We start from the raw sequence: 144,179 nt of genomic DNA on the forward strand, positions 1-144,179 counted from the left end.
CACCCCTTTCCCTTTTATCTGGTGCTTCATCAATTCCATGCCCTCCGCCATCTTCTTGATTAACTCGTCTTGCTTCTTTACCCGATCCTCAAAAACTTGAGGGTCGATCCTCCGCCTCTGTCTATCAGGACTTGATGAGCGACGGGGGCTATTACCCCGCCTTTCCTTTGTATCCCTCTGGGGATTCTGTCGCTGGGGCTTCAGAACTGCCATGGGAGGGATGGAAGGCAAACCTTCGCGCCTCCCACCTCCCTCTGGGGTTTGTCCATCAATGGCGGACTACGACAAATCTTCATTGTGTGCCATTGCGTCTAATCTAGCGAGGAACACTTTGATCAAGAGGTTTTGTTCTTTCTGTGATTCCCACAGACAGCGCCAATTGTACGAGCAAGAAATAATCCTCTCGTATAATCCTGTTGATCAAGTCTGCGCTTCTCCAAACATCGTCGCTTTACTCCCTGAAAACACAAACGTGAGCTAGCCGGCGGGTGTGTGTCGGATACCTCTCCGATGCCTAAGTCAGCAAAATAGACAAGTAGACAAAAGCTTTGTGTATTCGGGAATCAAAGTTGTGTTACCTCTCCATAGGTAATGTTGTGAGCTTTTATAGGTTCCGCGTGGCACAATCCAAGTAGGACTCTTACTCCTCCATGTAGAGTCCTCCTAGGAATCACCTTCCTGAAAGATAATGATTATCCTTCAACACCCCCCTAACTGCTTAAACCAAGTGAGATGGTTCTACCACGGTTGGATGTCAATACGACCAAGATAACATGGCCATGCTAAAGCTGTAGACTAGACCGGGCTCCCACTAGCTCGATTCTTCCTTTCACTGCGTGTACCTCGGTTTGACATATTCCAACTGGGTTGTCTGAGACTGCACTAATCTCATTGAGCTTGGACCAAGCTAACCAATAGCAAGGTTCTGAGGAAAGCTCAACATACTTCGGCTCAATATGGTATGACCGAGCTAACTGTTACCGTTCTGAGTGTGGTAACCGAGCTAACTGCAGAGCTTTCTTGGACCGGGCTAACTTCTAGGCCCTTTTCCTCAGCCCTTCTTACTGTGGTCCACAGAATGACCCATTACCCAGCTCGGCCCAATTTACACATAAATTACCCTCTCATGCTCAATACACCACACATTTCATTTCATTTCTCTCTCTCTCTCCCTCTCTCTCTCTCTCTCTCTCTCTCTCACACACACACACACACACACACTCATATCAATGTCTTTTTCCTTCATCTTCTTCATTTTCTGCCTCTTTTCTCTCTCTCTCTCTCTCTCTCATCACTGTCTTCAATCTTCTTCATCTTCATTGCAATGAATAGCGAGTGTTCCATCAAGACGATCACGAAGGCTATGAAGTCGAGTCAGAACATGAGATGCCATGTCTTCTTCACTACGAAAATCAAGGGATTCTCAGACAAAACTAAACCTGCAATGCATACATATACATATACATAGAATTAATGGGTATATATATGTGGATTATCCAAAGTCTAATGTAAGAATTAATAAAAAGTAGAGAAAGAGAGAAATTGACCATAAAGTCAAACATCCACCTAATTAATAAAGAAGATTGATCTGGAATGTGAGAAGTCTACAATTTTCAAAACCCACCAACCTACACAATAAATAAAACACATACATACATATATACATATAGACTCAAATAAAATCAAATATACGTAAAATAAGTTGAAAATTCTCAAAATTAAGCATTAAAAATCCCAAACCAAACTCTACCAACAAATCCCATTTCCCATTTCATTCCAGAAATCTTATCATTGCACAAAATCAGCAAACACACAGAGAAAAAGAGAGAGAGAGTAACTAACTATCCACGAAGAGAGAGAGACAGCGAGAGCGAGAGAATAACAAGCCATTGAAGTCTATATCCGAAGAGACCCATTGAAGTCCAAATCCATGGGAATACACAGATCTGTCATAAATCGGTTTCCTTTCTTTCCTCATTTTCTCCTTCTTCTCCTACTCTCCTTCTTTCCCTCTTTCCTTCTTTTCTCATTTTTTTTTCTTCTTCTGTGTGTTTTAGAGAGAAAACAGAGGGAAAGAGAAAAAAAGGAAGATTTTTTTTTTTTATCCAAAACGACATCGTTTTGGGCAGTCGAGCCATTCGAGTCAAAGACTTTTCGAGCTACGAAACATTTCTCTATAATTTTATTAAATAAAAAAACAACAGTGTTACATGCTCAAAATAAATCACAAAAAATATACATAAAGTACATTGTATAGTTTAAATTTATTTTTTGTATTTAGTTCTATGCAATTATCATTTTTATAAGGGCCTAGCTTCTCTCCAGTCCTAGATCGGACTGGAGGGTGCTATTGGGCCCATGGGGGCTCACCACAGGACCCGTTTCGATAATCCGAACCATTAATGTATAGAAATCATCCAGTACTATATATTTATAAAAAATTACGCTAATCGAATATCGATAGTTATGTGATCAAATTAGTTTTGTATAAAAAAATAGACAGTAAAAAAATAGATGGTTGACAGAAAATTGATCCGATGAGATAGCTATCGATATCCAATCAACGTAATTTTTTACAGCCATATAGTACTTGATGAATTATACATATTGAACGGTTTGGATTATCAAAACAAGACCCACAATGGGCCTTTACGAATCTAACAGTACCCTCCAATCCAATCTAAATATGGAGGGAAGCCACTGTCTTCTCATAAAATGAAGATCTTAATTACATTTATAAGCCACTATAACTAAAGGACAATGCCAATCTTCAAAAAAAAAAAAAAAAAAAAAAAAAAAAAAAAAAAAAAATGCACAATCAAAAGCATGACTTTCAAACCATTATTTAAATTATGACTTTATTCCACAATTAAAAATAATAGTGAATTTATTAGCAATCATGCTAATCATGATCATCGGCACTTGTTTTCTTTATCAATTGATTAATTGATCTGCCCTAGGAGGGAGAACCTTTTTAACATTTTATTACCTAGAAGGCAAGGTTGGTGGTAAAAAAAAATCAATTGGGGCCCTGTATCCTAAAATCAAGGAATTCGTTTTGGAACAAAATGAATAGGTAAAGTTAAGAAAAAGCATACCCACCCCTCTCTTTTAATTAACTTTGTTCCCCTCTCTTTTTTTTGGGTGGCATTTAGCTAACTTTGTTCCCCTCTCTTTTTTTTGGGTGTCATTTAGCTACTTATAAAACACGAACAAGACCAAAAGTTGGCTTCGGGTTTTTTGGAACAGAGTTTTTTCAGTGATTTTTTAATTTTTTTAGTTACAATATGAGAGGAAAGAAATTAATATATTTTGAATAATTTTTTATTTTTATTTTATACGAAAAGATATGTAAAAATTAAAATAAATAGAAAGAAATATTTGACTTTTAGTATTTGTTGATTTTTTAGTCTTTTTAATGACTTTTTAGCTTTTAATTAAAATTATAACTTGTCAAACGAGACTTGAAGAGTTTCAGACCAAAATATAAAAAAGTATCATGTGTATTTGGTTAGTTTTATTGAGACTTTTATGTAAAAATCAAAACGATGTCCATCTTTTCATTATTTATTTTGAATGATATTAATGTTAAGATTTAAATTGTAACATATCATCAATTTTGGAGGCCAAAGTAAATAAATTTAAAAATTAAAAATGAAAGTGTAACAAATCCTGTATTTTATAGATAATTATAATAATAATATTATTTATTTTCACAGAAAAGTGGAGCTAACATGATGAAGATCCGCATATGCTTCTTGTTGAAGAAAACCCACTCAAATAGCAGTTGATTGACATACAGCCCAAAAGCAGACTTAAAATCATTAATTCTTTATCATTCTCCTTTTTGCCACCATGATGTGGTTTTATGTGATGTAGTGTCATTTTATAATTGGTTGGTATATTTTTTTAAATTAAAAATTAATAAATAAAAAGTAAAATTTAAGAAGACTCCGTTCATTTTCAAATAATCAACTTATATAGGTAACTAGGTAACTTTTAAACATTAAACACTTTAATAAAAAAAAATTTAAATAAAAAAAATTATAAAATATAACTCAATAAACTACTACAACAAATAATGTCATTATTTGCTCAACCCCATTTCGTAGCTCGAAATGGCGTGGGTCGAAAGGCCCGAATTGCTTTGTACACCCACCCTTTTTCTTTGTACACCCACCCTCCCTCCCTCTGTTCATCCCCTCCCTCTGGAAAACTCTCTCACACACACACAGAGCTCCGTTCATTTCCTCCCATTGGTGTCATTTTTTTTTTCTCAGAAGAAATAAAAAATCAGAGGAGGATGAGGAAGAAAGGAGGAGGAGGGAGGAGGAGGAGGAAGGAGGAAAAGGATTGGAGGGGGGCCCAATTATTAAGGCTGGAGGCAGCGGCGGGGGGCGGAGGCACGATCGAGCGGAGCCGACGAGCTGCGAGCTGCGACGGCGGGCAGAGGCGACGAACGAGCTGCGAGCTGTGACGAGGACGGCGGGCGGAGGCGATGAGCTCTTCTCTCCTCTCCTCTCTCTTTCTCCCTCTCTCCTCCTCTTCCCATCTGTTCTCCTGAGTTCAACGAACAAGAAGAAGAAAATCGCAAAACGATGTGGTTTTCAAATTTCGGGCCATTCGACCCTCACCCATTTCGAGCTACCACATATTTTTCTTATTTGCTCAAGCTTTATTCACTTGTAGTTTGACCAACAAACTCATTTATAATATCTAAACTTGATTGGCAACAAGTAGCATTTTTTTTCCCTCACTCTTACAAAGTAAACCTTCTTCCATTTATTTCAAAAATATACTAGAACCTTTTCTTAGTACTAGTATTAAATTTAACTGTCTTAGGTCTCGTTTGGGAACAAGCTAATTTAGTAACTTTTTGACTATTTGGCTAAAATATGAGCTAAAAAAAATTAACATGTTTGGGATGACTTTTTGAAAAGATGTGTAAAAAGTAGAGAGAAAATAGAATTTTTGACTTTTTTATATGAATTATTAATTTTTTTACTAATTTAATAACTTTTTGACTAAAATGAAGGATTCCCAAACGAGACTTTAGAATCTTACATGCACTATACAAGTGACAGACGAGAATTCGTGCGCATCAAATTCTTCTATAGACTACCTATAACTCCTACATAATCTTTTGCGTATTCATTTTTGTTTTGTATATACGGAGCACAATCAAGTTGTTGATGCTTTAGCTAATGTTGCAACCTCTTTCTTTTTTCTTTTTTTTTTTTTTTGTCTATTCAACTGCTTTGTTTTTGCATATTGTTTTGGAAAGGGATAGGTGTGTCCTTCCCTTATCTCACTTTATATCTTTTGTATTAAACTTCTTTTTTAAGTTATTATATTTGTCTTGTTAAAAAAAGTGAAATTGTTTTCAATGCTCAAGTAGATATACATATATATAACTGTCACTACAACATATAAGAATTTTAAAAATTAAATTTTTTTGTTTTTAAAAGTGAATTTTGTTACAAAAGATATTTAGGGACCAATTTCTAACGTCTTGAGAATAGTAGCTAAAGGTCATTCTAAAAAGTCAAAAATAAAATTTTTAACAACAAAATTTTTAAAATATCACTAACAAACACACTCTTAGGGAAAAAATAATTTGATCTCAACTGGATTTATTTTTTTGACAAAAATTTGGTTGCAAAAAGATAATAATTCATCACTAATGTCTAATTTTTGTTACTAAAAACATAATAATAACATTTTTTGCAATAAAAATACTTAGTCCCAAAAAAATAATTTTGTCCCTATATTTTGATATTTAAAACCTTTATTTTTTTATAAAGCATGTCATGCTTAAATAAGAGTTAGTGTCAGTGGACTTCACTATAAATAAAAGGGAATTACATGTAAATCATAATAAATGAACTTATTTTCTAATAGGTTCTATGATAATTAATGACTTTTTTTCATCAAACACTATTAAAAACGTCACTAATTGTTAATTTTTAACGACAATTAAAAAAAAAAAAAACAAGGCATAGGCAGTGGGCGGGGCCCACTGTCACATCATTAGTGGTGCTATTAGAACACGACTTAGTGCTCTCAACCATTTTTCATGTTCATGTATGTTAATTTTAATGCATGGTCCTCTTCATGTATGCACTTGGACAATTTTTACTTTCTAAAGGGATTGAAGCACATTAGGCAGTGAACCATATAATTTTCTCAAGTGTTCAATAACTATATAGTGAAAGCACATCAGGCAGTGAAACACATTATGCTTTGCTTGCATTTTCCAATTACTGAGTTCTAGTGCTTTCATCTTGTCGGATTTGAATCATATGTTATTGTCTCAGTGTTTTAGGCATTGTATTATTCTTTGTTAGTTCTTTAGAAAGATTTTTCATGGCAGATAGTGTGGGTGAGATTTGGACCATATCTTATTCAACTTCCGTTATGAACTTTTGTTTGAGATTTTTGTTAGTTTTGTTCTTCAATGCAACCAAAATGTTCCACTAATTTATCTGTAGCTTTAAGCTGTCACATATGAAATTCTGTTTTTTATTACATTGTGCAACTTTGTCATGTTGCAGTAGCAAGCCATCATATGAGATGAAAAAAATTAATATATTTTGAATGACTTTTTTATTTTATACGAAAAGATAGGTAAAAAATAAAGTGAATAGAAAAGCATATTTGACTTTTAATATTTGTTGATTTTTTTAGTCTTTTTAATGACTTTTTAATTTTTAAGTTAAAATTACAACTTGCCAAACAAATCCTGAAGAGTTTTAGACCAAAATGTAAAAACGTATCAAAGCAACTCCAACTACACTCTTTATTTTTCACTAGCTAAAGTACAAAAAAAGTATACTCTTTATTTTGCCTAATTAGTTTAGCCGTTGTGCGTTCCAACCATACTCTTTATTTTAACTAGTCATTCAAACTAGTTTAACCAATTTTTAAGATATAAAATGTTATATATATTACTGTATTTTTCATAGAATGCCACATACGCACCAAATGCTAATATGGTTGCCAATGTGACATTTGCGATAATATTTTTAAAAATAATATTTTTTAGTATTAGTTTTAAAAATATTATAAAAAATAATTTTTAACTAATATTTATTTATTTTTTTTATAAAATGTCTAGTATGTGAATATATACCAACATATGAATTTTGTGGAACCATCTTGAAGGGAAAGGGAGGGGAAGAATAAAAGAAAACAATGAAGAATTTTTTTAAAAAATAACAATACAAAGGAAGTTATTCAATAATTGCAATTTATTAAATTAAGAACTGAAATAACGCAAATTAACTAATCAAAAACCTTACAAAGGTCAATGAATAAAATAAGAAAAAAAAATCATAAATAGCAAAGTTAGGAATAAACATCAAAATAAATAAACTATTTCTAATTCAAGTTGTTACAAATCTCCATGTAGATGCCACAAATGCTCAACTAGATTTGCTTAGAGTTTAGAATGAGTTTGTCTATCTTTGATGCGATGATGATTTTGAATGAATTCATAAAGTTCGGGTGTGCGCTCATGCGATACTGCTGGAGGGAAACTTTCATCGATTGCATCATAATTACAGTCTATATTTTGTTCATTTCGCTAATCCTCAACAATCATGTTATGCAATATTATACATGCCTTCATAATAACTTTAAGGGTTTCAACTTTCCAAAAACTTGCAGGTTCTCGCACAATTGCAAAACGTGCTTGGAGCACTTTAAATGCTTGTTCAACATCCGTCCTTGTTGACTCTTAAGTTTTAGCAAAATGTATTTGCTTATTGCCTCGTGAAGATGGGATTGTTTTAATGAATGTTGACCATTGAGGATGTATACCATCAACAAGATAATATCCCATTGTATAGTCATTTCCATTAATTGAGTAATTAACTTGGGGAGTACGCCCTTCAGTGAGGAAAGAAAATATAAAAGAACGTTCTAACATGGAAAGCCACCGCTTCTAAAATAATAGTTGGTTCATGGATGTGACCACAATACATACCTTTCCATACAGTAGGACAATTCTTCCACTTCCAATGCATACAGTCAGTGGCGGAGGGAGTGAAGGCCCAAGGGGGTCACATGCCCTCCCTGGATTTTGATTTTTTTTTTTTAATTTTTATTTTTTTGCAAATATAAGGAAAATATTTTAAATAAAAAAAATTACAAAAATATTATTAGAGTGAAATGTCAATGACATTTTAAAAATTTTGAGAACAATAATAGTTGTTTTAATTGAAAATGAAGAGACTACTATAGAAATTTTTTGAATGTAACGGTGATATCATTATTATTGACATACAAGTATAAGTAATCTCACTATAAAGATATGAAATTTATTGAATTGTTAATTACATTTGACATGTAAGATTCACTCTCTATATGTTTATGCACTATTAGTTTGTGATATCACATATCAATGATGACGTAGTATTACCATCATATTGAATTTTTAATCAAATTTTGTATAAAAAAAAATTATCATTACATAAGTTATTTTAAGATTTATATCCATATATATATATATATATATGTTTTGGTATTGTTCATGATATACTAGTTACAAATAATATTATTTTTTTTGATGTTTCTCGAAATCAATTGTAAAAACTTGTGTGAAATATTTTTGTAAAATTTTTTGATATTGCAATTAATAAGTATATTTTTTTTATATTGTCTATGATACATTAATTACAAATAACATTTATTTTTTTGATGTTTCTAGAAATCAATCGTAAAAACTTACGTGAAATATTTTTGTAAAAATTTTTGATATTGTAATTAATAAGTGCCTCCTCTAATTTAATTTTCTGGCTCTGCCACTGCATACAGTCAATGCTTCCCAATATTTCAAGAAACCCACGATTTTTTCCCACGGCTACTAATTAAGCAAATGTCATCTTTGTTTGGTGTCCTCAAGTACACATTTGAAAAAATTGCAACCACTGCCTCAACAACCCTTTGTAAACTTTCTATTGCAGTGTTTTCTCCAATCCTCACATAATCATCTACAGAATTTGCCACTACTCCATAAGTGAACATCCTCATAGCAGCTGTCATCTTTTGAAAGGAAGACAGACCAACAACTCCAACAACATCTTATTTCTGGGCAAAATAAGGATCATACGCTTCCACCATAGATAAAATATGAAGAAAGAGACATCAATTCACCTGGAACCTCCTCCTGAATAAATTGAGAGGATATGTACGAGTTTCAGAGAAGTAATCTTGATAAAGTCTTTTGTGGCCTTGAATTCGATTACGATAAATAACCGCTTGACCTTGAGTGGAACCACGATGTAATCCCAATCGTCTCTCATTATTTAGTTGTTCTTCTTCTGAAGCAGCTATTGCAAATATCTCCAATTCCCTATCAGAATCAGAGTCATCAATAATCATGTTCATTACACTATTGCGAGCCGTATCAGACAACTTCAATTTTCTACAAAGTCAAATGTATATAACATATCAAACAACTTCCAAAATCAAAACACCAACAACTTACACAATTTGTATTTGATTCATCAACTAATAGAAATGACCTGTAAATAAGTAGCACTTTAATCCAACATACAACAAGCAATTATATTTAGCCCTGGAGTACTTTAGCAAGCATTTAATAAGAATTTCACTCAGTAATTAAATTACTACCAGTTCAAGCATTCAACAATATGTAGTTCCAAAATAGCTTTTAACATATAATAATTAGTTCCAACATAAACTACATAAAAAAACATAGTTCTGCCTACAATGGAGAATCAAATCCAACAATAAATAAAGTCAAAAACATAGATCCAACAACTAAATCTTTTTTTGGTAGTTTCAACAACTAAATCATTTTTTGGAGAATTTCCATTTGGCGGCAATGAACATATTTTGCTTGCAATGGAGGCAGACCACTCGTATCTATTGACATTATTCGCTCTTCCTCCTTCAATTGTTCCATTCGCATCTTCTCTTTCTCATTATCGACCTTTTCTTGTTCTGTTTGCGTCCTCTTTTTCTCATTATCAATCTTTTCTTGCTCTTGAAGATACGACCTTTCATATATTTCTATTTTCTTGTCATTCATTTTCTTTCTATCTTCCTTTAAATCCTCTAATAATATTAAAATAGGCGACCCTCCTTCATTTCCACGATCTTTATTCTTTCTTTTATTCAAACGTTCCTTTTCAGTCTTCATACCCAGTGGTCTTTCCAAGTCTACATTGTCATTATGTGAGGCATCATTGTCCTCTAAATTGATTGTACCCGGTGTAAAAGGACAACAAACGCCCGGAGTTGCCACTTTTTTTGTTTTTTGTTTTTTCATGCTATATTCCTCTCGCCATTTTGGTTGATCTCTTAACTCATGCCAACAATGTTCAAATGAAAATGACGATTTATACAACTCTTTGTATAATTTCTTCGCATCATCAATCTGAATAATAGATAAAATAACACTAATTATCATGAGATTAGACAATTCCAACGATAATAAGTATAAAAAGTCTCAATGACATTAATACCTTCTCTTTTTCAGTCTTTCCACTTTGATTCAACATTTGGATTTGGGCGAAGCACCCATTGAACCTATTCGTGGCAAGTTGAATGGCTGACCAACGATTCATCAAAGAAGTTTGACTATGACTAGATGAAAATGTTTTGAGCTGGTGGAAATATTCCCACACTCTTAACCAATATGCCTTTGAATATTGTTCATTCCCTTGCACCAGATCTAAGCTAATGTTAAGCCAAGCCGATATGATCATGCTGTCTTCTTCAGTAGTGAAGTTCCTACCTCGTTGTGATTTCTCGGTGGCTTCTATTTGAGAAGAGGTTGGGGAAGCTGGATCCCCTTGGTGAAGAGGTTCATCCACAAATTCATAGTCAGCCCCATCACTCATAAGGTTGGTGTAATATGCACCATTTTGTTGATGATTCATCTATATAAAATAAGGTAAACATTTTTTCAATTATTAGAATTGCAAATTGAAACATTATGGTAATGTTTATATGCATGTGACTTTGTTATATTAAAAAAATATCAGATTCGATATAACTAGCACAACTAATGAGAGTATGGTGGCAGCAGATGGAAATTGAACATGTTTCAGACCACAAGTTTCGGTTCAGAATCGTGGGTCAGTTCCGAGGTGATAATAGATGGAAGCTCAATGATATTGATGGCAGTGAGTACAACCAAAAAAAAAAAAAACACTCTTTATACTCTGTTATTTCTTAGCGTATTTCCAAGATGTTGATGGGTTTAATGCTTTATCAGATATTACATTTTGGGTTTCTTTCTATTTGTTGCAGATCACTCCAACAAGTTATGCCATTTTTGCATTGATTTACTTTAATCGACTTGGAATACTTTTTCTTCGTGATTGCCTAGAAATGTTTTACAATTGACAATTATATATGAATTTTGAATACAGAATCAGATTCAACAGCAACAATTGACAATTATATAATCATGACTCTAGTACTAGTACAAGTACAAGTAGTAGTGGTGGTGATATTGTCATTATCAGCAGCAACAATTGTAGCACTACCTTCCCAGGAGAAAAAGTTTAAAGCAAAATTCAAACATTCCAATAAAAACATTTCAACATAGTGTTTTCTTTCTAAAGCGAATCAATCAGGAAAAGAGTACATGGATGTTAAAATAAAATGAGCTGAGATCTTAAAGCAATAGTTGAAGTACTAAAATATGTTGTATATTTTTTTTGGTGTGGAGTGGGTTCTAAAGAAACAACAAAATCAAAATGAATTGGATAATTTGCCATTTCACAAGAATCAGCAGGCTATAATTCAATAGAAAGGGACCTATCAATAATATGACATGTATTAACTCAACTATATGAATTTTGGCTTCCACATCAAGATACCAAATTGACTGCAAAAAGTAGATGCAAGCTTTCCACTTCCCACAGATTTATGGAGCATAAGTCAATGGTGCCATCTAAAAAAACACATACAAAATAGTACGAGAAATCTGCCCAATCCCATCCAAAATTATGGTTCCGATGCCTAATCCCATACTTCAACCTCAAACTCCAAAGAGAGTTGGCTAATGTTCAAAATCATCTAGATAATCCCCTTCCACATTGAAGGACTTGACATGTGAAACTAAGGTGAGATATACATGGTCATATATTATTAGATTATAATTTTATCAAATTAGATATTAATTATGTTTAAAAAAAAATCAATGCTATATAACCATGAGACATATAACAAGTCCAATAACCATTATAACAACCATAAAATCGTTCACTCTAATGAAAATCAAACTTTACAGACAAGTTGAACCCCAAAATTTCAACAACTTTAATAGTAATATCATCAATCTAACGCCAATCAACCACATGACATGAGCACATGTAAAAGGAGTATAACAAGAATATTCGGAACTTGAACTAGATAGGAAATTGTCGCCATAGTATGGACAATAATGAATGATTTAATTAGTGGTAATAAAAGACAAATTTTAGTCTATCCTTCATAATACATATTAAAATTAGCAGACATGTTTTAGGTGGGGTTCTTTGAAATAAGACTCAACACTCTACAGGCCCTTGCTTTGCCCTGTCTCTGTCTAGATTCAAAAGAGGGCAACAATCTTTGCATTTCTACAAATGATAAATATTTTTATGGAAGAAGCATTATCACATTCACATTTCCATTAACCCATTCATGCTTGGGCCACATTTCTATGCTCCACAACAACCAATAAAGTTTCTTCTAATCCCACTTACAAGATCAAATTAATTAACCAAAAAAAAAAAAAAAAACATAAACTTTCACATCAAGAACAATCACAACTTAGAAAAAGTATCCAAATTCCAAAAAAGCCAATACTCAAAGCATGCCCATATGAAATGCAATGCTAAAAATAGACTCTGCTAACCTTCATGATCTAATTGCACTAAGCAAAACCTTTACATGACACTGAACCATGCATAGTTTGAATAGAATGATGTAAAAAAATGAGTGAGAGAAGGGTTTCACAGGTTTAAGGGGAAAAAAAATATAGTTAGTGTGCAAATGAAATCCACAATTCACATGTGCAATAAATGATTTCATAAATTAATCCACTTGAAGGGGGGATCACAGGGAGAGAAATAGGGGGTTTGTAGAAAGGTTTGGGAAGAGGGTTTCACATTGTAAGAGGGGCTAATTTGAGCCCATTAAATTAATTAGGCCCAATAGTCCAAGATTGGTGGGCCCGAATTTATCACCATCAAACGGGCTAAATGGCTCTAAGCCTCGAAAGGGTTCGGATCCACGAACCTAGAGACTTACGTGGGCCCGGACTCGAAAGGGTATTAAGCAAGCCTAGAGATCCGAGGCACTCGGACTCGAAAGGGTTCGGATCCACGAACCTAGAGACTTACTCGGGCCCGGACTCGAAAGGGGATTAAGCAAGCCTAGAGATCCGAGGCACTCGGACTCGAAAGGGTTCGGATCCACGAACCTAGAGGTCCGAAAAACTTGGCTTCGAACGGATTCAGACGCAATCTAGAAGTCGCTTCGTTAATGAGTCCCAGAACACTTGCGGGCTCGGAGCTTTCCGGGATCTACGCACCAGAACCATGGGCGTAATGGAGTTCGAACAAAGGACCCGATCCCGAGGACGGTGAGTGGAGACAAATTCACTCTTCGGTTAAACTAGCCTATACCCGGGTCGAGGTGGCACGACCCCGGGGGGTCCATGAGACTCGGCAATATTTTGCGGCAGGACGTCCTCTGGGACTACCCCTGACCCTTTGGGATGATTGGGGATCATTGGTTAGGTGTGGCTAAGAAGAAGGGTTCGCCGAGGGATTGATCTCCTCTTCGGGGTTTTCTCATCCTCGGAGAAGTCACCTCCTCGGAGAGGTCACCTCCTCGGACAAGGTGGTTAGAGAGAATATCCCCCATGTGCCTTGCACATGGGCTCCATCCTACATCATGAGGTGCCTATAAATAGCACCCACCCATAACTTTACAAGGGATGGATTTTTGGAGATTTTTAACTCTTGGGAAAGAACTAATTTCCCTTCTCCATTATCAACCTTGAGAGTGAAGGATCCACGAACCTAGAGACTTACGTGGGCCTGGACTCGAAAGGGTATTAAGCAAGCCTAGAGATCCGAGACACTCGGACTCGAAAGGGTTCGGATCCACGAACCTAGAGACTTACTCGGGCCCGGACTCGAAAGGGGATTAAGCAAGCCTAGAGATCCGAGGCACTCGGACTCGAAAGGGTTCGGATCCACGAACCTAGAGGTCCGAAAAACTTGGCTTCGAACGGATTCAGACGCAATCTAGAAGTCGCTCCGTTAATGAGTCCCAGAACATTTGCGGGCTCGGAGCTTTCCGGGATCTATGCACCAGAACCATGGGCGTAATGGAGTTCGAACAAAGGACCCGATCCCGAGGACGGTGAGTGGAGACAAATTCACTCTTCGGTTAAACTAGCCTATACCCGGGTCGAGGTGGCACGACCCCGGGGGGTCCATGAGACTCGGCAATATTTTGCGGCAGGACGTCCTCTGGGACTACCCCTGACCCTTTGGGATGATTGGGGATCATTGGTTAGGTGTGGCTAAGAAGAAGGGTTCGCCGAGGGATTGATCTCCTCTTCGGGGATTTCTCATCCTCGGAGAAGTCACCTCCTCGGACAAGGTGGTTAGAGAGAATATCCCCCATGTGCCTTGCACATGGGCTCCATCCTACATCATGAGGTGCCTATAAATAGCACCCACCCATAGCTTTACAAGGGATGGATTTTGGAGATTTTTGAACTCTTGGGAAAGAACTAATTTCCCCTCTCCATTATCAACCTTGAGAGTGAAAGTGGGAGATCCATGGGAGAGCCTTGCCATTATTCTCTCTCTAGCCATTTTGCCTTCTTCTTCACCCAATCTCTTATCTCCATCATCTCCTTTGTTGTTGTGTTCCTAAGTTGAGATTATTGAAGAATCTAAGCCTCTTATCATATTCTAGAGAATTCGAAGTTGTTCTTCAAGGATCTTCGAATTTTCCAACTCCTTTCTTGAACCCTCTCCTACATTTTGGCGACACCGCTGGGGAGGCAGATTGGTTAATGGTCTCAACGAGATCTGGAATCCACACAACTCCAACAAGGATGGCGGAAGAAGATGAAGTTCACCAACAAGGATCCTCTAATGGTGGTGATGACAGGACCACGGCTCCAGATCAACCACTTTTACTTGAAGCCATTCAAGGACTTCAAAATACTCAACAAGAGATTCTTACCGCTCTTCAGAATCTCACTCACACCATGATGGTGATGAGTTCTAACTTTGCACCGGCGCCAAACGGAAATCAAACTGTTGGTGGAGTTATTCTCGCCGGAACGCAAAATCAAATCCAAGGAGAAGTAGGCCCCAATCAGCCTATGGCTCATGGCAACACGGCCACAGTAACACATGCTCAAACCACAGTAGGCGACAGCAGTTTGCCCATGCCCGGGCTCCATGGCGTGCCGAGCCAAGATCCAATGGTGACTAGGGGAGTTTCTGGTGTAATGAATGGCACTCCAACGACTGCTGGTGTCCAGGAAAACATAAGGAGCATGATGGCGCAAAAGGGAGCTGTGCCCGTACCTAATCTTGTTACGCCACCAGTGAATGTTACCCAAGCACCAAGCGGGCCTCCTTTGGTGCCGACAACAAATCTGCAAGCACAACCCGGTATAGCGGCGCCGTGCGGTGGACTCTATGGGCCTCAATTCAATATCCCATCACCAACTGGCTTGTCTATAGGCGCTGATGGCCAGTATCGTCAAATGTCCTCACCAATGATGAATTCGCAGCACCAGAATGTCCAAGACGCCCCTAGCTCAGTCTTCGGGTACATAAGCCAAGTCCCGGGAATACCACCATCAAACTCTCTCCCTCAACAGTTTCTCACTCTCGCCGATGTGCAGGCCATGTTCGATCTCGAACGGGGCAAGAGGACCTTACCCTCTTTGCCTGATCCAGACGTCAAGCCGCCTTACCCCATTGAGATGCTGAGCTATCCATACCCTGAGGGGTATACAGTGCCGAAGTTCATCAAGTTCGACGGCAAACAAGGAAATGCCCGAGAACATGTTGTGCGATTCATCGAGACTCTAGGTATTCATGGTTCAAACCACGTCCTCCGACTGAGAGAATTCTCTAAGTCCCTCACCGACCGAGCATATAGTTGGTATGTTAATTTGGCCCCAAACTCTGTCCGAAGTTGGGAGGAAATGGTTAACAAATTCCACTCCAAGTTCTTTCAAGTGGCGGAGAAGGTGACCACACTTACATTGTGTAAAGAGAAGCAACAAGAAAGTGAAGACATCCTTGACTACGTCAAAAGGTTTCAGGACAAGGCCGTGGATTGTCATGAAGCAGTTGAGGAGAGTTATCTGGTTCAAATTTGTCTAGAAGGGGCATTGAGCAGGTACAAAATGTTTCTAGTTAACCACAAGCTACCCACCTTCTCGGCATTAATAGAAGCAGCTCGGAACATTAGCATTCCTCAGGCTCAGGAGTCCGGATTTAAAGCCAGTTACAAGACTAGTTTCAAGTCATCTCGTGGACCTATCGTTGCTGCTGCCTCTGCCCCGGATACCCGAAATTCACAAGGAGGAGGTCATAGAGGCCAGAAAAGAAAGCAACATAATGGTGAAAAGGGGAATGTTTCTTATCCATGTGGAATCGAGGAAGTGAAAGCTCTAGTTAAGGAATGGGTGGCTGACGGACAGCTAAAATTCCCTTATGTTGAAGAAATGCCATCAAAAAAGGACCGTGAGAGCCCTGAATTTTGTGTCTACCATCGTACATTGAAACATCCGACAGAGAAGTGTTGGACTCTCAGGAAAATCTTCAGAGATAAAGTCGAGGCAGACGAATTGAGGTTCAAAAAGCAAGGGACTCAAGACATCCGAGAACAACCATATCCTTAATACCGAGACAAGGGCAAGAATGTTGCTATGATAGCTTATGAAGGCCCAATGATCGAGGCTATCGCTAATCTCGATGACGATGACTGTTATCTGGACGACATCCTCGAGCCAGAGGGTGAGCAAGTTTACTATGGAAGTGCTCTCGATCCAGAGGGCAGAACATTTATGACTCATGGCGAAGATCCCTTTGATCCAGAAGGAGGAGAAGAATACTATGGAAGAGAAGGACACCATGTTTATGTGGCATCTTATTTTGAGGAGACCGAGGAGATGGTTAACTACGAACCTCCAAGAGTGGAAAAAGATCCGGATCACTATGCCAAAACCCTGCAAGACTGTGTAAAGTTCAAGCAGTTCTTTGACCAACTTGGACTTTCTAGGGAGGCAAGAACGGAAATCACCAAGTCTATCATTAATATAGCCGAGGCACACCATGAGGAATGCATGTCGACTGAGGGGTCTATCCCGAGGAAGGCAAAAGAGCAATCTAGTGCCATTACTTTCTCCGAGGCTGATCGGAAGTATCCTTTTTCTCACAATCGCCCGCTTTATGTGACTGTTTTTATTAACGGGGTCGAGTTCAAAAGGGCCTTTCTAGATAGTGGAGCCTCTATCAACATTATGACTCGCGCTACTCTAGAAAAAGCCGGAATCTCTGAAGAACGCATTGTGAAGCAGCCGATAGTCATCACTGGCTTCGGTGGAGAAAGGAGAGTTACTATCGGATGCGTAACAGTTGATTTAGCCGTTGGAGAGATTCGCTCGGCCACCAAGTTCCATATTATCGATTCTGAGGCAAATTATCACATCATTCTAGGGAGGACCTGGATGCATAGATATGGGGCTGTACCATCGAGTTATCATCAGTGTGTTAAGGCTAAATGGGGAAACAAGACGGTGACAATTCAGGCTACAGAAAGGCCTTTCGAGATCCATGAAGCTCATTATTCTGATGCCATCTACTTCACCGAACTGGCTGTCGAAGAAGTTCCCACCACCTCTAAGCCTCGAGGGGTCAAAATTCCTCGTTGGGAGGATATCAAAGATGACAAAGAGCCGATGGCAGAATCAAGTAAGCGGGCGATGTCTAGACTAGAAAGTCCGCCTATTCCTCGGAAGGTGATGAAAGTCCGAGAAGGAGGCAAGATGGTGTACTATTTATGAAGGTGCGGGGAGTCGGTTTCTTCAGTCACCGACTCCGAGTCAAAAGAAGAGCCTCCTGACAATGATATAGTAATAAAGCCTGAAGTGGCTCCAGAATGCATGCAAGATGGGCCGAAGCCTCAGCCTGAACAACTTATTGAAGTAGATTTGAGTGATGGACAAGATGCACCGAGGTCGGTATTCGTAAGTTCGAGCCTTAGCCCAGAGAAGCGGGAACAGTTGTTAAAGTTGATAAGCCGATACTCAGATGTGTTTGCTCGGTCATATAAGGAAATGCCCGGACTAGATCCTGACCTAGTCTCCCACTATCTTGATGTGTTCCCAAACTTCAAGCCGATTAAGCAAGCTGCTCGAAAGTATCATCCAGATCTCGAAGAAAAGATTAAGGAAGAGATTGAAAAACTTCAACAGGCTGGTTTCATCCGGCCAATACAGTACCCCACGTGGTTAGCAAACATCGTGCCAGTAAAGAAGAAGAATGGCCAAATCAGAGTATGTGTAGACTTTCGAGATTTGAACAAATCTTGCCCGAAGGATGAATTCCCTATTCCTCACATCGACACCCTCGTGGATGCCACCTCGGGACACCAGATGTTCTCATTCATGGATGGATTCAGTGGATACAATCAGATTAAGATGGCTGAAGAGGACGCAGAAAAGACTGCTTTTAGAACACCTCTCGGAAACTTCTTCTATACAGTCATGCCTTTCGGACTCAAGAATGCCGGTGCAACTTACCAAAGGGCTATGACTGCAATCTTTCATGACATGATCCATCATGAGGTGGAAGATTATGTTGATGATCTAGTGGTGAAATCCAAGAAAGAAGAAGACCATCTCCGAGACCTTAAGAAGGTATTCAAGAGGTGCCAGAAATTCAAAATGAGGATGAATCCTCTCAAATGTGCTTTCGGGGTGACGGCTGGGAAGTTCCTCAGGTTTCTTGTACATAGACATGGTATCGAGGCAGATGAAGACAAGGTCAAATCTATCAGAGCAATGCCTCCCCCGCATTCTCAGAAGGAGTTAAAGAAGTTCCTCGGGAAAGTGTCTTATATTCGGAGGTTTATCCCAGCACTTGCAGAGATCTCTGCCCCTTTCGGTTCATTGTTAAAAGGAGATGCTAAGTTCGAGTGGAACCAGGAACACCAAAAGGCCTTCGAGAGAATCAAGGCAGCCTTGACCTCGCCTCAGACCATGATAGCCCCGCAGCCCGGGGTGCCTTTAATGTTGTACTTAACTTCAACCCCCAAGTCCATAGGGGCACTATTGGTCCAAGATATAGATGGAGCAGAACGCCCGGTGTATTACATCGGCTGGAAGATTCGAGGAGCAGAAGTCCGATATACTCCGATAGAGAAACATTGCTCAGCTTTGGTATTCACCCTTCCGGAGGACTGGAGAGGAGAAGTCCTCGAACAACTCAGAAGCAAAGTTGGAAAATTGACTATGGCCAAGCTTGCCCAATTCATAATTATTCAAGGTGAACTTTATTTCCGAGGAGGTACCGGATTCCTAGCCTGGTGTGTTGGCCAACAAGAAGCGAGTTTCCGACTACAACAGATCCATGAAAAGTCTTGCGGGGATGTGGATATCAGTCTGTACAGAAAGATCCAAAGACATGGCTATGATGGTGCATGATGGCCACAACCCGAGCAGCTGGTGAAAGCTTTCCAAATGATCTTGCAACTCTAGGGGCAAATGTCAACATTCCGTAAAAGAAGTCTACCTATGACATTTACAGTTTGCATTTACTACATTGTCCATAAAGTTCTATCTTTCTTATGTTATGAAGAAATTTACTTCCTCCATATTATGTATCTCCATTAAAAGTTATTTTCTCTACATTGTATATCTTCATTGTGTTATGTTGCTTGAAACAGTTTTCAATTTTTGTTGCCCCTCAAAGAAGAAAAAGGAACGGTAGACTCAGTTACCAACCTGAAGAGAGTTTTCTTGACACAGTAGAAGTATACTTCCACTCGGACCTCCGAAGAGCAGCCATGGCTTCCATCAATGCAAGCTTTGAGGGTCTTTCTTGCTGAAGTAGAGTGTGTGCTCCCACTCGGACTTCCGAAGAATAGCCCTTACTTCCATCAATACGAGCTCCGAGGATCTTTCTTTTCAAAGTAGAGTGGACTCTTACTCGAACTCCCGAGGGATAGCCTTTGCTTCCATTAGCTGCCGAAGTAGAAGTGCGCATCCACTCGGACTTCCGAGAGACAGCCTTGTTTCTGCTCGGACTTCTGAGGGAGAGCCTTCCAAGGGACAACTCTTGCTCTCATTAGTGCGGGTCCGAAGAACAGCCCTTGATTTCATCAATACGAGCTCCGAGGGTCTTTCTTTTCAAAGTAGAGTGGACTCTTACTCGAACTCCCGAGGGATGGCCTTTGCTTCCATTAGCTGCCGAAGTAGAAGTGCACATCCACTCGGACTTCCGAGGGACAGCCTCGTTTCTGCTCGGACTTCTAAAGGACAGCCTTGTTTCCGCTCAAACTTCTGAGGGACAGCCTTGCTTCTGTTCGGACTTCTGAGAGACAGTCTTTACTTCTGTTGGTGCAAGCTTGGTAGACTCGGTTATCTTCCAGAGGAATCTTTCTTGCCAAAGTAGGGTGTATGCTACTTTCGGACTCCCGAGGGACAGTCTTGCTTATGTTCGGACTTCCGAGGAACAGCCCTTGCTCTCATTAGTGCGGGTTCTAAGGGCCCCGAGGTCATGGATTTCAATCAAGAATTTATTTGTCTGAAATAGTAAAACCGACAAATGAGATGAGCAAATATCAATTTCATATCATGATTCAGGCGTTATCAAAATGGGACAACATCATCAAATAATAATGATTTATTTAAGCTACTACAATTTTATTCCTTTGAGCGAGTTCATGAAAAATGCAACAATCAAGATTTTCTCTTCGGGCTGGTTCCTCTCAAGCTGACGTAAAGCTACAACGGTCACACAAAATTTTGGCATCAGCTATGTATTTTCCCAAGCATCCACAAGTTAAACAAACAACAATATATCATCTTTATTATTCAACGAGAGGAAGAGGGAGCTGAATTTCATACTCACAAATTTGGGACTGTTAGAGGGGTGAAGTCCGAAGCCGATGTTGGAAATTCAAGTTGAAATCAGAGAGGTTTTATAGACTGTAATCAACAGGACTGAGCTAGGCTGGGCAAGACCACACACGTTGCGTTGAGTGGGCGAACGTGCGTGGTCGGCGTTGGACAAGTTGAGGCCAGAGGCAGCAATGGTGTCGGAAAGAAGGTGGCGACCATACACGTCGCGTTAAGTAGGCAACGTGTGGTTGGTGCTGGAATAGTTGAAGCTGGTGGCCAACTTGTAGCAGAAAGCAGCGTCGGAGAAAACTAAGGCCGAAATCGGTAGAGCCAGCGCTAGGGGCAGCCAAGACAGGGCGGCAGCAGTGAGTGTAGCTTGGACAAACAGTAAGTGAGAAGGGTGCTAGACGAACCAACGACGCGTTGAAAGGGCGACGTGGTCCACGTTGATTAATCACGGCCGAATCCAGTGAGTATGCAAAAATCGAGATTCAAACTCCGAAAAAAAATAGCGCCGGGCTGTGAGACTAACGAGCTGGATGGTGTTAGGCAAAACCACACATCGCGTTGAGTGGGCGACGTGTGGTTCGCGTTGAACAGCCGAAGACGAAGGCAAAGCATCGGGCATCCACTATTTATCTTCCGAGCATCTACAAGATCGACAAGACAATAATTAATTATTCAACAACATGACCTATATACAATATGAGGGGCTCATTCCCTCGGGTTTCGCTTGCAACAACATTTATTGTATTCTGCTCTACAAATTTCAAGACAAGTCTAACAAAATTTTCAGTAGCAGCACCAACAAAACTCAAAAGATTCAAATTATTTCTCTCTCTACACCAATGAATCTTTGCAACATTAGTACCCCATCTATGTCAATATTTATCGACACAAAGTCAAGCTCCAAAATATGAATTTCAGGGCTACATTTCATCATGAGTTCAAGATCCAGTCGGAGGGGTTCAACAAATAGCAATACCAATGTGTGTATCATCGACAACAACAACACGTTTGTTTCTTTCTTTTCAACAAAGCAAAGTGTCATTTTGTCTACATTCAAACCAAGCTTCTGAGTAAAGTTTCAAATTCAGGAATTACAATATTCAAACATTCAATATTGTGATTTTAGCAACATCAGATTTTGAGTCAACAAAAATGCCTCAAGACTTGCCTCCATTTCAAGGAAAAAATCAACGGAGGGCTATTCAAGTTTTATTTTCTTTAGCAATGAGCAGCAATTGACACATCAAGATTCACAAAATATATATATCAGATGTAGAGATTCTGAAGTTGGGTTTACCACAAAGAAGGCTTCCACCAATTTTTCTTTAAAAAAAAAAAAAATTCGAATAGCTTACCCACCAACGTACAGAAGCGATAAAGAGACTGAAGATTAGAAGCAGCGTATGTAGGTGGTGGAACAATTAGGCAGACCAACACCACGTTGAATCGGTGATGTGGTCGGCGTTGGCGGGTCACGGCTAACAGTGATGAATTTCAGTGGGCAAGAAAGTATATCGACAGACCGACACCGCGTTGAGTAGGCGGCGTGGTCGTCACTGATCAGCTATGGTCGATGAATGAAACACCGGTGCAAGAGTTGGGAGTGAGACGAACAAACCACGTGAGTTGAAGTGGTGACGCGCAGGACAACGCCGTGGTTGGTTCTTGCTTAGGCTGACGGTAGCGCCCAGAGTTACACCAACGGGCAGAGTTGGCGACGGTATGCAGGCTCGGCCGGAATGAGCAAGCGGCAGTGGCCATCTAGCACGGCAGCTACGGTGCTTCTTTGAAGAAGATGAAGTTTGGGTTGGTCTCAGTTTGGAGAGAAATTGTGCCGAAATGGGTCCTTGGAGTTTGATCTCCTGCAAATAAGTTCAAAAAAAAAAAAAGTTCAAAAAAAAAAAAGTTCAAAAAAAAAAAAAAGGAGATGTTTATTTATTTATTTATTTATTTTAATGTTACTTGTCGATTTTATCCGTAATTTACAGTGAGTCCTTAGTTTTACCCATAGACTCTATCAAAACCAAATATTCCCGAAGACGTAATGCGGAGCATGACAGACAAGGTGAAACTATGCATGTCTGAGAAAATTACAATTTCTCATACATGCAAGGGGCAAATGTAAGAGGGGCTAATTTGAGCCCATTAAATTAATTAGGCCCAATAGTCCAAGATTGGTGGGCCCGAATTTATCACCATCAAACGAGCTAAATGGCTCTAAGCCTCGAAAGGGTTCGGATCCACGAACCTAGAGACTTATGTGGGCCCGGACTCGAAAGGGTATTAAGCAAGCCTAGAGATCCGAGGCACTCGGACTCGAAAGGGTTCGGATCCACGAACCTAGAGACTTACTCGGGCCCGGACTCGAAAGGGGATTAAGCAAGCCTAGAGATCCGAGGCACTCGGACTCGAAAGGGTTCGGATCCACGAACCTAGAGGTCCGAAAAACTTGGCTTCGAACGGATTCAGACGTAATCTAGAAGTCGCTCCGTTAATGAGTCCCAGAACACTTGCGGGCTCGGAGCTTTCCGGGATCTACGCACCAGAACCATAGGCGTAATGGAGTTCGAACAAAGGACCTGATCCCGAGGACGGTGAGTGGAGACAAATTCACTCTTCGGTTAAACTAGCCTATACCCGGGTCGAGGTAGCACGACCCCGGGGGGTCCATGAGACTCGGCAATATTTTGCGGCAGGACGTCCTCTGGGACTACCCCTGACCCTTTGGGATGATTGGGGATCATTGGTTAGGTGTGGCTAAGAAAAAGGGTTCGCCGAGGGATTGATCTCCTCTTCGGGGATTTCTCATCCTCGGATAAGTCACCTCCTCGGAGAAGTCACCTCCTCGGAGAGGTCACCTCCTCGGAGAAGTCACCTCCTCGGACAAGGTGGTTAGAGAGAATATCCCCCATGTGCCTTGCACATGGGCTCCATCCTACATCATGAGGTGCCTATAAATAGCACCCACCCATAGCTTTACAAGGGATGGATTTTGGAGATTTTTGAACTCTTGGGAAAGAACTAATTTCCCCTCTCCATTATCAACCTTGAGAGTGAAAGTGGGAGATCCATGGGAGAGCCTTGCCATTATTCTCTCTCTAGCCATTTTGCCTTCTTCTTCACCCAATCTCTTATCTCCATCATCTCCTTTGTTGTTGTGTTCCTAAGTTGAGATTATTGAAGAATCTAAGCCTCTTATCATATTCTAGAGAATTCGAAGTTGTTCTTCAAGGATCTTCGAAGATCTTCGAATTTTCCAACTCCTTTCTTGAACCCTCTCCTACACACATATAGGAGATGTCGGAAGATATGGTTTGGTGGTACAGAGTGAGGGAGTTGCAGAGATGGGGAAAGGAAGGTTCAACATAGGGTTTTGCAAGTAGGTGCCTTGAAGAGGGAGTGATGAGTGCGACAGGGTTTTGCCGACCATGAAGAGGAAGAATAGATAGATTGAGAAGGATACATACCTGAATATGTGAAACGATGCCTAACAGGCCTTTTAACCAGCCCGTTGGAGGGCCCAAAATGTATTGTGGTTGGCTAAAATACCTAACAGGCTTATTTTAGCCCGTCCTTTGGAGTTGCTCTCGTGTATTTGGTTAATTTTATTGAGACTTTATGTAAAATTCAAAATGATGTCCATCTTTTTATTATTTATTTTGAATGCTACTAATGCTAAGAATTAAATTGTAACATATCATAAATTTTGGAGACCAAAGTAAATAAATTTCAAAATTAAAAATTAAAGTGTTCCTATATTTTATAGATAATAATAATATTATTATTATTATAGAGATTTTGTTTTTTAAGATCCATGATATTAAGATTTTATAAGATAAATGACATACAATATTTTCATAATAGTTAAAGTCCTTCAATATTTTCGACTCAGAGAAATTTTGTCCAACTAAGAAAAATTTCAAAATTTCACAGAAAAATTTAGAAATTTCGCTAGTATAATTATAGAGTATTTCTCTGTAAAAATTGAAATTTATCTAAGTTAGGGTCGAAATTTCTTTGAATTGGGCAAAATTTCTTTGAGTCGAATTTTCTCTATGAAAATGTCAAAGGATCTTAACTAATACAAAAATATATTAGACCTCTCCTAGTACTATATAAAATTAGAATGAGATATTTTACTATTTTTTTTCTATTATTATTATTATTATTGTTATTATTATTATTATTTATTTTCACAAAAAAGTGGAGATAATATGATGAAGATCCGCACATGCTGCTTCTTGTTGAGAAAACCCAATCAAATATCAGATGACATACAGCCCAAAAGCTGACTTAAATCGTTAATTCTTTATCATTCTCTTTTTTGCCACAATGATGTTTTATGTGATGTAGTGTCATTTTATAATTGGTTGGTATTTTTTTTTTGAATTAAAAATTAATAATAAAAAAGTAAAATTTAAGACCACACCGTCGATTTTCAAATAATCAACTTATATAGGTAACTTTTAAACATTAAACACTTTAATACAAAATATTTTAAAATAAAAAAAATTATGAATATAACTCAATAAACTGCTACAACAAATATTATTTGCTCAAGCTTTATTCACTTGAAGCTTGACCAACAAACTCATCATAACATCTAAACTTGAATGCCAACTATTTGTTTTCAATTTTTAGAATTTACTTCTCAAAAAATTTTATTATTTTTTTTATTTTTCATATATATATATATATATATTTGTTTTCACTAATTTTTTTTAATATTTTAAACAATTTTTTTTTTTTAATTTTTAGACACACCTAACATAAATACACTTAAAAAACATAATATTTGTAAAAAAAGTCTTTAAAAAATTCACTAAATACCAAAAATAAAATAAAAAATACAAAAATTCAGTATATTTTTCATATTTTAGTGTATTTATTAATTTTTAAAAAATATTTTTTTACAAATATTTTACTATTTAGATACATCTAAGTATACTTTTTCAAAAAACTCAATTTTCAAAAACTGAATTCAGAAAATTAAAACCAAACACATTAATTTTTTTCCCCCTCACTCTTACAAAGTCAATATTCTTCCATTTATTTCGATATATTAGAACTTTTTCTTAGTAATGGTATTGAATTTGATTGTTTTAAAACCTTCGGTAGTGCTACATGCACCAATTAGTGTACTAACTAATATACCAACTATTGTTATGATATTGTTATTGACCCCACTCATTAATTACATTACAAATACCAAATACCTCTTAAATTATGTCACATTATCAATTAGTATACAAATTGGTACACATAGCATTATTCTAGAAACTTTTATGCTCTATACAAGTGATAGATGAGAATCCGAGCATATCAAATTCTTTTACAGACTACCTATACTCCTACATAATCTTTTGCGTATTCATTTTTGTTTTGTATGTAAGGACTATTTTTGTTTTGCTCTTCTGGTCTGTGTTAATCAGTTTTTTGTTGACAACGTTTGAGTTAACCCCAAAGTATGTATGTCAGTTCGAATAATCATTATCACTATTATTCTTGATTTCATTATATTGTTGAATTATCAACATTTATTATTTATACCCTACCTTAACTTTCAGTCTATAAAATTTCAAACAACATTATTCAATGCATGCATAAGCAGGAAGTTCACAAAATATTTGATATCTCATTTGTATACATAAGACTTTTTTGACAGTGAAATCAGATAATGACCAGAAGAGAGCATGCCCCATCTATCGGTGAATTATTAACAAGAGAGGTTAATAATATTTGGTATAAAACTTGAGAAGGATGGATTAAGTGTAAAATCCTGAAGGTTGTACAATTATTGCATACCTATTTCAATGCTCACCATGCAACAGAAAACAATTCAATGCTCCCTATTCTTTCTTCATCCTTATTGAGTTATTATGCTTGGTCCATGATTTCTTCTTTTGTCAAGTGTTGGTTGATCTCGGTTGCATGGACTCTCCATTTGAGCCCAAAAGCAAAATTCTTTTAATAAGGTAGCAAGCCAATGTTTATATTGCTCACAAGATGGAACCAAAAAAATAACAATAATAACAGTGAGAACTTCGACATCTAAAAAATACGCATTTGTCTTTTATTTTTATTTCTTCAGTCCAGGTGACTAGATGCAAACAACACTAGATTTCAGCGGTCAGTTTCCAATACCGGGTGAAAGAATGCAATTTCTTGTTCTCCTAATAGTTCATCCAGATGAGAAATTGCTCCATAAGTCTGACATTGTAATACCCTAGGTTTGATTGCAGTTATTTACCACATAAGGCTATTAAATGACACATGCGATATGGACTACTCCTCAAATAAGACAGTAACGAGTACGAGGCTCATATATGATGAAATGTTGATTTAGAAATTAGTTCATAGTTCCAACACACGCACACCAAACAATATTTGATTCCTAATATCACCTTCTCCATCGGATTACAGACAGATCAGTACCTCAGATTCAGCCAATTGAAGGTCAGCACATTTCTTTTTGTACAGCACCTCTGTTCTTTCAAGCTTATTGGTTTTCTGGATAAGAGAACTCAACTGAGAACTTGATTCTTCCAACCTGGAAAAAATAATGAAGCAAACATAAGTTCTCAGTCCAATTAACTCAATCAAGGACAGACTTGTCTTTGAACATAGTCCACCATAACTTGATCAATAAAACAAAAAATACAAGGAACGTTACAAAAGTAAAAGAAGTGGAAATAAATAAACAAGCTGAAAAAATGACACCAAAATAAATAAATAAAATGTAGCTAATGATTGAGGGGAAAAAAAAAAACGACACACTTAACACATCCAATAAAAAAGAAATACTGAAATTGCCAAATGAAGGGCCCAAACATGCAGATTTTATAAAATTAAAGGCACATAAACCAGTCTCAAGTTCAAGGCAGTGCAAACCTTAAGAATGCATATTTAGGGAGTAATGTAGATTTATTTGGAATATTCAAAGTTTAAAAATAAAAAGTCTATTAGTAATTGTAATTACCTCAAATTATTCTTTTTGATACCCTCACCTGCTCGACGTTCAAAATCAGAAAATGCTATTGAAAGTCCATGGCCAAGAACGATTACTGCTTGCATTTGCTTACTCTGTTCATTTTGTTTCGCTCCAAGCAATAATATAGCATTTTGCATCTCCTGGATAACAGCCATAAGCTGATTTCTCTGTTCATCAGCTTCCCTTAACTCATTTGTCTTTAGTTCAAGCTTCTGATTCAATTTGTTCATTTCCGCCTTATCAACATCAATTTGCTCCAGCACCTGTTCCAACTCACCCTTTGTTAAGGCCTAGTTTGGGAAGACTAAATAAGTGCACTTTTTGACTTTTTATGAAATATGGGTTGGGTTTGGGTTAGATTTGAAGTGATGTGTGAGAGAGGTGATGTGACTTAAATAAGATGATGTGACTTAAATAGAATAGTGACTTTTTGACTTTTTGTCTTTTTTTAATCATGCCAAACTTGGCCTAAATCTAATTGCTTGCTTCTCTCAGAAACTAATGTTTGCAGCAAACTTGCCTGGTCCTTTAAATTGTTGCTCTCCTGAGAAGCTAGCTCAAATCGAACCCTTTCTTCCTGGATAACAGCCATAAGCCAATTTCTCTGTTTATCAGCTTCCCTGAAATCATTTGTCTTTAGTTCAAGCTTCTGATTCAATTTGTTCATTTCCGCCTCATCAACATCAATTTGCTCCAGCACCTCTTCCAACTCACCCTTCGTTAAATCTAATTCCTTGCTTCTCTCAGAAACTAATGTCTGCAGCAAAATTGTCTGGTCTTTTAAATTGTTGCTCTCCTGAGAAGCTAGCTCAGATCGAACCCTTTCTTCATGCAATGCAGCTGATAGTTCAAGTGCTAACTTGTCCTTTTCTTTCAGCGATGCCTCAAGTGAAAGGACCTCCTGCTTTAATCCATCCTTCTCTTCAATCATCAATCTTGATTCCTCTTCATTTTTCAGTGCTTTCAGTTCAAGGGAAACTAGGATTTCATTTTGATGCAAATACTTTCGGTTCAAGTCATTGATTTGTGACTGGGCATCCTTAATAGCTTCCTTGAAAAAAACGCCACACAGCCCTTGCATGACCAAGGATTCAATAGCTGAATCTCCAATTTCACACTTGCTGGTAGCTTCAGCATCTTGAGAAGCTTCTCTATAAATGATTTCATAGACTTCTTGCATGGCAATAGATTGCAACGCTAACTCTTCAGTGTCACGGTTGATCAGGGCAGTTACCTCCCTCAGAACACATTTATATACCTCCTCAGAGACCAAAGCTTCTATCTCTCCGTCTTCGGCAGCAGATTTAAGATTACTTATCAATTTTAGCAAATTTGCTTCTGCCAAAGCATCGTGTGACATCTGGTCAGAAGCATCAGAAACTTGTGATGATAGACACTTCACTTCCTTTCGTTTATCTGCAAGCGACTCCCTGAGTTGGCGATTTTCTGAAAGAAGGCTGTTGAGCCTATCATTTAAGTTGCCAAGAGACTCGACATTGTTGCTCAATGTAGCAATTTTCTCATTTTCCACAAGGATGTCATCCAATTTCAAAATGACCTCCGGGATCTTCTTCCTCAACATGTCCAAATCTTTATCCTTCCGAAGTGGCAAAGAAGATCCCTTCTCTTTTTTTTTTTAAGTATTCCTGCTTAAGACCGAAATAATCTTCAGTCAATTTGTGTACCTTAGATTCATGGTTCCTCCTCATCTTTGTTACCATAGTATTAAAATAATTCACCATTTCATCCTTTGACATATGCTTGAATTGGGCAGCATCCCAGTTCTCAGGCATACCATTTTTAGACTCTTCAAGTTTACCATTTCCATCCAAAATTGAAGTTGATGGCAAAACACGATTGCTCAAAGCTTTGCGGTGAAAATGATCCATGTCATGAGACCCATGAGAAATTAACTGTCCAGTTTCAGCATTGGATAGTGACTTCAAGATCACATCTAATTCCTTGCATAAATTTGAAACCTCGTTGATCCTTTCAAGCCAGTTCACGCTTTGGCTGCCACAAAGATGAGCATTTTGATCCCATAATTTATCTTCAAACTCTTTGTGGATACTCCTAATTGAACTCCATACCACCAATGTTTCAAACTCCCTCTGAAACTCCTGCTCCTGCTGCCACTCACAAAGTGATGCCTTAGCCAAGCGAACCATATCATCCGCCTGTGTACAGACAGTATCCACTGTAGTTTTCAGAGTATTGAGTCTTTTATCTACACCCACCAAGCTTTCAGATGCCTCCATTGGAAGAATTCCACCCAATCCCACCAATTCTGAACCAGAACCAATCTTTCTCATTGAACCACACCCTCTTATGCTATCAATATCTTTCTTGAGCTTCTTAATCTGGTCCACGGCCACACTTCTTAGGCCGCATAAAGATTCCCTCATCTTATCATGCTCCACTACAGCATCAGGAAAGCTACAATCCAACCTATTTTCCAAACTTCTTTGCTCTCGGTGTGCCATTGGAGACCCTGATGACACACTTCTATCAGCACCCAATTTGTGAAAATGCAATCTCTCCTTCAGACTGGCCACCTCCAATTCTTTGGCAGCAATTTTCTCCTCCGCCACTCGTTCAACAGCTTTCACCATCCTCGAAATAGTCAACCAGTCATTAATATCTTCCAAATAGGAATCCAAACCCTCCAAAAGGTCAACACCCAAGTTCTCATTTTCTCTAACACTACTGACCTCTTGCTCTAATCCATCACTAATTGAAGTGACAACACTACCCACATCTGTCAAACCCACCATAACCTCTTCACTCTATATCTATATCTATATCTGTATATCTTTTTTTGTTTAAAAAAAATAAAATAATTAAAGAAACACCAAGAACACAGAAAATTAAGCTCAATTCAACATTTTAACCGTATAAACTGAAACAAAAACAGAAATTGAACTTCAAATGTAAGAAAAGAGAACTTACAGGCGAAGAAAGATGAACTCAGAATCACTTTTCAACAGTCAAAAAGTGATTCCAAAAGCCCTAAACGACTGTTCAAAGTCTCTGGTTCGCTCTAGCAATGCTTTCTAGCACCATTTACCTTAAATATTCAACAGTATGGGGCATTCATTCATAATATCACTTTAATTTATCGCATTTATTATAAATATATTAAAATTAATTTTAATGTTCAAGTTTTAAATAAAAGTTCAAAAGATAAAATATTATTTATTTAAGATAGTATACATGAAACTAATATTTCAGTTCTCAAAACGATTTGTTAGAATGATATTACTCTTTCTGAAGATTGGGTCACAATTAATGAAAATTATTCCCAAAATCAACAATCTTTCTACTAGTCAAGATGTTCAAACTATTCAACAATTTAATGATAGTTCAGTTCATATACGCTTTAATTGTCTTCCTAATCACTTATCCCGTCACAGTACTTCTAATGTCCCCACCGACTTAGAAGATGATGAAATATTTAATACACCTCTATTTACTCACAAAGATAGGAAACTTCATCTTTGTAAACATTCAGATAGTAAATTAAAAGAAATAGATAATTCATCTACTTCCCAAGTTAGTAAACAAGTTTATTCAACTTACATACATCTCCATGAAGATGAAACCACATCTCAGGATTCACCTACTCAGATTGATTTTGAAGTCATTCCTCCTGTTAACTCACAATTATTAACTCTTAGTAAACCTTTTACTCCAAATCTTAATAAACTCCATGCTAAATTTAAATCTAAAGCAAATAAGTTTAAACGACAAACCTATAGAAATAATTATAATGAACACCAACAATCCAAGATTACCAAAAAATGGTATAAATTTATGAACGAAACAAATACTGAAATTCACTTATTTGATTATCTTGAAAATTATTATCAAAAGATAAATACTATTACAAAAACTAAATAGAAAACTTTCCCTAATACTTTTGTTTCTTCCAGTCATCGCCCACTAGAAACTATTATCATTGAACATAAAGGTGCTATTGTACATGTTTCTCCCTTTAAACTTCTTGGCGATGAATCTGAAATCAAAAAAGTAATTGAACAAAATAATTATACCAATCAATATTTAAAAACCATTGGTAAACAATTAGATAAAATATAAACTTCTTTTGAAGATTACTCCACTAGTCATACATCCACTTGTAAACTTTTAGACAAACCTCTTATTAATTTTCCTAGCACTAGAAAACAATTAAGCTTAGTTACCCAAGACACTAATACTGTTGAAACTATTGAACAATTATTTACTAAGATATTTACTATATCTAACGAAAAAGGAATTAATGTCCTAACACAACAACCACCTGTTGAATTTAGTAGTGACTCTGACACATTCACAAATGAAATTGGTCAATTAACCCAACAATTCCAGACTACTAATCTTAACCGAATCACACATCCCAAAGTTAATCCTACTACTCTTACCAAAAATTAGTATCTATAGACACCCCATTTTTGAGGGCCCTTACGACTTGGACGTCATCGTTTGCATACCCGATGATGAGTCTATATGCTTGTCAAGTGTTCGAAGTCCTTAGCGGAATGCCACAACTTTGAGCTTTTCAAACCTTGTACCCGTGTTGCCTTATTTTGAACCAAACCCAGTGATCTTCAAGCCTGCAACCTCTGGTGGCCTGCCGGCCACTTCTATGGGCTGCCAGCCATTGCTCTTGGTTGTCGGTCACCAATGTCTTTTGCAGATATTTTGTGACAGCTGTGCTAACTGTTTGCACAGATGCTTGCATCTGCTCCCACGCGTATGGCTAGATGTTTATGAGGGGGTGGCTTGGTTTTCTATATATAGATGACCTCCTTTTCATATTTGGAGGTTAGAAAAATGCTGGAGCAAAATTTTTCTTCTCTCTCTACAATTCTCTCTCTCTCTCTTGCAAATTTCTTAACCTTTGCCTATACACTCTTCATCTTTGCCTATACACTCTTAACCAAACCTCTCCATCCCTGGACGTGTTTTATCTCGGGACATGTGAAGCGAGAGCCCAAGCGGTTTCTCTTGTATCTCAGGACGCGTGGCCCTGGGCGTGTTTTATCTTGGGACGTGTGAAGCGTGAGCCCAAGCGGTTTTTCTTGTTTCTTATAACGCATGAAGCGCGAGCCCGAACGATTTTTCTTGTTTTTTGAGACGCGTGAAACGCGACCCCGAACGGTTTTCATTCCTCTGTTTCTCAAGATGCGTGAAGTGCGACCTTGAGCGATTTTCATCTCAGGACGCGTGAAAAGCGACTTCGAGGGATTTTTGTTTCTCAGTTTCTCAGGACGTATGAAGTGCAACCCTGAGCTGTGTTTTCTTTTCTCGTCTCGTGTTTTGGCGTGGTCAGAGGGTGTTTTAGATCTTTTTGCATGGAGCCTATGTTGGTTTTAAGCTTGAAGTTGCTAGTTCATATGTTGTTATCTCGTTATATTGCTTATTTACTTATTGCATCATCTTATATGAGCATGAGTTTTCAAAATAGCCGGCTTCGTGAATCGTGTTAGTCCAGCTTTTGAAGTTTTTGTGCATATCATTTGCATCTTGTTCCAGAATTACGCTGATTTGATTCCTTGCAAAAGGATATGTAGGTAGCCTGCAAGCGCAACCATTTATTTCTGTCTTGATTGTTTGTCCAAGTCTTTCGACCTTGTCAAAATAGGTCGTCTTCGAGCTTTGACATTCACTCACGTCATTTCACGACTTCGAGTTTTGTCAAAGAGGAGGGCAACTGTAGACACCACACGTGGACATCATCGCTTGCATACCTGATGATGAGTCTATATGCTTGTCAAGTGCTCGAAGTCCTCAGCGGAATGCCATAACTTTGAGCCTTCCAAACCTTGCACCTGTGTTGCCTTGTTTTGGACCAGACCTAGTGATTTTCAAGCCTGCAACCTCTGGTGGCCTACCGACCATTTCTATAGGCTGCGGGCCATTGCTCTTGGTTGTTGGCCACTGATGTGGCCTGCTAGCCACCATTAGTGGCCGGCCGACTACCAATGTCTTTTGCCGATATTTTGTGACAGTTGTGCCAACTGTTTGCACAAATGCTTGCATCTACACCTACGTGTATAGCTAGATGTTTATGAGGGAGTAGCTTGGTTTTCTATATATAGATGACCTCCCTCTCATATTTGGAGGTTAGAAAAATTTTTGAGCAAAATTTTTCCTCTCTCTCCACAATTCTATCTTTCTCTCTTGCAAATTTCTTAACCTTTGCCTATACACTCTTCATCTTTGCCTATACACTCTTAACCAAACCTCTCCATCTTTGAGCTTAGGTATCTTTGAGCCTTGTTTGAGCTCTTGAGGGTGTGTTTTCCTTGTTTTATTGTCTAGAAGTGATCTCCTCTTCAAGAGGCATAAAGTTTTGCCTTTTTATTTGTTGTATTCACTCTTTTTCTTACTATTTTTTAATGGTTTTTGGCCTGTAAAAACTCTGTATTTTTGGGTTAAAACTTGGGTTTTAAAACCAATAAAGGTTGAGGGGTGGTTCATCATTCTTTACACCTTCCTTTCAAGGCCTTTACCATTGTGTTTCCTACCTTGTTGTCACCTTTTTTTTTGAGCTTTTAAATACTGAATTTCAGAGTTATTTCAGTGGCTAAAATGATGGTTTGAAGTCCAAAATTAGAGGGGTTAGCCTCCCCTCCTCGTGTCTTGTTCACTAGCTTACATAACTCTATGTTTTAGCTTATTATTCTAGCTATTTTTGTCTTAACTCCAGCATGTTTTTGGAACTTAGTTAGCATTGTTTTAGGACTGTTTTTAAGTGTTCATTGCATTTGAGCCTTATATTGCATGCTTGTAGTGTAATTGTCCTCATAAGTTTGGTGTTTTAGGCCTTAGACACCACCTTATTTCAGTTGATTGCATTTATTTAGTGCTTTTCTTACTTGTTCTCACATTTAATCACCTCTGCAACCTCCCTCATTTCTTGGCTTTTTCTTTGCTTTGAAAGCGATTTCAAATTATTTGTTTGTTTAAGCATGAGATTGAGGTATCATGCTTAATGGTTTAATCCCTTTAAGGGTTCATTACCAACGGTATGATATCTCTTTCATGCCCAAAGAAACACTTGGTTTGAGCCCTCTTTCCATTAGAGGACTTAAATTCACTTTTGGACTTAATTGATTAAAGAATTGAGAGGTAACTAAAATGGAATAAAATTGGTGAATAAAAAAGGTGCAAGATAATAATTTGGTTTGGGTTCAATCGGACGTTAATTGAACCCTTGAGTCTTGAGTCGTTTCATACTCATTAGTGATGAAAACGGCTCAAGATTCATTGTCAACTACTTCCCTTGAACTTTCATGATGGGGGGGTGGTTTTGAGATTCTTATTTTATTGCATTCATTGAATTTGCACACTTTGGTTCATAGGCCATCATGCAATGAAATTGCATAGATTGATGGTTCGTGAATCAAGTTTTATTACTCCTTTGAGTTGTTCAAATGATAAGGAGGGGTAAATTGCGCAAAAAAAAAACCCTTGAAAATACACTGTCTTTGCTCTATTTGCTCTCTGTTGCAGCAGGGAAGTTCAGCCATCAGTGGCCGGTAGGCCACCTTCAGTGGACAGCAAGCCATCATTAGTGGACAGCAGGCACTCTGCCGGCCACCAGTGCAAAATCAAACAGTGTCCTTCTGAAACAGAACAGAGTTGGTCTGGAGGTGGAAATTAGTGTAAATGTTCAACTGTGCAACAGAGGCATTCAGTAGCAGAAACAGTGACTTTTTTGGGTGGAAACCACATTCATGTATGAGCCTTCCATCGATCCTCGAGATCCGTGTTATAAACAGTATTAGTGTTGTGCGTAACATATTGTCTTTGTAATTAATTAGTTAGAATAGATAATTCGTCTCGTGTTGTAATTATTTTAAATTAGCTAGATTAGTTAATTTGGTTTGTAATAATTAGTTAAGTAGTTTAGCTAAATTATTCATTTGTTGTTGTAATAGCTAGGTAATTAGTTAGCTAGTTAGTTCATTCGGACTCTCTTTGGTGAGAGCGCAATGTTGTAATAATGTGTATGTCTTCCAACCCCACGTCTTTCTCCCTTTTATTTACTAGTTTATGATGGTAAGTTTAGGGACATCATGTTTTGTTTAGCATTCTCCATGTTTGCATCCACTTGTATCACATGCACCGAGGTTCGGTTTATTATTCTAACTTGCATTGTTAGTTTAGTGTTTCTTTGAATACGTGCTTAGACCGCATGTTATCAAATTGATTCATATGCCATATTAGTAGCCGAGCCTAGTAATTGCATATCATATGTGTTGCATTAGTCATATTGCATAATTAGGAATCATGCATCTTTCTAACTCATTTCTCTTTTGGCTTGGAGTACTAGGTGAGCCTTTACTCGCTTTAGCATATTGCATGTTGATGTTTCCATGTTTAGCATGCTTGCCATGAGGCTAAGTGCTTATCTAATATACTGCTTGAATGTCTGTGGATAGAGGCTAGTTGTTTGAATTGGGATAGATCGATTCATGTACATTTAACCTCACTTTTCGATTGGCACATTCACAAACTCTTTCAAAACAAGCATAAATCAAGTGTTCTAATTCTTACAAATTAGTCTATATTTGTGTGTGTGTACATCACATAGTAATGCTAGCCTAATAATCGGAACAAGAGCATATAACGTAGATAAGATTCATATCATGATTAGTAGAGGTCAACGTGGGCTTGCCTTTTTCTGCGCCCCCGCCTTTCGGAAAGAGTTTAAAAAGAATGCCTCACAGTTCAGACTCCCGCGGTTCTGAATCTAGTCTCACAAGTGTAACGTGAAACTGATAAACACCAAAGAATCCAAATCCGACAAATCTTTTTGAAAAATTAGATTTTAAATCAAATAATGCCAAAATTGGACTGCTTTGCCAGATTACAGAGTCGTCACCTAAATATTTCATTTTGGGGAAATTTACGAAAGCCTGACTCGTGCCAAAGGCCACGTGTTCGTCATCACCAAAGTTGCCTCAGCTCGAGAACTTGGGTATGAGAGGGGAAGGTCCTGAAATGAGCACCCCGCTCGCCCGATCAAAGATCGGCCTCTACTAATCATGATATGATATTTTATAAACCTTATGTGTTTTTATTCCGGTAATTAGCTAACTTTACTATGTGACGCGCATAAACAAGTATAGACTAAAATCGCAAAAATCGGAACAACTCATCTCATGTTTGCTTTCGAAAATGGTTTGAATTTGCCACCCACAAGTGGGCTTAAAGATGCGGATTTGCCACCTCAAGTGAGTTTAAAACATGATTTTGCCACTTCGCAAAATGGGCTTAAAACTTACATTTGTCGAATTATTCCAATTCAAATAACAAAGCCATCATCCACAGGTATTCATGCAGTTAAGCATTTAAGCATATAGCCTCATGGCAAGCATGCGAATCATGGCAATATGGCAATCGTATTCATGCAAGTATGCTAAAGCATAAAACTCACCGAGTACTCCAAGCCAAAACAAAAGCTAGTTAGAAAGATGCATGATCCTAACTATGTTAAACGACTAATGCAACGCATGCAATGATGTATCTAACTAGGCTCGACTACTTAATCATGGTAATTGCAACACTTTGATAGCATGCTTTGAAACACGTATTAAAGGAAGTATTGAAATTGCAATGCAGTTTGAATGATGCGCTGAGTCTCGGTGCATGCAAGACAAATGAATGGATACAAACATGCAAGCATAAGGTATGCTAATCAAAATATGTCTCTAATCTAACCATCAAAAGCAGTTAAATAAAAGGGAGAAAGACGTGGGGTTGAAAGACATACACACACGCACGTACGCACACTTATTACAACATTATGCCCTCGCAAAGGAGGGTCCAAATGAATAAAGTTAACTAACTAGCTACGCTAATTAAGCTAACTATTACAACACAATTGAAACTAATTAACTAACTTATTCTAAGCTAATTAATTACAACAAATCGGAATTGAATAACTAGTTACACTAATTAATTAAGTACAACACTTGAATTGAATAATTAGCTATGCTAACTAAATAAAGCAATTAAATGGCCTCGAGGGCAAGGGATGCATGCATTCTCGGTTGGCTTCCTCCCGAAAATCCACCACCTTGCCATTGGACACCTTTGTTTGTACTTGTTTGAACACTGAAAATTGCACCAACTTCCAAAACACTTCTGATCCCCTTTAGGAGCACACTGAACAACTTCTTTAATGGATGGCCGGTCGGCTACCAATGGTGGCTGTTAGCTACAATAAGTGGCCGGTCGGCCACTGACCAACCACCCCTTTCCTGAACTTCTTTTTTTTGCTGCAACAGAGAGCAAACAGAGGCAAAGCAGTGTATTCTCAAGGAGTGTATGTACTGTTACCCTCCTTTTTTCACACAAGCTCAAAGAAGTGTAGCTCTTGGCTCTCAAGCCATCAACCAAGCAATTTTCATGCATGATGGCTAAAGAACCAAGCTTGTACAAGTTTAATGAGTGCAAAACAAGACTCAACAAAACCATCACCCTATCATGCATGATCAAGGGTAATGGTGACCAAGGAAAATGGCACATTTCGTCACTTTTGAGTATGAAATGTCCCATTTGCCTCCTGTTTGAATTAACGTCTGATTCGAACACATGCAATGAAACACGAAAGATGCTTTATCTTGCCTCTTTTACTTGTCTATTTTTGTTTACTCATTTTAGCTTACCAATCCATTCTTTAATTGATTAAGTCCAAGGTGAGTGTCCTCTAATTGAAAGTAGGCTTAAACCACACGTGTCTTAAGCATGAAAGAGATCTCATGCCATTGATTAGTAGAAATTCTCAAAAGAGGATTGAAACCATTAAGCACGAGTGTCTCAATTTCACACTCAAGCCAATAAAGGGTTCAAAGCTACTTTCAAAATAAATGAAAGAGTGAAGAATAGAGGGAGATTGCAGAGATTTTAGTGCTGAAATGGAGTGCAAAGTGACACTAAAACATGCAAGCAACTCATGCAATTCATGCTAAAAAGCCTAAAACATTAAGCTAGTGAAGCCTCTTTACACTACAACCACACAATACAAGCCTCAAAGGACCAAACCGGCTTAAAAAAAAAGCTGAAACTAGTCAAAACAGTAGCAAAAACATGCTAAAATTAAGGTACAAAATACTAGAAAAACATGCTCACATGTTAAGCTATCTGAGCATGCAAACAAGACACAAGGAGAGGAGGCTACCCCCTCCAATTTTGGACTTTAAAATGAGGTTTTTACCACTAAAATAACTCTGAATTTCAATGGTTTAAAAGCCCAAAAAGTTTGACTTGAAAGCCTTGAAAGATGGCACAAAAACTCACATAATTAAGTAACAAGAAGGGTGGCTCACCCCTTAACACAAAATAGTCTCAAATCATCATATTAAGCCTAAAAAACTAGAGTTCTTTGTAATTGAAAACCAGCTTAAAAACAGTATAAAAGGATGGCAAAACAGGTGTGCACAATAAGCTTAAATGAGGTAAGTTCTCTACCTTTGAAGCACAGCACAAAACAGCCACAATTTCAGGCTCAAGCCTCCTTCCAAGGCTCAAACTAGGCTCCAAGGGACCTCAGCTCCAAGGTGGTCAAGTTTGGTCAAGGCTCTATGTGCAAAGGTGTAGAGAAACTAAAGTTTAAGGCACAAAACAAGAAGAGAGAAAGAGAATTCTAGAGAGAGAGAGAGAAATTTGATCTAAATTTTGTAACCCCTCCAAATGGGGGAGAGCACCCCCTATATATAGAAAAACAAGATTAAGGCTTGAAATCATACTACCATACACGTGTATGGAGGTGCACTTCAGTGAACAACAGTTGGCACAGTTGGTAAATAAATATCTGAAAAATGAGAAAAATGGCCGTCGGCCACCACATATGGCCAACTGGCCACCACTGATGGCCGGCAAACACAAGCCATGGCCGATAGGCTGTGGGGCTGGCCGACAGGTCACCCTCTCCTCCAGACTTGAAACAACAAGCTCTTGGTCTACAACCAAGCATAAAACAGACAAGGTTCGAAGGTAAAAAATAAGGCGCTCGGCCAACACAACATATAAGGTTCGAAGGCTAAAAAACAAGGCGCTCGGCCAAGATCTTTGGGCACTTTATTGGCAAACATTTGGTCAAGTAAACCTGATGGAATTAATACTTTAATATTTACTATAGTCAAACATTTTATTGGCACACCGTCTAATGTCCATTCTCGCATCCATAATCAGCTTAGTAATTTAACTTGCCCTACTTTAAGCGATTTTCGATGGTATAAACATGTTTTTACCTCTAGAGTCATGCTTAGAGATGATTGTACTAAGTCATTTTGGAAAGAAAAATTCATTAATGGATTACCCAATCTTTTTGCCTATAAAATTCAAGATGTTCTTAGTCAACCTACTGGTATAATAGAATATGATAATTTAACTTATGATGATATAATTAGTACCATTAAAAAAAAAAGGATTAAAAATGTGCATAGACATGAAACTTAGTCAGATAAACACAAAGCTAAAAACAAATTAGGAAATTTCTACGAACAATATAGTCTACCACCTGTTGCACCATTACGTCGCAAACATAATAACAACAAATCTTCTCACAAATACCCTACTAAATATAAGAAGAAATATTCACCTACCAAATCACCTGATAAGTATTATGCTAAACCAAAAAAGAAATATTACAAGCAAGGTAATTATTTTAAAAAGAAGTCAAAATCTACCCAAGATGTTATTTGTTACAATTGTGGAAAAAATGGTCATTATCCTAATAAATGTAAACTTAAAGAAAAACTTAAGAATAAGTTTAATCAACTACAAATTACTGAAGAACATCAAAGTCAAATATTTGACATATTTAAACTAGCTAATACCCCAAATCAATCTCCTGTTCATTCTAGTCCATCATCGAGTGACACCACTCCCTTGAGTGATACCACTCCCTTGAGTGATACTTCTATTTATTACTCTCCCAGTGAGAATACTGACGGAGAGATTGAATTAAGATATAATGATACTTGCTGTAAACAAATCAATGTTTTTGGTAAATCACAACAAAAAGAAGATTCTTTAATAGAATTAATTAGTAAATTAGAAATCCTGAATTAAAAAGAAAATATACTAGTAAATTAAAATCTTTACTAATAAATAAAGATAAAAAACCTCATCAAGATAAACCAATTATTAGTCTCACAACTACTTTAAAAAGATTCCGAAAAAAATAAATATAAAGAAATCACTTTACAAGATTTACAAAATGAGACTAACCATATTAAATTGACCATTCAAGAGTTAAAAGCTAAAGACAAATGATTAGAAGAAGAAATTGCAATATTAAAAATAAATAAAAATCTTAATGATTTTCAAAATAATAATGATACTTCTCCTGATGAATCTAGTTCTAGCCCTGATTCTAGCCACGTCATCTTTGATAATCGATCAACTAAATCTAATAGTGATAATCACAATGATAGTCATCGTTTAAATATTATTAATAGAATTCATATTCAAAAATGGCATTTGAAAGTCAAACTAGTTATTAATGATTTTAAAATAGAAGTCATAGCCCTCATTAATACCGGTTCTGATTTAAATTGTATTCAAGAAGGTTTAATTACCACAAAATATTATCATAAACTAGTGAACAATTAAGTTTTGTTGATGGAAGTCAAATGCATATTAAATATAAATTACCCAAAATATATATTTGTCAAAATAATGTTTGTTTTAAAACATCATTTATTCCAGTCAGAAATATGACCGACAAAGTCATCATAGGAACTCTGTTTATCTGTTTACTATATCCATTTACCACTACTAACCATGGAATAACCATACAAGCTTTTGATCAAACAGTGACTTTTAAATTCTTGTCTCCCCCTGAAATCAAAGAATTAAATCAATTAAAAGAATATTCTATATCCCAATCTATTAATCGATTGACTAAACAACTCAAATTTCTCAAAGAATAAGTAAAATATAAAAGAATTGAAACTCAATTGACTAATCCAATTCTTATATCCAAAATTGATAAATTTAAAAATCAATTAGAAAATACCGTTTGTTCCACTTTACCTAGTGCTCTCTGGCATAGGAAAAAACATGTAGTTACACTCTCTTATATTAAAAATTTTAATAAAAAACAAATTCCTACTAAGTCTCAACTTATTCAAATGAATCATGAATTAGTGGAAATGTGCAAAAAAGAGATTAATGAATTATTAAAAAATAATATCATTAGTAATAGTAAGTCACCTTGGTCTTACCCTACTTTTTATGTTAATAAAAATGCTGAACTTAAACGTAGTGTTCCATAATTAGTCATTAATCATAATCTGTTAAACAACGTTTTAGAATAGATACGCTATCCAATCCCAAATAAAAAAGATCTCATTAAAAGACTTAGTCAAGTTGTCATCTTTAGTAAATTTGATCTTAAAAGTAGATTTTGGAAATACAAATTCATCCTAATGATCGCTATAAAACTGCCTTTACTACACCTTTTGGCCATTACGAATGGAATGCCATGCCCTTTGGATTAAAAAATACTCATAGTGAATTTCAAAACATTATGAATGAAATTTTTAATCCCTTTAGTCATTTTTCTATTGTCTACATAGATGATATTCTCATTTTCTCTAAGTCACTCGATGAACATTGGAAACAACTTAATTCCTTTCTCCATATTATCAAATATAATGGTCTAGTTATTTCTGCTCCTAAGATTAAGCTATTCTAAACTAAAGTTAGATTCCTAAGTTATGATATCCACCAAAGTACTATTCTTTCTATCATTCGATCTATTGAGTTTGCTTCTAAATTCCCTGATGAAATCTTAAACAAAACCCAGTTACAACGGTTTTTAGGTTCCTTAAATTACATTGCTGAATTTTATAAAGACCTTAGGAAAACTTGTCAACCCTCTTTGGATAGGTTGAAATATAATCCTTCTCCTTGATCTTCTACTCATACTGCTATTGTTCAATAAGTCAAAAAATATGTCAAGACCTTGCTTTGTCTTGGCATTCCTACTGAAAATTCATTCAAAATTACTCAGACTGATGCTTCTGATGTTGGTTATGGTGGCATTTTCCTTTAGAAAATCACTCCCCAGTCATATGAACAAATTGTTTGTTTTCATTCTGGTGTTTGGAACAAAACATAGAAAAATTATAGTACTATTAAAAAAGAAATTTTTATCTATTGTTTTATGTATTAGTAAATTTCAAGATGACATTTTAAATCAAAAATTTCTATTACGTGTTGATTACAAAAGTGCTAAATATGTTTTGGAAAAAGATTTTCAAAATATTGCTAATAAATATATTTTTGCTCGTTGGTAATCTATTTTAAGTATTTTTTATTTTGATACTGAATATATTCCTGGTAGTCAAAATTCTATCCCTGATTTCCTTACCCGAGAATTTTTACAGGGAGGATAGTGCATCATGCCTACTCCTTATTGTTCTACAAACATATTACAAGTCACAAGATACCGCAAAACTATTCGCTATTATAAGTTTAAAATATACTATTTAAAGTCACTACAAAATGACCCTTTCCTTCATCAAGACCCTTACCTTCAATTCAATCATATTCGAAGTTCATCGCAATTTCATTGCTCATTACACTAATCTAGTTAACTTTTATATGGACAGATTAGATGTCCTTAGTGGATGCTAATCTACTTTTGTCATTTTTCTTACAGATGTCAACCCACAAACCTACTACAAAACCTCTTGCCATTATGCCATCCAGTCAACCCATTGTTGCACCTTCAATTGATCTAGTCAACCGATTCCAAATTCTTGGTAATATTTCTAAACCCAGTTACACTTCGGCTCTGGCTTCAGACCCTTTTGTCTGCCAGTCAATTACACCAATGCCTCCTAACAGGTCTACCCCAAGAACATATTATTTTCTTAAACAATCATTCAATCTTTTTTACAATGAACTAATCCATAAAAATATTCACAATGTTTTTGAATTAGTCAAATCCTATTTTCCTAATGGATGGCATTTCATACCTTCCCATCCCAATAAGTCAATAACCTTTTATAAGGATATTCTTTTCCACCATAAGTCAATAGTCATTAAACCTATCTATGATCGAGTCCAGACCAGTAAAATCATTTATCATTCCTTGTACATTCATAATATTGTTTCCATGGAACAATGGGGTCTCCCTTTTCTACTACGAGACCTTCCCAACCATTATATACAATATAGTTAATATGATTACATTGATGCTTAGTTTAAAATCCTCCTACATCAAAATGAGTCATATAGTCATTCTTGATTTTTCTTATTTGACCACAAATTCAAATTAGAATTCCCTTCTTGGTTCCTGAGATAGTGGTCACAGCATGGTGCCATCACAGAAATCATCCTTTCTGAGTTAATAGAACAAGTCAATTATTTCTCTTCAAGTTACAAGCTCAGCCAGCATAAAAGTCAGTTTCCTTGGTTACTCCATTTTATGTCCAAATATAAAGTCCCCTGGATTTTTAAATGGCAATACAGTCTATCCAATAACATAGTCAGTTGTCAACAATTTGTTAAATAGCGGGATACATTCAAAGCCCATCGTATTATTGAACAAGTCCAGCAAGAATTTCCAATTAACATTCATGCCCCAACTCCTGCAATGGTCAAGTCTCAACAAAACCCAAATGCTTCAGTCACACAAGGAAGCCCACTTCCTCTCACTACAGTCAGACTTAGAAGCCCATCAACTAGCATTGAACCTTCCAAATCCAAGTCCTCCAAGGCCAAGGCCAAGGCCAAAGCAAAACCCAAGTCAACCTCTAGTGATGAATTGATTGAAATGGCCAAATTATTAATGGCCCAAGCAAAGTCACAAATTGAAGATGAAGCCTCGGATGATTCAGTCTCCTCTGAAGCCTCAACCAATCATGATCCATATGGTCCACAATTCCAAGATGCTCAGGACCCATATGCCTAAAAAAGTCATTGGATTCCATATATATACATCAGTTTCAGTCACTTCTCTTACTTTGAGAAAAGCTTGTGATATATATATATATATATATATTGATTCTCCATCAGTCAACTGTATAGTCATGTTTCCTCACTGCAAGTAAAAAAAAAAAAAAGTAAAAAAGTTCTCGGTCACAAAAAGATACTCTCAGCACCCATGTGCCTCTTATTTTTCAGCTTTTGAAGTCACAAGTTTCACAGTATTTTTCAGCTTTTGAAGTCACAAGCCTCACAATTCCAATCACAAGCCTCACAGTTCCCAATTCACAAGCTTAACAGTTATCCACTTTGCTTATAAAAGAAACTTCTCAGTCAAAGCCAATTCAGAGTTGGAAAGAGTTAAAATTTTCTTTTGTAGTTTCTCTCAGTTTCTGTAAAATTTCATATGTTTTAGTGTAAACATTCACGTCATCTAATATTAATATTATGAACATTAACATTTGTATTCATATTCATATGTTTTAGTATGAACATTCACGTTATCTGATGTGAACATTCACATTCACGTCATTTGATGTGGATATTCACGTCATCACGTACAGTCAGCATTTGGATGCATAGGAACTACCAAAATATAATGACAATCAATAAAGAATCATATTTAATTTTTTGTGTGTAATGTATATCAACATTAAATAGTGGTGTGTAGTTAATGCATACCAACATTAAATATAAGGGTATAAGAGTCTAAGAAAATAGTATAAATCAAGAAAAAAAAAAAAAAAACCTTATGGAATAAAGGTATAAATACATGGGACTAAGTGAGTTACAAATTTCCTTCATGGACTTCTTGGGCTAGAACATTCCTAAACAGGATTTATCAATAAAAACTCCATTAATTTTTATGAAAAATAAAATAAAATTTTAATTTAATGAAATTGTTTTGAAATTAATAAAAATTAGGAGAAATTATTAAAAAAAAAATTAATGAACCTTATAACAAAATAAATTATGAATTTTTAATTTTATCAAATAGTAATCGTTTTGGTTGTTTTTAATTTAAACTAATTGTTTATTTTCGTTAAATAAAATTGACTGAAAAATAATATTTTAGTCATTATAATATAGGTATACAGAAAATGTTTAAAATATTAATTTTTTTTTTATTGATTTTAATAACTAAAATATTATTATCTTTTTCATCAATTTAACTTAACAAAAATAAACAAATGGTTTAAATTGAAAATAAAGGGCGAATTACACTAACAGTCCCTATAGTTTGGGTGGTGCCTCTATTTACACACCACCTTTCATCTCAAGGCACACCATTACTCAATGCACACCTTTAGTAATTTGATAAATAAGAAATTTGTTTAATACACACCACAATCTTCCATCTTTACCCTTATTCACACACCCCATTCACAATCTTTTATCTTTACCCTTACTCACTCACACACACTATCCACAATCTTTAACCTTCTATATTGTACACCTCCACTTCAAAAACACACACAACGTGCCCTCCATTTTCTGTTTCATTGTCATCCCAGAGGTTTAGGAACCAATCTAAACCAATCTTCATTCATGCTAAAGACTACTTCACTCCATTCTCCTCTGGTTCATGACCCCCTCCATGGATGCACAGTTTTGGAAAAACCAAAAAAAAAAAAAAAAAAAAATTGTTTTAAGTGTTCGAAAATACAGAGTCAAGCTAAGTTCAAAAGTTTGACTGTTAAAAACCAAACAAATGCTATAAGTTCAGAACTTATTAATTGATCATGTGGACTATGTTCAACACTAGAAAATCGAACAATTAAAACTTGTTCGGTTGCAGATAGTCGAACATGAGTACATTGTTCAAATCTCGGAATTCGAACGAATACAAACAGTTTGCCACGCAGTAAGTACATGAAAACAACAAAAAAAAAAGAAATTGAAAAACTAACATTTTCCTTGCTCCATTGTTCCAAACCAATATTGCCAGATGCATCCATCATTCAATCCAATCAAAATCTTCAATAATACGTATATTTCTTGAGAGAGAAGATACGTAAGTAGTGTTTCAGAAGAGAGGTGTGTATTGTATTTATTATTGTCCTTTATGGTAATTTTACATAAGGTGTATATCATAACCCTTTGTCCTTTGTGGTCATTTTACATTAGGTTAATTTTGCAATAAAAAATAAACTAATTAATGGTGTGCCTTGAGAAGGTGGTGCGTAAATAGAGGCACCTCTATAGTTTGAGACTCATGTCACTTTGGTCCCTGATTTTTCAATTGTGACACATTTGATCCTGAATTTTGAATCTTGTTCCAAATAAGGACAATTGAAGATACCATTGATCAATTTCAAGGGCAAAGTCGTCAATTTGATAAAATATAAATTAATTTGACAAAAATAAATGTCAAAAAGATATTTTTAAAATTTTAAAATTATTTCTACTCACCAAAGATAAAATTATGTAAAATTGATAAATCTTTTACACATTAATTAATTTATTTATTTTACCAAATTAATTTTTATTATATGTCTAGATAATGATCATGCAAGGGGTGGTTGTTTTTATTTTCGTTAAATTAGTTTTATTTTTCTAAAAGTTAAATATGGCGACAATTTTGATATTACTATTAAACCAATCCATTAAGTCTTCGTTTGGCATTGGCTATTTTAGCTAACTTTTTTGTATTGGGATTTTTTTAGCCTTGTTTGGTTTGGCTTTTTTTGATTTTTTTTAACTTTTATAAAAGAAAAAGTGTAATGATTATGATTTGGATGTAACATTTCGTCTTATTGACTTATGTAGCCAATTTTATCCTTTTGTGCTTTTTTAGCTAAAAATCTAAAAAAAAATTCAAAACTAAAAACATTTCATATATTAAATATATCGATTACACATTAAAAACCTAACAACCACCCATTACATAATTATCATCTAAACACATAATAAAAATTAATATGATAAAATAAATTAATTAATTAATGTGTAAAAAATTTATCAATTTTACATAATTTTATCTTTAGTTGGTAGAAATAATTTTTAAAAATTCAAAAATATTTTTTTGACATTTATTTTTGTCAAATTCGTTTATATTTTATCAAATTGATGATTTTGCCCTTGAAATTGGGCAATAGTATATTTAATTATCCTTATTTGAAACAAGATTCAAAATTCAGTGTCAAATGTGTCACAATTGAAAAGTCAGGGACCAAAGTGACACAAGCTCCAAACTATAGGGACCGTTAGTGTAATTCGCCTGAAAATAAATTAAAAAATTAAAATTTTAATTGACAAAATTAAAAACTTATAATTTCTTTTATTACACGACTCAAACCCTAGGATTTATTTTGTAATTTTTGCTAAATTTTTTTTGTATTGTTTAATTTTTTGTCCTTTTTTTTTTCTATGCTCTAATGACACTGGTTTATAAGACTCTTAATATATTAATGACATATTCAAGTTACCCATAATTTGTCTCTAAATTTAATTACCATAACATTATTCAAAAATTGAAAAAAAAATTTGAAAACTTGACATTTTTGTTTAATTTATTATGATTATATATTACAAAGTAAAGTGTCATTTTTTGTTTTTGCTAAATAATGAATGATGCGATTTCTGTGGGAGCCGAGTAAAAATAAACTTAAAACGACTAACAGAGTACAACCAAGCCCATCTTGGATGGGCCAAACAAGGCCAAGACCCACTGGACTCAAAGTCATTGTCGAATAAACATAGAAGCATGATGAGAAGCATGCCGAGTCAAGGGTACCTGGGCCACACGACTGAGCCGAGTATAACAGATAAGTTGGCTAGACCCTGTTAGGCAGATCCAGGCTGTCCCTTTCTGGAGAGTACAGTAGAGAGATAGGTATTGAGAAAAGTGGTGATGAGGGCCTAAGCTACAAATGAGGAAAATCTCTATAAAAAGGAGAAGGATGAAAGAAAAATGTATGTGCTAAAAAACTTCTATCCTAAGAAATCCAAAAAATTATTCTTTTAATAGAAGTTAACTTGCTCATCGAAGTTCCAGAACCGCTGACTAGAGTTTTATTTTTGTTTTAGGTGATAATTGGAAAAATCTTCTAAGGGCTTGTTTGGATTAAAAGAATATTCCAAAACTACTTCCCCACAATTTCAACTCTATTGTTCATTTAATAATATAGTGTTGTTATTCCTCAAAATAATAATAATAATAATAATGATAATAATATGGTGTTGTTCATAGAAAGAGTACTTATCTACTTTTAGATTAAAAATCAAATCCAATGTAGTGGCTCACAATTTATCAATTGAAGATCTAGTTTGTATTATTTGAACTTGACTTTGACATTTATGAATGGTCTGAATTGTAAGGTTTGGCAAATAAAAGATAAGTTAATGTAAAGAGATAAAAATTACGTATATACACAAGCTCATTTATTTATTTTGTGATTTTGACTTAAATCATTGAATTGAAACATTATTAATAAGAATAGTGATTGAAGAATAGTGGTGATAGGCATATGAAAAGAAAAAAAATATCACAAAAAATATGACATTGTTAGAGCATTTGAGTTATTTTATTACAATAAATACTACTAAAGTAAGTTATAGTAAATTTGTATAAAATAATTTTTTACTGCACTAAAATACTACAAAAAAAGTAAAGTTAATTGTATTTTTTTCATCAAAGAAAATAAATGTAATTTATTCTAATTTTTTTTGAATTTTATTGATTTAGGAACCATCAATCAATACTCCATATTAAATAATAAATAAATAAATTGATATATAAACTTTGCTGTTTACTTTTCTTTGAGTTTATAGTCTTCTCCCATGTAGTTTTTCTTTGAATTTGAAATTGTTTCAACATTTTATTCGCAATAGCCACAAAAGACTCACATCAATAATCTTGATTTTAAATTAAAAATAATTAACAAAAATTATAAAACTCATAGTAACAATGTAGTTATAAACCATTTATTTTATATTTAATGATGTGTTATAATTTTATTAAATAACATAGCAACAATGGTACATGCTTAAAATAAATCACAAAAAAAATATACAAAAAGTACATTGTATGGTTTAAATTTATTTTTTGTATTTAATTCTATGCAATTATCTTTTCTCATAAAATGAATATTTTAAGGAAAATGACTGGTAGCTCGAAAAAAGTGGCCCGATTTTGGCTCGAATCGCAAAACGACGTCGTTTTGCGATTCTTTTTTTTTTTTTTTTTTTCTTTTTCTTCCTTTTCTTTCTTTCTTTTCTTCTTCTTCTTCATTGAACACAGGAGAAGAATAAAGGGGAAGAGGAGGAGAGAGGGAGAAAGAGAGAGGAGAGGAGAGAAGGGCCCCTCCTGTGCCTCCGCCGCCGCCGATCGTCACAGCATCTTCGATCGTTGGAGCAGCTCCGATCGTCACAGCAGCAGCTCCGATCGTCGCAGCCCCGCCTCCGACCGCCGCCTCCTCCAGCCCGATTTTGATGGCCCCCTCCCCCCTAGTTCTCCTTCTTCTTCTTCTCTTCTTCTTCTTCTCCGAATTCGAGCCAAATTCGAGCCTCCGAATTTGAGTTACGAATCGGAGTCGATATTTTAATTACATTTATGATCCACTATAACTAAAGGACAATGCCAATCTTAACCAAAAAAAAAAAAAAAAACTAAAGGACAATGCACAATCAAAAGCATGACTTTCAAACCATTATTTAAATTATGACTTTACTAACATATCACCCGTACTATACACGGATTGTGTTTATAATTATCTATATATGTAAATTGTGATTTTTAATTTTTTTTAATGTCTTCTTTTTTTCATTTTTTATATTATATTAAAGTTTAATATTTTGATAATAATAATATGTGTTGGAATTTTCAAGGAATTAAATGTCTTTTTTTTATTATATTATATTAAAGTTTAATATTTTGATAATAATCATATGTATTGGACTTTTTAAGAATTTTTTTTTATATTTGTTCTTAATGCATTAAAGTGTTATTATGAGAGATAATAATCATATGTGTTGAAACTTTTCAAGGAATTCATGTGTTGGATTTCAAAGAATTTTTTTTTATGCTTGTTCTTAATACATTAAAGTGTTATTATGAGGGTAAGACTTGGGAGTTGGGAGAAGTTAATAAATGCTAAGATTTTTTTTTTTAAATCAAAAAATCAGGAAATTTAGATTGGGAGATTGGAGCTCCCACAAAGCTTGGGGTTAAAAACCCCCTTTTGCTTAATATATAGTATAGAAGTATAGATAGATGTGTTGAACTTTTCAAAGAATTAAATGTTTTTTTTATTATATTATATTAAAGTTTAATATTTTGATAATAATCATATGTGTTGGACATTTCAAGAAATTTTTTTATACTTGTTCTTAATGCATTAAAGTGTTATTATGAGAGATAATAATCATATGTGTTGGGACTTTTCACGGAATTCATATGTATTGGATTTCAAATTTTTTTTTTATATTTGTTCTTAATGCATTAAAGTGTTATTATGAGGGTAAGACTTGGGAGTTGGGAGAAGTTAATAAATGATAAGATTTTTTTTTAAATCAAAAAATTAGGAAATTTAGATTGGGAGATTGGAGCTCCCATAATGCTTGGGGTTAAAAACTCCCTTTCGCTTAATATATAGGATAGATAGATGTATTGGGACTTTTCAAGAAATTCATATGTGTTGGATTTCAAAGAATTTTTTTTATGCTTGTTCTTAATGCATTAAAGTGTTATTATGAGGGTAAGACTTGGGGGTTGAGAGAAGTTAATAAGTACTAAAGTTTTTTTTTTTTTTAAATAAAAAAATCAAGAAATTTAGATTGGGAGATTGGAACTCCTACAAGGCTTGGGGTTAAAAACCCCCTTTTGCTTAATATATAACTAGCCTATCACCCGTGCTATGCACGGGATAATTATAGATATTTATGTTTGTTTTAATTTTTTTTTAATATATAAATTATGTTTTTTAAGATTTTTTATAAAAATAATTTAACAATCTTATCACTAACCATAGTGTACAGGAGAAATTAAAAAGGATACTGCAGTAACTATGTACAGGCTGTATCAATAATTATTTGTATGAGGGAATTTTAAATGTTAATAAGAGATTTTGACCAAATCAATAAATGCAGGCATGTGGATTGGAAAAAGTTATTAAATGCTGATCAGGAGATTTTGACCAAATCAATAAATGCTGAAGTTTTTTTTTTTTTAAATCAAAAATTTAGAAAATTAAGATTGAGAGATTGAAACTCCCACAAGGCTTGGGGTTTAGAAACTCCATTTTTCTTAATATATTTACAATTATCTATATATGTGAATTGCAATTTTTAAATGTCTTTTTTTAAAAAAAAATATCTTCTTTTTTCCTTTTTTATATTATATTAAAGTTTAATATTTTGATAATAATCATATGTGTTGGACTTTTGAAGGAATTAAATGACTTCTTTTTTATTATTATATTATATTAAAGTTTAATGTTTTGATAATAATCATATGTATTTATCTATATATGTGAATTGCGATTTTTAAATGTCTTTTTTTTATTTTTAAAATGTCTTCTTTTTTCCTTTTTTATATTATATTAAAATTTGATATTTTGATAATAATCATATGTGATAGAATTTTGAAGGAATTAAATGTCTTTTTTTTTATTATATTATATTAAAGTTTAATATTTTGATAGTAATCATATGTGTTGAATTTTTCAAGAAATTCATATTTGTTAGATTTCAAAGAATTTTTTTTATGCTTGTTCTTAATGCATTAAAGTATTATTATGAAGGTAAGACTTGGGGGTTGGAAGAAGTTAATAAATGCTAAAGGTTTTTTTTTTTTTTTTAAATCAAAAAATCAAGAAATTTAGATTGAGAGATTGGAGCTCCCAGAAGGCTTGGGGTTAAAAACCCCTATTTGCTTACTATATAGTATAGATTGTGATTTTTAAATGTTTTTTTTTAAATGTCTTCTTTTTTTTTCTTTTTTATATTATATTAAAGCTTAATATTTTGATAATAATCATATGTATTGGACTTTTCAAGGAATTAAATGTCTTTTTTTTATTATATTATATTAAAGTTTAATATTTTGATAATAATCATATGTGCTGGACTTTTCAAGAATTTTTTTTATGCTTGTTCTTAATGCATTAAAGTGTTATTATGAGGGATAATAATCATATATGTTGGGACTTTTCAAAGAATTCATATGTGTTGGATTTCAAAAAAAAAATTTATACTTGTTCTTTATGCAGTAAAGTGTTATTATGATGGTAAGACTTGGAAGTTGGAAGAAGTTAATAAATGCTAAGATTTTTTTTAAAAAATATCAAAAATTAGAAAATTTAGATTGGGTGATTGAAGCTCCCATGAATTGTGATTTTTAAATGTTTTTTTTTTAAATGTCTTCTTTTTTTTCTTTTTTATATTATATTAAAGTTTAATATTTTGATAATAATCATATGTGTTGGACTTTTTAAGGAATTAAATGTCTTTTTTTTATTATATTATATTAAAGTTTAATATTTTGATAATAATCATATGTGTTGGACTTTTCAAGAATTTTTTTTATGCTTGTTCTTAATGTATTAAAATATTATTATGAGGGATAATAATCATATGTGTTGGGACTTTTCAAGGAATTCATATGTGTTGGATTTCAAAAAAAAAAATTGTAATTGTTCTTAATGCATTAAAGTGTTATTATGATGGTAAGAGTTGAAAATTGGGAGAAGTTAAGAAATGTTAAGATTTTTTTTTTAAAAATCAAAAAATCAAGAAATTCAGATTGGGAGATTGGAACTCCCACAAGGTTTGGGGTTAAAAACCCTCTTTTGCTTAATATATAGTATAGATTTGATAATAATCATATGTGTTGGACTTTTCAAAATTTTTTTTTATACTTGTTCTTAATGCATTAAAGTGTTATTATGAGGGATAATAATCATATGTGTTGGGACTTTTCAAAGAATTCATATGTGTTGGATTTCAAAAAAAAAAGTTTATACTTGTTCTTAATGCATTAAAGTGTTATTATGATGGTAAGACTTGGAAGTTGGGAGAAGTTAATAAATGCTAAGATTTTTTTTTTTAAAATCAAAAAATCAGGAAATTTAGATTGGGTGATTGGAGCTCCCATGAATTGTGATTTTTAAATATATATTTTTTAAATGTCTTCTTTTTTTTTTCTTTTTTATATTATATTAAAGTTTAATATTTTGATAATAATCATATGTGTTGGACTTTTCAAGGAATTAAATGTCTTTTTTTATTATATTATATTAAAGTTTAATATTTTGATAATAATCATATGTGTTGGACTTTCCAAAATTTTTTTTTTATGCTTGTTCTTAATGCATTAAAGTGTTATTATGAGGGATAATAATCATATGTGTTGGGACTTTTCAAAGAATTCATATGTGTTGGATTTCAAAAAAAAAAATTATACTTGTTCTTAATGCATTAAAGTGTTATTATGATGGTAAGACTTGGAAGTTGAGAGAAGTTAATAAATGTTAAGATCTATACTATATATTAAGCAAAAGGGGGTTTTTAACCCCAAGTCTTGTGGGAGCTCCAATCTCCCAATCTAATTTTTCTAATTTTTTGATTTAAAAAAAAAAAACTTAGCATTTATTAACTGCTCCTAACTCCCAAGTCCTACCCTCATAACAACACTTTAATGTATTAAAAACAAACATAAAAAAAATTCTTTGAAATCCGACACATGAATTTCTTGAAAAGTCCCAATACATATGATTATTATCCCTCATAATAACACTTTAATGCATTAAGAACAAGCATAAAAAAAAGGACTTTTCTCATGTGTGCCTTGCATATGGTATGCAAGGCACTTACACCCTTCTATTTTGTATTTACACATTTATATGTATTGAGTTATATCAAAATATTTGAAAACTTATACATTGGTGACCTGCTAATCAGGTCACTTTCTAGGTAAATTAATAAAATAATATATTATATAACTAAAGGTGTAGATGGTTACAAAAAATGTATAAGTTTTCACAAAAGACATATATTTTCACGAAAGGCATAAGCAATTTCAGAAAAAGGCGTAACTAATTTCTGAAAACTTACATGTTTTATGTAAACTTACGCCTTTTGTAAAAACTTATACCTTTTCTGAAAACTTACGCCTTCTGTGAAATTATTTACACCTTTTATGAACACTTACTCTTTTTGTGAGTTGACTTACCAAAGGTGTAAACAAACGAAAACTTACACATTTTGCTTAAGCTTACACCTTTTCGTGAAAATACTTACAACATTTTTGAAAAGTTACTCCTTTTGTGTAAGAATTTTTGGCATAACATTTATACTTTTTTTTCGAACTTACACCTTTTGTGGAAGCCCAACTTAAAGCTTTTTCGGAAGTCACTTATACCTTTTGTGAAAAAATAAATTCATCAAATTTACACCTTTTGGTTAAGCTTATACCTTTTCGTGGAAGTGCTTATATTTTTTTTGAAAAATTACTCCTTTTGTGTAAGAATTTTTGGCATAACATTTATACTTTTTCTTCGAACTTACACCTTTTGTGGAAGCCCAACTTAAAACATTTTCGGAAGTCACTTATACCTTTTGTGAAAAAATAAATTCATCAAATTTACACATTTTGCTTAAGCTTATACCTTTTCGTGGAAGTGCTTATATTTTTTTTGAAAAGTTACTCCTTTTGTGTAAGAATTTTTGGCATAACATTTATACTTTTTCTTCGAACTTACACCTTTTGTGGAAGCCCAACTTAAAGTTTTTTCGGAAGTTGGGCTTCCACAAAAGGTGTAAGTTCGAAGAAAAAGTATAAATGTTATGCCAAAAATTCTTACACAAAAGGAGTAACTTTTCAAAAAAATATAAGCACTTTCACAAAAAGGTATAAGCTTAAGCAAAAGATGTAAATTTGATGAATTTATTTTTTCACAAAAGGTATAAGTGACTTCCGAAAAAGTTTTAAGTTGGACTTCCACAAAAGGTGTAAGTTCGAAGAAAAAGTATAAATGTTATGCCAAAAATTCTTACACAAAAGGAGTAACTTTTCAAAAAAAATATAAGCACTTCCACGAAAATGTATAAGCTTAAGCAAAAGGTATAAATTTGATGAATTTATTTTTTCACAAAAGGTATAAGTGACTTTCGAAAAAGTTTTAAGTTGGGCTTCCATAAAATGTGTAAGTTCGAAGAAAAAGTATAAATGTTATGCCAAAAATTCTTACACAAAATGAGTAACTTTTCAAAAATTGTGTAAGTTATTTCAAAAAAGATGTAAATAACTTCACAAAATGTGTAAATTTTGTTTTTACAAAACGTATAAGTTTCACTAACCATAAAAGGAGTAAATCTTCATTTCAAGATTCATAAACACAAAAGGAGTAAACATTTTGGGACAACCACTGAACAGTTACCACCAACATAACCATAAAAGGAGTAAGTCTTCATTTCAAGGTTCATAAACACAAAAGGAGTAAACATTTTGGGACAATCACTGAACAGTTACCACTAACATAACCATAAAAAGAGTAAGTCTTCATTTCAAAATTCATAAACACAAAAGGAGTAAACATTTTGGGACAACCACTAAACAATTACCACCAACATAACCATAAAAAGGTATAAGTCTTCATTTCAAGGATCATAAACACAGAAGGAGTAAACATTTTGGACAACCACTTAACAGTTACCAATGGTTTCTCTGTTCTGTCTCTCACCCACACACACAGAACAGTTACCACCAAACCTCACTCCCGCTCACCACCCAACCATCGCTGGCCACCGTCGCACATCGCCACCGCCGCAAATCACCACTGCCGCTGTTGCAGGTTTTTTTCTCTCTCTCTCTCTCTCTCGATCTTGGTCTCTCTCTGTCGATCTCCGTCGATCTCGGTCTATCTCTGTCGATCTGTCTCTTCTCTGTCGATCTCCTTCGATCTCGGTGTCTCTCTGTCGATCTCCGTCGACCTCGGTCTCTCTCTGTCGATCTCCGTCGATTTCGGTCTCTCTCTCTACCGATCTCTCTGTCGATCCGTCTATCTCGGTCTCTCCGTCTCTGTCGATCTCGGTCTCTCTCTCTCTCCCTTCCTCTATATTAAAAACAGGTCCTCTTTTACCTTGAGATACTTGGTTGGATTTGGACTTGGATTGGTTAATCCAAGGCTGTCTTACTGCCATTACAAACCCCTAAAATCTTATAGCAATTTACCACTAACATTTCGCCAATCCAAATGCTAAAATTCCTGGAAGATCATTTTCTTTTCTCATAATTAATCAGAAAAGAACCACTTTCACAAACCGACGATCGAAACCTTCACTCACTCTTAACAGTTTCTATCTTCTTCTTCTGATTCAGAAAGAGTGAGATCGTGGAGTGGTGGAGATGGGATCTGGAGCTGGAAGCTTCCTCAAGGTCGTTGCTAACAACTTCGATGTTCTCGCTGGGTATCTCTCTCTATCTCTCTATCTACTTTACCCAAATTCTATTGATACAGTGACAGTCGGACAGAAATCAATTTCAATGCCCTTCTCTCTTGTTCTTTGCTTCGCAGCTATGCTCTTGTTCTCTTTTTGTTTTCTCAAATATGAATTTTCTACACTTTACTCAAACCAACCCTGAATACGTTATTTTATTTTAATTTTTTTCCAATTTTGAGTAAAAATAGTTTGCTTTCTAGGTCTACATCCTAAAAATTTAAAAAGAAAAACTGGAACAAGTTTGAAAAGAAAAAAAAAAAAAAAAATTGTAAGTACAATTTACCACTAACATTTTTTCTTTTTTACTTTCCTTGTTTCCTTCTCTATAATTTGTTGATGTTTCTAAGAGACAAGAGCATAACTGGTAGCCATTTGCAGTATTTTTCTTTGCATATGATTGGAAACATGCCTTTTTTCCACCTCATTGTTGCTTGCTCTATCATTTGAATTAGCAAGTCAATGGAGAAATTATGCTTGCCATTATACTTTGCTGCCATTAAGTTAAGGCATTACATGTTCCCCTCAGAAGTATTTGTGGTGGCACAAACTAATGTGATCAAGTACATGTTGTCTAAACCCATAATGAGGGGAAGACAAGACAAATGGTTGTTGGCTCTAATAGAGTATTGTTTCAAGTATGTCCCTCAAAAAGTCGTAAAAGGCCAAACTTTGGTTGATTTCTTAGCTAAACATCCTTGTTCATCTATTAACGAGGACTTATTTGAAATTAATTGTATAGAAAACACCCCTTGTAGACTAATGTTTGATGACTCTAGAACTAAGGAAGGGGTTGGAGCTGGTGTTGTGTTTGTTGCCCCTAATGAGCAAGTACATCAATTTTCTTACTAGTTAGATGAACGACATGTCTTATCAAATAATCAAGCTAGGTATGAGGCCTTGATTATAGGTTTAGAATTGGCTATAGAATTCATAATCACTAGTTTGCAAGTTTTTGGTGATTCACATTTGGTTATCAAGCAAGTTAAAGGTGAATACAAGTGCACTAACAAGGCCTTAGAAGAGTATTTAGTTGAGGTTAAATGGTTGGTGAGTTTCTTCAGCCATGTGACATTTTAGCACATGTTTCGATTGGAGAATAATGAGGCTAATGAAATGGCTCAAGTGGCTTCTTGTTTAAAGATTCCTAAAGGATTCCAATAGGATCCAAAAGAGAAATTTCGTGACAGTAATGAATTTGGAAGTGGCAAAAGAGGATTGGAGACATCCTTTGATCAAATATTTTATAAATGCCAATGAGAAGGTTAGTAGGCAGATTAAGTATCAAACCTTGAATTATGTCATCATGGGATATGACTTATTCAATAGAGCCCATGATGGTATGACCTTATTATACATTAGCCAAAATGAACAGATGAAAGTAATGGATGAAGTGTATGAAAGCATATGTGGTGCCTATCAAGCTAGAGAAAAAATGAGGTGAATGATCAACAAGTACGGTTTATTTTGGCCTACAGTAAGGAAGGGTTGTATGGCCTATGCTAAGAGATGTCAAGCATGCCAAAAGCATGATAGCCTTCAAAGAGTCCTTGCAATTGGTTTGCATTCAGTGATAAAGCCATAGCCTTTCAAAGGATGGGCAATGGACTTGATTGGGCAAATTTTTTCTCCTTCTTCAAAAAAGCATTCTTACCTTTTGGTGGTAGCTAATTACTTCACCAAGTAGGTGGAAGGAGTGCCATTGATGGTAGCAACCCAAGGGCATGTAATTGACTTGGTGAAAAAGCATATAATCCATACATTTGGTCTACTCCAATCGGTTACTGTTGATCAAGAACCTATGTTTAATGGGGAAGAGATTAGTGAATCTGCCAAGGAATATGACATTTCAATCCTCAATTCATCACCTTATTATGCTCAGCCTAATGGGCAGGCTGAGTAATAGAATAATAAAGAATAATTTGGAAAGGGTGATTGAGGAGAACCCTAGATATTGGCACAATTTATTGACTAATGTATTGTGGGCCTATTGAAATTCCAAGAGAAACAGTACTGGTACTACACCTTATGAATTGGTATATGGCCATGATGCAATGTTGCCTTTAGAGGTGATTGTTCAATCTAGTCGAGTGGCCTTACACTATGATATTCCAATTGATGAATATACTGAGGCCATGATGGTTGAGTTACAAGATTTTGAGGAAAAAGAGTTATGGCTTATAGCTATCTTGTTGCCCAAAAAAGAAGAGTGGAGAGAGTCTACAATATGAGGATAAAAGTTAAGATACTTTTAGAGGGGGATTTGGTGTGGAAGACTATCTTACCTATAGGCAGTAAGGATCCAAAATTTGGAAAGTGGTCGCCAAATTGGGAAAGACCATTTAAGGTTTTTAAGGTCCTTAGAGAAGGAGCCTATCACCTTGCATCCTTGGAAGGGGTCCCACATAGGAAAGTTATAAATAGTAAATATTTAAATAAATATTATCCAACCGAGTAGGAAAATGTTAGACAAGCATAAAGTAAGAAGACATGCATAAAAATTTTTCTTTTCATTATAAAATTTAAACACAAAAAAAGTTCTAATGTCTATTCTAAAAAAGAGAAAAAATAAATACAAAAATCTCAGTCCCTTTGAAGAACAATTACAAAGCTAGCCCAAGCTGAGAGGATTGCCCTTCTTTTGGCCTTCACTTGGACATCTCTAGGGGCAGTGGGGCCATCTTTTGCCAACAACTGGTCCATTTGTTGATTAATATTACTCTGCTCCTCCATTAAGAGAGTGTGCTAGGTATCAGCTACAGTAAGTTCTACTTGCAACTGTTGTATTTGTGCAATATTGGAAGCCTTCTTCTCATTGATGAAGGCACTTTCTTTGCAAAGCAGCAGCACTGGCCAATGTGTGAGAAACTTGCCTTACAAAGGCCATTTGTGCATTAGCAGCCTCAATCTGAACTTTAAATTATGTCATGAAAGAAAGGTATTGGAGAAGTTGACCCATGAAGTCTTGGAGGATTTGAAGCTGGTCAAGATCTAAAATTCTTGCTGCTAGTGGTAGAAAACTTTGAAAGCTGCCAGAAAGTTCTTCAACCCTGGTGAGGGCAAGATCTTCAAAAAAATGACTAAGCAGTAGGAATAATTGGTCGACTTCTTGTTGTTTAGAAGAGGTTAGTTGGTTGAACCCTTCTTCATAGGTAGTACTGGCTATTGACAACTAAAAGGCACTGGTCTTTTTTAGCAAATATGGAATTAAGTCCATTGGAGAACTCCTGGTCTGGTCACATTAATGTAGAGATTAATGCATAATAATGGAAGTCTAGAATTAAAAATAAAAAAAATAAAATAAAAAAGGGTTACCTCAGTGGTAGTACCAGGAAAAGAAGAGGTGCTCTTGCTAAGTTAAGGTTTGCCCAAAATTGCTTGAACTGGTCATGTTGATGTAGAGAAATGATTCCTTGTGAATATTGTAATTGCATTTGCATCACTTTTCACTTAATTTTGCAATGGCGTACAGTAAACATGACATACTGTTATGATTTTGACCATATCCATCTCAATTCCTTTGCAGTGATTCAAAAATTTGTTTTTGATAGACATTATTGTGGTTTGTTTACATATCTATTAATTAAGTAATGTGCTTGAATGGTGCACTTGTTGTTCATTGAGAAATATAGCTTTATATGACGGGGACTGTTCCTTTCCTTGAATATTTTCGATCTGAATATGACTGGTTTTTTATTATTAGTTATTATTTTTATTTTTATTTTTTAAGATCTCTAGTCAGTATGACAATTCTGAGGATTATAAATAAATTATGTCTTGGAGATTTTGGACATGGGCAACAATTTTGGTGCCTTTTACATGATTTATGATTACCATGCCTTTTGTTTTTTCTTCAAATCTTTGAGGTGGATAATAATTGTGCCATTGGGGCTTTGATTTCAAAACCGTAATCGTAAAGAATGAATATTTACTTTTCTATGTAATTTTTTGTTACTTCATAGCTGTCTAATCGATTGTTAGTGTGAGGTTGTAGATCAAACTTCAAAAAAAAATCCGAAGCTTTTATTTTTCTCACTTATCTATGTATCTCTAACTTTGGACCCTCTTGAATTCTGGTTATTGTGTGTGTTTCTTATTCAAAGATACCAATGAAGTTCTATGAAAGTTCAGATTGGATCCAAAACCTGGCTGTTTGATTTATATGTTATGGAGTTCCTTTTTATTGGTGTTTGGTTATATAGATTTGGAACTAAGTGCTGGATCCTGGGATTTTGTAGTCCTTGGGAGTTGAGGCTTATACATCATGGCAAGGATTAAACCTCAAGCTCTGCTACAACAAAGCAAGAAGAAGAAGGGTCCAAGTCGTATCGGTGCCACTACAGTTATTTTATACAGCTTAATTATAGTTGTGATGGTGTTTTTCTTGTTTGCTAGTTAAAAGTTTATATTTTTACAAATTTATTATATGTCATATATGTGAATAGTTATTCACAGATAATGAAAAATATGTAACACAACACTTAATACATTAAAAGTTATATATTTCATAATACAGAACATTGTTATTCTGAAGGGATTGATTACATAAGATGTGTTTAGAGGGTTGAAGAAGTATCGCCGAAGTGCCCGCAAAGTATCAGTAAAGTATCCGATATTATGGATTTGATTTTTTAATTAAGACATGTTGAAGAAGTTTCAGACACACTTTTAAGAGTGTCCGAAGAGTGTCGGTGTCCAACACCACAATTCCTCCACAGAAGTGTCTGTGCTTCTTAGGTCAAAATGAACTCAATAAATCTTAGGTGCCAGTTTGATGCGTTTAGATTTTAGGGTACAAGTTGAACCTAACCTAAAGTTTTGGGTTTCAATGCCCTTTACCTGATATAACAATATTCAGTAGCAGTAAGCATGAGAATTTGTCTACTATCTTATTCTTCAATGATTGTTTAAAGGTTTCAATGACATTGTGGCATTTTTGCACTGACTTAACAAAAGATTTAAAGGTGCAAGTGCCTTTTCTAATTAAGTTCATATGCGGTTAGTTGTTACTTTCATTTTCATAATGTACATTGTGACATCGTTATTTTTCACCTATTTGGTATTTTGACTGATGGTTACATAATGCTAATGAGGGGAGATGGTGAAATTTTAATGCTTTTCTCACATGACCATATAGATGGTATTAAGTGAAGAACTATGTCAGTGCTTCTACCTTCTGTAAGTTCATTGATGGTTTTGTGCAGAACCCAGTTGCTAGATGGCATATTTGCCAAGGTTCAATTAACAGCATTGCCTTTTCAACTGATGGGACCTATATTGCGACTGTTGGAAGAGATGGTACTGTCTTGATTCCTTGTGTGTCTCACAGATTTTTTTTTTTTTTTCTTTCTAAATTTACCTTCTTTTCCATTTGTATTTATTAGTGGTATATATGGGCTTTAACTAATCAATGAATGTAGGTTATCTTCGTGTATTTGACTACAAAAATGAACAACTGATATGTGGTGGCAAAAGCTATTATGGTGCTGTATTATGTTGTGCTTGGAGGTGAGAAGCTTTTGTGGTTTTCCTTTCATAATAGTTTACGCCTTTTTATTGTTGTAGCTTTTCTTTCTTTTTGTAAAATGATACTGTTTTTCCTAGGTGTTGTTTTTAGACTAGCTATTAAATCCATTTAAAGAGAATAGTATTATTGACAACTACTGCTACTCAACAGCATGGATGGAAAATACGTTTTGACTGGAGGTGAAGATGATCTAGTTCAAGTTTGGAGTATGGAAGATTGTAAGGTTGTAGCATGGGGTGAGGGACACAACTCATGGGTAAGTTTCTTTCAATAGATGGTATTAGTTCATAGTTTCCTCTCAAGCGCCATGACTTCCACATTCACTTTGATTGGTGGGTGACAGGTCAGTGGAGTTGCTTTCGATTCATATTGGTCGTCGCCAAATTCGAATGGCTCAGAAGAAAATGTTATGTACCGATTTGGTTCTGTTGGCCAGGTATCTTATTAGTCTTTCATTGTTGTCAGTGATAGTTGAATATCATATTTTGTGGATGCATACTCACATAATTTCCTTTTTCATACTGTTAAATATTATTGATTAAATGGTTCCTTGTCATCCAGTGTTTGTGAAATTCTTTGCAACTGAGACCTAGAACTCCATATCAGATTTGACAGTTCTCAGTGGTCTTGGCACTTGTGATTTCTTTGATCTTTATAATTAATCTGGCTGGTTGTTAGAGGTAATTAGTTGCAATTCCTGGTCAACAATACACATTAGGCTGAATGTCATAATGTAAGAAGCATGAACACAGAAGCAAACACAAATAGAGGCATGGAACACGAAAATTTTGAGAAATTAGGATATGGACACGGTGAAAATATGAAATTTATTTTATTATATATGTTCTTATTTGATATGTATATGCATATAAATTTAGGGAACATATATAAGAAGCATCATTGTATATGTGGGTGTATCTTTTCTTTTCTTTTCTTTTCTTTTCTTTTCTTTTTCCTCCTGTATTTTCATATATTTTGCTTTGATCCCAAATCATCTTTCTTAATTATAAAAAAAAAAAAAACTAAGGTGTCTTGAGGCATATCCAAACACAGTCGCATGTCTGTGAAGTGCCTTGCAAAAAAATAATAATTAAAAAAATTGACATGTCACATGGTGTGTACGACATGTGAACACTCGTGTCCCCAGCATGTCAGTGTCCATTAACTTATCCGATACAGACATGGCACCTATTTTGAAGTGTCGGGTGCTTCATAGGTCATAATGATTTTTGATGCTAAACAATGACAGTGGTATGGCTTAAAAATTGTGAGGAGTTTCATTAGACTATCTACTATGAATCTCAAGCATGACAGTGAAATTTTTTTTTTTTTTTGAGCACCAGACAGTGAAATTTAGGATAAGCAGAGACTAGAATTTTGAGGATAGGTAGCACACAGAAAATGATAAATGATCACCAGAAATCATTAGGAGACCTAGTAGAAAGTCATGATTATGATTCATATAAATTTAGGATAAGCGGTGACATTTAGGATAAGCTGAGACTATTGATTGTTTATCATTTTCTATTTATGTTCTATCCTCAAAATTCTTTCTTCTATTATTGTGAGTTGATTCAATTATTTATTTTATTTCATAATATGTTGCCATTTTATGGTGCCTAAGAAAAAAATTATGTTTCGCTGCCATCTTGTGACGTCTCTAAATTTGGGCTTATCATTGCTTCTGTCATTGTTCAACAGTTTGATTCTGTTTTTTAAAAGTATTTCTATCATCATTATATGCTTACTTTAATGTCTTTTTCATTTCACAATTTAATGTTGTTATTATGCAGGACACGCAATTGCTTTTGTGGGACATAGAGATGGATGAAATTGTTGTGCCACTACGCCGAGCTCCTGGTGGGTCCCCCACTTACAGCACTGGAAATCAGTCCGCTCACTGGGACAGCGCTTGCCCAGTGGGTACTCTGCAAACCGCGCCAAGCACACGAGATGTTCCAAAACTCTCCCCACTGGTTGCACACCGTGTTCACTCCGAACCCCTCTCTGGTTTGGTATTTACTCAGGAATCTGTACTTACTGTCTGCCGAGAGGGACACATCAAGATTTGGATGAGACCTGGATTTTCTGAAAACCAATCGAACAGCTCTGATTCTGCGTTGAGCACGAGTTTGAAGGAGAAGTCATTGCTGTCGGGAAAAGTTGGTAGTTCTAGTTACAAACCGTGATGAAACAGTGATTAGAAGTGAGACATAAGCGATCTTTCAAGAAGTCCCGTTTCTACATGATGTTTTGGTTGTTCCTTCCTTTTCATCTGGTTGTTTTGCTCGGAAATGGCAAAGCCTGCATAGCATGCGTGCATGGAGACTAAAAATGGTTCCATTGTATATCAAGGGATGAAAATGCAGTTGATATCATCATATGAGATTGAGAAGACACTGCCCAACCTACCTTGTAAGCTTGGAATGGCTGAGCAGAATAATGGAAGTTGCTTCTTTCAAATATATAATCTGCAGGTTTTTTTTTTTTTTTTTTTTTTTTGGGGGGGGGGGTGGGGTGGGTGCGCTTTGACCCCTATTTTTCTTTTGAAATTGCAGTTTCTTTTCTTTTCTTTTTTTCGAAATCTTCTTTTTCTATACTTTCTTGAGGGATTGGAATTGGATAGTTGTACACTTTCAATTTATATCTAATTGCTCAAATTCTGGTGGTCTACAGTAAATATATCATGCAATTGGTCACACGAAATAGGTAGATTGTATGAAGCAGGCAGTAGTTAAGGCTGTGTTTGGATTGTGGATTTAGATGAAACAAAAAAACAAAAAATGGAAAATATAGTTACTTTGCATACTTATTTGGGTAAATTACACCAACCTTTGCCTAAGATTTGAAAAAAATACATTTAAGTCTGATAAGTTGCATTACACTGGTTTTCTTAAAGTTTTAATTTACGTAGTTTATTTTTCATTAATAATTGGTTGTTCATAGAAAAATGATATCTAACTTATTTATTTTTACAGATGACTAAACAAACAAAAAAAAATTTGGGGAGGGGATGTGTGTGTTGTTGGAACACTGTACTTTAGTTTCATGTTCTATTCCTATCACAATTCAAGATTCAAACAACCTTATGCTAACTGCAGTATGAAATTATATCCAAGCCAAATTCGAATAAAAGATGATTCAGTATACAAGATCTATTAAAGCGGGATCTAAAAGGAAGAAAATAAAAAACAATATAGACGGATTTTCTCACCTCGATGATCTGAAACTAATTGGAGTTATATGGAGTATCCAACATTGATAATAATGCAACAGAATATGATATATCATTCAATCAAATGCTTAGCTGTATGGTATGACAAACTTCACAATTCACTCAACTGGGAAAGAAAATAAACAAAAGCTTATATAGTCCCATGCCTGTACAATGTCATTGATTACTTGAACACACGAGAGCTCAGTTCAAATATCCTATTGGGGCTACAAATGCACACAAGGTTTGGAGTCCAAGTCTTCTCCAGAAACTATAATTCAAAACGGTCTTGAACTATTGATTGAAGAGATCGAGGAAAAACTGGACTGTACAGTTGCACTGAGAGAAACCAAACTTGATATTTTCATCCAAAATTTACATACAGCTTAGAGCTGTAACATAACATTGAATCAGCTGCGTCACTCGATTCTGGAGTCCACGGTTTCAGTTTCGGTGGGAGGATTTATTTGTGGTATATATGCAGTTTCAGGCAACTGATGTGGCTGTGTTACCTCTTGAGAACTTGGTTGTTGATTTAACCAAGCTTGCCATCGTCTTCTCAATTTTAGAGTCTCGAGAAGAATAGCAGTCCCACTCATTGTGCCTCCAAATCTAGCAAGCGTCGCAAGAAGAACTGAAAGCGCAGCCTGCACATGAAGCTGTAGCTCCCACACAAACATATAGAAACATTTAGGTTCCACTTGGATAAATGAATTTCAAATGAACGGATTGACTATTATAGATAGATTAAGAAACTATAATGGTAGAGTAAGATGAGAAATATATTATTATGAACTTTGTACAACTGTAATCTTTTAGCACAGGATTTCAACATAACTAATTTTTACATTTCTATTTCAAATCCATCATAATCTATCATGGTAAAGCTTTCAATTCAATCTTGAAATCCAGATATGAACCATCATGACTAAATTTGCCTATTCTCTTTGAATTATAAGCACCCAAATCAATTCATTTCAAACCCATAAATCCAAACGCAACCTTAACATTAGAGGGAACCACTTTGTTTGCCTTTTACAATATTAGCCAACTATGTTCAAACATTGTTTACCCCATTCATGAGATGGCTTTAAATAAGTCAATTAGGATGACAGAAAAGTTCAGGAAGATCAATATAAAGCTCTTACAATATAAAAAAAAACATTTTGACACTAACTTCAACTAGGTCAGTTCCATTGTCCGAATAAATCGTTAATTTCTATCTTCACTCAAGTGACTCTTACCTTACCAGTGAATAGAAAAGGTGACCAAAGAGAACGACAAGTGCAAACTGAATAGTTGCATACGGCCAGGCAAATTTTCTCCTCACTAAGCATAAATTGCAGAGATATATTAGTAGAGTATCAAAGATGCAAAACTCATGCTAGCAAAAGGGTCGACCAAAACATAAAACTTACAAAACTTTAGCTACCCATAGTTGTTGATGTCATGGATGCAAGGAGACCCAACATGCAGGAAAATGGCAGGGATATGGCAATTGCACCCGATCCCATTTTCGTAACCTGCAGACAGAAAGCACATATTAGGAACATTGGTAGGCTTGAAAGTGTTGTACCTAGAAGTCACTAAACTTACCAAAAGCTGCTCTAGAAAACATAAATAAGCTAGCATGCTGACAATGACGAGAACAGGAACATCCTGCCAAACTCTGATAAAAGTCACATTGCTTTAATTATACAGATTTGAACATCAGCTCATATTAAAATTAACAGAAATTCTCAAATTAAAATGATATCAAGATAAAATTAAGTTTGACAACAAGCTAAAGACCAACATCTAGTAATCAGCATTTTACTGATGGCATTGTTCTCAAATCCCAATTGATTGACACTGATTTCAATTGAGTTAAAAGCCTGTTTGGTACAGCTTCTTGCAAGTTGAAAGCTAATAATCAAGAAAGCATAAGCTAAAACCCCCTCTCCTGCTTCCTGATTTCAATATGGTTCCTAAATTGCAGATCTACAGTGATATATAAACATTGCAGGGAAATTAATCTCATCTGGCATACTTAATCTCATAGTAACTAAATCTTGAATGACTTTATCCTAGAATTTAGCAATTTACAACACCAAACAATCATAAAATAACATTGTTTTATATCAACTAGATACCAACTAGACATATCGTATGGTTTTCACATTAAAGATGAAGCACTGCTTGAGATAATGTGAGTTATACCTGATTTCATGGCAGTATGTGTGCCCTTTATTTTTCGTACATTTAAGAAGCCAGCTGAGCATCCAATAATTGCTCCACCCGGGAATACTAGATATGGAATAGACTGAAATTTAACTAGCATCATATTTATATTTGCATAACATCTAACAAACAATTAGTAATATTGTTAATAAGGTACCATGCCTTTTGAGCTGTAGATAAAAAATGGGAAAAACGAGTTGCCACTTTGCATTTGCAGTCTAATCGGCTATAAATATTATAATTTTAGCTCTTATGATTCTGGCACACAATATGTGCAAATCTTGTGTAAACAGCCACCAATAATTTTGCAAATGAAAATTATTTTCAGGCACTTGCATCTGCCTTTTAGCACAGATTTACAATACTACATCAGGCATGCATGTGGTGGATTCAAGAAGCCTTTGACACTTCTACTATCTTAATGTGAATTTTCCTATTGGTCGCTGGACAAATAAAATAACATATCACGCACCTGAAACCCGCCTTCATTCAATGTAAGGGCACCATATTGGAGGACAGTAGCACCTTCAAGAAGAGGTTTGATGGCCAGATGATGTTTAAGTTTCTACACAAAGGAATTAATACACAAGAGACCGAGTAAGACCTTATGCTTGCACTTTGTAGATAAATACCTAAAAGGTAAAGAGATACACTCTATCCAAGGAAAAAAATGCTGATAGGATTACAGACTTCAAAATAATAAAAAGCTGTTAAGGGATTCTCCAAGAAAGTAAACTTAGGTGATAAAAGAATCGCTCAAACAAACATTGAAAGACTTGGAACCAATACAAGTCAATAGGTATGAGAAAAAAAAAAAAGTTATATATTCTTTGAAAGCAGGACAGCCTATTGCATTAGCTTCAGTTGACTCTTTTCTTTTTTTTTAAATGAGCTGGGTTTTGCACATTTTGTTATGGGTTGAACAATAAACATCACCTACCAAACCCACTCACAATACTGTCATTCAAGTTTGTTTACCATATACTTCTAACCATACAATTGATATGAGACAAATATGATGGTTACAATTGATCCAATCATCCTATTTGTTGACTAAACTCAGCAGATCATCATCCCTATGGAGGGAAACCTTTTCTAGATTTGTATGATGCTTGATGCAATCTAACCACAAAAGGTGATTCCCAAGGAATTCCCAGGTTCTTCTTCTCTTGCTTCTTTCACTTTTATTCTTCTTAGACACTAGTCAGATTTTACTGTTCGCAGGTAGTGCCTATTCAGTCCCACATTTATCCTGTCAATCCAAAATCAACACTAACTCTTTCCACTACTTTTTGGCATTGAATTGAGCACTGACACCTTAAAATACTTGCTGTCAATAACTACTGACAAACTATTCACTGAAAATCCAACAGCCTTTTCACTTTAAAAACTAAGTTCTAACTCTTTACAATTGGAAAGCCCTACAACCTTTCTTCCAGTTTATTAAATCCTAACCAACAAGCATAATGCGACTCCCACCCCCATTAAGCTAACTGCAAGCAGCAACATTCCAAGTTCCTGCTGTTTCCTACGTCAATGTATGAGAAGAATATACAGAGAAAGAAAACTGTTTATAGACTTTTGGTAACATTTTATATGACAAACAGTAACAGATTTTCATTTTATAAAAAAGAAGAGAGAGAGAGAGACTCACATATGAAAAAGAAAATGTGCAATCTTGACTTATGTGCTAAGAAGCACGGATACTTCTAAGAAGGTGACGTATCCGTGTCGTGTCCATGTTGGACACCGACACTCTTTGGACACTCTTAGGACACGTGTCCGACACTCTTCAAAACGTGTCCTAATTTTTAAATTTTTTTAAACAGCCAAACACTCTTTTGATACTTGGAAGACACACATGTCAATCCCATAAACAAACGTGTCTATCGATTAGATACATGTGAAACTAATTATAAGTTTAAACAAAATAACTTAAGATACAATAATAAAACAAAAATTATATAAATTTATAAGAATTAGTGTCATATTGCATTTTTTATTATCTTTGAATGATATATTAATATATATAACATATAATAAATATATAAAATTACATATTTCACGCGTGTCCCCTACGTGTCGTGTCCTTCTTTTTTTGAAAATTAACGTGTCAGCGTGTCCGTGTCGTATCCGTGTCGTGTCACGTGTCCGTGTCCATGCTTCTTAGCTTATGTGAAGGTAGGTCCATATATAATATATAAATAAACATTGCAAAAATAACAATAAAAAATACCTGGAATTCCTCATAAGGATTCAAGAAAGGGTTGTGGTAATTCAAAGCAACAACAAGGCCAAGAGAAACATGTATATCCAACCGAGGAAACATCTCATTTAGGTGCCCAAATTAGGGTTTCATTGTGGAGCATGCTAATGGAAAAAATTAATTACTTGTAAATTCCAATTTTAAAGCATCAGAACTTATGAAGTCAACAAGGTTGCTCCATCCACTTTCTGAACTATACATCGACGTCCACCTCTTTTTTCTCTCCTTTTGAAAACGTTTATCACATAACGACTAATGCATTTAAAAGGACAAAATTTCTAGCATTGTTAACCATATTTTTATAAACGACTTCTGAGTAGATTTAGCATTTCATTTTATTAGTATATCCTCCACTTATACAATTACATACCTTTGTACACCATATAATGTAACACAAGAAGCTAAGGTAATTAGTAAAATTAATACACTAAATTGTATCCTTAATTAATATAGAGCTATAAAGCAAGGGCAAATGATACCTGTCTGTCTTTCATATGGTATAGAAAAGATCCCCCATATGTCTTGTTATCCAATGGCCAACCCAAGGTGTGAAGTACATGACCAGGTTCATGCTTACTTGAATCAATTTCCCAAACCTGATAAAATTCGCTTCAAGAATTAAGCACAAGCTAGAAAAATCTTGGGGATGCATTTACTAGCTAGTACTCTAATTTTACATGCCTCCAAAAGATTCTCTCTTAAATTATTTGGTCAAATGAGATTTTGTGAAAGCAAAACTACTGACAAAAGTGAAGGATCACGGAAGAACAACCATTAGATATAAAACATCTAGTTCTTCAACTACGCCATAAGGCTCTTTTTATGGATTCACCATGCTTCTAGGAAAAATTAATAACAATTAAATCATATGCATTAGAAGATAAGACTATGAATGATTTATCCTCAATGAATTATGTGCAAATTGATAATATGATGCATTAAAGTTAATTTGAAAATGGATAGCTTAGTTGACAAGACTTTATTCCCGCATGTAGATAGGTTGTTTTCGTGTTTCAAAACACTCATGCTTATGTCACAATAGAGCAACCTTACTGTTACTCCAAGGCCCACCATTGGTGAAAAGTTTCAAAAACAAAAATGTATAGGTCAATGTATCAAATTTCCAACCTACATTGTCCCTACCTCCAACCCAAAAAAATTAGAAAAATAAATGCAACTGATATTGCAAAAAAAATTACTAAGAACAAGAGAAATTTACCTCTTTAATTCCTAGAGCATAAGTTTGACGTTGTCCCTGCACCTTCTCCCTCAAATTGTACTTTTTCATTATTTTCTGCATATGAGAAAACAAAATTAAGTTCTTACTAGTTAATGAACATAGGATTGGACAGAAAATTGTAGAAACCATAGCTAATACTGCAGCCATAAGAGACAATCTCTTTATACCTCTGATAATGACCTCGGCATCCTTCACGAAGAAGTGTTATGCGTCCTGCAGAGCGACAGATTTATTAAGAGTCAGAACCAGTAGGCTAGGGACTAATAAATAAACCTAGCAAACTAGGTCAATCTTGGCAAACCTTTTCTATATGAAAGCCAATCATAAACATGAAGTTCTTTTGTAAAAAAATTTCTTATTTTCTTACTGTTGGTGGAAATATGCATATAATCAAAAAATATATATTTTTATTGCTATGCACAGATTAAAAAAAAAAAAAAAAAAAACATTACTTCTTTCACGAGGGTTAATCCCTTAAGATTTAAAAGATTCATCAAAATAAACATAAACCTTGAACCCAAAAAGTCTTGTATATTTACATCATGGTCCAACTTCTTAAAGGTTTTCTTCAGTGCCTATATTCTCAAATAGAACACCAAAAGGCTTGAATGAATATGATACGTTTATCATTTCATATTTAATGAAAACAGAGAAAGAAAGAATGAATTGGTGTACTAGAGAACGGCCAGTATTAATCTTACTTCAAGGCTCTCCAACTTCCTGGTCATTCAAATAAAAATTATTTAGTGACATTGTGACGAATGCAGTTAAAATTTAACCAAAAAAAAAAAAGAAAAAAGAAAAGAAAAACAACTCTTCATCCTCATAGATTTAAAGCATATCTGTACAGACCTTTTTGTCCTTTATTGTGGTGTTAGTTGAGCGAATTTTGTAATAACCTCTGCAATGTTGCTGAACAAAAAAACACATGATTTCAAGAGATGATACATGGTGCACATAAATCCAAGTGAATTTTGTTTAATTTTTCATGCCATGCATCAAATTTCACAAACATTTTTATATAGGCACAATTGGAGACTTGAAAATACCTGCGCTCTCTGCGGAATAATGTGCGATATCAGTATCTAACATCAGCCATGTGCATCCAATTCAATTCAAGTTAAATTCAATAATATGTTCCAAAAGCCTCTCTTGCCTTTAACCAAAACCGAAGTTTTGTGATGGGAATACCCATTCCATGCCAATCATAATGAGGAGCAAAGCCCATAGCACCCGAGCAACTTCATAATGGATAAGAAAATGAGCCACCGACTCTTCATCCAGGATCAACTTGTGTAATCCGATGGCCAATAATAAAGGTGCATATGGTGTGCAACCCTTAAAGGGTTGCACACTACAGTACAACCCTTTCATTTATCATGCTAAACAACAAGGGAAAAAAAAAATCAAAATTTTCCCTTTTTCACACTTTCCACTACTTCAAACCTAAAGTTCGACACTAATCTTTCATGGTTGCTAGGAAAGCCTCCACGCTTAGAGGGAAGATAGTAATTCATGGATTATCTTAGCATCAATACACTTCGAAAAAAGTATGCGGAGGAAATTTATTTTATTAAACATAAGCTTCACGTGGATTAAAAATTAAAATTAAAATCGTATAACAGAGGAAATTCATTTTATTAAACATAAGCATGTTGACTGCATTTTAGCTAAGATTAAAAAAATATACTTCAATTCTTTTTAGCTTTTCACACTTTTTTGTTGGTTGGAGTCTTTTCCCCATTATCTTGTCAACTTCTCGTGCTTAAACAAGGATACAAGTGAAGTTCAAGCATTATTTGATTAGCATTTTTAGAAGTATTTCTATTCTATGTGAACTACGTTCGCTTATATATATATATATATATATATGTTTTTAAAAACCAATTAAACAAATGATTTACTTGAGATGGCTATTTAATTCAACTAGAACAAGTACTAAACATTACCAAAAACACTTACAAATTGGGAGGTCCCAACCACAAGTTATAGTTGCTTCATGTGAATATCACTCAATGTATTTTGGGATAAATCTTCGGAGAACATGTTGAAGTCAATCACAAGTTTTCAACATCTAAATGCAATGAAAATATAGTTCCAAAATACATTTGTTTAAATTGCTAACAAACTAGGCATTTTTACAAACATCTTAAATACAATCAAAATTCAAATAACAAAATTAGACCTATAATTTTAATGCCAAAATTTCTTATGAAATATTTTGCAACAACTCAAGAACAAGTCATGGAACCAACAATATGGTTACAAAATACTATATTAATTAATGTAAAAATGGATTATTTCATTAAGAATGTCAACTGAGATATATAAACAGCAAAATAGAACAAAATCATTACCAAGCCTTGCTTCACTGCAAATTTCGAATCAATGTGAGCCAAGAAAGACTGGAATAGAAATTCAGATAGCATTAGAGACAGAAAATAGGGTAAAAATCAGAGAGTATAGTTTTAGAAGAGGGAGGATTTCATAAATATACACAGAGAGTAAAAAATGGGGAAGAAGAGAGTTCTAAAAGAGGGTTTAGGGTTTCAGAAATAATCAGAGGGAGGCATACCTTGTTGATTGCTCTTCAAAAAAAAATTCCTTCGTTTTCTTACAAACCAAACAGAGGCTCACTGGGTTAGATTAGAGTTTTAAACCGAACAACCACTTAGAATCTGCAGTCAGTCGAACTAGAGGAAGACAGACGAATGACCACAGTAGAGAGAGGAGCAGGGAAAGAGATCACTCGAAGGAGGGAGTAGCAGAGGGAGAGGGAGAGGGAGGGAGAGAAACGAAAGAGTGAAAGTAGAGAGAGAGAATACCTGTGGAAGAAGAAGAGAGATGGTCAACCGGTTGCTCTCCGGTGGTTCAATTTTTCAAAATTAAAGAATTCAATGGTTTGGATGTATTGGGTTATATCAAAATTAACTGATTTCTGAAAACATATATACATTTATACATTTATATGTATTGGGTTATATCAAAATATTTGAAAACTTACATATTGGTGACCTGCTTTCCAGGTAAATTAATAAAATAATATATTATATAACTAAAGGTGTAGATGGTCACAAAAAATGTATAAGTTTTTACAAAAGGCATATATTTTCACGAAAGGCATAAGCAATTTCAGAAAAAGGTGTAACTGATTTGTGAAAACCTACACTTTTTGTGAAAACTTACGCCTTTTGTAAAAACGTATACCATTTCTGAAAACTTACACATTTTTCTGAAAACTTACGCCTTCTGTGAAATTATTTACACATTTTATGAACACTTACTCCTTTTGTGAGTTGACTTACCAAAGGTGTAAACAAACGAAAACTTACACCTTTTTGTGAAAATACTTACACCATTTTTGAAAAGTTACTCCTTTTGTGTAAGAATTTTTGGCATAACATTTATACTTTTTTTTCGAACTTACACCTTTTGTGGAAGCCCAACTTAAAGCTTTTTCGGAAGTCACTTATACCTTTTGTGAAAAAATAAATTCATCAAATTTATACCTTTTGGTTAAGCTTATACCTTTTCGTGGAAGTGCTTATATTTTTTTTGAAAAGTTACTCCTTTTGTGTAAGAATTTTTGGCATAACATTTATACTTTTTCTTCGAACTTACACCTTTTGTGGAAGCCCAACTTAAAACTTTTTCGGAAGTCACTTATACTTTTTGTGAAAAAATAAATTCATCAAATTTACACCTTTTGGTTAAGCTTATACCTTTTCGTGGAAGTGCTTATATTTTTTTTTGAAAAGTTACTTATTTTGTGTAAGAATTTTTGGCATAACATTTATACTTTTTCTTCGAACTTACACCTTTTGTGAAAGCCCAACTTAAAGTTTTTTCGGAAGTTGGGCTTCCACAAAAGGTGTAAGTTCGAAGAAAAAGTATAAATGTTATGCCAAAAATTCTTACACAAAATGAGTAACTTTTCAAAAAAAAATATAAGCACTTCCACGAAAAGGTATAAGCTTAACCAAAAGGTATAAATTTGATGAATTTATTTTTTCACAAAAGGTATAAGTGACTTCCGAAAAAGCTTTAAGTTGGGCTTCCACAAAATGTGTAAGTTCGAAAAAAAGTATAAATGTTATGCCAAAAATTCTTACACAAAAGGAGTAAGTTTTCAAAAAAAAATATAAGCACTTTCACGAAAAGGTATAAACTTAAGCAAAATGTGTAAATTTGATGAATTTATTTTTTCACAAAAGGTATAAGTGACTTCCGAAAAAGCTTTAAGTTGGGCTTCCACAAAAGGTGTAAGTTCGAAGAAAAAGTATAAATGTTATGCCAAAAATTCTTACACAAAAGGAGTAAGTTTTCAAAAAAAATATAAGTACTTCCACAAAAATGTATAAGCTTAAGCAAAAAATGTAAATTTGATGAATTTATTTTTTCACAAAAGGTATAAGTGACTTCCGAAAAAGTTTTAAGTTGGGCTTCCACAAAAGGTGTAAGTTCGAAGAAAAAGTATAAATGTTATACCAAAAATTCTTACACAAAAAGAGTAACTTTTCAAAAAAAATATAAGCACTTCCACAAAAATGTATAAGCTTAAGCAAAAAATGTAAATTTGATGAATTTATTTTTTCACAAAAGGTATAAGTGACTTCCGAAAAAGTTTTAAGTTGGGCTTCCACAAAAGGTGTAAGTTCGAAGAAAAAGTATAAATGTTATGCCAAAAATTCTTACACAAAAGGAATAACTTTTCAAAATTAGTATAAGTTATTTCAAAAAAGATATAAATAACTTCACAAAATGTGTAAGTTTCACTAACCATAAAAGGAGTAAGTCTTCATTTCAAGATTCATAAACACAAAAGGAGTAAACATTTTGGGACACCCACTAAACAGTTACCACCAACATAACCATAAAAGGAGTAAGTCTTCATTTCAAGATTCATAAACACAAAAGGAGTAAATATTTTGGGACAACCACTGAACAATTACCACCAACATAACCATAAAAGGAGTAAGTCTTCATTTCAAGATTCATAAACACAAAAGGAGTAAACATTTTGGACAACCACTAAACAATTACCACCAACATAACAGTAAGTCTTCATTTCAAGATTGATACAATTACCACCAACATAACAGTAAGTCTTCATTTCAAGATTGATAAACACAGAAGGAGTAAACGGTTTCTCTGTTCTGTCTCTCACCCACACACACAGAACAGTTACCACCAAACCTCACTCCCGCTCACCACCCAACCATCGCTGGGCACCGTCGCACGCCACCGTCGCACATCGCCACCGCCGCAAATCACCACTGCCGCTTTGCAGGTTTTTTTTCTCTCTCTCTCGATCTTGGTCTCTCTCTGTCGATCTGTGTCTCTTCTCTGTCGATCTCCGTCGATCTCGGTCTATCTCTGTCGATCTGTCTCTTCTCTGTCGATCTCCGTCGATCTCGGTCTCTCTCTGTCGATCTCCGGCGACCTCGGTGTCTCTCTGTCGATCTCCGTCGATTTCGGTCTCTCTCTCTCTGCCGATCTCTCTGTCGATCCCTCTATCTCGGTCTCTCCGTCTCTGTCGATCTCGGTCTCTCTCTCTCTCTCCCTTCCTCTATATTAAAAACAGGTCCTCTTTTACCTTGAGATACTTGGTTGGATTTGGACTTGGATTGGTTAATCCAAGGCTGTCTTACTGCCATTACAAACCCCTAAAATCTTATAGCAATTTACCACTAACATTTCGCCAATCCAAATGCTAAAATTCCTGGAAGATCATTTTCTTTTCTCATAATTAATCAGAAAAGAACCACTTTCACAAACCGACGATCGAAACCCTCACTCACTCTTAACAGTTTCTATCTTCTTCTTCTGATTCAGAAAGAGTGAGATCGTGGAGTGGTGGAGATGGGATATGGAGCTGGAAGCTTCCTCAAGGTCGTTGCTAACAACTTCGATGTTCTCGCTGGGTATCTCTCTCTATCTCTCTATCTACTTTACCCAAATTCTATTGATACAGAGACAGTCGGACAGAAATCAATTTCAATGCCCTTCTCTCTTGTTCTTTGCTTCGCAGCTATGCTCTTGTTCTCTTTTTGTTTTCTCAAATATGAATTTTCTACACTTTACTCAAACCAACCCTGAATACGTTATTTTATTTTAAATTTTTTCCAATTTTGAGTAAAAATAGTTTGCTTTCTAGGTCTACATCCTAAAAATTTAAAAAGAAAAACTGGAACAAGTTTGAAAAGAAAAAAAAAAAAAAATTGTAAGTACAATTTACCACTAAAATTTTTTCTTTTTTACTTTCCTTGTTTCCTTCTCTATAATTTGTTGATGTTTCTAAGAGACAAGAGCATAACTGGTAGCCATTTGCAGTATTTTTCTTTGCATATGATTGGAAACATGCCTTTTTTCCACCTCGTTGTTGCTTGCTCTATCATTTGAATTAGCAAGTCAATGGAGAAATTATGCTTGCCATTATACTTTGCTGCCATTAAGGCATTACATGTTCCCCTCAGAAGTGTTTGTGGTCGCACAAACTAATGCGATCAAGTACATGTTGTCTAAACCCATAATGAGGGGAAGACAAGACAAATGGTTGTTGGCTCTAATAGAGTATTGTTTCAAGTATGTCCCTCAAAAAGTCGTAAAAGGCCAAACTTTGGTTGATTTCTTAGCTAAACACCCTTGTTCATCTATTAATGAGGACTTATTTGAAATTAATTGTATAGAAAACACCCCTTGTAGACTAATGTTTGATGCTCTAGAACTAAGGAAGGGGTTGGAGCTCGTGTTGTGTTTGTTGCCCCTAATGAGCAAGTACATCAATTTTCTTACTAGTTAGATGAACGACATGTCTTATCAAATAATCAAGCTAGGTATGAGGCCTTGATTATAGGTTTAGAATTGGCTATAGAATTCATAATCACTAGTTTGCAAGTTTTTGGTGATTCACATTTGGTTATCAAGCAAGTTAAAGGGGAATACAAGTGCACTAACAAGGCCTTAGAAGAGTATTTAGTTGAGGTTAAATGGTTGGTGAGTTTCTTCAGCCATGTGACATTTTAGCACATGTTTCGATTGGAGAATAATGAGGCTAATGAAATGGCTCAAGTGGCTTCTTGTTTAAAGATTCCTAAAGGATTCCAATAGGATCCAAAAGAGAAATTTCGTGACAGTAATGAATTTGGAAGTGGCAAAAGAGGATTGGAGACATCCTTTGATCAAATATTTTATAAATGCCAATGAGAAGGTTAGTAGGCAGATTAAGTATCAAACCTTGAATTATGTCATCATGGGATATGACTTATTCAATAGAGCCCATGATGGTATGACCTTATTATACATTAGCCAAAATGAACAGATGAAAGTAATGGATGAAGTGTATGAAAGCATATGTGGTGCCTATCAAGCTAGAGAAAAAATGAGGTGAATGATCAACAGGTACGGTTTATTTTGGCCTACAGTAAGGAAGGGTTGTATGGCCTATGCTAAGAGATGTCAGGCATGCCAAAAGCATGATAGCCTTCAAAGAGTCCTTGCAATTGGTTTGCATTCAGTGATAAAGCCATAGCCTTTCAAAGGATGGGCAATGGACTTGATTGGGCAAATTTTTTCTCCTTCTTCAAAACAGCATTCTTACCTTTTGGTGGTAGCTAATTACTTCACCACGTAGGTGGAAGCAGTGCCATTGATGGTAGCAACCCAAGGGCATGTAATTGACTTGGTGAAAAAGCATATAATCCATACATTTGGTCTACTCCAATCGATTACTGTTGATCAGGAAACTATGTTTAATGGAGAAGAGATTAGTGAATCTGCCAAGGAATATGACATTTCAATCCTCAATTCATCACCTTATTATGCTCAGCCTAATGGGCAAGCTGAGTAATAGAATAATAAAGAATAATTTGGAAAGGGTGATTGAGGAGAACCCTAGATATTGGCACAATTTATTGTCTAATGTATTGTGGGCCTATTGAAATTCCAAGAGAAACAGTACTGGTACTACACCTTATGAATTGGTATATGGCCATGATGCAATGTTGCCTTGAGAGGTGATTGTCCAATCTAGTTGAGTGGCCTTACATTATGATATTCCAATTGATGAATATACTGAGGCCATGATGGTTGAGTTACAAGATTTAGAGGAAAAAGAGTTATGGCTTATAGCTATCTTGTTGCCCAAAAAAGAAGAGTGGAGAGAGTCTACAATATGAGGATAAAAGTTAAGATACTTTCAGAGGGGGATTTGGTGTGGAAGACTATCTTACCTATAGGCAGTAAGGATCCAAAATTTGGAAAGTGGTCCCCAAATTGGGAAAGACCATTTAAGGTTTTTGAGGTCCTTAGAGGATGAGCCTATCACCTTGCATCCTTGGAAGGGGTCCCACATAGGAAAGTTATAAATAGTAAATATTTAAATAAATATTATCCAACCATGTAGGAAAATGTTAGACAAGCATAAAGTAAGAAGACATGCATAAAAAAATTTTCTTTTCGTTATTAAATTTAAACACAAAAAAAGTTCTAATGTCTATTCTAAAAAAGAGAAAAAATAAATACAAAAATCTCAGTCCCTTTGAAGAACAATTACAAAGCTAGCCCAAGCTGAGAGGATTGCCCTTCTTTTGGCCTTCACTTGGACATCTCTAAGGCCAGTGGGGCCATCTTTTGCCAACAACTGGTCCATTTGTTGATTAATATTACTCTGCTCCTCCATTAAGAGAGTTTGCTAGGTATCAGCTACAGTAAGTTCTGCTTGCAACTGTTGTATTTGTGCAATATTGGAAGCCTTCTTCTCATTGATGAAGGCACTTTCTTTGCAAAGCAGCAGCACTGGCCAATGTGTGAGAAACTTGCCTTACAAAGGCCATTTGTGCATTAGCAGCCTCAATCTGAACTTTAAATTATGTCATGAAAGAAAGCTATTGGAGAAGTTGACCCATGAAGTCTTGGAGGATTTGAAGCCGGTCAAGATCTAAAATTCTTGCTGCTAGTGGTAGAAAACTTTGAAAGCTGCCAGAAAGTTCTTCAACCCTGGTGAGGGCAAGATCTTCAAAAAAATGACTAAGCAGTAGGAATAATTGGTCGATTTCTTGTTGTTTAGAAGAGGTTAGTTGGTCGAACCCTTCTTCATAGGTAGTACTAGCTATTGACAACTAAAAGGCACTGGTCTTTTTTAGCAAATATGGAGTCAAGTCCATTGGAGAACTCCTGGCTTGGTCACATTAATGTAGAGATTAATGCATAATAATGGAAGTCTAGAATTAAAAATAAAAAAAATAAAATAAAAAAAGGTTACCTCAGTGGTAGTAGCAGGAAAAGAAGAGGTGCTCTTGATAAGACTTGCTTGAGAAGTCTGAATGTCAACCTCAGTGGTAGGAGTTACAATGACGGTGGTGCTAACCATGTCTATTGGAGGAGTTGATGGTTCATCCATTGTTAGGGGAATATAAATCAGTTGTAGCGCTTGAGAAATATTAGAATGCCCAAAAGATGATAACCTTAGTTCAGAAATAGAAGAAGGGGAGTCTGAAGAAGCTAGTAGGGGAAGTACAGAAGAAGGGATATCACCTAAAAAGTTTCTAGGGTCATATGGAACTGAAAAAGGATAAGCAAAAAAAAGAAAAAAAAAGTAAATGGTACCTTCTGTGATAGGGTCACTCTCAAGGGCATGATTATGATCAGAATGTTTTGGGAGTATGTGGCCAAGATGAGGCCCAAGAAAAGTTCTATCGACTAGTTCAGAAATGGCCTTACAAATGGTTACTGCATACATGATTAGGAAAACAGAAGAATAAAAGGAGATACAGCAAGAAAATAAAACAAGGAGACTTACCCTGAGGTGGCAAGGTGTGTTCTAAAGGGAGTTGGCTATCAGACACTTGATGTAACCCAGTAGGTTTTGGGTCGATCAAGGGGTTTGTTTCCTCAGCTCCAAGACTTTGCCTCTCGCTTCATGGTTCCACCCATACCATTACCAAATTGATTCAAAATCACAGAGAATTTATCTTGTTCTGCTTTGACTTAGATCTAAGAGAGACGATATCTGGAAAATGCAATTTTAAGACTGTACAGATCTTGTTGTCTTCAAAGTTTTTAGATTCTTCTCCTCAGGTGCATTAGAAAAGAAAAGAAGTATTGCTTCTGAAGCTTGTGAAAAGGGACGATTACAGACCTTCAACTACTATCCTTGCGAAATTATCTGCTGATCTCTGCAACACCCAACTTAATCCAAGAATAGAGGCATTTAATACAAGAGAAGTCACCAAACAGCTAATGAGATATTGTACATACAACGTGTCTATAATTATCCATGTACTAGTAATCGATGGATGGTCACTGGCAAGCAAATCCACCCGGAGGTGTCAGAATGCTCATTATCCTCAATTTGAAATATGTTTGGCAGTTACTGAATTTAGTACAATATTTGACCCAACTATAGGCTATATAAGGTTATATGTATGCTCTCTTTCCTTTTCTTTTTTCTTCTCCCTCAAGGAATTCAACTTGTTTGCATCAATGCTTTCATTTTTCTTTTATGTTAACCATGTTGATTATTTCTTCTTTCTTTTTTTTTTTTCTTTTTTTCCCAGGGACTTGCTGTTGTGCCAATCTGGGATAGCAATCGCAGACAAATTTCGGGGATGCTGACTGCTTCTGATTTCATTTTGATATTGATGGAGGTATTAATGCATGTTCTTATCTGCTAGCTAGAATTAGGTGCTTATTCTAGCATAAACCTGTAACTTGCAGACAGCTTTTACACTGCACATTGTTTCTGTGGGCTCCCATCTTTCTTGATGGTGCATGCATTTGGTTAGCTGGTCAATAGTTCAATTTTGACAATTTGACTTCTACAATCAGTTACTAGCAACTCATTGCTTATCTTTGGAGATATGACTTGATTATTATGTTGTTGTTTGCATCCCTTGTAATTCAATGTATGTCATGGTCTCTTCTTGAGATGTTTGTTTTTTGGATAATCAATTTATGTTTGCTTGTTAATTTCTGCAGCTTCATAGAAATCGTGCAAAACTGACTGATGAACAGCTGGAAGTGCATACAAGATCTGCCTGGAAAGAAGGGAAATCCCAACAATATGGAGAAGCGTTTAGGGCTGCACAGCTGATGTTTGGTACGCCTTTAATATGGGTGAGTGCTCTTGCCCACATAGAATATTCAGTGGATTTGGGCCTTTTTGCTTTTATTCATGTTCCCATCATCTAATCCCCCCTCCCCCCATCTTTTTGCAAAACACACACATGAAACTTGGTAAAGGAAACTTGAATTTCTTGGTGGTAGATTTCTTAATAAATGTTTCAGTTTTTCATTTTTTCAATTGATGAGATATATGGTTATATTCTCATATGGTAGCGTTTCATAGATTTTAATATTGTAGTTCTTTGCCCTTTTACTGTAACCCACAGGCTGGTCCCGATGAGTCTCTAAAAGATGTGGCTCTGATGATTTTGCAAAATAAGATATCAACTATTCCCATAGTGAGAATGTAAAATGGAGAAATTAGGGTTGAAAGTTAGGAGGAAGAAGAAGAAGAAGAAGAAGAGAGAACTTTGTATATAATAAAAAACCAATTGAATTCCCTCAACTGTACATCACTCAAATATATATAAAAAACCTAAAGTAGCAATATGACCATCGTACCCTCAACTTAAGTAAATATTAACAAGAGAACAAAAATAACTAAAAGAACTATTCTAACACCCATTATATACTCAACAATAGAGGAATCTTGCCCACTGTTGTTACACATAGCATGCCTCGGTGGAATACTAAAATGTGGGCGGCTTTGTCAAGTTATTTAAAGATCCATTCTCTAGTAATATTGTGTATGTTGTTAATAGCTTACCTTCTCTTCTCTCTTTTTCTCGTAAAACTTAGATATATGCAGGCACTTTAAAAACCATCTTGATTGTCTACCTATTCTACGACAACCGGTCGGTAGCCTCCCTTTAGGTACATGGAAAAGTGAAGTTGGAGAAGCACATGGTCATTTGTTAGCATTACGTCCCAATGAAACTCTTAGTTATGCTCTTAATATATTGATAGAAGGTGCGCATCAACTTTTCTAATATTTCAGCCTAAAGTTTTACTTTTATGTATACCTGACTTGCACCCCACACACGAACAATTTCTATAATAAAAAATGTGCCTGCATGCTCTCTCTCTCTCTTAGTGTGACATTGCAGTATAATCGATTTCTGTTATTGAACGAACACATTTTTTCACTCAATTTATTTTTTTTACATGAAATTGCTGGTTCTGCAAAATGTTCCTTTTAGGCCGCTACTTTATGCATTGCCATATTTTAAAAACATTTAATGAGCCAATATCATCATTCTTCAGTTGAATTGGTGTTACCATCTATTAGTTTGATTGCTAATTAGTCAAACATTATATCTAGATGGGTTGTAAAAGCCAAACTTTGATTTTTATGTTTTTGTCTGTTTTTTTATTCTACAAATCTCTTATCTGAAATTTTTAGTTAATTTGTTGCTTGGGCGAGTAATTTATCTAAATTTTGGTCAACTATGTGGGGTGCATATACAGTTTTATATTACCGATTTCACCCATCTTCCTTTTCTATTTTCCAGCTCAAATAAGTTCAATTCCAATTGTCGATGGTAAAGGCTCCCTTATAAATGTATATTCCAGAAGGTAATTTCTTGGTTTTAGGCCATTTTAAAATTTTCATGTTTGTCTCCAATACATATTCAGTTTTACATCGTTTTAAAGTTGGTTTCAACTTAATTTTTTATATTTAGTGATATCACCTCTTTGGCAAAAGATAGTCTGTATACTCGTATTCAGCTTTGGATAACGAAATTATTCCTTCACGGGTTTGTCCACCTTGTTTTTTATTTCTAAGTTGGGATCATCGTAATAAATTTGAGATTCTTCAATTATTCAATTATAAGATAATTCTATATCGCAAGTAGTTGTGAAAAGTTTGAGAAATCTTTTTAATAACAATGCAAGGTATGCTTAGAAATTTTAAAAACATGAGTTCTCCTTCCATAAATATTCTGAATATTTCAAGAAACTCGGAAAAATACAGGAATTATTTGTATTATTCAGGTTATTTGGGAAAAAACACCAGTTAATGGAATATACAGGAGTGTTCCAGGATTCACTTGTTTGAGAGATTCTAAAAAGACTAGAGAATTTTGTTATCATGGATGGGATTAGGGTTACGAGATAGGATTCTCAGCTATTGGTTTAACACAATTCATTGTTTTAGCAGTTTAGTTGGGATGCTGATGTAGGACAGCTTGTTGGATTTTCGTAATAGAGGTTATTTGATGGCCTAAACAGTGAGTAATTTAGGATTTTAATGGGTAAATTAGAGGCTTATAAGTAGGAGAAGGGATTAGGGTTGATTTGGGGGTGATTGAATAGGGCTTTGGGGCTGTAGCATGTTTATAAATGGTTTGACTAACCAAACACTAAATCAGATTTGTAATTACCAGATGGTCATTCCTGTCGCGTGGTCAGAGCTTTTATGTTCCTTCCAACATTTCTTGCTTCTGTTAGAAGTTACAAAAAATAGAGTATTTCTTTTAGTTTTTGGCATGTATTCTACATTGATTTTTGGTTTATGGAAATAGGAGGGCAGGTGAAGTTTACACCAACAATTATCTAATTTTCTTTATTTAACTGCTGCAACACTTCACAATAAATACATTTACCCTGATATTTCATGTCTGCCCTATTTGTATTTGAAATATGTGTTTTTTTCTTCTTCTTCTTTCCCTTTTGTTTTTGTTTTATTTTCTTGGACAGAGAACTCTGTCCTCTTTGGAGTTGCCTAGGGCTGTTGTTGGTAACGGGCTATCCTCATCAGTCTCAGCTGATGAGTGCACCTCAATTGATAATTCAGAGAGGACTGATGGAGGTGCCTTTGATGGAAGTGGCAGTCATATACAAAACAATGGGAGGCGGATGCAAAAGGTTCAGGATCCTGCTTGAGATCTTTCAATGCAAGTATTGGAGAAATTCTCTCGTGTGACTAGATTTGCTCGAGAAACTACTTCCCAGATTTTCCGGGAAAGTCATAGTGATAGTTTTGGCACTAATGAGAGGAGGACAGAATAAATTTTTGGTGTGGTATAGATTTCCTTTTGATATTAAATTTGGTTAATCCTCTATTATGTATGGAATTAAATTATTGGGGTTGAATTATACTTGGTTCGTATGGAATTTGTATTACATTTAGAATTGGACGTTGAATATAAATTTTTTGGATGGTTGGAAGTGAAATGTGTGCACGTTGTTGAATGGTTGATAATATATTCAGTATTGATGGATTATATTGTTTATACAGGGTATAGGTTGCACTAATAATGGATACAAGTGGTTCAGTATTGATGGATTATATTGTTTATACAGGGTATAAAACATACATAAATTGTTATAGTCTGTTAATTTTTGAAAGGGTAATATGTTATAATCTATTGTTGATTTTTCAATAATCTATTGTAATGAAACATACAAGAGCTTGCATCATTGAAAGGGTGACTGGTATAATTTGTTATTGAAAGGGTAAGTGGTAATGAAATAGGTTATTCTTTTATTCTATTATTCTATTAAACAGGTTATTCTATTGTAATGAAACAGGTTATTCTATTAATCTATTAAATCATTGATTTCATATGGTATTTTTGAATGAGCAGAAATGGAGATTGGTTCGAACAGTGGTGACTTCTTTTTGAATGAGCAGAAATGGAGATTGGTTTGAATCAAATTTATGGAGTGCAACCGTGTGAAAAAATCTGTCTTCAAAGCTCTGTTCAAAAACCTGTGTGAAAAAATCTGTCTTCAAATCTGTCTGCAAAAACCTCTGATAAAATCTGTCTTCAAAACTGTGTTCAAAACCTGTGCAAAAAAATCAGTCTTCAAAAACCTGTGTCAAAACACCTGTTGCAAAAAACTGTGTTAAAAAACCTGTCAAAAAATCTATCTACAAAACTGTGTTGAAAAAATCTGTCTTCAAATCTATCTGCAAAAACCTGTGTCATAAAATCTGTCTTCAAAATTGTGCTAAAAAACCTGTGAAAAAAAATGTCTTCAAAAGCCTGTGTGAAAAAATCTGTCTTCAAAATTGTGTTAAAAAAATCAGTCTTCAAATCTGTCTCTAAAAACCTGAGTAAAAAAATCTGTCCTCAAAACTGTGCTAAAAAACCTGAGTGAAAAAATCTGTCTTCAAAAACCTGTGTGAAAAAATCTGTCTTGAACAAGCTATGTTCAAAATATCTCTTCAAAATCTGTGTTAAAAAACTAGTGTTCAAATTCTGTGTTTAAAATATCTGTGCAGAAAACTGTGTCAGAAAACCAGTGCAATCATTCTTCAAACAAAAAACCTATGCAATCATTCTTCAAACAAACACATATAACAACCTGTGTCAAAATATTCTTCAAACAAACAAGCATTCGTTAAACATGTAACAACCTGTGTTGAAACATTCCTCAAACAAACAAACATATAACAACCCGTGTTCAAGCATTCCTCCAACAAACAAACATAATTTTAACAACCTATGTTCAAACATTCTTCAAACAAACAAACAAACAGATAACAGATTACATGTTTATACTCCTCCAAAATAACTGTCATATATCATAAATTTTCATACATATCATCTATTTCAACTTGTAACTGTTATTTAAATTATTACATATTCGTAACTAATACAACAATAATTACAAGGAAGCAAAAGATCTCATAAATGCAACACCAACTTCGATTTAAGTCTGTCTGCAATTTTTGCATCTGCGTGCTTTGAATTTGAAGTTGTTCGCTTTGAAATTGCAAGTGTTCACCCATACTTCGAAGTTGTTCGGTGACACGGTTGGTATGTTGTCCATTTACACTTTGTTCTTCAAATGATCTGAGGTACTGCCGCTAGCATTTGAAGTTGACATCTACAAAAATATGAAGCCAAATCTCAATCAGTTAGTGTATTAGTCTGAGAACTGTTTAAAAAGTAGGAAAGCTTTGAATTAAATGGAAGCAAACAAGAGCTACACTTTGGTATTATCCCATCCCCACATGAACAACAAATGGTTTATGATATTATACCAACATCAACAAAAGCAAAATAACTCAGTTGAAATAGCAGAATATTGAACATCTGATATTATACCATCATGATAACTAGCAGCCTGACTAATGAAGTTTGAACAAGCATACCCAGTCTGAAAAGCAGGGCCATATAATTCTATCAAAAAAAAAAAAAAAACAGTATACAACTCTAGTCCAGGAAAAGGCACCTACAGCATGGGGACACTCAATTGTCTAAGGTTTCACCATGGTGAAGTTCTTTCTGTATCTAATATACATACAGACACGTAGACTTTTGTTTACAAATATCTAAGCAATTACTGAGCTCTAATAAATAAATTAGTAGAACTACCAGCTTGGAATTGGAACAATACTAAGAGAAGGAAATATATGAAATGGACTCTAAGTTCAATTCTCATGGGAGGCCAAAGATTGTCTACGGAAAGAGTTAATGCAGCTGATCTTGTGATATTAATCAGTAATTTTAGTGTTCCAACAGGGTTAAGAGTGGCAGAAGCTGCCATTTCAAATCAACAAGCATGATATTTTTCTGACTCTGTGCCTATATAAGTTGAACCTCCATTCTTTGTTGTTCCTGATCACTCTTCATTAATTTAAATTTAGGGACGATGTTGATTTGAATTGTAGGCAGAATTTATTCCCGAGTGCAGAGCCGTGGTTTTTCCTATGGTGAAACATCCATTTGTGGTGGTTTTTTGGTTGCTGAACTTCCTAAGATGGAATTTGAAAGGGAAGAGCATGATATAAAACACTGCCTTTGCCTGAGGAATCTTATGCTTTGCCTCCTTATATGGATATGAAATCATGGGAACTTCAAGCATTCAAGGATAACCAATTGGAAATGTACAGGTTCACTGCTGAGCAGAGATTAAATGCTATAAACATTTCTCGGTCTCTTGCAATGGCATATGTTATGGATCAGGTGGATTACAGTTCTTTTTCAGCACGTCTATGTTATGGATCAGGTGGGCTCAGGAGTTCAAAAAAGTAACATTTTGTTTCCATCTTTAATGAAGTAGCTTATATAACCTAACTACAGTTTGATCCGAAACTGATTTTCATTTGTACTATTAATAATGCTTAGACTGGACCTCAACCTCAACAACAAGAAGAAGGTTTTCAGAATGCTCATACCCTTTTCAGTATATATCAACAACAACAACAACATATTATTATTATTATTTTATTTTATTTTATTTTTTGCTTCAAAAGAAAATTAAATAGAATCCCTAAATCAATCTCTAAGTCATATATACACACAAACCCTAAATCAATTTCTAAATTACATATAAGTTATACTGTTATATATACAAACCCTAATTAATTTCTATATTACAAATCCTAAATCAGACCACTAAGTTATACTGTTGCTAGCATATGCCCGTGCCTAAAGGCACGGTGTAAATAATATTAGAATTATAATATAATTGTAATCGCAACACTATTTAAATTTAAGATTAAAATGCAATTATAAAAATATATTTGATATTCGAATAATTAAAAGTTGCTCCTCATAACTTGATTGGACTCTATTGCCTAAAGGGAATCATAGTTTAACCAATTTCATAGGCCAATGTAATTAATTGCATGCTTCCGACATATTAAGGAAATAAGAGTGCATACTTCTCTGCTGAAGAGCATTCAGTGAACTCACAGTCATATTATTTTGACCCTCCATCTCCAATTAGGATATTTTCACAACTCCTGCGGACAGGCAATGCTTGCTTTTTCTGAAGCAAAGCAAGGTACAACAGCCTAATGCACCTGGCAAAATCCACCATTTGATTTGGCACCATTCCCCCACCCCCCCCCCCCCCCCTCCCCAAAAAAAAAAAAATTAACATTGATTAAAAAAAAAGTATAGAATTTTAGACTAAAAGTCAAGAGTAAAGCAAATAAACATGAGCAATAATTATCTTCGCTTAGACAAATTAGTCATCTACCCAGAAACCTAATCAAACCAAACTAAGCCTTATGTTACAATCAATTGGGATTGGCTACGTGAATCGATTTCGTTTTTTCCATCCTGCTCTATCAAGTTATAATTTAATTTACAACCCCAAGTGACCAGTTCATCTTCTTCAAATGATACATTGACACTGCATCATCAGAGCGACGATACTACAGCAAAGGACTCTAAAACCCATAAAATTAATCTCAACCCATTAGCGACTAAACAAGGAAGAATCCATATCATGTCACGCACCCAAGAAATCTCGATAAATAAATGAGTAATATTGTCAACACAACGCAGGTATTCAACCCAAAGGCACAACAAATCACTAAAAATAAAGGGGGATGTGCAGAAAGGCTAAATAAAATTACCCCTCTCTAAAACAATTAAGCCTTTAAATGAATTGGTCCCAAATAACTTCACATGGTATCATAGCAGACAACATTTAGTTTTAATTGATTAAATGTTATGATATACTACATTGATTAAATGTTTAATAATATCTCAATACCTAACATTTAATTTATAACACATGGGTGAAACTATAACGGATAATATTGCCACTTTTGCTGCAGCAACTGCACTTCAGAAATTTTTGGAACTCCAAAAGATCAACTTGGATTGTTCTTCTCGGGTCTCCTATCAAAGCCTAATATAGTGACATGTTATATAAAGAGCATAATAAAATGGCGCTTAAGAATTTATAACATGTCATTGGAGTTTGGACTACAGCATTGTTTAAATGAACTTTTGTTTTGAGAAAGAGGATATATGAACTTTATTAACATTGTTTAAATGAGAACTTTATTTAGATTCTGGAAGTAAAAGAAGTAATAAATGACCAAACCTTTGAGCCTTGAACCCTTTCATAACTTCAAGAAACTCATCATATTTATCCCTTTTATCTTGAAATATGTCCTTAACTGCCTTGAGATATGCCAATGCATCATTGGTAGTTAGTTTCTGTGTGCTCGCTCCACCCATCATCTGGGATTGCCCAGAGCTTCATTACCCACACCAAATAAAAAAAAAAAAAAAAATCAATATACTAATTTAATCAGGTGAGAGCTTTCATTAAACATTAAACTTAGGTCAAAATATATTCTTTCAACAAAGATGGGTCTTAATTCCTATTTTTAGCTTCAACCCTAGATATATAATCAAACTTCAGATAGATTTTATAAAGAAAAATTCAACAAAAATCAGATCTTTGTTCTCCTTGAAGGAACAACATACTGAGTAAAAGAATGAAAAACAAAAATACTTAAGTTTAAAATCCGAAGCCAAACAAAATACCTAACCAGTAAATAACTAACAGACTCGCACTCAACAATTTCAAACATGATTCACCAAATTTTCAGAAATTTTACTTGCTTATAATTTTTTATTAAATAAAGAAGCACTCATAATTACAGCTTACAATATCAAAATATTAGAAAAATGAGAGTTAAAAAAAAACAAACTAAGAGAGAGATAGAGAAAGGACTCACGGTTCGGCGCGAGAGGAGACGATGGGGTGTTTGAGTTGAGAAGCCATGTACATATCATCTCTAGCCCTCTTCATCTTCGTAATCAAAACTCTCAATCTTCAAAAAAAACTCTGATGGAATGCCACATATTGAATAATCGAAGTGCTTAAGCATAACATTATTGTTGATTGAAATATTACAGGGTACCACAAATCATATTATTGGCATCATATCTATAATTTTTCATAGTCAAATTACAGCAATTGATAATGACCTGGTACGACCATTGGTTGCAATGAGGATATTTTGCTGCTCGGAAAATAAATTATACCCTTCTTGGCATGTAGTAAGTTGGAAGGAAAAAGAGAAAGAAAACTAAGAAATAGTTTCAAAATCTGATAAAACTCATCCCAAACCTAGATGAAAACGACAGGGGAAAATGGAAATTTACAACCAGTAAAAAGGTCCAACTAAATGTTCAGGCCCAATTTAATATAGGACCTGAATAAAGAAAAATAGTTGAAATGTTAGCATGCAATTCAACATCATCTTAGTCCTATATATATATATAAATGCATAAAATACATCCATAAAATACGCACAAATCTATATATATATCAGTTCATCAAAGCCCACACAAATGCATATATAGTCAAGATTTTGAAGAACCTCACCAATTTGCTATGTATGAGTGATGTGAAATTTTATAAAAGTGTTCCTAACTATTTTCTAATTATATTTTTGGTAATAACAGCCACATGCATCCACATACATTCACTTCAACTTGCCTCATTCAAAAATTTAAAATTACACATTACAAACAAGAAGAAACGAAATTTAGCATATATTCTAAAAGAAACTATTTAACATTGATTTTTTTTTTTTAATTTTCTTAAAGAATATATTGTATAAATTGATAAAATGTTTAACTATTGTTTTTTTTTTTTAAATTGTATTAAAGACTCCTATATATAACTCCACAACAATTGACAAATTAATGTTTATAAATTATAAATCCAGAATGGTACACCAAAAGTTAGTGGTATGCTCATGATAACTAACTGATACACAGCTACTTCACCTAAAATTCCGATCGAATATGAGAAACTTAACCTTCTAGGTTGGAGAAAATTCGGAAGAGACATACAAAAAAAAAAATGTAGCTCAGATTTTGACCTACATAACTCTAGGAACTTCTTTTGATTCCAGATGATAACCAACAAAAATGTAAACTTGAAAGAAGCTTTGCATGCCGTCAATATCAAGAACATCAATGCATTAATGAAATAAAATTTGACAACAGAAGAAATACACATACAAGAATGATTTAGACAGACATACACGCAGACACAACTATGTTTCCCTTGCTTCTAACAAAATTCATCTGTGCAATGATAGGGAAAATGACCCTAAGCCTTCAGTGGCACACACTGTTGAGCATGCAGTTCAGTGCATCCTATCAATGGAATTTTATCATATGTTATATATGAATATTTCATTCAGAGATTTAACATCACTTCTTAAAATCTAAAGGAGTAAGGATTAATATGTATAAATCTCTCTTGTTTTTCTTTATCATTAAATCCCAAGTTACTTTCATTAAACTTGTAAGGTGTTTCATAGTGATGGATGAGTGTGGTCCCCAAGTGTCCAAAGCGTGTCCAACTATCTGTATCTAAAAAAATTTAAATAATAATAATAATATAACATGTTTGGACACGTGTCCAACATGTATTCAACACAGGCACAGCACTTTTTTAGATGTATTTGTGCTTCTTAGATCACCCAAAACAGTAAAGTAAATAGAAGGGAAAGGTGGAGATTTTGTTTGCTTCATCATTAAGCCACCTGTCAAGCTGTCAAAGAAAAAGATATAAATTTTGCACCCAAAAAAAAAACACTTTTCAGATCATTTACTAATTACAGGAAACATATTGCAAATGCAAGTAAAGCACTATGTTTCATAACGGGCTTTGTGAAGTTCGAAAAAGGGTCAGGAATCACCCTTCAAAAGCATACCCAGCGGTTAACAGCAAATTTATGTATTGCAAAAGAAAATTGTTTAGTTTGATATTGAATCCTATTTTGAGAATAACAATATCTTCCACTTTAGTTGTGTTTCTCATGGCATAATCCTTTCTTTTCTTTTACTTCTTAACTTCCAAGTCCCTAGCTAGTAGCTAGTAGCTACTATATGTCGGTTATAAAGTTTAATCAAAAGAATTCTAAAGAGTGTTTTTTATGCTTCCTTACTTCCTGCATGATTCTTCTTATTATGCTCACCTTGTGAAGACAAATGCTGGCCCAAGTTTAACTCCCTTTGATGCAGTAAATTTGAATCGGTTGAAGATCAGCCACCTGGATAGAATGGGAATTCCTTGTTCTATTTGCAGACTAAACTGCATATAAAACAAATTTGAAGTAAAAAATATAGCACTTTTAAGTTTTTGAATCACATTGGCAATAACAATATTTAGTTTTAGTTTGGTAATTAAAGATATATTACTCGACTGAAACTACAATCATTTGCCTTTGCAAATTGAGACTCCTGCTTCAGTACTACCATATTGTCCTCATAACTGCCACTGTACAACAGGTAATTCACAGAGAAGTTTCAATCAGTTTGTCAGTTAACTATGAATTTGTGGGTGAATGTAAAGCATATAACTTTCAATTGTTTGAGGTTTATGTGTCATGCATATATATTGACAACTACAAGTACTTGAAGAAATTGTTCATACACGAATGAAGAAATTGAAATTAATATCTGAATGGCTAGCAGATGGGAACGATTACGACCAAATGATGTTAACAAACTGTTCCATTTTGAACTCAAAATTATATAGATAATGAAAATTACAGAAGGAATAGAGGAGGAGCGAAAAGGGGGCCTCGTAATTACTGGGGTGGAAATGTTAGGGATATCATTATCTAATATCAGCCATGTGCATCCAATTCAATTCAAGTTAAATTCGATAATATGTTCCAAAAGCCTCTCTTGCCTTTAACCAAAACCCAAGTTTTTTTTTTCTCTATTTGTGTTTTCTATGATTATTATTATTTATTACTTTTCTATAGTTTTTAAATTCCATGCAAAGGACTTTTTTTTTTCTTTTCGTATTCATATTGCAAAAGCTTGGAGCATTCTTTGTATCACAAATTAGTATGAAATCCCGTAGGCCTCAAAAACTAGAGAAAAAAGGCAAGTTGGGTTCCATGTGAGCAGAACTCATAGGCATGTTGTTTCCAACAAAACAATCACCTTACCAAATAAAATTATAATAATTTTAACAACAATTAAAATGAACAATTTTTTTTTAGGAAGGTAGGTCGGCAGATAATGTGGCCTGTAGTATATGCTTCTCAAATTCATTGTCCTATGCTGAAAATTATTATGCTGCTGCATATGGAGAGGTTATAGTATCTTCGACTATTCTCAAATATTATTGTACTGCTGCACATGGTGGTCTACTAAGAAATGCAAAACAAACGTGTAAAGATGTTCTTTTTCCCCTAATTTGATCACAAATCTATGGAACACGCCAAAAGATTTTATCAACAAAACAATTTGCAGAGTCTTAAAAACTAGTGTTGGACTCATGCAATGCATTGGATAATTAATTTTAAGCAGGCATTTCTTGCTAAATATATATTATAATACATTTAAGACAAACACATAAAGTGCACAGTTAAGACTAGTACCAGTAACCCAAGAAACCCACATTGAGGACGACTATATCATACTTACATTTGAGCAGAAATGGAGAGAAAATTTAGGGCAAAGATGAACTGTCCATCTTCTGATTTTGTTTCTGACGCGTTAATGCGCCTCGCCACCTGGTCTTTCTCATCACAATCAGCCCGTTTGAGATCGCCGTTCTGACGAGTCCGACGATAGTCCTTTGTAGACAAAGGTTCTAAAACAGTTGAGGGGAGTGTAGGGTCTGGATTTGAACATATGGCTTGTGGAGGGATTGGAGAAGATCGAAGGTAGGGTTAGGGTTTTGGATCCGACGACGAGAGTGGATAAGACGATGTAGACGACCGGCGAAGAGAATAGGAGAACAGAGAGAGGGCGGTGAGGGAGGAGGTGTGGCGGCGGCGGTGGTGGTCGCCGGTGGCGGTACCAGAGGCGACGACGTAGGAGGCGGAAGAGATAAAAGAGAGAGGAGAGTGAGAGGGAGTGTTAGGTTAGGTATTGGGGATTTGAGATGGTGACAAACAAAAGGGGGGAATTCATGCGCGGGAAAAAAGAATAAATAAATTTTCTTTGTTTTTTTTTTCTTTTTTTTTTTTTTTTTGTAGTTAATGATTTTTATTTTATTTTTTTTAGGTTACTAAAGTTAAAAATTTATTTGTTTCATTTTTATTTTATTGAAAAAAAATTATTCTTTTTTTATTTGGTAAAATAGGGGTAAAAGTATAAATCTAGATACATTTAAAAGTATAAAATTTAGATACATTTAAAAGTATAAATCTCATTAAAAAAATAAAATTACACCAAATATAAAAAAAAACATTTATTTTTTTATTTTTTGTATTCATAGATATTTTTCCCTCTCTAACTTTTAGTAATGGGAGAGGTCCACAATAATTTTTTTTTTTTTGTAGTCTAAGGTCCCTCACTCACACCCATATATATAACACATTCTCTCATTCTCTCTCCTTTCTTTTCTTGCACCAAACAACTCCTCTCTCTTTGCTCTTCATTCGCAACATTGTTCAGAGCTTCATTAGCATTGACTAGGATGGAGGAATTTGCATAAACAACATTTATAAAGCTTTGCAAATGAAGATCATCGATTTATATGAAGATTCCTGATAGTGCTTTATACAGCAAGATTTACATGAAGTAGAGCACTAGTCCTCATTGTTATTCCTCCGATCACTAGTCCTCCAATGAAGATTCCTCCGTCGACAAATATGAATTCGTTTAGTAACTTGCTACTGTGGATCTTCGACGAGGCTGCATCTGAAGGGTTCAACTAATTTCTTTCGATGTTTAGAGACGTGCGAGATCAAGATGCCCAATAAAATTTCTCTATAATGTGTCCAGAGAAATTTGTGATGTGTAAACAGAAGTTGTGGTAGTGGTAGAGGAGATGGAGTAGCGATGGTGGAGGAGAGGTAATGGTAGTAGTAATGGCAGTAGTGGTGGTGGTGGTAGTGGAGTGGTGCTGATGGTGGTAGTAATGATAGTCGTAGAGGTGGAGTGGCAACAGTGGTAGTAGTGGTGGTAGTGGAATGACATTTGCAGTAGTGGTGAAGGTGGTAGACGAGATGTGTGGTGAGAGAGAGATGAGTGAGAGACAGATAGAGAAGATAAACAGAGACAGAAACAGAGACAAAGTGATAAGCGAGAGAGACAAAGTGGTCGCTAAAAGTGCATTTTCTTGTATTGGATCGATAAGTCCAGAGGGAGCTTGGTAAAAACCTTAAAGAAGGGAGGAAGAAAGTGAGCAAGGCGAACAAACGAACATATATTTGCAATTGATCAAACAAACATAAATATGAAGTACCAACACAAAATACTCTTCGAAATGTATGAGGGCTTAGGGGCAAAACTTGGAGAGTCCTAAATTTTGAGAGGGAATTTCAAATTAAAGTAAAATTTTGGTAATTACACACATTATAGGATTAATTAGACAATAAATTAATTAAGAAAATTAAATTATCATTAGCTAACTTAAATGATAGTGACAATCACTTGTTTTCCAACGAATCCATTGATGACATCTCTCTTTAACTCATAAGTTTTCCATTTACTCACTACTTCATCTTTACCTTTAAGTTTGTAATTTTTATTTCTTTAATAGAAATTTTACTTTTTCAATAATTTCACCTAAATAATAAGGTTAAATTTCACTATTTAAAGATAATGAAATTTCACTACTTAAAATGATGGTATGTTTTATGATAACGATGACAAGGATTATAAAGGTGGTGGTAATAACAACGGTGGCTTAATGGCTACAACTAAATTTGAAGAATCAAGAAAGGAAGACCTACCACATACCTTGGAGCATTGTGTTCTTATACACTGTTTGGGCAATCTGGAAAGATAGAAACAATGTGGTCTTCAGACAAGATGATGGAAATGTCCACGAAATTATTAGATCCATTCAACACCAAGCCACAGAGACATATGAGGCATTCCAAACTGATCACTTTACAAGCCAACCTCTAAAATCACATAACTAATTGGGTTTTGCCTTTTGCAGGGGAAATTAAACTCAACGCTGACGGTTGTTCAAAAGGCAATCCGAGCCTAGCTGGCCATGGAGGCCTTTTCAGGGATGAAAGAGGAGCTTGGCTTCATGGATATCATGGAAAATTGGAGAAAGCAACTAGCATGCAGGCTGAGCTCTGGGCAGTTTACCGAGGCCTCACTACAATGCTTGAGAAGGGAATGAAGGACATATGCATTGAGACAGACTCAAAACAAGTTGTTAAACTCATCAAGGATTCACCATCTCAGCACTTTCAGTATAGGGCTCTGCTTGAAGATGCTAAGTTTCTAATGCAAAGATACAACTGCACAATAGCTCATATACGTAGAGAGGGAAACAAGAGTGCGGATGGTTTGGCAAATATGGGTGTAAATCACCAAGTCCCTTTTGTGTTTCTTAATGATCCCCCCACTGAGATTGCAAATATGCTTGTTGCAGACATCATTGGGGCTTCTTCTTCTCTTTCTACTATGTAAGGCAGCTTTGCCTATTTCTCTATTTTGTCTGTTATCTCATTTTCTTATGAATCAAAATAAATAAATAAATAAAAATAACAATGGTGGCTTCATAATGGTGGCGGTGGTGGTGCTAACAGTGACAGTGACGGTGATGATGGTTGTAGCAACATTAGTGATGATTGTAGCAATTGTGAGGTTATAATGATGTATGTTGATGCTTGTGTATAAATATTTACAAATTCAATTAGCATTAAATAATTATGTAATTTTATGTGAGAAATTCATCATAATTTAAATAACTTTTATCCTACAAACTCAATTATAATTGGATTCAAATGGATTGGACAAAGGGTACTGCCTCTTACGCCAACACCACAAAATTATGATAATAAATTTTAAATAATATATACTTTGCAAAAAAATATAAAAATTATCATTTAGAATTTTCTTAACACTATGAATTATCTTCAAACTAGTTACGCACTATAAGAAATTGCACATTTGAAAACTAAATTTTTAATTGTTAAAAATCATTTTTAGTCGACGAATGTAATTCCCAATTAAATTATCACCCAATTGGTCATTGACTAATTGTCGGGAAAAGTATTGGTGACTAAAATTATTTTAGTAGCCAAAGAATACCATTCGTCGACTAATAATTTAGTCGCCATAATTTTGTTTATAAATTTAATTTGAACTTTAATCGACTAAATTTTTAGTCGTAGATAAATTTTATGACTACTATGTTTTATTTAGTGATTAAAATATAGTCGCCAATTCTTTTTTCCATTATCAGCGACAAATTAATTTTGTAGCCAAACATCTAATTGACTCCTTTAGTTAGCAACCAAGATTTTTTGTAGGCAACAAAATTGTAGCTTTTTTGGTTACTTAGAATGTTTAGTCATAAAAAATATCGACAATTTTTTTGGCGATTAAATTTTTAGTAGGCAAAAACTTCAAATTTTTTGGGCTACTAAATATTTAGTCACCCAAAAAAATTAATTTTTCATCTTATTTTTATTTTTTACTACAAATTATTTAGACACCAAAAATATTTTCTTTATTTTGGCTACCAAATATTTAATCGCGCAAAAGCCTTTATTTCTTTTTGGCTACGAATTGGTTAGTTGCCAACAACTTCACTTCTTTTTAGCTACTAAATGTTTATTCATCAAAAACTTTCTTTACTTTTTTTATTTTTAATTTTATCTTTATACACACATATATATATATATATATATATATTTATTTCGCCACAACCTGTATTTACTCCGTGCAACCTGTACCTTGTATATAAAGAAAATAATAACAATCCAAGAAAATTTAACTTTTAGCATCAAATTCAAAATATAATAGAAATTCCATACGAATCAAGCATAATCCAACCTAAAATAATAATTTTATACAAAACAGAGGATTATACAAAAATCATGTCTACCGTACACAAAACAAAAATAATATCCACAATACCATGTCAAATGATAATCTATACCATGCCAAAAGTAATATGTTCTATGCCAAAAGCAATTTGTACCATGCCAATAGTTATCTGTATGAATAATAGTAATCCAAAAAAAAAAAACGAAGGACAACATAATAACGGATTATAAAAAAAACAATGTCCTCCGTACAAAAATAAAGAATATCCACTTTTTCACGCCAAAAACCATCTGTAAAAATAAAATTAACCATTAGTATTGATTGAATAACATCATCATTTCAAATTATAAAAGAAAATTATATAAAACTTGAATGTATATTATATTTTCAAAATTGTATAATTATAGCCGTAATCATATGTTGCATGTCCAAACAAGTTTCTGCCAAGTTTTTCCCTCCCGAAATGCAATTTTTCAGTTAAGTTTAAGGCAATTTTTGGCCACGGTTTAGCATTTGTTACAACTGATGAATCCTTTTGCGACGGATAATTTGTTTCTGTTGCTAATGATAACGCCTTTTTTGCTCATTTATCAGCAACAGTCACTTTCTGTCCCAACAAATACTATTAGCGATGAATTATTTTATCCATCTGAAATGTGTAGCTTTTGCGACGAAAATCAAGGCGTCGCAAAAAGTTATACTTGGTTTTTACAACAATTTTTAAACCGTTGCAAAAAATTCCGTGTCTAAAGCTCCTTTTTCTAGTTGTGGTAATATTAAGATATTTTCTTCACTTAAAATATTATTCATGTGACAAATATTATTATAAAAATAATAATTTAAAAAAAAGGCTTACATGGCCATAAACAACCAGTGGAATGACTCACCTGGAGATAATGTACACCATTAATTTTTGTTGGTGTAGTAACTAACTCAAAGATGGAATTTCCATTGGGTTTTCCTGAAATCTGGAAACCTAGAGGAGCTATTTGTGAAATCTATGAACCTCCAAGACCCTGCATCTCACATGGCCAAACAAGTATATAATAAGATCCAGAATAAGTACCAAGTAAATAGGGTTTATAAAGTACCAAGCAAAGAGCATGTATTATAAGGGCAGTACCATACTGGTATCATACTACCCAGACAGTTGTGCAGGTTTAAAATCTTGGTGTGTGGTTTGGATGAAGGGCTGCTGCTGTTCAAGGCAAGGTGTAGCAATGTAGCTCAAGGCAAATTCTGCTCTATCTGTTCTGTTTTGGTGCTTCAAGGGTTGCTGTTCTGCTTTGGTGTTTCGAAGGGTTGGTGCAGGGTCTGATCTGATTGATGCCTAAAGGAGTGCTGTGTTGTTTGTTCTGGTTTTGGTGCTATAGTGCCTAACATATCTGGAAAGTGATTGTCTAGAATCTGCTGTAGCTAAGCTCTTTGCATCTGCCAAGAGAAGAGGAATGTTAGTGAATATGGTGCTTTTAGTTGCTGCTTGCAGAACTTGCCACCTGAAGGAGAGATTCAGGCTACTACTACTTCCTTTCAGGTCCAGAAGCTTCTGGTTTCTGGGAGAATAAGAGAGGCTTTACAATGTGCACAAGAAGGTCAATTGTGGGGGCCAGCCCTTGTTCTTGCAGCTCAACTTGGTGATCAGGTTGCTCTGTTTGGTGCCTAAAGGAGTGTGATCTGATTGGTGCTGAAGGGCTGCTGCTGTTCAAGGCAAGGTGTGGCAATGTAGCTCAAGGCAAATTCTGCTCTATCTGTTCTGTTTTGGTGCTTCAAGGGCTGCTGTTCTGCTTTGGTGTTTCGAAGGGTTGGTGCAGGGTCTGATCTGATGGGTGCCTAAAGGTGTGCTGTGTTGTTTGTTCCGGTTTTCGTGCTCTCTTGCCTAACATATCTGCTTTTCCAGGTTTTCTTTTCTCTCTGTTTTGTTTGCTCGTTGGTTTCTGACCAACTAGGAGGTTGGAGCTTGATTTAGCTCCAAGCTCTTCTTTATTGATGTAATTTTCCATATTCCATCAATAAAGTCTTCTTTTTGCCGATCAAAAAAAATACTACCCAGACAGTTCCCCACAAGCATACTACAACTCCGACAACGGTTTCCTACCAATCCTGCAGTATCTCATGCACATCATAGACAGATGGCACTTCTCTCCCCAGCCACCAACGCCATTGATTTATTACCAGCACTTGGCAAGTACTCCTATCACCCTCAGCATGACAAGCTCAATTTACCTTGGAGAATAGTTTTGTTCAATCGTTCTATGTGTCAAGTCTGCATGAAACTATGAGGCATGGAAACTTGCCTTCTATGGCTAGGGAAATTGGAGGCCAAATAGTACCAAGCAAGCATTATAGAGGACAAAAGACCTCTCACCTTGGTGGTGGGCAGAGATGGACCGACAAAGGGGCTGGTAGGGGCAGTGCAACCCAAACCAAAAAACTCATTAAATATTATAATATGGCCCATGTCCATGTTCATGCTCATGCTTCTTAGCTAACAGTGATGGTAACTCAAAAAAAAAAGCATGCAGCACTGAGCATTGTTGCCCTAGCTCCTTATGGTACCCTCCATACATTGTTTACCCATTTTTAAAGCTCCACCTTCTTCAGCAACGACAAACCCATTCTGCCAAACCTACCCACTTGACCATTCCATATGAAAGACATTGTACACCTACAAGATCCCTCATCCACCTTCACTCATATTCTGTCCTCTGCTGCCCTTTCTTCACCCTCCCAAAAAGATTTTTGGCAGCCCATCCTTCAGCTTCTAACCTCCCCACTGAACTCCTTGAGCATTTCCCCCACCACAAGCCAACCACCTCCACCTACATCTCTGGATTCTTAAGCAAACTCTACCTCCCTTTCTCAATAAATGGCCACTTCGAAATATTTCACTAACATTACTGACAAGGCTTCGGCAAATGATGCATCTGCTGTCCATTACAGGCCACCAGAATGTCCGGAACACTGACCCATCTACAGCTCCCTGTGAGACATCACACATCATCTAGTACAACCATCACAACTCAACCTGTGTTATCTTTATAAAGCAGCTTGCTTGACTATTGTTGTCTTCGAGAACATAGATGGTATTCCCCTGGTCTTTGAAGATACTGTCTTACCGCGCAAATTAAAGAGTTCAACCAACTTCTTTATCAATCAACCAAAAAGGTAAAATCACCTTAAATCAACTAAACTAGATAAATTCCTAGGGAGTTTTTTCTCCAACCAGGAAAGGATTATATCAATCAACATCATCTGCCTAGGTAAACATGATATGGGCTTCTAACATAAAGAAACAGCAAACTTAATAGTGAATTGTGGAGAAAACACCTCAGGGCAAACCAATGCAGATGATCCCACAATGGCAGATCACAAAACCAATTGTATGATGATGACAAAAAACAAAGGAACTAGAAATGGGCTTACTTATTATGAATTAGAAGGAAGAAAAAATGTGAAATTCATTTGATATCTAATCTAGTTATAAGTTTATCTTACAGGAAAAATGTCTGTATCGTATGCCGCCCAAAAGAAAATGGCAGTCATCATGGCCAAGTAACTGCCAAGAATGATTCCAGTAGCAAAAATCTCTGACAGCTTCCACCTGTCTGGCTGAGGAGACGGTTTCACCCTATCTTTTGATATTGCCATAATGGTACCTGGCATGCCATAAAGGGAGTTAAGTATTGAGAACCACACACAAAAGCAGTATTTCAAGATAATGAAGAAAATGAGAAGAAATATGCATGCATGTGGTAACTGGAAAAGGGAATGAGTATTTAGTGTAACAAAATACAACCATCATTAAGGATGGCAATGATCAGCACCATAAAGGGTGGGAAATCGAACTTCCATATGAGGGCGAGTAACATAAAACCAAGCTGTCAAAGCAGAGATAAAAGGGAAGTAAGTAAAAGGAAAACTACAAGCCATGAACAAGAGGATCCATCAAATACTTCATAATAATAATATTAAAAGTGAAAATTAAAATTTAAAAGAGGTTTTTCAATGGTCATCCCAAATTAAAATACTTACCACAATACGGATTGTAATAGAAACAGCATATATTTGTACCAATAGCACCCAAGATATAAATAAAATTAGTAACTTGAATAGTCCTAGCAACAGTTGGCTAACAAAGATATGTTTGATACCTATGGCTCAATGCACACTAAAAGACAAATTTTAGAGTGCGTTTATAAAGAAGTGAAGTAGGAATAACATTTCCCTTCTTTTCCTTTTTTTTCAAAAGAAAATAAAGTTAAGAAATAAGACACACATCTCCTAGATAATAAAAGCTGTACCATTTCACCATTTGAAAATGTACAGGACTCTCAAATGGCTGCCTCCTTGTCTAGGCCTAGAGCCAGCTCTACTTACCGTGTAATTTTTCATCCTCTGGAAGATAGCTCGACTAGTTAGTACGGCGCTGATGATAACACTAAGTCCAGGTTCAGTCAGGACTATGTCAGAAGCACTGCGAGCAGCATCAGTTGCATCAGCAACAACTATGCCAATGTCAGCCTTTTTAAGGGCAGGAGCATCATTAACTCCATCACTGGTCATTCCGCATATATGTTTTCTAGCTTGCAGACGTTTTACAATCTCATATTTGTGCTCTGTACCAACAAATAAAACATGGCCAATCAAACAAGAATCACAGAAGAAGATCTCGGTGAACATTCAGTGCTGGTAATTCAGTATTCTGTTGTGTATGCAACAATTGAAACGTATTACATAAAAAAAAAAAATACCAACAGATTGGTCTTTAGGCCAAGTGGTCTAGCTTCCTCCTTAAAGGAGTGTAAGGTATCAAACCTTTCTCACTTGGAAGCTATGCCTAGGGTCTAGGTTTAGATATAGTTAACCAAAAAGTAGAAAAAATATCTTCGACTTACAGGAGGAATGAAAGATAAAAAAATTAAATAAACATTACCAGGGAAAACTCCAGCAAAACCATCAGCTTTTCAATCAGCTCGTCAACTGGCAAAGCTGCAATTGACTCATCTTTGTGCTGTCCTAACAAGGCAGATGAAGGATACATATTGGTTCCCATTCCCAATCGCCGTCCTGTTTCCTTTGCTATTGCCAGTTGATCACCTAGTGGAGATTGAAAAGGTCAATGCCAATGGGGAAAAACAAAATAAATGAAAAAGGCCAATTTCCCATAATTGGAGAGAGTGAGAAAGAGATGAAATTTTTAAGAAACAGAATTCTGGAAAAAAAAGAAAAAAGATGCAACAAGACTTTTTTCATGGCATAATGCCATGAACTAAAATAGTAAGCGCCCACACTGACAATAACTTGAACTCTGCAGCCACAAATATCTGGTAGAAGTAAATATCTATCTTTTCATCTCATAATTTTTTTTTTTTGGTAATGATTAAACAGATCCGATTAAAAGCACTGACCGGGAGTATTCAACAGCAAAACAGAAAGAAATATTTATTAAAAAGAATGAAAAAGAAAAAGAATATACACACTAGTGATCATTTTAACATTTACCCCCAGATTCAAAGCCCTTGTAAGAGGCATAACCATGTCATAACCATGTCACATACACACCAGTCAATGTTCATGTCAGAAATTTTCTTCACTTTCTTCTCTTGCACCTGTTGAGCTCAAGAAATAACCATCAAAGACACACAAAACTGTCTCATTCAGATATCTACTACATATTTGAGATATTAATCAGAGTGAAATATGTCAAATAAGTGTAACAAATGGTTGTTGAGTGTTGTACACATTCTCTAATATAGACTGTTATATAAAACTAGGGGGTGGTGGAGCTGGCTTTAAAGTTTTTGCCCAAAACATAAATAAAGGCATCATCTTCTATTCAACAGATCAACTTTGGTCAACAGAAAATTGGCATTCCTCATATTTTACTTTTCTGAAATTTTGTAATAAGCTTAAAAAAATATTCACAACTCAATTAAAGCTATATGATAAATTTAAGAAGGAAATCTACGATGAAAAGTGATTTTCATCAATTGTACGAATCTAAAGCAATAAAAGGGAAAAAATAGACATCAAAAAGAAGTATTTTGAGTCATATATATAAAAAAAACTCAAAACTTCGTAGTAAATGAAAAAATAATTGACAGCAATGGAGCCATCACAATTGATCTGATTATCTGCTACTATTTATTGCAGTGAGTGGTTTAAATTCAGCCTCAAAATGAGGCTTGGGGTTGATACCTTGGGTTGCCTCAGACAAGGCTTTTTAGATTCTGGAGCATAGTTAATCTACAATTGTATACTCCCTCGTGATTACTTTCAGATATGATTGTCAATTTTTCAAGATTCACAGTGATTATACTTTCTTACACGTAAATCAACAAGTATCACTGGTTCACTACTAGCATGAATCCCTTCTTATCTGAAGCTTCTGATACAATAAAAACAAAACACAAATACGATACATGCATACTTGTCTTAAGAAATTTCAACAAAAAGTAGTAATGAACCTAACTGTTTGAAGGTACATGGCAAGAGAGTAATAAAGGAATGCAACCATGATAAGTTCATTAAAAAACAAAAGAAATGAATGGAAATAAATAAAACTTTGGTCAGCTTCCATAAAAATAAAAAGAAAAAGTCATGCTGGGTTGGGACAGGCAGGACAAGTATATCCAGCTGGAGTAGTGTGTGGAGGAAAAACCTTAATATGTGAACCCAAGCAGCTTGTATTTATAATATCTAATATGAACCCAAAAAAATGTAAGTAATTTGGTATAATTCATTCAGCTCTCATTCAAAATAAAAATTGCATGCATGAGGTTTAACAATGTGCAGGATCACATACGCAAGCAACCCAATCAAATAGTTTGAGGATTGGTCCCCTCTTCAATCGCAGGATCACATAGGCAACATTTAGGAGGCCAATCATACTCTCCATCTATTACCCATTCTGAGTAAGTTTGGACCTATACAGTGACAACAAATACAACATAAGCCCTAGCATAGCTGTAAATCCTACCATGCAAACAAGAACTCTTGATTAAGCAAACAGCTCCAAGAAAATAAATCATACAACTGAAAAAGAAACTTGTAGTGCATAGGACAGAATAAGTAAAGCAGGTATGGAGCTACCGATTTTCTTTATATGTTCAGTAGCTTTACAATGTTGCTAATTTACCAGTTTCTTAATTTTCTTCGTAACTTTTTTTTTTTTGTAGGTATGAAGCTACTGATTTTCTCTCTATTGGATTTTCTTTGACTAATTTGCTTCATTTTCTTTTTGATTTAGGGCACAAGGTCTACACGTACATACTTTTATGGAGGCTGGACTATAAGGATAAGGAAGCAACTGAAATATTTCATGATGGGGTTCAATTATGTGGACAGGATTTTGATGTCACTGAAATTGCTACTTATCCCAGGCACAAAAAGCAGATGAAACCCCATCAAGTTGAGGGCTTCAATTTTCTACTGAGTAACTTGGTTGCAGAGAATCCAGGTGGCTACATCATGGCCCACGCTCCAGGCTCTGGAAAAGCTTTCATGACAATTAGTTTTATGCAGAGTTTTTTGGCCAAGTATCCCCATGCTAGACCACTGGTGGTGTTGCCAAGAGGCATTCTGGCTACATGGAAGAAAGAGTTTTTGAGATAGCAAGTTGAGGACATTGCGCTATGTGACTTCTACTTTGTAAAAGCGGATAATCGAGCACAGCGGCTTGAGGTGAGGTTTGGTGGTGACTGTTCTATGTGTGTAAGAGAGAACAGAGAAGAAAGTGTTTGTGTGAAACAGAGAAGAGGGGCATGCGGTAATAAAATTTCTCACTCTTTAGCAACTAAATTATTATTTGTCAACAAATATTAATCAATAATGACTAATCTTTTGTAGTCAAAAACATAATTTCGCTACTAATTTTTTTTGCCGTTGGCAAAAATTGAACATAAAACGACTAAATTTTTTTAGTCACCAAAAGTTTACACTTTCTGTGAAATACTTTCTTTGGACAAATTCTCCACTCGAGTTTTGATGTATTTATCTTCCATATGCCCAAAGACTTTACATTTTGAGCACTTGGATGGAGTCCACAGGTATTCAACCCCAATCTCAACACTCTGATCTTCACATTTGATTAGAAAATCAGTAGGAAGAGAATCCAATCCTATTTCCACACATATTTTAGCAAATGAAATTCTAGCACTAGAAATCCTACTAAGCCCATCATCATCCCAAAATTCTAAAGGAATGTTAAACAACTTAATCCAAATCAAAATTCTATCAAGCCTCTCCTTAGATAATTTCATCATATTGTGCCACTTTTTCAGTACAAGAAAGTGCCCCCCAAAAAACCAAGGTCCATCCTTAACAACATTAGTACTACTTTCCACACAATCAAATAAGAAAAATATAAAACTGGTGGCAGTAGACAGTACCTCCCTCAATCCCTTGTTCTTCCAAAGATTAAAAGCATAGTTCCTCACATGGTTAAAAATAACTAACTACATCCATGTAACTGAGGCATAGAGATAAATTGCAAATGGTTAGAAATAGATTATACCACATGTAACTAATCCATCAGGCTTCAATCAGAATTCCTTGTGAAGAAAGACAAGAACAATAAACTTCTAGTATCTTTGATTAGGGAAAAAACAAACAAAAATCTTAAAAGTTATAGTACATTCATCAGTTGACATATATACTTAATGTGGGAATTGAAAATATCCTACACCATCTAGGTTGTACAATACATTCATCAATTGCACCACATGCACATATAAATGGATTTGTTAAATAATAATCTAGTTAACAAACACTTGGACTAAGTTGCCAACGCAAAAAAGAAAAACACTAAAAAAAATCTAATAATGAGTGAAAAATGATACCGCAGCTACGCAGGTTGCATTATCTTAATAAACAGACTAAAAGTTTGAGTCTCTCTTCCTTACCTAACAAAAACATGACAAAGGAAAAGAAAACACGATCAAAACATTTTATAAAAAGAAAAAAGAAAAAGAAAAAAGAAAAAAATGAAGCAAGAAGAGAATAGAGACAGAGGACAGTATATCATGCAACACTAAACTCAGGCTGCTATCTAGCTCAATTCCGCAAGGTTTAGTTTGGAAAGCAAAGAGCATGCAGGTCGGGCCTCCACCAAGGAAACATAGCCACTATAGCACTTGTTTATCTATCCTAATAGATGTCCTAATCAAAAAAAAAAAAAAAAAATTGAATTTCATTAAGGCAGTGTCATCTTACGAAGTGAACAACCTCAACCTCATCATAGGGCACAATCAATGTCAGAAACTATCAAGTTGTCCTAGATACAGTTTAATTTATGAATTCAATTTTATCTTTCATTTTGGAATGGCTTCCCAAAAATAAAAGTAGAGGTGGAGATTATAAAATGCTAGTGGATGAAGTCAAAGCAACCCAACAAAGTGTGAAAACCCACATGCACTTGCTTAGGGCTATATTTTTCCAGTCAAAAAGTCTTATTCAAACTCGAAAACTAAAGCCATAGTTGTGTAAGTATCAATGCACCTTCCCTATTAACATCCACCCAATCCTAGCTTCATCAAATTAACCTCATAAACCCTAGCTTCATCAATTAACAGCTTTCAAAACTCAAAATTATACAAAATTAAAAAACCAAAATCAAATCCCTAGAAACTTTTGTGTTCTATACCAAACACTTGAAAAAACATACACACAAAATCAACTTACAAAACCTAAAGAAACAGAACAAGAACACTCCAGATTTATAGATTAATAAATAAGTATCAATCGACCAAAATATAAATTAAAATTAAACTCTTAACAGCAATCAAAATAATAAAAATCGAACAAATTTGAATGAATCAACGAGAACTCATCTCACGCACAGATAATCAGTGTGATCTTGAAAGCATCTTCGATGACATCGAAAATGTACAATAACAGAGATTGGGAACAAAGCTCTGTTCGTTATGAGAGAGAGAGAGAGAGAGAGAGAGAGAGAGATTTGCAATTCGGACCTCCAGAAGATCGTCGACTGTCGATTGAGAACAACTTGAAGGAACTTGATTCAGAACAACTTGAATTGCCTATTTACCATTGCTCCACGAGCATTGAATAATTTCTCCTATTTACCAACTGAATGAAAATCAAAATCAAGTTACACAGACACAGACACTCATTCGTACAAATTTCGAATGAGTGTGAAACAGGAGAGATTGGAATACAAATTTAGAGAGAGAAAACAGAGTAAAAAATGGGAAAGAACAGAGTTTTAGAAGAGGGAGGGTTTCAGAAATAATCAGAGGGAGGCATACCTTGTTGATTGCTCTTTCAAAAAAAATTCTTTATTTTCTTAGAAACCAAACAGAGGCTCACTTGGTTAGATTAGGGTTTTAAACAGAACAACCACTTCGGCTTGCATTCAATCGAGCCAGAGAAAGAGAGAGGCATGAGCGCAATAGAGAGAGAAGAGAGCGAGAGGAGCGAGGGGAAGAGATGGAAGGAAGGGGCAACAGAGAGAGAGAGAGAGAGAGGGGGGGGGCGAAAGAGAGACGAAAGTGAAAGTAGAGAGAATACTATGCAAGAAGAGAGAATATAGATCTGTTAACCGGTTGCTCCGGTGTCAAATTTTTCAAAATTAAATAATTCAACCGCCAAGATCAACTTATGTAATCTAATGGCCAATAATGAAGTTGCATATGGTGTGCAACCCTTTAAGGGTTGCACACTACAACAGAGCCCTAAAATAATAAGCCTCTGAGACTCTAGCAACAATATCAGCAGAAAGATCTTCTTGCACTTCTTCTGGCAACTGTGCTTTGACTTCTGTTGGTGCAGTAATTGAATCAATTTGACATTCATCCACATGTTGATCATTTTTTACTGATTCAGTACAACTCTTTTGATTCAGATGAATTTCATCTTCTGACAAACATGTTGATACCCTGTCAGTGTTCTCAGCATCTTGGCCATTCCTAACAACTTTTTTTGTTATCTTCAAAAGAAAATTGTTACAGGGTTGAAGCTCCCCAAAAGCAGGGTGTGAGTACGGATCCTCGGGGCGAAAATGGAGCCCCAACTTGTTTGACTGCAAGCTACGAGCCTGAAAATAATGCCAAGCATTTATTAGCATATTTATAGTAGAACACGTTTCAGTTTGATGGAAATTTTAGATCTGCATGTATGCAACATTAAGTAACAAGTGCATGACATCACAGTAGCGATTTAGCATAGAACAATAATCGTTAAGTCAAAATAAGGAAACCCAAAAACGTTCTATTATAGGAAATGCATTTGCTACCAGCAAATATGGTATGCACTTGTTTTTAGGCACCAAGGGATGCAGCCCTTATACAAAAGAAAACGTATCTCAACTATACATTAGAAGCATTCAAAATTTTCTAAATATTGATTCAAGGAAGGATTGATCTTTCCCAAAAACCAACTACACTAACAAGACAAGACAATAATGAATTCTTTAACTTTGAAATTGGCTCTTCCTTTCCATCAAAAGTCCTCATATTCCTCTCGGACCACACTAACTACAAAATTACCAAAGGGCCCAAACACCACACCTTCCTCCTCCTTTTACCCACACGAGCTCCCCTCCACGACAACCTCCCCCACCCTTTGAGGGAATACCCATTCCATACCAATCATAATGAGGAGCAAAGCCCATAGCAGCACCCGAGCAACTTCATAATGGATAAGAAAATGACCCACCGACTCTTCATCCAGGATCAACTTGTGTAATCCGATGGCCAATAATAAAGGTGCATATGGTGTGCAACCCTTAAAGCATTGCACACTACAGCACGACCCTATCATTTATCATGCTAAACAACAAGGGAAAAAAAAATTCAAAATTTTCCCTTTTTCACACTTTCCACTACTTCAAACCTAAAGTTCGACACTAATCTTTCATGGTTGTTAGGAAAGCCTCCACGCTTAGAGGGAAGATAGTAATTCATGGATTATCTTAGCATCAATACACTTCGAAAAAGTATGCAGAGGAAATTTATTTTATTAAACATAAGCTTCATGTGGATTAAAAATTAAAATTAAAATCATATAACAGAGGAAATTCATTTTATTAAACATAAGCATGTTGACTGCATTTTAGCTAAGATTAAAATAATATACTTCAATTCTTTTTAGCTTTTCACACTTTTTTGTTGGTTGGAGTCTTTTCCCCATTATCTTGTCAACTGCTCATGCTTAAACAAGGATACAAGTGAAGTTCAAGCACTATTTGATTAGCATTTTTAGAAGTATTTCTATTCTATGTGAACTACGTTCGCTTATATATATACTAGTGTATGCCCGTGCCTAAAGACACGGTGTCAATAATGTTTTGTTTGAATAATTTTTATTTATCACTCTCTCTTAAGCTAGGAACATTGAGAATCAAGTATACCTAAAATTCTGTTTTCCCATGACATACAAAAAATGAATAGATAACATACATTTAAGCAAAAGGATCCCCTTTATTATAGACACAACTTCAAAATAAGAGGAACAATAAAATGGTGTTCTTCCTTTCGAGCACACCATGCCAATACAAAAATAGTATTCTTGATCAAAATCTAAATAACAAACACCTCCAAATGTCTACCTCTCAAACCAAACCAAATCTATATAAATTTACACAACGTCAATTTGCCTCTAAATAATCTTTAACTTAATACAACGTCAATCATTTTCAAAGTTTGTCAACGATAAAACCAAAAATAGTGTAAATTCTGCCATCAAGATTGTTGCTCACTCGAGATTGCCCCTCTTTCAACACTCATCAATCAAAGAAGTACACGTTTAATTTACACAACAATAAATACAAAATCATTAGAGAGATAAGAAAAACTTAAGCTCAAAAAAATGTAGACCTGTAAAAAATGAGTCAATATTACCATTCGCTTCTAGTCTTCAATTCAAAAAGCCAATATAAGTCAATATTACCTATGAAATACAGAAAAAAACCAATATGATAATTAAAAGAGACTATCTAATTCAAAACAAACACATGCACTGTCACACTAATGAAAGGTTTTTTATAGACCACCCAATTCAAACTAAACACAAACATTGTTGCAAAATAATAATTGGTTACCCAATGCAAACGCTACGAACAAACACAACACATTGTCAACACAGATACAAATTAATGATTGATAAAAACATTAATTTACAAAAAGCAATCAATCTTTTCTTTGGGTTTTATTTTTTTCAACTCTTTCTTTTTGGAACTTCCTTTAATTGATCATATAAAGTTATGGGGAAAATTTAAGAAAGAAGTGTTCTGAAGAAAGAATTTAATAAAATAAAATTCAAAAAGCAAACTCTTCACATGGTAATTCAACAACAAATTCTAACTAACTTAATTCCTCCATCATTTACAAATCAATACAGCCTAAAAAACCCCATTTATTTTGTCCAAAAACCCAAAGCCATTAATTATATCAATTTAGTCCTATCAGTTTTGTGTATGTAACCCTCCATCACCTTCTTCAATCTTCACCTAGACCGATTCAGATTCATTTTGCTTCCAACCTTAAATTAATTTTGAATATTTGTTAGCAATACATGACCATAAGCAAAATATCAAACCAACTCCTTTGGATCTATTTGGTTAGCTCATGGGTGGCAACAAACAAAACTTAGATTGAAATTAAATAAACTATAAGACTAAACTGATATAATAAAATTCAATAGATAAAACAACAAATCAACAACATACAGTAAGGGGACAATTGTTTACAGGGTCTTAAAAAAGTAATAGGCAATGCAGAAACTATATATATATATTTTTTATCACAGCTTACCAATCCCCACTCCCAACTAAAGGGGAAAAAAAATAGAAAAACACAAAAAGCCCAATAAATATAGGAAAATCCATATCAGTATTTAAAGAGTATTTAGCAAACTCAGAAGTATTTATAGATCCGTATACATTTATGAGTATTTAGCAAACAATAGCAAAACTCATAATATAGAAAAACCCATTTTATAAACAAAAAATTAGTACCCATTTCAAAAATTAACACCCATTTCTCATTAAAGAATCAAACATTTCATTAACTCTGTGTGTGTGTGTGTGTTGAGTCAGTACCTGTGAGACCCAAAAATAGTAGGAAGTGTCTGGTTCATCCTCCTCAATCACAACATATAAAAAAGAAAAAAGAAAAAAAAAGTCACTAAGATTACTTGCCTCCAATTCTTAACTAATGTCTGATTCTCTGCCCTTTCATGAACTTTCTCAATAAGTCATCCTCTTTCTCCGAGGCCAAACACTATTCTTCTCTCATTGAACCAGTTTCTGCTCATCATCTTCCAAAACAGCTTGGCATGCAGAACCGGAATTAGAGGTTAGCGATATTTAGATGATTGTTTAAACACCTCTTGGCATAATGTTGTTTTAAATTGGGGTTATGTTCCTGACAGAAAATTGACTATATGGTCAAGAATTATGTGATAAAATATTGAATTTGGTTTATAAACATGTCTATTCTAAGCAAAAGGAGCTTATTCTAGCTTGAATGAAACAGAACTTCGATATTTGTTCATAACTATGTGATCTCAAAAGTACTGTACACATACCTTATTTGTTTGTTAGAAATCAAAATCTAATTATGGAAATGGCTGTGAAATTATGTTATTTATTTTTGAGTTGAACAGAAAGGTCTGAAACCATTATTCTAATATTGCTTTCTTAGTTGGAGAAAATTGTGGCCAAAATTGCCCATTGATGTTACAGGGCGTCTGGGTTATTATTAGACCAAAATGGGAGCAATCCCTCTGGATGTCTTTTTATTCTTTATTTTTTATAGCAACACTCTGAGCTTTTCTGGATTCTGATTTCATTCTTGTTTTGAGAGGGAATTGGAGTTTAACATATCCCTCAATACTTTTCTGTCTCTCAAGGCATTTGTGTCCCTCTCAAATGTAACAAATCCCATACTGCCAAGTATTTGTAAGTGTATTCCTATTATAAAAAGTGGTTGTTATTCCTATTATGTATTCCTAAAATGAATGCATACCTTACACTTCCATGTATTATTTTTGCGTGTTCCTGTTATGTTGATGCAGAATCTATAATGTCTATAATGGCCATAAGTTATGGCAGTTTGTGTGTTCCTGTGTTCCTGAAGGCACTGACAACAATTTTTTTGATATCATGTGCTACGAAACTCAGTGGTAATAAATCAATTCAAAATGATAATATTACTCCAATTTAAAACTTCACCTATAAGAAACTGAAATTGTTTCTACACATTGAATTAGCGAAAGCATTTATAAATTTCAAATATCAAATTTTAAAATTAAAGTCCAAAAAATGAATTATATATTTCAATGTAACATAAGTAAAGAATCTAGAAATATTAAAAGTCCAAATAGCAAATTTTAGATTTTTATCCACTTCAAAATAACACATATACACTCTAGCAAGTTAGAATGGGATAACCTTCAATAAAAAAACATTATTGAATTAGTATCATAACTGGTAACGTTTTTGCATTATCAAATTTCAATGCCTTCAAATAAAGGTCAATGAACATTTTGGTACAAAACAATCATCCTAGCTAACCCAAAAAAAAAAAAATTTAAAAAATTAATCATTTTGTTTAGAATGAGAGAGCCAACCAACCACACACATGTAGAAGCAACGTAACCCAACGTTTCTAATATGGATCAGTCAGCTGCAATAAAATCAATCGTTTAAATTCGCTTTAAAAAACCAATAGCTATGAAAAATTACATCAAAATACATATGAGAAATCGGAAGAAATTGTAATGAAGAATAATTACATCAAAAGAAACTGTAACATGAAAAATCGTATCAAAATACATATGAGAAATACAAAAATCAATAACTATGAAATAAGAAGAATTAAACATAACTATTATGGTCAACTGAATTATGTCATTCAATGGTGAAGTGAGAATAGACATATGTATGCATTACTAAAGTAAACAAATGAATAGAAAAGCAAATAAATCATACAAACTTCCAAATAGAATTAAACTCAAATTTTGTAAGGGGAGCGAATAATTAAACTCAAATTTTATTAAGACTTAAGAGTCTTGTTATAAGGAAGAAGAATTTTTGAAAGCTGTAAAACCAAACAAAATTAAATTTTAAAACAATTAAAGCTTACCTTGTGCGAAGATCCTTTTTTGGATGATCATGCTTCTTTGAGTTTCTATCCCTGTGATAATGCATATCTCATTTTCTAGTTGAAGCATTATGTATAACAATTAGTAGGCAACACAAAAAGAATCAAACTTGAAATCAATGTTAATGGACAAAATAAACTGTGGCAAAGAAAACTGTGTGAACTGAATAATTGTTTGCAACACACAATTAGTGAAGTGAACTGAATAGTACATTCACATGAATAGTACATTTGTTTGCACAATTAGTGAAGTGAACTGAATAGTACTATTAAACCTAAGGTTCATTAAATAAAATTAACTGTACTATTTTTTTAAACAAAGATCACAACCAAATACTTATAAAAGATACTTACCACAACTGAAAAATGAAAGAGAGAATGAAACTGAATGAAACAGAACAGTTAGAAAGAGAATGAGAAAAACATAATTAATACTCCAAATGATATAAATAGAATAGTTACATAGGGGAACTAAATTAAACAAAATAAAGATAGGTTTCCGAAAATCAGTACATGAAAATTGATTTTAGAAACTCATTTAGAAACCCATTATAATAATTGCGTTGGTTCATTTATCATTTTCATATTTTTGAAATCAAAACCATTTAGAAACACATTTAAATCTAAACCATTTTAAAAAATCATTACATGAAGATAGGTTTCTAAAATCTAAACCATTTCAAAAAATCATTACATGAAATTCACGGCTTTTCCTCACCTCATACCCAACACCACCTTTGCCTCAAACCAATTAATTGACCTGCCTACTAAAAAAAAAGAAAAGAAAAAGGGATTAGTTAGTTTGTATGCTTTGTAGGTGATTGATAACATGCTAGTTATTAAGTGAGGATAGAGAAAAGTGAAAAAATAAAACTGTATTATAAACACGCCTAATAAAACTTAAGAATATAAAACTTTATTGATAGTTTGTAGTGAACACCAGCAAACACGCCTACTCATATGAAGATTTCAACCAAATTGCCACTCACACCTTGAAACACATCACAAATCAGTAGAAAACACCAGCACCCAGAAACAGCCAACACCAGCAAACACGATAGAGATTGGCGACAGAGAACAGAAATCTAATAGACAGTGGGGCTTATCTAAATACAGAGAAAGCAATTTTGGCAGGAAACCATAAATTATATACACACAAAAAAAAAACATGAAATTGCTTTATGTGTGGTTTGTAGTGATTACACTTCTCAAAGTAGTTTGTAGTGATTACACTTTTCAAACATTTATTATAATACAATGTAATAAATAATAACAACTCTCGAAGTGGTACCTTCCATTCACATAATTAAAAGGACTAAACAAATTAAATATGTGTTATATGAACCCAATTTAAATTGATTCTAAATTATGGCTTTTGAATCAAATTTCCACCCATAACTAAACATGCCCCAAATATATGCAAAACTAAACCCAATAAGTTTTACCTCAAGTCATGATTTTAATATCAAATCTCAACACTGTTCAATTTGTAAATTTTCAGAAAATAATTATTCATGCATAAAAACTTCATAAAATTTTCGTAAGTAAGGTCTTCAACTCAAGAGACACAAATTTCACCCTGAACATATGTGACAAAAAAAGAACTATTTTTTTTTCAATTATCATAAACCCATTTACAAATAATCTTTTAATATAAAGCAAATATCACTAATCACGTAGTGCAACAACTATTCAATTAAATTATGTAATGAGTATTAAAAAAAATTCGAGTCATTACACTTTTTCTTCTTCTTCTTCTTTATAATTTTCTGGCACTTCTAACCTCTAAACCCACAAAACCAAATCTTTATGAACCCCTATTGAACTTTCAAGCTTGGTATGGTGTCTTCTTTTTACTTCTATAAGTTATTTGGTTGTAGCTCAACGCAGGGGTTTTGGGGGACAAATTTGAGGGCACTGATTCTACTCTTTTTTTGAGGGCACAAATTTATGGGATAGTTTGTTATGTTTCCTCTTCTTTGTTTTTTGGTTTCTGAACCTTTTTAGGGGATTCCATTTGATTACGATCTGTAATGAACAAAACTTTAATAAACATCAAACCCAATATCAAACCCAAATCAGAATCTTCATAACTTAATAAACATCAAACCCAATATCAAACCCAAAACATGAAATTATTTAATAAACAAAACTTTAATTACGATCTGTAATGAAGGAGAAGAAGAGAGAGAGAAGGGTACAAAATATCAAACCCAAATCAGAATCTTCATAAGTTGATGCAGAATCTGTAATGAAGGATTCCATTATCTTCAAAATATCAAACCCAATTATTTAATAAACAAAACTGCATACAGGGGCCATTATAGACATAACAGGAACATACTGTCAAAACATACTGTTTATGATGCAGAATCTTCATAAACAGGGGCCATTATGGACTGCGATCTTTTACCTCATGTATTTCGAATCTTCTTGTCGGGAATGGCGGGGTAGGGCGTCGGCGTCGGCGTCAACGGGGCGGGACGACGATGCCCTCCTCTTTCTGAATCGAAGACAGGAATGGGTAGGTGGAGATGAAGGGAGAAAGAAGGAGGGTTCGAGTTTGGGTTCGACGATGCAAAACAAAGGCCTAAAATGGGGAAGGGGGATGAAGGAGCGGGAGATGAAGGGTGGAAGACAGGAATAGAGGGTTCGAGTTTGGGTCTCCGGCGAGGGAGAGGAGAGGTGGTCGGTGGGGAGGCAGAGAGAGATGTATCTGTGAAAGAGATTCATTCAAGAACAGAGAGGGAGAGGGAGAGAGATAGAAAGGGAAGGTGGGGAGGCAGACATGGATAGGTGGAGAGAAGTGTTGGGCGGGAGATATTTTGATCTGAGCCATTGATATAAATTTGAAATTAATCTCAACCATTCAATCAAAATGTATCTCACATACATTTTTATACATTTTCAAAAACTCTCTTCCCTTATTATATAGACATATATATATATATATATGTATATGTATGTTTTTAAAAACCAATTAAACAAATGATTTACTTGAGATGGCTATTTAATTCAACTAGAACAACAAGTACTAAACATTACCAAAAACACTTACAAATTGGGAGGTCCCAACCACAAGTTATAGTTGCTTCATGTGAATATCACTCAATATATTTTGGGATAAATCTTCGGAGAATATGTTAAAGTCAATCACAAGTTTTCAGCATCTAAATGCAATGAAAATATAGTTCCAAAATACATTTGTTTAAATTGCTAACAAACTAGGCATTTTACAAACATCTTAAATGCAATCAAAATTCAAATAACAAAATTAGACCTATGATTTTAATGCCAAAATTTCTTATGAAATATTTTGCAACAACTCAAGAACAAGTCATGGAACCAACAATATGGTTACAAAATACTATATTAATTAATGTAAAAATAGATTATTTCATTAAGAATGTCAACCGAGATATATAAACAGCAAAATAGAACAAAATCATTACCAAGCCTTGCTTCACTGCAAATTTCGAATCAGTGTGAGCCAAGAAAGACTGGAATAGAAATTCAGATAGCACTAGAGACAGAAAATAGGGTAAAAATCAGAGAGTATAGTTTTAGAAGAGGGAGGATTTCAGAAATATACATAGAGAGTAAAAAATGGGGAAGAAGAGAGTTTTAAAAGAGGGTTTAGGGTTTCAGAAATAATCAGAGGGAGGCATACCTTGTTGATTGCTCTTCAAAAAAAAAATTCCTTCGTTTTCTTACAAACCAAACAGAGGCTCACTGGGTTAGATTAGAGTTTTAAACCGAACAGCCACTGAGCATCTCCAGCAAGGCTAGTTAAAATAGCTATTTGAAATTTCACTTTACTATTTTAGCTAGTCATTTTTTTAATATACACTCCAACAAGGCTATCTACTTTAGCTATCTTCTATTAAAATATTCTTATACTTTAACTACCTTCTTTCCAATCTAAAAAAAAAAAAACTAACTTTTTTCAAATTATTATTTTTTTCATTCTTCTAAATATAATTATATTTTTGTCAAAGTTACATTTTTCTACTATCGTATTTTTCAAATGGTCATATTTTTTCAACGGTCATATTTTTGTAACGGTCATATTTTTACAACGGTCATATTTTTTCAAATTTTTACAACGGTCATATACAACATCGGATACTATAGTTGTCCTCTTGCTCAGATTAAGCAATTGATCAGTGTAGACGCAAAACAAACAGATAAATAGAATTATGAACCCCCAGTAGACTAAAATCAGAACCATAGGACAAGTGTTCAGGGCATGGCAAAACAGCAAAAGCACAAAAGATCCAAATGAAAATAAGACAGAATTAGCTCACCATTTGCACTTTGTCACCATGTATTACTGTCGCAGGAAAACCATTCATGGACAACCAGCGCTCTAAAGCATCAGCCCCTCTTTGTCTCTACAAAAACCAGTGTCAAGGCACACTGCATTATAAATAACAGAGTTGCATTAGTCAGATAGATTAACAAGATTAATCGTCAATTGTCTAACAATGGTGAAACTACTGCCACTATACAATTTACCTTTCCATGGGCTCCATTATCACATTGGGTATGAAGAAGATCCATCAAATAATTTCTTTTGTCCATGTCCTGGACAAATTCAACTTTTTGAACAATTAGATCAGTGCTGGAACCAACCCTTCCAACAGCAAGAAATATGTAGTTTGACATAAAGTCCGAAGCAAGCCTCTGCAAGAGATAAATTAGTGGTTATGATCCATCCACATGATAACTTATACTAAAGAAAAGCATAAATACCAACCATTCAACAAATTAACTTATACTAATAAAACCAAAATGCAACAAAATGCAATTTGATTTCACTCAAGACTTCTTAATTAAAACTTGTGATCTAGTTCTACTTGCGGTTGGTATGTACTACAAATAATGCCCTCATATATATAAGTAAATATGAAAAACTCAGATTGAATTATGCTTCATCTGGAGCTAAAATTAACTTCATATTGGTTGCATAATCCAACATCATGCATAAAGGCAACCGAAACAGACTTCCATAGAGTTATGTTATTTATCAAGGAGTTGAGTAAACCAACTTGTATCTCAGTTGGAAATGTGGCACTGAAAAGCATCGTCTGTCTTGCACCTGGTGGAGGCATCTCCATTTGCTCAACAATCCTTCGAATCTGGGGCTCAAAGCCCATATCCAACATTCAATCAGCCTCATTCAGCCTCATCCAAAGCCAAATACTTGATCATCCGAAGAGAAACTCTTGCCCTCTCTATCATATCTACTAAGCGGCCCGGTATGGCAACTAATATGTCCACACCCCTTTCCAGATTACGGAGCTGCATAAGCACAGTTAAAAACATATCAGCATTGACACAATTTAAAAGCTATGCAGATCCAAAAATCAAAGTACTTGATTATCCAAAGATATGAGCAGAACACTGAATGCATACATAAACAAAGAAAATGATTAAACAGTACAAATTAAATCACTGCTCTAAAACATTATCTACAGCAACAGTTTAATAATTTATCAATTAATTGAAAAATTCACATTTGTGGAAGCCAAGTGTACTCTGCACACCTTTTTTTAAAAAAAAAAAAGAGAGAGAGAAGAAGAAAAAGACAAATAATAAAAAATTGAAGCCACAATATTAAACAAAACATGTAGAAAATTTACTAAATATTGAATCTAGAAAAAAGAGGTTTGCCCATTTACCCACAAAAACAGAAACAGAAAAAGTTAAGTGCATGGAATGTGTTGGACACAAGTAAAAAAATCAAAGGAACTTTGAACTTGAAGAGTACATCTAATAACTACTGAAATTATATTTTTTTTTTGGTCTTCTGAGGAATGAGAACCATTTCACATTTCACAGCCCTCAATCTGGTCTTCTACATATTAGAATTCTTGCAACACTCCAACTTCAATTCTCCATTCATGGAACCCAAATAATTACAATCTATATTCTAACAGAAATTACAACAAACATATAGTGTGCAATACAAATACATAGACAAATAAACAGAAATGACAAAATTTATTACCTCCCTTGAGCAAAAAGTTTGAGAATTAGTTCTATAAAAATAAGCTCATTAAACAGGGAGAGGTAAAAAAAGTGAAACAGATTATTTCCAAATATGAAACATATATCACTATCAAACACTCCCAATACCCAAAATGGACCAAAACAGAAGAGTTTAACTCCAAAATTATACAAGCTGACAAAATTAATAACAAATTCTTATAGTATGTGACAAAAGTTAATGACAAACCTCTTTAAATCTCAAAATATTGGGATGTTTCAATGATCTGTGATTCATGATCTCCCTCTGTACATGCTCATCAATCTGCAGCAAAAAAAGAACCTCAGAATAAACCCAAAAAGAAAAAAAGAAAAAAGACCCAGATGGGAAAAATGATAACCCAGATGGAACAAAAGCATGAAATTAAGGAAAAAAAAACGTTTTCGCCTCTCTCGATTAATTTGACAGCAAAGAGCTCTCTGCCATTGTCGACAATCGGAAGAGACATTGGAGCGTTGAAAAATTTTACCGCCAAAAACCGAATTGAGGAGGCAAAAATAAATAAAAAATTGAAAGGCTCATGAACAGTACCTCGCTTGTCCTGGCGAGGTCCTGTAGCTCACCACCATTGTAGCGATCCTTGAGCGAGTCTGCTGGAGCAATGTTTTACCCTTCCAAGCTCGCTTCTATGGCTAAAAGGAAAGAATAGCCAAGCTGCTGGAGATGCTCTTAGAATCTGCAGTCAGTCGAACTAGAGGAAGACAGACGAATGAGCACAGTAGAGAGAGAAGAGAGAGAGGAGCAGGGGAAGAGATCACTCGAAGGAGGGAGTAGCAGAGGTAGAGGGAGGGAGAGAAACGTAAGAGTGAAAATAGAGAGAGAGAATAGCCTGTGGAAGAAGAAGAGAGATGGTCAACCGGTTGCTCTCCGGTGGTCCAATTTTTTAAAATTAAAGAATTCAAGGGTTAGGATGTATTTGTATAATCTAATGGCCAACAAAGAAGGTGCACATGGTGTGCAACCCTTTAGGGGGTGCACACTACAACAGGACCCAAAAAAAATTCCTGAAAAGTCCAACACATATGATTATTATCAAAATATTAAACTTTAATATAATATAATAAAAAAAAAGACATTTAATTCCTTGAAAAGTTTAACACATATGATTAGTATCAAAATATTAAACTTTAATATAATATAAAAAAGGAAAAAAGAAGGCATTTAAAAAAAAAAGACATTTAAAAATCGCAATTCACATATATAAATAATTGTAAACATAATCCGTGCATAGCTCGGGTGATATGTTAGTACTATATATTAAGCAAAATGGGATTTTTAAATCCCAAGGCCTGTGGGAGTTTCAATATCCCAATCTGAATTTTTAAAATTTTTTATTTAAAAGAAAAACTCAGCATTTATTAATTTGGTCAAAATTCTCTGATCAGCATTTATTAACTTTTTTCAATCCACATGTCTTTTCACATGCCTACATTTATTGATTTGGTCAAAAACTCCTGACCAGTATTTAAAATCACATCATACAAATAATTATAGATACAATCCGTGTATAATTACTGCAGTACTCTTTTCAACTTCTCCTATACATTATGGTTAGTGATAAGATTGTTAAATTATTTTTATAAAAAATCTTTAAAAACATAATTTATATATTAAAAAAAATCTAAAATAAATACAAATATCTAAAATTATCCCGTACATAGCACGGGTGATAGGCCAGTTTTTTTTAAAAAATAAAAAAATCAGAAAATTTAGATTGGGAGATTGGAGCTCCCACAAGGCTTGGGTTTAAAAACCCCATTTTACTTAATATATAGTATAGATATAGACTAGCCTATCACCCGTGGTATGCACGGGATAATTGTAGATATTTATATTTGTTTTAATTTTTTTTTAATATATAAATTATGTTTTTTAAGATTTTTTATAAAAATAATTTAACAATCTTATCACTAACCATAGTGTACAGGAGAAATTAGAAAGGCTACTGCAGTAACTATGCACGGGCTGTATCTATAATTATTTGTATGAGGGGATTTTAAATGCTAATAAGGGATTTTAACCAAATCAATAAATGCAGGCATATGGATTGAAAAAAGTTAATAAATGCTGATCAGAGGATTTTGACTAAATCAATAAATGCTGAGGTTTTTTTTTTTTTAAATAAAAAATTTAGAAAATTAAGATTGAGAGATTGGAGTTCCCAATGCTTGGAGTTTAGAAATCCCATTTTTCTTAATATATCTACAATTATCTCTATATGTGAACTAGCATATCACCCGTGCAGAGCACGGGTTGTGTTTACAATTATCTATATATGTGAATTGTGATTTTTAAATATTATTTTATTTTATTTTTTAATGTCTTCTTTTTTTCATTTTTTATATTATATTAAAGTTTAATATTTTGATAATAATCATATGTGTTGGACTTTTCAAAGAATTAAATGTCTTTTTTTTTTATTATATTATATTAAAGTTTAATATTTCGATAATAATCATATGTGTTAGACTTTTCAAGAAATTTTTTTATACTTGTTCTTAATGCATTAAAGTGTTATTATGAGAGATAATAATCATATGTGTTAGGACTTTTCAAGGAATTCATATGTGTTGGATTTCAAAGAATTTTTTTTATGCTTGTTCTTAATGCATTAAAGTGTTATTATGAGGGTAAGACTTGGAAGTTGGGAGAAGTTAATAAATGTTAAGATTTTTTTTTTTTTTTAAGTCAAAAAAATTAAAAAATTTAGATTGGGAGATTGGAACTCCCACAAGACTTGGGGTTAAAAACTCCATTTTGCTTAATATATAGTATAGATTTCGATTTTTAAATGTTTTTTTTTAAATGTCTTTTTTTTTTCTTTTTTTATATTATATTAAAGTTTAATATTTTGATAATAATCATATGTGTTGGATTTTTCAAGAAATTTTTTTTATACTTGTTCTTAATATTATGAGGGATAATAATCATATGTGTTGGAAACTTTTCAAGGAATTCATATGTGTTGGATTTTAAAGAATTTTTTTTATACTTGTTCGTAATGCATTAAAGTATTATTATGAGGGGTAAGACTTAGAGGTTGAGAGAAATTAATAAATGCTAAGGTTTTTTTTTTAAATAAAAAAATTAGAAAATTTAGATTGAAAGATTAAATTTCCCACAAAACTTGGGGTTAAAAATTCTCTTTTACATATTATATAGTATAGATTTCACAATTAACAATAATAATGAATTTATTAGCAATCATGCTAATCATGATCATCAGCACTTGTTTTGTTTATCAGTTGATTAATGGATGGAGGGTTGATCTGCCCTAGGAGACAGAACCTTTTAAACATTTTGTTACCTAAAAAGCAAGGTTTGGTGGTGAAAAAATCAATTGGGACCCTGTATCCTAAAATCAAGGGGTTCCTTTTAAAACAAAATGAATAGGTAAAGTTAAGAAAAAGCATACCTACTACTTCTCAAAAAAATTAACACTTTTTTTTTTTTTTTTTGGGGGGGGGGGGGGGGGGGAGGTTGTTCATTTAGCTACTTATAAAACACGAACACGACCAAAAATTGGCTTGGGGTTGTTTGGAAATAGAGTTTTTTTGTGTGATTTTTTGATTTTTTTTTATTAAATATGAGATGAAAAAAATTAATATATTTTCAATGATTTTTTTATTTTATATAAAAAGATATGTAAAAAGTAGAATATATAGAAAAGAATATTTTACTTTTAGTATTTGTTATTTTTTTAGTCTTTTTAATGATTTTTTAATTTTTAAATTAAAATTAATTTGCCAAACGAGGCTTGAAGAGTTTCAAACCAAAATGCAAAAAAGGTATCATGTGTATTTAGTTAATTTTATTGAAAAAATCAAAACGATGTCCATCTTTTCATTATTTAAGAATTAAATTGTAACATATCACAAATTTTGGAGACTAAAGTAAACAAATTTAAAAATTAAAAATTAAAGTGCAACAAATCCTGTATTTTATATTATTATTATTATTATTGTGGGGGCCAAATATTTGGGATCATAAATAGGCCGAATGGCTGAACTTGGGGAGTTGGAGTATAAATATAGTATTCGGCTCCGTCCCGCAATTTCAAATCTTATCATATTCGGTCAAAAGGCCGATTGGGTAAGGGGCCGAGTGAAAAGCAGTTTGCTTTAAGAGAAAGCCGAATGGAAAACTAAAGGTAGGCCCAGCCTCGAGGCCCAAAAAAGAAAGTATATAAATAGAAGAACGTCAGCCAGAAAGAGGTATGTGAGACTATGAAGCTTAACTTAGAATACAAGTAATCTTGAGTGCAGAAACTGACTTGCTCGTCGGAGTACTAATTCCGGCACCCCCGACCAGAGTGTTTATTCATTTTCAAGTGACTTACAGAGGATCACGAGTGTCCCCCAGAATCAGAAGAGTATTTCCAAACCACTTCTCCACAATTGGCGCCGTCTGTGGGAACACTCAAACACATCTATGGCGGGCGTAATGGAAGACCCTCCGATAGTCACCGATGAAACCACGCAGAGAAATGACCTCACTCCAACAACCATGCTTAGACCGGAGACTATCACCACAAGACGCGCTTTGAACTTCGCCTCACCCTCGACTTCAGAGCATGAGACAATGCAGGCAATCATGGAACAGGCAAAGCAAAATGAACAGAGGTTGGAGAACATGATTGCTGAGAACGAACGTCTCTGTCAACATCTGGCCTTGGAGGTGGCGAAGTCCAAACAAGCTGTTCGCCTAGATCCCAAGTGACCTCCGAGCGTAGGTGGTCGACAACCCCGAGCCCGACAAGACTACATTGAAAGTGACTCAGACTCATTATCCTTAGAGCCCAAGAAGAACGAGCGACCTGAAACTACCAGTTCCTTTGAAGAAAGTCCCCGTATAAGGCATAAGTGAAGAAGAAACAGTTCAGAGGAAGAAGACCAACACGACCCCTTTGTACGACGGATTACAAAGGCAGTGCTTCCCAAGAAATTCAAAGCACCGTCATTCACCTTGTACGACGGTAAATCATGCCTCACCGATCACATCCACCATTATAAGCAAGCCATGACGCTGCATGCAGACAATGAGGCTCTCATGTGCAGAATATTCCCGAGCAGTTTGGGACCACTAGCTGTCAGGTGGTATTATAAACTAGAGCCAGCTTCGATTAAAAGCTTCCACCAACTCCAAAAATCTTTCAGGGCAAGGTTCATCACTAATGAGGTCCAGCCAAAGTAAGCCGATTCCCTCTAGGCAATGCAGATTCAACCGGGGGAAACCCTTTGCGCGTATTCGGCGCGCTACTGGGAATGTTTTAATTTGGTAGATGATGCTTGCAATGACTCCATGGCCATCACCGCCTTCAAGATGGGGCTGCATCCCGACAGTGCCCTCCGCAGCTCCTTGACTCAACGGCCCCCCAAAACAGTTTGGTCGTTGATGAAGAAAGTTGAAGAATACTGTAAGGTGGAAGATGATGCCTTGCGGGTTAAAGCCGGAAGTTTGCCCAACAAGACAACTCCTGCTGAAATTGCTCAGCCGTTACACTTTGTAACACCTCAGAGCCCTGAACCACGGCATCGGGCAAAACGAGATAAGAGACGGGATTCACGCTGATCAAGTGAACAGTTCAAGTTGACAGCAGGCGCACGAGGCGCGCCAACAAGAAGTACACGGAGTTGACAGAGCCGATCAGTGTGGTTATGTCAAAAACCCAACACCTTCCGTTCTTCAAGTGACCGTCGAAAATGGTAAGACCTCCCGACACAAGAAGACGGGATAGACGGTGTGAGTATCACAAGGACCATGGCCATGATACTGAGTGTTGTTATGCACTGAAGGATCATCTGGAGGAACTGGTACAAGATGGCCGCCTACAACAGTACGTCCGAAAAAATAACCCAACCAAAGCAATAGCCTTAAGACAGGATTCACCTCCGCTTGGCGTGATCCACATGATATACAGCTTGCCAATGTCATCGGCGGTGCATACAATTCAGACGAATTCCGATCCTCAAAATCGACTAACTCCGGCTAAACGGCCCCAAGAAGTCACATGCATTACTTTTGATGATTCGGATTTAGCCAGAGTGACACTGCCCCACATTGATCCCATGGTAATTGAGTTACGTGTAAACTGATTCACAGTTGAGTGTGTACTCATTGATCCGGGGAGCACATCGAAGGTCATGTACTACAAGACATTCACCAAACTCGGCTTCTCCGAATCAGATCTCTCTCCGGCTCCTTATCCACTATTCGGCTTCAACTCCAATCCAGAGTACCCGTTGGGAAAAATTACACTACCTGTTCGAGCGGGCTCCCGAACAGTGGATGTAGAATTCTTGGTCGTCAAGTTGCCATCGCCGTACAATCTCATTATGGGGCAAACTTGGTTGCACACCATGCAGGCCGTGCCGAGTACGTATCATCAGCTACTACGCTTCCCGACGAAACGCGGCATTGAGCAAATTTGCGGCTCCCAGAAGTCAGCACAAGCATGTTATCTTCTCGCTGGAAAGACGGTAAATGAGTTACAAGTAAATTTCATTGAGTTGTCGGATCGGGAGAGCCTCGATGATGTTGGGCGGCTTCCAAGTGAAAAGGCCACGGAGGCCTAGACCGAGTTGAAATTGACGGAAGTTCTTCATGGTCGGCTGTTATCCCAGATAGGCAACCCAAGAGGGGGGGTGAATTGGGTTATTAAAAATTTCACAATATTAAAAATAACACAATATTCAGAATTTTAATAAATAAAAAAAAATAATAATAATTATCAATATAAAAGTAGAAGAGATAGAGAGAGAGAAAATCAAACACTGTGATTTATAGTGGTTCGGCACGCCAGGCCTACGTCCACTCCCCAAGGAACCTCCTTGAGAATTTCTTTACTATCAATTGAATAAATACACCACCAAGCTTGTGGATTTGGCACAGGACTTACTTTTATCTATTGAGCCTCACTCAACAATAAATGCCTTACCCTTACAAAATCTCTCACAAAAATAAGGAATAAGAATAAGTGGTAATTGAACCCACTTTTACAATAATTCTCTCACAAAGAGTAGATATGAAAGTGTAAGAACAAAAGCTAGACTTAGATCTGAAAGTGAAAGAGCAGAATACTCAGAATTTTGGATCTCACAGAAATATTTTCTCTTCAAGTTGTTGATTTTTCTCCACATCCAACACTTCTATTTATACACAAAAAATATGCCCGTTGGTCACTCCTTGCTGACGTCATGGCTTACATAAGCACGCTCCTGACGTCATCGCTTACATAAGCACGCTCCTGACGTCATCGCTTACATAAGCAAGCTCTTGATGTCATTGCTTACATAAGCACACTTCTTAAATTTAAATAGTCAGCAAATGATAAGAATTAAAAAGATAAAAATAAGATTGATTTTTTCTTCTTGTGTTTTTTCAAACATGGAGCCACCGTTTTTGTAGACAATTTAATACAAAGTTCACAACTTTCAAACAAACAAATAATTTTCTCCATCTAGTTTATAATATATATATATATACATATATATATAACTCCATCTTTTTCTTCTTGTTTGATTATAATATGATATAATTAATGTAGTGTAAAAAATAGCGCACGTGATGTATTCTGCATATAATGTTATATAAGTTCTGATCAAAATTTTGCATACAGAAAAATCTCTATAAATAATATTTATGATGGATCTGAAAATATATGTCCTCTTTAAAATATTGTATATGTTGTAAAGATTTTAAACTAAATATATTTTACCACTCCATATTAATTTTGGCAAAATAAGACAACCCATAAATATCAAATTTGTCAAAATAATACAACCAATTAATCATTTTTGTCAAAATAATATAATTAATCAATTTGTCAAAAGATGAATAGTAATTAACCCTATTTTTCAAAAAGTGAATAGTAAAGTTTTTGAAAATAATCATTTTTGTCAAAATAATATAATTAATCGATTTGTCAAAAGATGAATAGTAATTAACCCTATTTTTCAAAAAGTGAATAGTAAAGTTTTTGAAAATAATTAAAATAATATTTAACATATATATTTTAAAAAGATAATATTATTTTATTTAAATAATATTTAACAAATATATATTTTTTAAAAGGATAATAATTTGTGTCAAATAATATGTATATTAACTAATATATTTTAGACATCATCAAAATTAAATAATATGATTAACAATCTCCCCCTTTTTGATGATGGCAATATTTGTATGGATTTGATACAAAATAAATTTGACAAAATATTTGACAACCCTGCGACATATAATTTTGATAATGGTAACCCTGCAACATATAATTTTCAAAATCATATTTTTTCTCCCCCTTTGACATCATCAAAATAAAGATGAAGATAAGAAACAAACACAGTGGATACAATAATCTGGGTGGCCAAAAATAAAAGAAGGGGTCGGCTGTCTTGTCGGAATCATTGTGGGGATTTTGGAGCATCTCGAGCGCAGGAAGTATGGACAAACAAAAGATTTGAGCAGATATAGCAGATATGCATCGAGGAATGGAGCAATGGAGTGTATAAAAAGTGACACAGATCGGAGGCAAAGATACAAAATCATCAAGTGTTTTGAGAGAAAAATTTGGTTTAGCTACTTGTGTAATCATGTCATTCCTTACCTTGTCTATCAATGAGTCGGATCTGCATGAGGTGCCTGTAATGCAGGCAAATGAGAGAGTACCAGTGACGCAGGCACATGCTATGCCTGTAAATGAGAGTTCTAGTGGTATTGGCAATCGAAATGATTTCGATGCTATTAATCACACTATGGCTCTTAGTACACAGGCCATGACTGCAGTTTCCAATATGGCGCGACGATTACAAGCAAGAGTACAAGAAAATCAGCAATGGAGAGATGAGGTGTGCTTGTTAAAACAACAAGTAGTGAATATGTGTAAGGAGAAGAAAGAGCTAAAAAGAAAAAATGCACAGTTGGAGAATGCAGTGCAGTATTATGCAACGGTGATAATGCCAAGACTCACAGAAATCGAAAATAGAGAGAGGCATGTAACAGATGCTCATGAAAAAGTGTTGAGAGAAGTGAAAAAGAAAAAATCTGTGAAACCTTCTGAAAATTTACCTGTAATCGAGTAATATTTTCTTTTTCTGAAATAAAATTGTGAGCATTTCTTCCGTTTTTATTTATTTATTTTATTGTTATTATTAAATTTATTTTTATTTTTATTTTTATTTATTTATTTTTTAAATTCTGTTTTTGCAAAAAAAATTGTTTGTTGGTGCAGACAATGAGTATGGTAGATAAGAAAAAAAATGTATATATATACTCCCCCTAAAATTATGCACAGAATATACACATGCCTTTTTTTTTTTTTTTTTTATATATATATTTTTATAATGATTGTTAATCTCAAAATATGAGTCTCCCCCTGAATTAATGCACTAGAAATTTTCATAAAATTGAAGAAATAAATTACCAATCTATGACACCAAAGGCCCTTAAGATCTGGCCATAAACAACTACACCAAGTGCACTAGCAAAAAAGGAGAAAATAAAAATAAAAACAAATACTTCAATCAAGGTAGAAGCAACCAAAATTAAATCCAAGAGAATTTGGAGCACATATAACAAGTAAAAAAATACAACACAGTGCAACAAAAATTTTAACATGTTGATCGGTGATAACCTTGATGAACGGAAGAAATTGAGACGATTGGGTAGATCGGTGACGAATTTGTGTAGATCGGCAATGGATCTTGATGGATCAGTCACGGATCTTGATGGATCGGTGATGGAACTTGATGAATCGGTGAAGATGGTGATGCAGATTTTCGGGTGGAGAAGTGATGGAGTTTGGAAGATTAGTGAGGGATTTGGATGGATGGTGATAGTGATGAAAGTGATCGATGATTTTGTGGATGGTGGAGTTGGTTGTAGGCTATGGTGAGGGTGGAGATGGAGTCGGCTAAGGGTAGAGGAAGAAGGGGAGAGCGAGACAGCAAGAGAAGGAGAAAAAGAGAGAGTAAGGGAGAGAGTGGGTGAGAGATAGAGACGGAACGGAAGAGAGAGAGAGAAATTATATATATAAATATATGTATATTATTATTATTGTTATTAAAAAAAAATTTATAGTTATTTTATTTAATTATTTATAAAAAATCATTTTTTCATATACACATTATTTTGGAGTATTCATCATACCAAGTTCTGTTCTAATATAACAAAATTGTTCTTCATTGAGAGGCTTGGTAAATATGTCAGCTAATTGACAATTTGTAGGCACAAATTCGAGTTCAATGTCACCTTTGAGTACATGATCTCTTAGAAAATGATGCCTTATTTCAATGTGTTTAGTGCGTGAGTGCTGAATAGGATTTTTTGAAAGGTTAATGGCACTTGTGTTGTCACATTTTATAGGAATATGATCATAGTAAAGTCCAAAATCTTGAAGTTGTTGTTTCATCCAAAGCAATTGTGCACAACACCCAGCGGCGGCAATGTATTCTGCTTCAGCAGTTGACAAAGCCATTGAGTTTTGTTTTTTGCAAAACCAAGAGGTGAGTGAGTGTCCAAGAAAATGACAAGTGCCACTAGTGCTTTTTCGGTCAAGTCTACATCCCGCAAAGTCGGCATCTGAGTAACCAAAAAGTTCAAAGGTGGTTCCCTTAGGATACCATAATCCCAAATTTTGAGTGCCGACAAGATATCTGAAAATGCGTTTGACTGCGATGATGTGTGACTCTTTCGGTGCGGATTGAAAACGTGCACACATACAAACACTAAACATTATGTCGGGCCTACTTGCAGTAAGATAAAGTAAAGAACCAATCATACCTCGATATTTCTTCTCATCTACGGGTTTACCTTGCTCATCTTTGTCGATTTTTATCGATGTGCTCATTGGAGTTGCTGCAGGCTTTGATGATTCCATTTCAAACCTTTTGAGTAGATCTTTGATATATTTCGTTTGATTTAAATGGATTCCATCATTAGTTTGTTTAATTTGTAGACCAAGGAAGTAATTTAATTCCCCCATCATACTCATTTCAAACTCACCCTGCATGTCTTTAGCAAATTCTTTGCACAAATTTTCATTAGTAGCACCAAAAATGATATCATCAACATAAATTTGAACGATTAGCATATCTTCCTTTTTGATTTTTATAAAAAGTGTTGTATCAATTTTTCCTCTATAAAAACCTTTGTCAAGTAGAAAATTACTCAATCTTTCATACCATGCTCTAGGAGCTTGTTTCAAGCCATATAAGGCTTTTGAAAGTTTGAAAACATGATCCGGGTATTTATGATTTTCAAAACCGGGAGGTTGTTCAACATAGACTTCCTCCGAAATGTACCCATTTAAAAAAGCACTTTTAACATCCATTTGATATAATTTAAAATTTTTAAAACACGCAAAAGCAAGTAACATTCTAATAGCTTCAAGTCTGGCAACTGGTGCAAAAGTTTCATCAAAATCAATTCCTTCTTCTTGATTATAGCCTTGAGCTACTAATCTAGCTTTATTTCTAGTAACAACTCCAGATTCGTCCATTTTATTTCGAAAAACCCATTTTGTACCAATAACGGGATGATCCTTAGGTCGAGGGGTCAAAAACCAAACTTCATTTCTTTCAAATTGATTTAATTCTTCTTGCATTGCTAAAATCCAGTTTTCATCATTTTCAGCTTCTAAAAATGATTTTGGTTCAATTTGTGAAACAAATGCCAAGTTACCACAAATATTTCTAACAGAGGAACGGGTTTTTATACCTTCCGCCGCATCACCTATGATGAGGTCTTTGGGGTGGCCATGAGCATACTTCCATTCTTTTGGTAGATTTGAGTCATTTTCTGGAAGAGCATATATTTCTTGAAGTTTCTCCATTGTCATTTCTTCGTCATGTTCGCGTAATGGATTTTCTTCATTTTCCTTTTTATAAATGCTCTCCATGCTTGGTTGATTTTCTACAATATCATTACTTAAAAGATTCTTGGAAATAATATCGTTAGATTCATCAAAAACAACATGCACAGATTCTTCAACAAGTAGAGTTCTTTTATTAAATACTCTATAAGCTTTACTAGACATAGAATAACCAAGAAATATGGCTTCATCTGATTTAGCATCAAATTTTCCTAAATTATCTTTATTGTTATTTAATACAAAGCATTTACAACCAAAAGCACGCAAGTGACTAATATTAGGTTTTCTACCTTTCCAAAGTTTGTAAGGAGTTTTCTTAAGAATAGGTCTAATCATGGCACGGTTTATAACATAGCATGCAGTGTTTACAGCTTCCGCCCAAAAATATTTAGGCAAATTATTTTCACAAAGCATAGTACGAGCCATTTCTTCAAGAGTTCTATTTTTTCTTTCAACCACACCGTTTTGTTGAGGAGTCCTAGGGGCTGAGAAATTATGATCTATTCCTAAGTCATCACAAAACTTAATAAAATCATCATTTTCAAATTCTCTACCATGGTCACTTCTAATACTACAAATATTAAGATTTTTCTCATTTTGAATTCTTTTACAAAGTTTTGAGAAATTATAAAAAGCTTCATTTTTGTGTGCTAAAAATAATACCCATGTATATCTAGTGTAATCATCAACACAAACAAGGGCATAAGATTTTCCTCCTAAACTTAATGTTCTAGATGGTCCGAATAGATCAATATGCAAGAGTTGAAGCGGTCTAGTAGTTGAAACGATATTTTTGGATTTAAAAGAAATTCTAGTTTGTTTTCCAAATTGACATGCATCACAAAGTTTATCTTTTTCAAAAACAATTTTTGGTAAACCTATGACTAACTCATTTTTTGAAAGTTTGGAAATTAAATCAAAATGAGCATGTCCTAATCTTCTATGCCAAAGCCAACCATTATCATTTATAGCAGATAAACATTTAATGTTAAAATGAGAAGATAAATCATGTAAATCAAACACATATACATTCTCATGTCTATAACCTACAAATAAAGTTTTGTTTTCTAAGGTATTTTCAATAGTGCAATGAGTTTTCTCAAAAATAACTCTATAACCTTTATCACATAATTGACTAATACTAAGCAAGTTATGTTTTAAACCTTCAACAAATAAAACATTTTCAATAATAGGAGAGGGATTTTTACCAATACTTCCTACACCAATGATTTTACCCTTGCTATTGTCGCCAAAAGTCACATATCCGCCATCCTTTGGTTGGAGTGTGGCGAACATAGCTTTATTTCCAGTCATGTGCCTCGAACATGCACTGTCGAGATACCATCTATCGTTACTGGATTTTGTCTTGAAACATACCTACAAAAATTTGATTTATCTATTGGTACCCATTTTTTCTTGGGTCCATAAAAGTTAGAATTTGATATCCTTGAGATATCCTTAGGAACCCACATCTTTTTTATTTTAGCAAAAGGATTTCTTTTAATAGGACATGAAGGTGAAATATGACCTTTTGTTCCACAAAAATGACATGTGAGATGAGAGTGATTAGAAGATGCATATACAAAACCATTTTTGGCAGTTTTTACTTTTGAAAAAGGTTTATATCCAATTCCGGCTCTACCAAAAGTACGGTTTTGATTTTTAAGAATTTTATCTAAAGTCTCTCTACCTTGAGTGAACTTTGAAATAGTAGTTTTCAAGTCTTCAATATTTGCTTTCAACATAAGTTGCTCATTTTTTAAAGACTCGTTTTCTTTTTGCAATACAACTAAATGTTTTTCAGAAATTGAAGACTCTTTTTGAGTTAAAATCTCATTTTCCTTTTTCATTTTCCTGGCTTCATTTTCTAAAACATTTATCTTGGAAGTCAATGATTCATTTTCTTTTGATAAACTTGAAATTACTTTCTTTTGACAATTATTTTTCAAACTAAGTTTCTTAAATTCAGCATGTAATTCATCAAAAGCTAATTGTAATTCATCAAATGTAAAGGATTCGTCATTTACCTCATTTTCATTTCCAAGTGCCATTAAACATAGGTTAGCAACCTCGTTTTTGCAAACTTCGGTTTCTGTGTCGCTTTCATCACTATCTTCTCCCCATGCTGCAATCATAGCTTTCTTTTTGTCCTTCTTGAATTTTTTCTTAAGCTCTGGACATTCTGATTTGTAGTGTCCAGGTTTGTTGCATTCATAGCAGGTTACTTCAGATTTTTTGTGATTTTCTCCTCTTTGAAAATCCCTGTTGTTGAAGTCTTTTCTGAAAAAATTTCGTACACCTTGTTTCTTTCTCACAAACCGTTGGAACTTTCTAGTGATGAATGCCATTTCCTCATCCTCATCTGAATCATCTTCCTTATCCTCTTGATGTTTCGAGGTGGATTTGAAAGCTATTCCTTTCTTCTTGTTGTTGTCCTCCTCTTCCTTTCCTTCTTGCATTATGAGCTCATGAGTTAAGAGAGATCCCATTAACTCATCTAGACTTAGCTTTGATAAATCCTTGGCTTCGGTAATGGCAATGACTTTTGTCTCCCAACTTTTTGGCAATGACCTAAGTACTTTTCTTACAATTTCAGCATTAGTATATATTTTGCCAAGAGAAGTTAAACCATTAATAATATCAGTAAAACGAGTAAACATTTGAGGAATAGTTTCATCAGGCTTCATTTTAAAAAGTTCATAATTATGGACTAGCAAACTGACTCTAGATTCTTTAACCGGTTCGGTTCCCTCATGAGTCACTATAAGCTTGTCCCAAATTTCTTTAGCGGTTTTACATGTGGAAATTCTATTGAACTCGTTGGCATCTAAAGCGCAGTACAACATGTTTGTAGCTTTGACATTAATTTGGGCCATTCTAGTGTCTGATTCATCCCACTCATCTTCAGGTTTTGGTACCCTAAGTCCATCTATAGTTTTGGTAGGAATTTTTGGACCATTACAAATAATTTTCCAACATTCATAATCATTAGATTGAATATGTATGGTCATCCTAGTTTTCCAATAGCTAAAATTTGTGCCGCTAAATAGAGGTGGCCTATTAGATGCTTATCCCTCGGGTAAAGAATAACTAGGGGTTGCCATGATCTACTCTGAGACGGTTAAGTCACAAAAACTAGAGTCTAGGCTCTGATACCAATTGTTATCCCAGATAGGCAACCCAAGAGGGGGGGTGAATTGGGTTATTAAAAATTTCACAATATTAAAAATAACACAATATTCAGAATTTTAATAAATAAAAAAAAAAATAATAATTATCAATATAAAAGTAGAAGAGATAGAGAGAGAGAAAATCAAACACTGTGATTTATAGTGGTTCGGCACGCCAGGCCTACGTCCACTCCCCAAGGAACCTCCTTGAGAATTTCTTTACTATCAATTGAATAAATACACCACCAAGCTTGTGGATTTGGCACAGGACTTACTCTTATCTATTGAGCCTCACTCAACAATAAATGCCTTACCCTTACAAAATCTCTCACAAAAATAAGGAATAAGAATAAGTGGTAATTGAACCCACTTTTACAATAATTCTCTCACAAAGAGTAGATATGAAAGTGTAAGAACAAAAGCTAGACTTAGATCTGAAAGTGAAAGAGCAGAATACTCAGAATTTTGGATCTCACAGAAATATTTTCTCTTCAAGTTGTTGATTTTTCTCCACATCCAACACTTCTATTTATACACAAAAAATATGCCCGTTGGTCACTCCTTGCTGACGTCATGGCTTACATAAGCACGCTCCTGACGTCATCGCTTACATAAGCACGCTCCTGACGTCATCGCTTACATAAGCAAGCTCTTGATGTCATTGCTTACATAAGCACACTTCTTAAATTTAAATAGTCAGCAAATGATAAGAATTAAAAAGATAAAAATAAGATTGATTTTTTCTTCTTGTGTTTTTTCAAACATGGAGCCACCGTTTTTGTAGACAATTTAATACAAAGTTCACAACTTTCAAACAAACAAATAATTTTCTCCATCTAGTTTATAATATATATATATATACATATATATATAACTCCATCTTTTTCTTCTTGTTTGATTATAATATGATATAATTAATGTAGTGTAAAAAATAGCGCACGTGATGTATTCTGCATATAATGTTATATAAGTTCTGATCAAAATTTTGCATACAGAAAAATCTCTATAAATAATATTTATGATGGATCTGAAAATATATGTCCTCTTTAAAATATTGTATATGTTGTAAAGATTTTAAACTAAATATATTTTACCACTCCATATTAATTTTGGCAAAATAAGACAACCCATAAATATCAAATTTGTCAAAATAATACAACCAATTAATCATTTTTGTCAAAATAATATAATTAATCAATTTGTCAAAAGATGAATAGTAATTAACCCTATTTTTCAAAAAGTGAATAGTAAAGTTTTTGAAAATAATCATTTTTGTCAAAATAATATAATTAATCGATTTGTCAAAAGATGAATAGTAATTAACCCTATTTTTCAAAAAGTGAATAGTAAAGTTTTTGAAAATAATTAAAATAATATTTAACATATATATTTTAAAAAGATAATATTATTTTATTTAAATAATATTTAACAAATATATATTTTTTAAAAGGATAATAATTTGTGTCAAATAATATGTATATTAACTAATATATTTTAGACATCATCAAAATTAAATAATATGATTAACATCGGCGCCTCCCTGAGTTAAACCGACAGACAGCAGCTAATCTCTTTCCTGCTCAGCAACCTCGACGTCTTTGTGTGGACTCCATATGAGATGCCGCGTATAGATCCGTACGTTTCACAGCACCGTTTGAATGTTGACCATAAGTGCAAGCCGATTATTCAGAAAAGCCGACGGTCAACCGCAGAGCACATTGCCGCTGTTGTCGAGGAGGTTGGCATACTACTTGATGCTGGGGCAATCAAGGAAGTGACCTACCCTACATGGCTCTCTAATACAGTGGTTGTGGAGAAGAAAAATGGGACTTGGCGAGTGTGCGTTGATTTCACGAACCTAAACAAAGCCTGCCCCAAGGATTGTTTTCCCCTACCCAGAATTAACCAACTTGTAGATGCAACGGCACGCCATCAGTGCATGAGCTTCCTCGATGCTTACAGAGGCTACCATCAGATCACCATGCATCCTGAGGACCAAGAAAAAACTGCATTCCTCACCCCAAGAGGAACCTACTGCTATAAGGTTATGCCTTTTGGGCTGAAGAATGCAAGGGCAACTTACCAAAGACTGGTCGCGACTATGTTCAAGGAGCAACTCAGCCACACTATGGAAGTGTACATTAATGACATCGTAGTCAAGTCCAGAGAAGAGCAAACCCATCTAGCCGATTTAGAAGAGACGTTCGACATCTTACACAATTACAAAATGAAGCTGAATGCTTCCAAATATGCGTTTGGGATCGGCTCCGACAAGTTCTTGGGTTACATTGTCGAGGGCAAATCACAACAATCTTGGAACTCAGCTCCCCTCATTCAATAAAAGAGGTTCAAAAGTTGATGGGGATGGCCGCCGCACTCAATAGGTTCATCAGCTGGTCTACAGATCTCTGCCGACAATTCTTTCATACACTACGGCAGAGCAAGGCTTTTGAATGGTCCACCAAATGCGAAGTCGTTTTCAACGGCCTCAAGACTTACCTCCGCTCAGTACCACTCTTGACAACACCTGCTGGTGGTGACTCACTCATTTTGTATCTGGTAGTTTCCGACAGGGCCGTCAGCGCCGTATTGATAAAGAAAAAACTGGAGCAGCAGCAGCTAGTGTATTATGTGAGCAAAGCAATGGTGGAAGCCGAAACCCGCTACCTTCCGCTGGAAAAACCTATCCTAGCCCTAGTCATGGTGGCAAAAAAACTGATGCATTACTTTCAAGGACATAGCATTGGGGTGCTAACAGATTATCCCCTCCGATCAGTACTACGAAGTGCAGAAGCATCAGGACGTGTTTCAAAGTGGGCTCTTGAACTCAGCCAATACAACATTCAATTTCTATCCAGAACTTCAATTAAGGAATAGGTGCTAGCCGACTTTGTTGCCGAATTCACTGGGGGTCTTGCCGATTTCAAGTCCAATGAAATTCGACCGGAGCCAAACTGGAGAATTTATGTTGGGGACATTTGACAGTTGTACTGTGATGGATCATCCAATCAGCGGGGCAGCGGAGTCGGAGTTGTGATCATGGCTCCCGACGGCGCAATAATTGAGCTGGCCGTTAAGCTCGGCTTTGAAGCATCAAATAACGAAGTCAAATATGAAGCCCTTCTAGCCGGTTTGCGGAATGCACATCTTCTGGGTGCTCGGTGCTTGCTTGTGTTTTACGATTCAAAACTGGTGATCAATCAACTGAAGGGGGAGTACGCGACAAGAAACGACTGTATGGCGGCTTACATAAAAACGGATAACTCCTTGCTGGCAAAATTTGACCATCATGAATTGAACCAGATAACACGTGATCAGAACACACATGTAGACGCCCTTGCCTACCTAGCCTCCGCCATTAACTCAGAGATTAAACGGACCATCGAAGTAGGTTTCATCTCGGAGCCGAGCATCGGCCCTTCAAAGGAAGTTCAGGTCAATGTTATAGAATCTGGACTGAGTTGGATGGATCCTATTGCTGCATTCCTATCTTCCGAATAGCTCCCAGAGGACAAGAAAGAAGCGCATAAGCTGCGAAACAAAGCCCTGCGATATTACTAGGATCTGCAAGGAAGGCTTTATAAAAAATCCCTCTCTGGTCCATATTTGGAATGTGTGCACCCTGACAAAGTTGAAAAGCTTCTTGTTGAAATACATGAAGGCAGTTGTGGTACCCATTATGGCGGGCGCTCTTTGGCCCATAGAGCTATAACACAGGGGTATTATTGGCCGACAATGAAATCTAATGCGGAATGCTATGTAAAAAAATGTGAACAGTGCCAGAAGTTCTCCCCGTTAACCCATCTGCTTGCTGAAGAGTTGAGCTCTATCACCAGTCCTAGGCCATTTGCCCAGTAGGGGCTTGATATCGTAGGATCGTTGCCGAGGGCCCTAGGGAACAAGCGATACTTGATCGTCGCCACAGACTACTTCACAAAATAGGTCGAAGCAGAGGCGTTAACGCATATTCGAGATTCTGACGTCAAGCGCTTTGTATGGAGAAATATCATAACGCGATTCGGCATTTCAATAGCCCTTATCTCAGACAACGACACCTAGTTTGATTGTGGCGTCTACCGAGAGTTGTGCAGCAAGTATGGTATCCGGCCCTACTTTTCTACGCCGGCTTACTCGCAAAGCAATAGTCAAGCCGAAGCTTCTTAGAAATCCATCTTGGACGGCATCAAGAAGAGGCTGGAGAAAGCTAAAGGCAAATGGGTTGAAGAATTGCCGAGTGTGTTGTGGGCTCATCGAACTACGCTGAGGCGATTCACTGGGGAAACGCCGTTTGCCCAATGCTTTGGAACCCAGGCAATCATACCCCTAGAAATCGGCCTTCCAACCTTGAAATTGAAGGTTTTTGATATGGGCCGAAATGACATGATGCTTGCCTTGGATTTAGTTCTGATTGAAGAACGAAGAGATCGTGCCCTTGCATCCGTAGTGCAGTATCAACAGCAGCTTGCTAAGTCGTATAATCAACGTTCCAGCTGCGCCGCTACACACCAGGAGAGTTGGTCCTGAAGAAGGTACTTCCAGCTGCCAAGAAACCGGCGGATGGAAAATTGGGTCCTAACTGGGACGGCCCCTATCAGATTGATTCAATTGTAGGAGTAGGGGCATATCGGCTTAAAGACATGTCAGAAATGAGTCTGCCACGGCCTTGGAATTCCACGCATTTACACAAATTTTATCATTAACCGGACTTGTGGGACATGATGCTTGTTCTGAACGGTTCGCCATGTACATCTCATTTTCTGTAATGCAAAGATCCCTATTTACTCATTACAAAATTGGGTCCAAATGTGTTTCGATAAAAGCCTCCAGATTCGGAACGCCCTTCGTGAATATCACGATTGGCCAAATCAAGTCTCCGGATTCGAAGCCCCATCGGCGCATGACGTCTTTGGGCCGATTAAGCCTCCGGATTCAGAGCGCCCTTCATGGATATCACGATTGGCCAAGTCAAGTCTCCGGATTCGGAGCCCTATCGGCGCATGACATCTTTGGGCCGATTAAGCCTCCGGATTCGGAGCGCCCTTCGTGGATATCACGATTGGCCAAGTCAAGTCTCCGGATTTGGAGCCCCATCGGCGCATGACGTCTTTGGGCCGATTAAGCCTCTAGATTCAGAGCGCCCTTTGTGGATATCACGATTGGCCAAATCGTCTCCGAATTCGGAGCCCCATCGGCGCGTGACGTCTTTGGGCTGATTAAGCCTCCGGATTCGGAGCGTTCTTCGTGGATATCACGATTGGCCAAATCAAGTCTTCGGATTCGGAGCCCCGTCGACGCGTGATGTCTTTGGGCCGATTAAGCCTCCGGATTTGGAGCGCCTTTCGTGGATATCACGATTGGCCAAATCAAGTCTCCGGATTCGGAGCCCCATCGGCACGTGACGTCTTTGGGCCGATTAAGCTTCTGGATTCGGAGCGCCCTTCGTGGATATCACGATTGGCCAAATCAAGTGTAATAACCCAAATTTTTAGTTATTCTGTAGGATTTATACTAATATTATTTAATCTCAGTTCGGAAAATATATAATTTATTATATATTATTATGCGTAATTTTGTAAAATAATATAATTAGTAAAAGTTTAGGGGTCAAAATACAAATAATAATATAGATAATAATAATAATAATAATAATAATAATAATAGGTGTGGTAGTAAAATAAATAATTTATTTTCTGTTGGTATATGATAGAGTGTAATTTAATTAAGAATTAATTTATTTATATAATTATATTAAAATATTGGGTCAAATAGTAATTATCTTAAATATCTATTAAGTATAAGTATAAATCTATATAATTATTAATTGAATCTTTCGAAGGCCACGTACGCGCTCTCTCCTCCCTATAAAAGGGAGGCGTGTCACCTGAAGAAAGAAAGGAAGAAAGAAAGGAAGAAGAAAAGGAAGAGAACGGAAGAAAGAAAGAAGAGAGGAAAAGAAAGAGAGGAAAGGAAGGAAAAAATAATGAAAGTTGAGAGGGTCTTTAATAATAGAAAGGAAGAGTAAGGTATTAAAGTTAATGTGAGTTATATTATACCTTGAATCACCAAAATGTATTTTACATATGTTTTGACTTACCAAAATCTATTTTATAGAAGTTATGTTTTATTAGTATATTAATAAAAGTTATGTTTTCTAAAGGTTTCACTTAGGTAGATTATTTTCTGAACCCTATTTGCTTAAAAGGAAACCCATGGAAATGTTTGTTTATATTTTATAGAATATTTGGCTATGACCTTATATACAATTATGTTTTGTAAGTACCACTACGAGAGTTCCATGCCTTGGGGGACTTAAATAACTATTGGCCTTTGTTTGGTTACTTTGTGGCCCTCTGATCCATTAACCTCTGTTCTGTGCAGAACAAAGTGCTGTGCGGAGCCAAGTGCTACACTATTGTGGGAGCCACCTCTAGAATCTGTACCTCTGTTCTGTGCGGAACTAAGTGCTATACTATTGTGGGAGCCACCTCTAGATCCTTACCAGCCACCTCTTGAATCTGTACATCTGTTCTGACTGTCACACTTGTGACCTCTGTTCCGTTCTGTTCTGTTCTGTACCGCGGTTATGGTCATTTACTTTCATAACTTCTGTATTTCAGTTTTTGCTACTTAAATGATTTATTTACCAAACTGAGTTATGTAAATGTTTTGGCCTAACTAACTATCCATGGTTATTTCGTGTCTCTTATACTCTTGGTATACTATTTCTCACTCTGCCAAGTGCTTATAGTTGTTTACCAATTTTCAGGAAATAACGCACTTCAGAAATAGCTTTTTGGAAAGTCGGGTTGCGGAATAGACACACACAGTATTTTTATGATATTTTTCCATGTAAATATTGGCCTTTTTGGTCAATACATTTAGTAATAAAAATAGAAGCTCCAATGATTATTTTGGTACCCTCATTTAAATTTTACTTCTGCTCGCGTTTATTGATTTGCTTAAGAATTGGCCGTAGGTAACTTCAGTTACTGGCCATCACGATGCTTAACTCTTGGGTACGGGGAGCGGGTCGTGACATCAAGTCTCCGGATTCGGAGCCCTATCGGCGCGTGACGTCTTTGGGCCGATTAAGCCTCCGAATTCAGAGCGCCCTTCGTAGATATCATGATTGGCCAAATCGTCTCCGGATTTGGAGTCCCATCGGCGTGTGACGTCTTTGGGCCAATTAAGCCTCCAGATTCGGAGTGCCCTTTGTGGATATCACGATTGGCCAAATCAAGTCTCCGGATTCGGAGCCCCATCGGCGCGTGACGTCTTTGGGCCAATTAAGCCTCTGGATTCGGAGCGCCCTTCGTAGATATCACGATAGGAGATTAAATCAAGTCTTCGGATTCGGAGCCCCATCGGCGCCTGACGTCTTTGGGCCGATTAAGCCTCCAGATTCGA

The 144,179-nt window shown here is 34.9% G+C and overlaps 6 protein-coding genes and 1 pseudogene across 28 annotated transcripts; 2 read left to right on the forward strand and 5 right to left on the reverse strand.

Annotated features, from left to right (window-relative positions):
* Positions 1–9,659: 9,659 nt before the first annotated feature.
* Positions 9,660–28,423, reverse strand: LOC114291611 (uncharacterized). The gene is made up of 4 exons (XM_082886261.1): positions 28,128–28,423; positions 27,584–27,698; positions 10,494–10,910; positions 9,660–10,405 (listed from the first exon to the last, which is right to left on the reverse strand). Exons 1-4 carry the CDS (start codon positions 28,367–28,369, stop codon positions 9,815–9,817), a joined length of 1,365 nt encoding a protein of 454 aa, XP_082742387.1. The 5' UTR covers positions 28,370–28,423; the 3' UTR covers positions 9,660–9,814.
* A 135-nt stretch (positions 28,424–28,558) lies between these two features.
* Positions 28,559–31,321, reverse strand: LOC114291588 (WPP domain-associated protein pseudogene; annotated as a pseudogene). 2 transcript variants are annotated; one of them, XR_014339430.1, is made up of 2 exons: positions 31,089–31,321; positions 28,559–30,951 (listed from the first exon to the last, which is right to left on the reverse strand). The product of XR_014339430.1 is annotated as a WPP domain-associated protein pseudogene, transcript variant X2 (transcript). The 2 variants fall into 2 exon arrangements; XR_014339429.1 differs by having other exon boundaries at positions 29,719–30,951; positions 31,089–31,316.
* A 13,445-nt stretch (positions 31,322–44,766) lies between these two features.
* On the forward strand, positions 44,767–65,743 carry LOC114292231 (putative catabolite repression protein creC). Its single transcript, XM_082888839.1, has 8 exons — positions 44,767–45,046; positions 56,682–56,890; positions 61,775–61,867; positions 62,741–62,834; positions 62,957–63,044; positions 63,214–63,319; positions 63,407–63,499; positions 64,857–65,743. Exons 1-8 carry the CDS (start codon positions 44,767–44,769, stop codon positions 65,250–65,252), a joined length of 1,359 nt encoding a protein of 452 aa, XP_082744965.1. The 3' UTR covers positions 65,253–65,743.
* A 578-nt stretch (positions 65,744–66,321) lies between these two features.
* Positions 66,322–119,470, reverse strand: LOC114260429 (electron transfer flavoprotein-ubiquinone oxidoreductase, mitochondrial). 19 transcript variants are annotated; one of them, XM_082886272.1, is made up of 13 exons: positions 119,355–119,460; positions 73,053–74,408; positions 72,856–72,915; positions 72,705–72,723; positions 72,171–72,216; positions 71,983–72,057; positions 71,243–71,359; positions 68,970–69,062; positions 68,477–68,579; positions 67,874–67,936; positions 67,710–67,800; positions 67,522–67,606; positions 66,322–66,936 (listed from the first exon to the last, which is right to left on the reverse strand). In XM_082886272.1, exons 5-13 carry the CDS (start codon positions 72,189–72,191, stop codon positions 66,697–66,699), a joined length of 888 nt encoding a protein of 295 aa, XP_082742398.1. In that variant the 5' UTR covers positions 72,192–72,216; positions 72,705–72,723; positions 72,856–72,915; positions 73,053–74,408; positions 119,355–119,460; the 3' UTR covers positions 66,322–66,696. The 19 variants fall into 19 exon arrangements, with proteins under 19 accessions (XP_082742398.1, XP_082742397.1, XP_082742400.1 ...); XM_082886271.1 differs by adding an exon at positions 72,514–72,578 and having other exon boundaries at positions 72,856–74,408; XM_082886274.1 differs by having other exon boundaries at positions 74,361–74,408; positions 119,355–119,454.
* On the forward strand, positions 74,315–86,244 carry LOC145799294 (uncharacterized). The gene is made up of 7 exons (XM_082888840.1): positions 74,315–74,449; positions 77,078–77,293; positions 82,560–82,649; positions 82,981–83,763; positions 83,866–84,036; positions 84,579–84,642; positions 85,768–86,244. The coding sequence occupies exons 1-4, from the start codon at positions 74,315–74,317 to the stop codon at positions 83,191–83,193; spliced, it is 654 nt and encodes a 217-aa protein (XP_082744966.1). The 3' UTR covers positions 83,194–83,763; positions 83,866–84,036; positions 84,579–84,642; positions 85,768–86,244.
* Positions 87,393–95,620, reverse strand: LOC114304477 (uncharacterized). 3 transcript variants are annotated; one of them, XM_028249633.2, is made up of 7 exons: positions 95,238–95,620; positions 93,996–94,074; positions 93,773–93,888; positions 91,511–91,606; positions 90,868–91,023; positions 89,721–89,830; positions 87,393–87,906 (listed from the first exon to the last, which is right to left on the reverse strand). In XM_028249633.2, exons 2-6 carry the CDS (start codon positions 94,053–94,055, stop codon positions 89,728–89,730), a joined length of 531 nt encoding a protein of 176 aa, XP_028105434.2. In that variant the 5' UTR covers positions 94,056–94,074; positions 95,238–95,620; the 3' UTR covers positions 87,393–87,906; positions 89,721–89,727. The 3 variants fall into 3 exon arrangements, with proteins under 3 accessions (XP_028105434.2, XP_028105433.2, XP_028105435.2); XM_028249632.2 differs by having other exon boundaries at positions 89,690–89,830; XM_028249634.2 differs by lacking the exon at positions 89,721–89,830.
* On the reverse strand, positions 99,558–106,458 carry LOC145789044 (plasma membrane ATPase 2-like). Its single transcript, XM_082888841.1, has 8 exons — positions 106,366–106,458; positions 105,115–105,169; positions 104,494–104,520; positions 103,939–104,176; positions 103,593–103,626; positions 103,357–103,438; positions 103,056–103,216; positions 99,558–99,850 (listed from the first exon to the last, which is right to left on the reverse strand). Exons 1-8 carry the CDS (start codon positions 106,456–106,458, stop codon positions 99,785–99,787), a joined length of 756 nt encoding a protein of 251 aa, XP_082744967.1. The 3' UTR covers positions 99,558–99,784.
* Positions 119,471–144,179: the final 24,709 nt, after the last annotated feature.

The sequence above is a fragment of the Camellia sinensis genome, chromosome 9 (assembly GCF_055761805.1).
Source record: "Camellia sinensis isolate YWXY chromosome 9, ASM5576180v1, whole genome shotgun sequence".
Classification (NCBI taxonomy): domain Eukaryota; kingdom Viridiplantae; phylum Streptophyta; class Magnoliopsida; order Ericales; family Theaceae; genus Camellia; species Camellia sinensis.

Coding starts and splice junctions, on each gene's coding strand:
- LOC114291611 (XM_082886261.1), bottom strand. CDS start 28,369: ATGAACAAATTGAATCAGAAGCTTGAACTAAAGACAAATGAGTTAAGG. Junction 27,699..28,127: donor ATCAAAAAGAATAATTTGAG/GTAATTACAATT, acceptor TATTTTTTCCAG/GTTGGAAGAATCAAGTTCTC. Junction 10,406..10,493: donor GAAAGACTGAAAAAGAGAAG/GTATTAATGTCA, acceptor TCTATTATTCAG/ATTGATGATGCGAAGAAATT.
- LOC114304477 (XM_028249633.2), bottom strand. CDS start 94,055: ATGGTAGTACTGAAGCAGGAGTCTCAATTTGCAAAGGCAAATGATTGT. Junction 91,607..93,772: donor CCAGCATTTGTCTTCACAAG/GTGAGCATAATA, acceptor TTTTTTTTGAAG/ATTGAGAGTTTTGATTACGA. Junction 91,024..91,510: donor GTCTCCTCTCGCGCCGAACC/GTGAGTCCTTTC, acceptor TGGGTAATGAAG/CTCTGGGCAATCCCAGATGA.
- LOC114260429 (XM_082886273.1), bottom strand. CDS start 72,191: ATGCCGAGGTCATTATCAGAG. Junction 69,063..71,242: donor ACCATATGAAAGACAGACAG/GTATCATTTGCC, acceptor TCCTTTGTGTAG/AAACTTAAACATCATCTGGC. Junction 67,801..67,873: donor GTTTTCTAGAGCAGCTTTTG/GTAAGTTTAGTG, acceptor TTCTGTCTGCAG/GTTACGAAAATGGGATCGGG.
- LOC145799294 (XM_082888840.1), top strand. CDS start 74,315: ATGTCAACTGAGATATATAAACAGCAAAATAGAACAAAATCATTACCA. Junction 77,294..82,559: donor TCACCACTGCCGCTTTGCAG/GTTTTTTTTCTC, acceptor TTTTTTTCCCAG/GGACTTGCTGTTGTGCCAAT. Junction 82,650..82,980: donor TCATTTTGATATTGATGGAG/GTATTAATGCAT, acceptor TAATTTCTGCAG/CTTCATAGAAATCGTGCAAA.
- LOC145789044 (XM_082888841.1), bottom strand. CDS start 106,458: ATGGAGAGTATGATTGGCCTCCTAAATGTTGCCTATGTGATCCTGCGA. Junction 103,217..103,356: donor CATTGCCATCCTTAATGATG/GTTGTATTTTGT, acceptor ATGGCATGCCAG/GTACCATTATGGCAATATCA. Junction 99,851..103,055: donor ACGATACAGACATTTTTCCT/GTAAGATAAACT, acceptor TTATTTTTACAG/ATGGTTTTTGGCGTGAAAAA.
- LOC114292231 (XM_082888839.1), top strand. CDS start 44,767: ATGGTCAAGTCTCAACAAAACCCAAATGCTTCAGTCACACAAGGAAGC. Junction 62,835..62,956: donor TGCGACTGTTGGAAGAGATG/GTACTGTCTTGA, acceptor CAATGAATGTAG/GTTATCTTCGTGTATTTGAC. Junction 63,320..63,406: donor GTGAGGGACACAACTCATGG/GTAAGTTTCTTT, acceptor GGTGGGTGACAG/GTCAGTGGAGTTGCTTTCGA.